The sequence below is a fragment of the Lytechinus pictus genome, chromosome 3 (assembly GCF_037042905.1).
Source record: "Lytechinus pictus isolate F3 Inbred chromosome 3, Lp3.0, whole genome shotgun sequence".
Taxonomy (NCBI): Eukaryota; Metazoa; Echinodermata; class Echinoidea; order Temnopleuroida; family Toxopneustidae; genus Lytechinus; species Lytechinus pictus.
The window spans coordinates 49461708-49583603 of NC_087247.1; the positions used below are offsets into that span (position 1 = coordinate 49461708).

General features: G+C 36.0%; 3 protein-coding genes and 1 non-coding gene across 5 annotated transcripts in view; all 4 read left to right on the plus strand.

Moving 5' to 3' along the window:
* LOC129255524 (long-chain specific acyl-CoA dehydrogenase, mitochondrial-like) overlaps window positions 1–2965 on the plus strand; it is a 16358-nt gene extending 13393 nt beyond the window's left edge. Inside the window, exons 4-5 of the mRNA XM_064097892.1 lie at window positions 224–290; window positions 733–2965. Of these exons, the coding sequence (XP_063953962.1) occupies window positions 224–290; window positions 733–924 (259 nt within the window). The 3' untranslated portion in view covers window positions 925–2965. The remainder of the gene's footprint in view (window positions 1–223; window positions 291–732) is intronic.
* A 20478-nt stretch (window positions 2966–23443) lies between these two features.
* On the plus strand, window positions 23444–24026 carry LOC135153439 (uncharacterized). The gene is made up of 2 exons (XM_064096003.1): window positions 23444–23676; window positions 23774–24026. The coding sequence occupies exons 1-2, from the start codon at window positions 23444–23446 to the stop codon at window positions 24024–24026; spliced, it is 486 nt and encodes a 161-aa protein (XP_063952073.1).
* Window positions 24027–61034: 37008 nt separating this feature from the next.
* On the plus strand, window positions 61035–61106 carry TRNAW-CCA (transfer RNA tryptophan (anticodon CCA)). The gene has a single exon. It is a non-coding gene; the product is annotated as a tRNA-Trp (tRNA).
* A 7351-nt stretch (window positions 61107–68457) lies between these two features.
* On the plus strand, window positions 68458–99553 carry LOC129257086 (KAT8 regulatory NSL complex subunit 1-like). Of its 2 annotated transcripts, XM_054895339.2 has the most exons (7): window positions 68458–71032; window positions 71454–72247; window positions 75405–75489; window positions 77759–78036; window positions 80047–80208; window positions 85178–85545; window positions 94603–99553. In XM_054895339.2, the coding sequence occupies exons 1-7, from the start codon at window positions 69369–69371 to the stop codon at window positions 95344–95346; spliced, it is 4095 nt and encodes a 1364-aa protein (XP_054751314.2). In that variant the 5' UTR covers window positions 68458–69368; the 3' UTR covers window positions 95347–99553. The 2 variants fall into 2 exon arrangements, with proteins under 2 accessions (XP_054751314.2, XP_063953333.1); XM_064097263.1 differs by lacking the exon at window positions 80047–80208 and having other exon boundaries at window positions 68468–71032.
* The last annotated feature ends 22343 nt before the right edge of the window (window positions 99554–121896 follow it).

A 121896-nucleotide genomic window follows, 5' to 3' on the forward strand; every position in this document is an offset into this window, starting at 1 on the left:
CCTCTTTATTTTTTTCTGAAGTTGTAACATTCTTATTTACCCATGCACATTTAAACCATGAGCTGAACAAAGGAGACCCAATCCAGTCAGAATATATAATGCTTAAGAGCTTACAGAGACAATGTATTGACATATATTTTGATACTTTTGTGATTTGGTGCCATGAGGCATTCAAGTTTTAAAAGTGTTAAAAGTGATCATCATATTTATTTTTACTGCACAGTGACTTACAGGGAATCAAAACCATTGCAAAGAAGGATGGAGATGACTATATCCTCAATGGAAGTAAGGTAAAACCCCTAGATTTATTCTTTTATTCATTATGTTTGTAGGTCCACCAACTATCTAACGATTCTAGGATGGTCTCAGTTAGGGGAACAGAGCAATTTTCACCCTTGCAGGCTTTGTGTCCTGGCCATGTTTTGTAAATTCTATGGGATATTCCTGGACATTCCTGCTATCAGTTTTTTCTTCTTCCTGACATGCAGACAATCGACAATGAGACAATCTACAACTAATAAGTCATCAATGAAACAGAATTTCAAGCCAAAATTAGTCTGTATAATCTTCTTTATTTAGTGTTCTAGTTCAGTATTTCATGAGTTTATTCCCATCACTTTATCCATGTATCATCTTCTGTTATTGTTATTGAAGAGCAGTGCATTCAAGCTTGAGTAGGGTTTTGTTTAAGAAAGCCCTTGCCTTTCATCCCTCTATTGCAAAATCCTTCAGGTTTTCATCACAAATGGTTTCCTGTCTGATGTGGTTGTAGTGGTAGCAATCACAGACCTGAGTGCTCAGAAGAAGGCCCATGGAATTGGCTTGTTCTTGGTCGAGGAGGGCATGCCAGGATTCACTAAGGGTAGGCCCTTGGAGAAAGTTGGACAAAAGGCTGTGGTAAGTCATCTAACTTGGAAGGTGTAGCAGATGTCTATTCTTTAGACACCTAGCACAGTGCCAGATTTTGGAGATTTCAAGTTCAGGGGGAATTGGGGTACATGTAGCTAGACACAACCATTGTCCGAGTGAAGAGTATAAGAAAGTGTGCTACTAGCGAGAACTAAGACCTGAAATTGTGTTATGTTTTTGGCTGGCATTTGTAATAGCTGCCCTCAGCTGGCTTGCACAAATATAAACATAGAGGGCAATCATCACTTTTTCTCAGAGTTATTAACAGACAGAGTGGCGACACGCGCACTGAAAACAGGATACGGGCGGTCAAAGGTCAGCCATGGGGGGCTGATTAGTTCCCTCTGCGCACATGCAATGATTTGGCAATCCTCGCTATTTTTATTCCCGTTTTATTATTTCTGATTAATTTATTTTCGGCAAACTAGCCTAGGTCCTGAAGAAATAATAATCGAGTCTAATTTGTACTGCATGCAATTGCTGAGAATACTATGTAATTTCTCCTCTTTGGTTTAGAGCTTGATGATGGATCCCCTTTAACATTTTGGTTTGTCTGGCATATTTATTAAAGATCAATTCCATTTTTTTTATTGAAAATTAATGTTGAAGAATTATAAAGGTTTGATTTACTCAATCTATGAATAAAGAATGGAAATATGGAAAAAAATAGGCAACTTAGAAATATGGGAACACGAAAAATCAACAAGGTGATGCTAAAGATATAATATGGAGTGGAAAACTCTGGGGAGGGGGCAGGGAAATTTTCTACTTCTGAAACACTGCATTGAATTTTTGTAGTCACAACGACGCGGTATTGTACAAGGATAATAAACAAGAAGCAAAGTATAGTGATCACAAAATATATAAGAAAAGCATATATTTTGACTTTATATATTTTATCAAAAGTTAGAGCATAATTTAATGTAGTCCCCTGAAAAAATATGGGTTATTATACCTGTGGTGATTTAGGGGGTAGGGCTCAGGTGGCACCTCCTACCTCAACAATTTTCACTGACTGTCAATCAATTGGAAATAGGAGCATTGTACTCAGATCGAATTTCACGTCTTAAAGTGATCTCGAATAATTTCAACGTACAGTCTGAATATTAAAATTTAACCAACCTGTTAAAGGATTTGTAATCAGATGGGCCGGCAAACTTGCCCTTTTTATGTCACATTAAAATTAACCATTTATCTTTGTTTTTATAACAAAAAGGGGAATTTTACTGATGAATTATTTCTTGTTTTTTTGTTGTTACCATTATTATGACGATCATCATAGTCACAATTGATTATTATCATTGAAATCATTATTTTTATTATGATCATCATTGACATCGTTATAATTACCATCATTATCAGGGCGGCAAACGTCATACTTTCTTTCTTCTTCTTTAAGTAAAAAAGTTGTGGCGGTTGTTGCCCCCACCCCCCCCCCCCTTGGCGATGCCCTTGATCAGCACTAGTATATTTTTAATAGGAGGCAAAGGATCCAAGCGTTATAACTTTTTACCAAACAAAAAATAAGGGGTATATTTTATAGAGTGACAATACCCATACAATCGGACACCGTACTAATTCCCTTCGATTTTCTCTTCTTTGTTTGAATGATTTCAATAAAAAAGTAGGGGGTTATCGCCTTTCAACCCGTGGCGCCCGATCATCATTATCATATCTTGTAAATATTTGAAGAAATGTAATTTATACTTGTTTCTATCCTAACTTTCATCAGCGTCCGCCATGTTTTTATTATAAGTGAAATGATGTAGGCTTATTCTTAAATTATTGTCTATTTAAAAATTTTAAATGCTGATTATTTTCCTTTTATTTTCGGCACTTTTCGATCTTCCTAGTAAAAGCAATTTCATTTGATTATAAATTCGCGAATTGACAATGACGTCAAATTAAAAAAAATGTCAATAATCTTTTAGTTTTGAATGTACATGTTTATTAGTACTACCCCTCCCTGTATCACTCTCTTTGCTTCTCTCATCTCTGGGTCTCTCTCTCTCTATTTCATTCTCCGATGTCTCTCTTCCTTTCTCTTGTTTAGTGTAATAAAAAAAGAAGAAAAACCATAGGGTTAGTCTCAACTGATTAGACGCCTGTGCATGTTTAAGATGGAAAGCTTATAGCTATAGCAGGATTAAGGACCGTGACGAATATTGAAAATGAGAGAGAAAATAACTAGACTACATAACCCATGCATAGGCGGATCTATTGGCGGAGCAAAAAAAAAGGGAAAAGGGGAAAGAAGAAAATAAAAGGAAAAGGGAAAGAGGAGGAAGGGGGGAGGAGGAAGACGAGTGAATAAAACAAGGTGAGGGGAAGAGTTGGAAAATACCAACAAAAGTATCTTTCATATCACAATATATTGCATGTTTGATGTCTGAGATACATATCTTGCTCAATAGGCTGATATGGAGCTTAAATATCAAGTTTTGAAATCAATATAATACAAATCATATTTCAGTTCGGACATCGAGCTTTCATTATTTTCTTTGATTTACAAATTGATTTCTGGGAAATATTATCTTTCATATTAGAAAAACAGTGTAAAAATTGTAGTCATCTCTTTAATACTTACTCCAAAAATGTATTTAAAACATCAAGAGCTTAAATCATACTGTATAGTTTAATTTATTTACATAAAATTGCATAATTCGTTGAAGAATGATTTAAAACAATTTTAAAACAATAAAAAATTATTAGAAAACGTTTTTTATTACAACCCTGATGAATTGTTAAGAATATATTATCTCATGCATCCTATTCATAATTACAAAAGTGCGTGGTGGAAAACTCAGTATCGCGAACCTCGTGCGAGCATGACTCTAAACCGGAAGTGGTGATGACGACCCGACGGAGTGAAAATTATCTCGTCTCGCGCATTATGAGATTTTTGTTCCTATTTGGGGTAGCGAGAATTGGGCTTATTCGATAATAAAACTTTCATGAATTTCTGATAATTTAATTGTCTTTTTTTCATAATGGAATATTGACAAATTTCATTTGGCGCTTACGAAGAGGAATAGGAAGATGTCCATTTTCATATGACAAAATGTCCTTAGAATGTCCCAGTCCTAGGTTAAAATAATTTAAGAAATATCAGCTCGCGCTTCATGCTCGCATCATCTATTACGTGCAATCCATATCCACTTCACAATTTTCATTTTCAGTGCTTGTAATAGAGCTTTAATGATCATTTTTCAGATCAGAATATCAACATTTTTAAAGTAGGAAGATACCTAATTACCCATCTTCATGGTTTACAAAACATGAATAGAGAGTCCCGTTTCTAGCTAGGTCTAAGTCTCTTTTTTTCCGCTCGCATTGTTAAATTATATACCTATTCTGTTCATGACTACAAAAATGCTTAGAAATAGAATGTCCTTTTTTAGGTCGGAATGTCAAAAAATTTCAGCTCGCGCTTCGCGCTTGCATTATTTGATTGATCTAATATGCATCGTCTTCATGGCTAACTGCAAACAGTCCTTAACAGGTTCCTTTTCGATCAGGCCAGAACGTATATTATAAATTTCGCGCTCGCAGTAATTATTTGGTAATATACGCATCTTGTTCAGGATCACAAACATTACCCAGAATGTTCAATTTTCAGGATAAACTATATGATTCTTTTTTAAATTTTAGATCACACTTTGCGCTCGCAATAGTTTAAATAGGGCCTTTATACAGTGCGTATCAAAAAAAAGTTTACACTTTGAAAAAATCCTGTAAAATTATACATTTGTAATATCCTGAACACTTGTCCAAATTTTAACATTGGTACAGGTCCATTAAATCAAATGACGATATAACTGTCAAAAAATATTTCCACTTGAGTGAGCACCACTTACTTTTGAAAAGTTAGTGAAAAATGATTTGCGCAGAACTTTGAAATAGTTATGTGAATAAAAGTAGACCTTAATCATGAAGAACATGTAGAATTTAGCTATTAAAATTGATTTGAAGATATCTTTTACCTTTTTTGACTTGTTTCCTTGCCCAAAAGACTTCGAAGAGAGCATTTCACCCCACCCCTCTCCCCCACACACCGAGGCCATCGTGACGATATTTGCTTTACATTGAGCTGTGATTTACATGGAATGGCTTAAGCTTGATTTTCATTTTGTTAATCATTGCCAAGCTTGGGAAAAGTGTGGAGAAACAAGTATTAAATGAAAAATGAAATGTAAACCCACTTTCAATGATAAAAACTGAGTGAAATAATGCTGGAGATGTCTGATTTAAACTTTTGTTCAGATTCAGTTATGTCCTCAGATCCAGCTGGCCCAAAAAGGGTTAAGGTTGTGCTTACTAAGTGCTGAAATTTTGATTTGGGTGGCAAAATTGTTACAAAATGCTTGAATGTATCCGTCTTATTTCAACTGACTAAAAGTGCAAGGGAAATGTATGAGAAATGTTTCGCAGGGTAAGTTTGATTTCGCCGTTTCCCGCCTTAACACAGCGTGAAAACGAGCATTTCTGCGCAAACAGATTTCTGCGAGCTTTACAAAAGTGGACAGTGCTCACTCAAGTGTAACATTCTGACAAAACTTTTACTTTCATTGGATGATGAGACTCAAACCCAAGATTATATGTGAAAAAATTACCCACATGTTGTATATTTTTTAATTCCCAGGGCTTTTTCAAAGTGTAAACTTTTTTTTGATACGCACTGTATATATGTTGTTTTGTAAGAATGAAGCTACTGTTAGGTCTACAAAGTCCTTCAAAGGTCCTTCAAAGAAACAAACAAAAATAAACTTTGAGCAGTCGATCGGGAAAATCTTGGTGAAAAAATTCTGCCCCCCCCCCCCTCTTGGCGAAAGCTGGATCCGCTCCTAATAACCTGATAGGATTCATTTGAAAGAGAAAACAATAATCAGATATCATAAGTGATTACCATGTAAGAAATACATTTCTCTATGCACAATAAGATGGATCCAAACAATACTTTGTTTTTAATCTTGCGTTATGCCACTCGATCCTTCACATCCACTAAAGCTCATAAATAGCTTTGATTTGCGCATGCACATCCTATATAATAAGTCTATTGAGAATGATGATAAGAATGAAATAAATCTCAATCAGAAAATCATATCTTGGTAAAAAGAATAAGGGTGAACAATTTTTTTTTTTTTTCCATTTACATTATCACATGCATTGGATTAGAACACCAGGCTGTTGAATCAATTTCAAATAAACTAGCTATTTTGATAACGAATTTCAAATTTGAATAACAGACACTAAATGGAAATGTATTTTAATATAAGATAAAAAAAGATGGGTATACATGGAAATATAAATTTACATCCTAACACATAAGGTGATAAGGGAATTTTATTGAAAATGTAATACAATAGTCCCTATGACATGATGCATTTGTAAACAAAAAAGAGGAAATACCCTAACAATACATTTATGAAAATAAAAAACCAATCATACATAAAAAATACATCAATTTAAGTTGTTCATTCTTTCCAAATTGCACAATTATAAGGGGGAATGAAAATATATTTTACTTTCAATCTTGCATTATTTCCTGATTGTGTTAACTTTCATTCCCTGATAAATTGTTTTAAAACATTATCAGCTGAGATGTTGATTAGATTATGACTTACCAGAAGCCACCTTTGAAATAAGTAAACTCTGTTCAGCTAGTTGTTTCCAAAGTTGATGCTTAAAACTTGTAGTCACTGAGGTCATTACTATAATTGCATGATCTTTGAAAACACATGCAATTATGATAACAAAATTAGTGAGCAAGTACAATTACCAGCAGATAATCCATAATGAAGATATGAGGTGCTACAATGTGGCTACACATTAGACCTGTGCCATTTCCATCATCAGTCCAAGCAAGCATTGTTGTCACTTGTCACAGTCATAAGGTCAAAGCACATGTTAACACATTTTGAATACTACACTGACGTACACTAGGAGTGAATAAAATTACAGTACTGTCAGGAGGCCCTGAACTTGTAGCTAGATGAACTCATGACAATCCCCATAAACCAAACACAGCTGGGTTACATGCAGCAATAAATATGCAGTCGCTGATAAATATATTTGTACATGTAGATATAGCACCATTACTGCCATTGAGGACATAGACCAAAGCACTTTGTGTCATCATTTCTTCAGTTTGTCTAGAATCTAGATTGATTCACCTGCTGTCTTGAGAGGTAGATCTAAGCTCTTTTCTCGGATTTTAGTCTCTAAATAAAGTTAGTTAGAATCGATCTAGGCCTAGACTAGGTCTACATCTACTGTAGATATTCACCAACATTAGACCCTAGACTAGTCCAGAGTAAATAGACACGAGCACTGCTGCGAGCACTGTCTGCAGTTCAGTTGTTAGACTACAAATTTTAATCTAACAACTGCACTGCACGCAGTGCTTAAGTCTTATTACTAACCTTACTACTTTAGGCCTAACGTTAGATCTATGTTAATGTTATTGTTAAATTCTGAAAATTTTAACACATTGGTATACAAAAACAGAGTCTATTCAATTCAGTTATTTTATTTTCCACTTTCAATTTCATATTTACAATTATGATACAATTGACATAGTAACATATAATCACATTTGAAGTACATACAAAAATTGATAACATTATAAAATTACAATAAACAATTATCAAATCGAAATATAAATAATTTAAAGGGAGGGAGGGCCAACTGAAAAGCAGAGCTTGTAATAATGTAGGCCCCCCTAATATTGTAATTACGTGTCTATATAGAGTCTAGACTCTATATAGCCTAGGGATACTTTCCTTTCTGATGGGATATTTCCATCTAGTAGATTTAAGATTAAGACTAGTAACTTAGAACTAGGCCTAGGCTAGACTAAAGTTAAAAAGTGCCTCCAACCATTAAGTGGCGTCATCCTTGCAATCAACTGCCCACGTCCTAAGCTATAGGGTGGGCTAAGGTTTCCGCCGCCGAAAGCTCCGGCGGCGCAGCTCCTTATCTTTGGCTAGGGTCTTATGTAGGGTAGTCCCATATGCTGAATTTTGTGCACTGTTTATAATATTAATTAAATGGATTTCCGTAAAAAAAACCATGAAACAGCTTGTTAACTCTTTGCCCGCCACGGACGACTTGCGGCACATACAGCGGACTGCCAACGACGACTCAAGTCACAGTTCGCACACAATGCATACGGAATGCATTTAATTGTAAATGTGTGCACATACATACAATAGCGACGCGTGTATTGCATTGTTTACGAATCTAGCTTTCGTGTTATAGCTTTCGCCGACGTTGTTTACATAGAGATTTTTCGCGTAAAATTCAGTTTTTTGAACTGCTTTAGGATATATTTCGATGAGCTTTCAATAGCTTGCACTGCTTTCCTTGTAATAAAAGAATGATACAAATTGCCACCTCCCTATAACAATAAGGGGATCAAAGATCAATAGACGGGAAGTCTCCCAGGACGGAAGTCTATTGAGAAGTAGCCAGGGTCAATTTCAATAGAAGAGTTTAGTTCATTGTCAGTTTACTCTTTTTGAATGCCCCATTTAAATCCTAAACTGCTTAGCTCATAATGACCATAAAGACATGGATTTGGTATGTAATGAACACATCTTTTCAATGGATTAACCTAGAAATTTAACCTTCATTAGGAAGTATTGAATATAAGAGGTATAAAATAACCTCCTAAACGAAAAATTGGAAACAGAATGTAAAGTTAAAATTCTCAAAATCTATGATTTTATACATAGCAAAAATGATACCATTGGCAAGAGTATTCATTTCTCTAAAATTTACACAATTTTTTCAATACGACAAACCAGTAAAAAGTTATTGCGAGTTGAATAAGACAGTGCACGCAAACCCCCTCTGAATGTGGCACCCCAAAATTAATGTGGCGCAGGGGGATAGTGTACGTGGCGGGCAAAGAGTTAAAGATAATTCAATCTTGACAGTCATAGTAAAACACTCTTTTCAACACGGTGAGGTAATTTGTGCAAAACATAATTACACAAAACTTTAAAAATTGCAATTTTCTCTCTTATTAAACACTTTTTTAAACATTATTTTGGAAGTCGATTTATGCAAAATACCACAAAATATATCTACAAAAGGACACCTTTAGATTTTAAAATACTCACATTAGCGTCTAGAAAATATATCTATGAGTTGAAAGTGTCGAGGTATTTAATCACAAAATGTGAGAAAACATGTAATTTATTGAAATTGCTGGAGGCATGCACCTAGCAGAAGATCACAAGCACAGAAAATATGCCAGGGGGAACTAATTGGGGCTCCATGAAATATCTGACCAATCAGAGCACACTTCTGGTTTTGTCACTCTGTCTATCAATAACTCTGCTTTTTCTGTTTTGTTAGAGTAAAATCAATCAATCAACTCAGAAAAACAAAATCAAAAAGCGGTGTTCAATTTTTGTCTCGCCCACTAGAGATGTGAAGGCGAGACCTAGGGATCCAAATGTCGTCCGTCGTCCATCCGTCACAAACCTTATGACACATAATTCCACAACCGTAAGTCACTTTTCAACCAAACTGGGATGGTAGATGAACTCGGGGACCTGCATGTTATGCTGCAGTCTGAGGTCACATGGTAAGGTCAAAGGTCATTTTCAGGTCAACGTTAAAGTTTAAATGCAAGAGTCTCTTATGACACCTAACACCGCAACCGTAAGTCACTTTTCAACCAAACTTGGGGGACTTGCATGTTATGCTGCAGTCTGAGGTCACATGTTAAGGTCAAAGGTCATTTTCAGGTCAACGTTAAAGTTTACATGCAAGACTCTCTTATGACACGTAACTCCGCAAATTTAAGTCACTTTTCAACCAAACTTGGATGGTAGATGGACCTGCATGTTATGCTGCAGTCGGAGGTCACATGGTAAGGTCAAAGGTCATTTTCAGGTCAACGTTAAAGTTTACATGCAAGACTCTCTTATGACACCTAACTCCGCAACCGTATGTCACTTTTCAACCAAACTTGGATGGTAGATGGACTTGGGGGACCTGCATGTTATGCTGAAGTCGGAGATCACATGGTAAGGTCAAAGGTCATTTTCAGGTCAACGTTAAAGTTTACATGCAAGACTCTCTTATGACACCTAACTCCGCAACCGTAGGTCACTTTTCAACCAAACTTGGATGGTAGATGGACTGGGGGGACCTGCATGTTATGCTGCAGTCAGAGGTCACATGGTAAGGTCAAAGGTCATTTTCAAGTCAACATTAAAGTTTCCGTGCAAGACTCTTATGACACATAACTCTGCAACCGTAAATCACTTTTCAACCAAACTTGGATGGTAGATGTACTTAGGGGACCTGTATGCTATTGTGTTGGGAGGTCACATGGTATGGTCAAAGACCATTTTGAGGGCAACATTAAAGTTTACGTGCAAGACTCTTATGACAAGTGTTATTCCATCCCAGTCATTTCACAATGACGTTTTTATACAATTCTGTTGCGTGCCCTCGCAAATCATGATATTTCTGGTTATTTTCATAAGTGGGCGAGACGCAAAATCGCTTTTGCCTTGTCTCTATTGTCAAAGCAAAAACTAAAAGATTAATTTCGAATATGTGTTTGATTTTCTAAATATCAACAACAAAAAAACAAACTGAAGTCCAAAAGGGTGTTTAACTTCCATAATGTAGAAAAAAATGACTGAGTAGAAACTGGTACATTCACTCATTTCTTCAGGATTCGATTTTGGTAATAGCCTCCTTACAACTTACCAGATTTTCAACTCGGGGATATTGCAAAGGTTGCAAAATGCAGCTGCGTGTATTGTAACTCTATCTAGCAAGCGCAGCCACATCACCCCTATATTGATAACTATTCACTGGTTGCCCCTGAAGGAATGCATAGTCTTTAAAATCCTTCTTTTGATTTTTCATATAGTCAATGGAACTTCCCCCATTGGTCTTTGATGCATAATTACCAACCCTCAAAAAATTTATGATCCTCATCATCTAATCTCTTACAAATTCCAGTTGCTAAGAAATCATGCGGGGAACAGGCCTTTGCTCATGCAGGACCTAACCTGTGGAATTCTCTTCCACAGAGTTTGAAAACCCAGACTTCAGTGACCACCTTCAAGGGCAACCTGAAAACATACCTGTTTAAGAATGCTTTTTGATAGACATTGACTTACTGTTCAGACATGTATTATATGTAAATAGTTCTTGTTGTTCTGCTCTGAAGCACCTTGAGCATCTAATCAAGATGGAAAGTGCGCTATGCAAATCTCATATTATTATAATAATTATTATAAAAAGTATGGGTTTCAAGGCTTCTGTTGCACAACCCAGTGCAAACCGAATGAAGGGGGGGGGGGTCAGTATATTTCTGAAAGTATCTTGTTCTGCAATAACTTGCATGTAAAAACTATTTGAGGGTTCAACTTCAAAGTTGGCTCATTTATGACTAAGGGAGAGCTGGTGATGTATCATATTTGGGGTCATGAGATCATATGTCTCATGGGTCTTCATATTCATTGAAATACTTTTTTTACAATAACTTAAGAGCTGTTTGAGGAATCATATTTGATAATGGTTCATGACTACATATTGGGAGTAAATATTATTTATAATTACTTTTAGAGACCTGTTTGGGGGAGTTATGAAAATAAAGTCTCTGATCACTTCACATGAGTTTGGGGTAAAAAATCAAGGAAAAAGTTATTTGAGGCCAACAATACCTGTGCCGAAATGGGTTATTCATTGATATAGCAAGTGATTTATAATGCTCAGCCCCCATGAATAATTGAAAAGATGTATATGCTGTAGGCAAAAATGATTGAAACATGTGAAAAGTAAAATTTTCAGAACAAGAAATAAACCTTCTTATCCATGAGATTTTTAATGATTTAGAATGGATAAAAATATCAGTCATCCTAACACCACCGTCACTATACGATTGACACATTTGTTTTCTACTTATTTTTATCAGGTTTGCCTTCCCATATAAAGTCGTAAAAGCATCTGTGAATATCATTCATAATTTCTAATTTTGGTTCTGGAAAAGATAAAAACAAGTAATTTAATTTCGGTATTAATAGAGATTTAACAATGGGAACCCTCCCTAAGGGAGTCAAAGATCTTTTTCGCCATACCGCCATCTGACGTTTTATTTCTTTAAACTTTTCTTGATAATTGTAATCAACCATTTTTGATAGTTCAACTGAAAAGTCTATACCTAGGTACCTAAAATATCCTTCCGAAATCCAGTTCAGTTTGTACTCGTGTAAAATCTCTTTTTTGAAAGTTCTATTCTTTCCAATCCATATCACCTGGGTTTTAGTTATGTTAATTTTGAGGTTGGATATTTTTTCAAGTTCATCAAGTGTATCAAGGGCACATTTTAAATCCTGTTCTGAACCATTGAGTGTCAAAAGGGTATCATCTGCATATTGTAACACTTTAAGTGTTTTCCCATTAATATGCATTCCCTCTAGTTTGTCTGAGTGTCGAATTAAAATACCAAGAATCTCACTGACTGACAAAAAAAGATAGGGAGATAAAGTATCTCCTTGACGACACCCTCTTCCTATATTAAACCTATTTGTACAATGTCCGTTAACTAACACACAAGAGGTTGCGTCTGCATAGAATAATTTTATCCACGTTTTAATGGATGGACCGAAGCAAAAGAAATCCAGGACATTGAAAAGAAAATTATGTGGTACAGAATCGAAAGCTTTTTCAAAATCAACAACGAGAAGCATGCCAGCTATATCATGTAATTCACTGTAAAGTAATGTGTCATACAATATACAAATGTTTTCACCTATGAAGCGACCATTCAAAAAACCAGTTTGGTTTTGATGTATTAAAAAAGACAGAACACCTTTGAGTCTTTTTGCTATACAACTGGATGTTTTATAGACAACATTTAATAGGGAGATAGGTCGCCAATTTCGTAACAAGTGTCTGGGTTTGTTTTCTTTCGGAATTAAAGTAATTATTCCCATTTTTTGTGAATAAGACATATATATGTCCTGAAAAATACGCATAATTTAATGATCTTCCCAAAAATAACGATAAAAAACCATCCTGACCAGGCGATTTACTATTTTTCATGAGCTTTAAAACGGAAAGGACCTCATCAACATTTAAAGGACCCTCCAATAAGGACGACATTTGAGAGGACAACTTAGGAATACCAGGAAAATTTAATAAGTGCAAGTTGCTAACGTTGGTTTTTTTTTCCGCATAAAGATTAGAGTAAAAGTTGAATATTTCATTGATTATGTCACTTTGCATGTGATGTTTATGTGCAGTTTATGTTACATCGGGTTACATCAGCTGACAAGTAATCAAATTCACAATTCACAATCTAATTCTAAACCTCAGGAGCTCATTTCTAAGACACTCTAATTTATATACAGGCCTTATTATATGTCATTTTGGTCAATGCATGGATATATGCAGTGTAGTATGTACAGTACATTGTATTGCCCCTATGGATAAATTACATTGTCTTTTATTTGATTAAAGATATTTCGTAAAAATCCGTAAACCCTAATTTAGAGGAATAAAAGCAATATAGCTATATGAAGCTGCTTGCTACTGTTCAAGTGGTATCGTCTAATATCCAAGAGCCACAAGACGATGAAACCTACTTTTGGGCTGAAAAAAGGCTATAAAAATTGGTTAATTGAAGTAAAATCACCTTTTAACTCTACAAATAATAGTTAAAAAGTACTAATTTTATGAAAATCAAATTGGCTGCCCCAAAAAGCATATGAATAGACACCAAAACCAGAAGAAAAATCACCAATTAAAGAAGTTGTGGCAAAAAATGTGATTTTGGGGGGTTTGGGCGGCCATTTTGGATTTTGGCCCAGCACACTTTTTTCTCGGACCCAAGACAAAAAATATTGTTATTTCATGTTGAGATAAGGTAAAAGGAATAAAAAAAACTGTTGCCACAGTAAAATAGAAAATCACCCATTCATAGCCCACTCCTATTATAATTTGTTTTCATAGTCAATGAATCTTGTATTATAAGGACTATTAATTATTTCTGAGTAGAATTGAAGGTTACCAGATCATGGCCAAAGGACATTTTTGTCTCGCCTGCATAGCAGAGCGAGACTATAGGCGCCGCTTTTCCGACGGCGGCGGCATCAACATCAAATCTTAACCTAAGGTTAAGTTTTTGAAATGACATCATAACTTAGAAAGTATATGGACCTAGTTCATGAAACTTGGACATAAGGTTAATCAAGTATTACTGAACATCCTGCCTGAGTTTCAGGACACATGACCAAGGTCAAAGGTCATTTAGGGTCAATGAACTTAGACCATGTTGGGAAAATTATTTTCAAAATCTTAACCGAAGGTTAAGTTTTTGAAATGACATCATAACTTAGAAAGTATATGGACCTAGTTCATGAAACTTGGGCATAAGGTTAATCAAGTATAAGTGAACATCCTGCTCGAGTTTCCAGGTCACGTGACCAAGGTCAAAGGTCATTTAGGGTCAATGAACTTTGGTCAAGTTGGGGGTATTTGTTGAATTACTATCATAACTTTGAAAATTTATGGATCTAGTCCATGAAACATGGACACAAGGTTAATCAAGTATTAGAGAACATCCTGCTTGAGTTTCAGGTCACATGACCAAGGTCAAAGGTCATTTAGGGTCAATGAACTTTGGCCAAGTTGGGGGTATTTGTTGAATTACCATCATAACTTTGAAAATTTATGGATTTAGTTCATGAAACTTGGACATTAGGTTAATCAAGTACCACTGAATATCCTGTGCGAGTTTCAGGTCACATGACCATGGTCAATGGTCATTTAAGGTCAATGAACTTTGGCCGTGTTGGGGGTATATGTTAAATTACCATCCTAACTCTGAAAGTTTATGGATCTAGTTCATAAAACTTGGACATAAGAGTAATCAAGTATCACTGAACATCCTTTACGAGTTTCAGGTCACATGACCATGGTCAAAGGTCATTAAAGGTCAATGAACTTTTGCCGTGTTGGGGGTATTTGTTGAATTACCATCCTAACTCTGAAGTTTATGGATCTAGTTCATAAAACTTGGGATATAAGAGTAATCAAGCATCACTGAACATCCCCTGTGAGTTTCAGGTCACAAAACCAAGTCAAAGGTCAGTTAAGGTCAATAAACTTAGGCCATGTTGGGGTAATTGTTGAAGTGCCATCATAACTTTGAAAGTTTATGGATAGTGTGAATGAAATGTGGACATGGGTGTAGTTGACAGTCTTAAGTCTCCGTTCAAATGTCATTTATGGTCAATGAACGTGGTATTATGTCATTATATGAATGATGTTTTTGTGAATGATTATTTTATAGTAGTTTTCAAAGTTAGCACTGCTGCTATATTAAATTGCGTAATGCAGGCGAGACTGCCAGAGGCGTTCCACTTGTTAGTCAATAAACTCTGAGAAAAATGTACAATTTTAACATAATTTCAAAAGCATATCATATTAATATTTTAAATTCCATGTAGCTTGAATAAGGAGTATATATGTGCCAGCAAAAAAAGAAATAAGCATTTTTCTTTGTGATGGCTATATGTACATATTTGTGCCATGTGAATATTAAAACAAAATTGACATTTCAATTTTGTAATAATTGATTACTGCTTGTTTTATTTGAATTGTGTAATGAAAACGAGTCTGCCTGGGTGTTCTTGTTATTTATTTAAATTAAATTCATCAAATCAGTCTTGTAATAAAATCAACTTGATTACACACAATATGATTTTCCTTTTGTTAGGACACCTGTGAGCTTTTCTTTGAGGATGTCCGACTGCCAAAGTCTGCTCTGTTGGGAAAGGAAAATCAAGGATTCTACTGCCTCATGAATCAGTTGCCCAGAGAACGGCTTATTGTAGCTGTAGGATGCCAGGCCCATGCCGAATTCATGTTTGAAGAGACCAGGAATTATGTCCGGCAGCGCAAGGCATTTGGCAAAACGCTTTCAAATCTCCAAGTATGTATGGAAAAAGGGGAACAAATAATCATTGTGAATTTTCAAGTTCTGTTCATGTTCTTGAGATAAAATAATCTAGTGGAAAGGTTCACTACACAGGATTACTCTTAAGATGCCCTGTCATTTTAAATATAATTTGGAGAAAAGTAATACATGTACTGAAAAATTATACATGGCATTCTATGTGCAGTACTTGTGACACACTGCAAAATATAGTCATTATTGGGGGGGGGGTGAACATTCTTACAGCATAAACTAATTCTTAGGTGCATTATACATGTAATTAACACTCCGGGGGGGGGGGGGGGCAGTCAAATGTATTGCTGTACACACGCGTGGCCAAATTATTTGCAAACACACCCTAAACAAGTTTTTCTCTGTGTGCAAAATAACCCCCTAAACAAGTTTTTCGCGGGCTTTATTTACACATTTTGACCCCTAAACAAGTTGTCGCCAGAATATGACCCCGGGGAAAAAGCTTGGGGAGAAAAAAACATACCCTAAACGCGTTTGGCTAGTCTGAAAAAAAAGCTTTGGAAAAAAAACATACCCTAAATACGTTTGACCCTGGGATTGACCAGTCTTTCAAAACTACCCCTTTAAAAAAAATCTGTGTTTTTGATACCCTTAACGAGTGCACGCGCAGCCCGCGTCCAAAACTGAAAAAACACCCCTTTAGTCTTCCAAAATGTTAAACTTTTGTTCAACTTGCTCTAATTTCTTTATTTCTTTATTCACACTTGGTACATATGATCCAAGGGTAATACCACATGTGTGTCCGTTAGGGTGATGTGGTCAAAGGTCATATAGGAGTCAAAAGGTTAAATGATGTTAAATTTTTGTTCAACTTGCTCTTATTTCTTTATTTCTGCATCAATTATGTTTGTTAACACTTGGTACATATGATTCTTGGGTAATACCACATGTGTGTCCATGAGGGTGATGGGGTCAAAGGTCATATAGGGGTCAGAAGGTCAAATGATAATTTTCAAGTTTTTGTTCAACTTGGCACTTGGTTCATATGATCTTTGGGTAATACCACATGTGTGTCCATGAGGGTGATGGGGTCAAAGGTTATCTAGGGGTCAAAAGGTCAAGTTTTTGTTCAAATTGCTCTCATTTCTTTATTTCTGCATCGATTATGTTGACACTTGGTACATATGATCTTTGTGTAATACCGTCCATGAGGGTGATGGGGTCAAAGGTCATCTAGGGGTCAAAAGGTCAAGTTTTTGTTTAAATTTCTCTCATTTCTTTTTTTTTTTGCATTTAATTGTGTTTACCTTTGGGACAAATAACCATTGGGAAATACCACATGTGTGTCCATGAGGATGATAATGTCAAAAGATCATATTGCATATTTTATTGATCGCGATATCAGGTGAGACTCATGGTTCGTCAACCACCTTGTCATAAATAGACTGCAGTCAAAACTTGTCTTTACTGAAAACCTGTATTATGGTGGCCACCACCTTTTTCCCTTTTCAAAGAAATATGTGTTTTTGAACCTGTTTATAAAGGCTGACTTTTTCCAGTGGCCACTCTTTTTGGATGGTGCTTATAGACTTTTTTTATCGTATTTCTTTACTTCAGCAGTGCACCGATGGCTTTCATTAGCACTAACCCAGGCTTAATCGACATTGTTTTCATGTCTTGTAGGTAATCCAACATAAGCTTGCAGAATTGAAGACTTTGATATGTGTGAGTAGGAGCTTTGTAGATGACTGTTTGGAGTTATGGAACAATGACAAGTTGGATACCTACACTGCTTCCATGGCTAAATACTGGTGAGGATACTCAAAATCATGAAAATATCCCATGATAATAAAGTTTTCATTTCACATTTATTCTAAAGAGATGGGCACTTTCATTAGTAAGGTGTTAAATTTGTTGTTTGGATTATTTTTCCATATATTTATAGTTACAACTGACAAAGGATGGAGAGCTTGAAACTAGTTGCACGTTCATTTTCATAGCAATTTTTTAATGGTTTCATATGCAGTTCCAAATATGTCAGGATGGTGGAGACTTTCAAAATAATAAGAAAGAACATTTAATGGATGATGTGATGAATCTGGTGCATGGTGGCATCCATGTATATATCATCTTTGTGAGTCACGGTACCCAACTAAATTGACCAATAGGGATAGGATAATTGTCATGAGTTGGATCCCTAATGCCTGGAATCAACCCTTAATTGAGAACCTCATGCTGTTAAGTCTTGTAAAGCAAGTCAAGTCATGATATTACCAGATCAACATCAAATAATTTGAAGCCTCTCTAACGCTTTGGTAAAGGGCCATTAATGTGAATTAGATTCAATTATATTTAACATTCCAATGACAATGTTATAATAAAGTGTAGCAGTCACTGAATGTGTTGTTGACCATTAGAATTTAAAATCGAAATTTTTTTCATCTGTTTGACACTTTACAGATCTAGTAATTTGATATTAGAAAGCTACTGAAAAAGATTTTGTCCTGATATTATCAGCCTATTTCATGCTTGGTCAAGGCTTTTATATACCCAGGAGAGAAACAACGGTATTTTATATTGATTGAGCACCTGAAATGAAATCTGTAAATTTATTCAATAAACACATTTGTAGTATTTATACTTCACACCATATCCGTTTGGGGCATGTGCATTAATATAATCTAGTAACGACATGAATTTGGGTTGAAGGGGGGGGGGGTGGTATTTACCAAAACTTAAGATGGGCTCTAACATGATTATAAGCACACACCATTTCTCAAGAGTTTTCTTTTTGGACATGTTACAAGGGATTTATTTCGCAAAAGCCACGGTTATTTGTAGATCCCTCTACTCAATCCAATTTGACAATTACTTCAAGTTTATTTGTTTGCCTGTATCTCGAATCATGTAAATATTGTATAGTATGGAATCTGAATGAATCTAACATCATTTGTTGTCCTATTTGTTACCATGGATGGATATGATTTGATTCAATCATACTTTAAAAGACAGCATTCTTAGGGTTGGAAGATAAAATGAGGATCTTTTTCATTGTTGAGAATTCAATATTTGGAAAAGTTGTTTTTTCGGGCCGGATGAGCTTATGCCGTGGCGTCCGTCCACAATTTCAAAATGCTTCTTTTTCATTTCAAGTCCGATTTCAATACTGTTTGCTTTATATGATAGCACTAGAAGGGGGATTCAAAACTTACACAGAATTTTGAAACTCATTAAATATGCTAATTTATTCGCATTTTCAAATTCACAAAAAATGCTTCTCCTTCATTATTTGCTGACCGATTTTTCTCTTTTTTTTCTTCCTTCTGGTAGAGCTTCATGAGGTTCACCAAACTTCTACCCAGAAGTTTGAAATTTTGACTAGAAATTTTTTAATGCTAATTTATGCGAAATTAATTTGTTTTGTTTTTTTAGCTCACATAAAATGCTTCTTCTTTATTTGTAACCAATATTTATTGTCTCACCTGCATAGCAGAGTGAGACTATAGGCGCCACTTTTCCGACGGCGGCGGCGGCGTCAACACCAAATCTTAACCTAAGGTTAAGTTTTTGTAATGACAGCATAACTTAGAAAGTATATGGACCTAGTTCATGAAACTTGGCCATAAGGTTAATCAAGTATTACTAAACATTCTGCTTGAGTTTCAGGTCACATGATTAAGGTCAAAGGTCATTTAGGGTCAATGAACTTAGACCATGTTGGGAGAATCAAAATCTTAACCTACATTTGTATAAGGTTAAGGTTTTGAAATGTCATCATAACTTAGAAAATATATGGACCTAGTTCATGAAACTTAGCCATTAGGTATTACTGAACATCCTGCCTGAGTTTCACATCACATGACCAAGGTCAAAGGTCATTTAAGGTCAATGAACTTTGGCCAAATTGGGGGTATCTGTTGAATTACCATCATAACTTTGAAAGTTTATGGATCTGATTCATGAGACTTGGACATAATAGTAATCAAGTATCACTGAAGATCCTGTGCGAATTTCAGGCACATGACCAACGTCAAAGGTCAATGAACTTAGGCCATAATGGGGTATCTGTTGAATTACTATCATAACTTTGAAAGTTTATGGATCTGATTCATGAAACTTGGCCATAAGAGTAATCAAGTATCTTTGAACATCCCGTATGAGTTTCAGGTCACATGACCAAGGTCAAAGGTCATTTAAGGTCAATGAACTTTGGCCAAATTGGGGGTATCTGTTGAATTACCATCATAACTTTGAAAGTTTATGGATCTGATTCATGAGACTTGGACATAATAGTAACCAAGTATCACTGAACATCTTGTGCGAGTTTCAGGTCACATGACCAAGGTCAAAGGTCAATGGACTTTGGCCATGTTGGGGGTATTTGTTGAATTACCATCATAACTATGTAAGTATATTGGTCTAGTTCATAAAACTTGGACATAGAGTCATCAAGTATCACTGAACATCTCATGCAAGTTTCAGGTCACATGACCAAATTTAAGGTCATTGAACTTTGGCCATTTTAGAGGTAATTATTAGATTGCTGTCATAACTTTCAAAGTTTATAGATATAGTGTGTAAAATGTGGATATAGGGGTAATCAAGTATCACTGACAAGTTTTAGGTCACATGATCAAGGTCAAATGTCAATAAACGTAGTATTGTATCATTATATGAATGGTGTTTTTTGTGAATAATTATTTTATAGTAGTTTTCAAAGTAAGCACTGCTGCTATATTGAATCGCGTGATGCAGGTGAGACCGCCAGAGGCATTCCACTTGTTTTATTTCCTTCCATCTAATAGAGCTTCATGGGGTTCACCAAAGTTCTACACAGAATTTTGAAATTTTGACTAGAAAAATGTTTATGCTAATTTATGCAAAATTTTGTATTTTTTTAAAAATTCACATAAAATGCTTCTTCTTTATTTGCAAACAATTTTGATTTTTTTTTCCTTCCATATGATGGAGCTTCATGGGGTTCACCAAATTTCTACACAGACTTATGAAATTTTGAGTAGAAAATTATTCATGCCAATTTATGCAAAATTTATTCATAAATCACAGAAGATGCCTCTTCTGTATTTGTTGACCAATTTTGATTTTTTTTTTCTTCCATCTGGTAGAGCTGCATGAGGTTCACCAAACTTGTACACAAAATTTAGAAACTTTGAATAAAAAATTTTGATGCTGATTTATGCCAAATTCATAATTACAATAAAATGCTTCTTGTTCTTTATTTGTTGACCAATTTTGATTTTTTTTTCATCCATCTGGTAGAGCTACATGAGGGTCACCAAACTTCCACACACAATTTTGAAATTTTGACTAGAAAATTATTTATGCTAATTCATGCAAAATTTATTCATAAATCACAAAAAATGCCTTTTCTCCTTCATTTGTTGATCAATTTCAATTTTGTTTGCTTTATAATATGATAGCTCTAGGTGGGGATTCAAAATTTCTACACAGAATTTTGTAACTCTTTAAATATGCTAATTTATGCATATATTTCAAAACTCACAAAAAATGCTTCTTATTTATTTGTTGACTCAGTGATTTTGATTTTTTTTGGTTCTATCTAAGAGCTGCATGAGGTTCACCAAGGTTCTACACAGAATTTAGAAATTTTGACTAGAAAATCATTTATGCTAATTAACATGAAAGTTATTCATAAATCACAAAAAAATGCTTCTTCTCTGTCATTTCTTCATCAATTTCAATTCTGTTTCCTCAGTTTATTAGTCTGGTAGGGAGATAGGGTTCCCATGCACCCCATTGATATATTTTTTAAACCTACATTTTTGTCATCCTTAAGATGTCTAGTGAATGAATTTTGATGTTCCCAAAACAAAATATTGTCCTATGGGCTTCAAATCCAAGATGGCGTCCAAAATGGTCGCCATATTCATGGAATTTGGATTTTTGTACATAGATTCTGACACAAACATTCATTTGCCTCAAAATTAGTGTCATATGAAAGATAAATAAAAAGGTAATTTGGCTGAGATTTTAATAAGGAAAGTGCATTTTGACATTTTTTACCAAAAAATTGAAAATTTGCGAAATACATGATTTACCATAAATCTGATGAAAATAAAGGAATTGCCTTGAAACTTTCTAGACGATTTTCTAATATACAATTATTAATTGGACGAAATTCCAAATTGATATCATTTTTCTTGACAAACTTATGTCTCAAACTTGAAAATTCAATTTTCAGAAATTTAGCCTTTTTACTGCATATTGCAGACTTGGATATACTAATGTATATTGGCCCTTTTTAACCCAGAAAATGGAAATAGGCCTTAAATAATGCGGAATTATCTATTATTTTGTCGGTAGAAATTTACTACAATCCCTTTATTCTTCAATTTAAAGTCTGGTGATATAGTTATTGAAAAAAAGTAAGACTTTTGGCAAAAATTTGTATGTTTTTGGTGAAAAAAATTGTACATGCACTGTTATTGATCAGATATATTATGAATAGCAGAAATAAAAGCACAATGTCAACAATTGATATGAAAGAGAATGAATCAAGGAGAATATTGGCAGGCTTCATGCCACCATAAGTATCTCCATTTGCTTAGATAGAAGGAAAATATGCTGAATGTATTAACCGATTTTGCGCTAAAGTGAGGTCAAAAGCCAACCTCAGTGTGGCAGTCACACCCATGAAACCGACTGCAAAGTGATTAATAGTATGTAATTCAAATGATACAATAGCTTTGATCAGCCTCTCACATCGATTTTGTTGGTATGACTAACACACCGTAATGTACAGTATGTAATGTGCATGGTATTGGTAATAGAAATGTATCTGATTCAGAAGAATGTAAAGACAAAAAAGGTGTTTCTGTTACATCATAAACAAATTTATTTAATGAAGTCTCTTGGAAACAGTTATAAGATACACTAGCACTGCAGGTAATAGAGATGAAGTTCTGTCACATCAATACACAACTCAAAGGAACATGTCGAAGCTACCCCCACCTTATCTGTATGGGCCACACACCGTTGTAAATTCAGAAGGTACAGTAGCATTTGCTAACATTGACATAATATTCCCACAGAGTCGGTCAACATAAGCTCTACCTAAAAGCTGACTCAGGTGCAAGTGCTAACACTATCACAGTACGTACTGCCAAGGCAATATAAAGTTCAAAGTGGGAATCATTAATGGAACAAACACCAGTAAAACTTGTAGCTTATGGTGAGATTCCAATTAAATGAAAAGGTACACTAGACATAAAATGTTAGAGTCCAAAATGGTCAACACAGACATTCTATGTAGCAGATGTCAAGGGTTCAGCTATCATGGGTTGTTAGGTCGCACTGACCTTTGAATTATCACAATTCACTCAATGCACAATTATGACACACCTACACCTTACCCTAAACCTAAGCAAACACCTATCACAAGTGATAAGGATCTCAAACAAGCATTTCCAGAGAAATTTGATGCTATTGGTAGTTTCAAAGAAAAAGCGATGCTTCATGTCAAGGACATCGCTAAAAATACCATAGACGCAAAACACAAGAGCAGCACACTTGAAGGACAAGATCAAGGCTGAACTGGACAAGATGGAGCAGCAAGGAGTCACCAGGAAAATCGAGTACCACACCGATTGGTGCAGCTCCATGACCACTGTTGTGAAGAAAGGCGGTTCTATCAGAATTTGTCTTGACCCAAGGAGGTTAAACAACGCCTTGAAGAGATGCCCAAACAAGGTATCAACCTTAGAAGAGGTCCAACCTTTCTTTGCAAGACCCAAGTACCGGTACTTCTCCAAGTTAGACGCAAAGGCTGGTTACTGGTCAGTTCACCTGGCTGAGGAACGCCAAGACCACCACATTCCGAACACCATCTGGAAGGTCCTGCTTCCAAAGATTACCATTTGGTCTATGCACTAGCCAAGACATCTTCCAGCAGCACATGGATAGGATTGTCCAGAATGTGCCAGGCTGCATATGCATTGCAGATGACATAGCTATTGTAGAGAGAACGGAGGGGGAACACGACAAGAATCTGTACTTATTCATGGAGTCAGTAAAGCGAGAAGGCGTAGTGTTCAACAGCTCCAAGAGCACAATCAAGAAAGAAGCTATCAACTTCTTTGGCTCAAGGGGGAAAGATCAGATATCTACCCAGATCCTAGCAAGGTAGAAGCCAACACATTGCCTTTAGAAGTACTATTACCCAAGGACAAAGAGGATGTTCAGAAATGCCTAGGATTGTTCAAATACCTAGCAGCATACATTCCTAATTTCTCGGAGAAGTCAGCACCACTTCGATAACTTCTTCACAAGGAAGTACCGTTCATTTGGGACGATGATCAAGAACATTCCTTGAACAGCCTGAAACGTGCAGTATCATCAGGTGCATGTCTACAATTCTATGACCCAGAGAAAGAGACAACTCTCGAGGTAGATGCATTAATGATAGATCTAGGAGCATGCCTGCTTCAGAAAGGTAAACCGGTTGCGTTTGCATCCAAACGTCTTTCCACTGCACAGTCCAACTACTCAAACATAGAGAGGGAAACCTTCGCCCTAGTGTTTGGTATCAAATGCTTCCATACATATCTGTTCAGGAAGAAATTCACAGTCATAACCGATCACAGACCACTGGAAATTACATGGAAAACCCTCTTAGAAGTGCACCACCACATCTACAGCAATCGCTTATCAAAGTCCAAGGAAACAGGTGTCAAGTCAATTACCGACCAGGAAAAGACATGATTCTTTCCGATACTTTGAGTCCACTTCCTAATCCCAAGGAAGAACGCGATGTACCGCTAGATGTCAGAGTTAAATCCATCTGCTCTGAGGTTAAAGATTCGCATGCGATCCACTTATTACCCTTCAGACAACACAAGAGGACAGAACTTCAGAGAGAAAAGGCTAATGATCCAATTATCAGATCATTATGGCAGATAGTTACTCAGGGTTGGCCTGAAACAATCCAAGAGTTACCGAAATCCCTTAGGCAGTATTGGTCGTACAGAGATGACATCGGAGTATCACATGGAGTACTCTTCAAGGGAAGTCAAGTCATCATACCGAAGACACTGAGGAATGATATCCTTAGACAGCTTCACCTAGGACACATGGGAATCGAAAGTACCAGACGACTTGCTTGTGAGACAGTGTTCTTGCCAAATATCAACAAGGACATCGACCAGTTGATAAAGCGGTGTGAAACATGCCAGAAACATCAAGCAAGGCAGCAGAAGAAAAGAAGTGGAATATCAAGCACATTACTTCTTCTCCACACTATCCACGATCAAACGGATTAGCTCAGAGGATGATTCGTACAGTCAAGAATCTGTTGACAAAATGTTCTCAGACTGGCCAAGACAGTCAACTAGCAATGATGAACCTGAGACCAACACCAGTCGAAAGTAACTTGAGATCACCAGCAGAAATGTTATTTGGTAGACCCATCAGAACCACATTGCCAAGTCACTATTTCTCGAGAGATTCTACTACCACTGATTCTCTCTTGAATAGGCAAGACAAGATGAAGGAAGTATTGACATGCAAGTTCTGATCTACCACCACTGCATGTAGGACAGCCAGTGAGAGTTCTACATCCAAGAGACCAACCACACTTGGATACCAGTCAAAGTATCCAAAGTCTATGATGGACCCAGGTCTTATGAAGTATCAACGCCAAACGGAGGAATCTTTAGAAGGAACAGATCACACGTGAGGGAAATTCCATCCACCATCCCCACTCTGAAGCAGGGCTCGAAATTAGCAGTTGCCCGGGTGACATTGGCAACCAAAACTGCCATCATGGTTGCCTGGATGGCAACCAAGAAAATTCCTGATTTTTTCTCGAAGAGAATAAATTTCTCCTGAATTTCGCGTCAAGCAAAAATGCTTTCCAGTCCAAAGTTTACAACTTCTGGAACAGGAATATATCTTTCAAGATCACATTGGCACAAAGTTTAAGCTCCAAAAGATCGCCCAAATCTAGCACATGAGCCTGCCAATGAGTTCTAAGATTGGCTGCCTGTCTGTCAAAGTTTGGCTAAGTCCTCCCTAAGAACCATAAAGCTTAAATTTTGACATGATAAAAGTGGGTTGTTGCAAGTTGTAAAATGTAATTTACAGGAGGCCTTTTCCGTGGCACTGATTCGTCACCAAATTTTCTACTTTTGCTTTTTGGCATGGTTAACTCCAGGATTAAAAAGTTGTAGGTTATAAAAACTTATCAATAGGGTGAAAAGGGTGGAAAGATAATGACAATATACATTTGTACATTTAAATCTGTAAAATGCAGGAAAAAAGCTAAATTTCTAAAAATTGAGTTTTCAAGTTTGAGACATTATAATTTTGTAGAGAAAAATGATATCAATTTGGAATTTCGTCCGCTTAATAATTGTATATTAGGAAAGTTTTCTATTAAGTTTCAAAGCAATTCCTTTCTTTTCATCAGATTTATGGTAAATCATGTATTTCGCAAATTTTCAATTTAAAAAAATGTCAAAAATGCACGTTTCTTATTAAAATCTCAGCCGAATTACCTTTTCATCACCTATGAATAGTATCAACTTGTAGGAAATTTATTTATCTTCATATGACACTAATTTCATGCTCGAAGATAAACCTGATTTTGGAATACAGGCCATAGATTCAAAATACAGATAAGGTGGGGGTAGCTTCGACATGTTCCTTTGAGTTGTGTATTGATGTGACAGAACTTAATCTCTATTACCTGCAGTGCTAGTGTATCTTATAACTGTTTCCAAGAGACTTCATTCAATAAATTTGTTTATGATGTAACAGAAACACCTTTTTTGTCTTTACATTCTTCTGAATCAGATACATTTCTATTACCAATACCATGCACATTACATACTGTACATTACGGTGTGTTAGTCATACCAACAAAATCGATGTGAGAGGCTGATCAAAGCTATTGTATCATTTGAATTACATACTATTAATCACTTTGCAATCGGTTTCATGGGTGTGACTGCCACACTGAGGTTGGTTTTTGGCCTCACTTTAGCGTAAAATCGGATAATACACTCAGCATATTTTCCTTTTTTCTAAGCAAATGGAGATACTTATGGTGGCATGAAGCCTGCCAATATTCTTGTTGATACATCCTCTGTCATATCGAATGTTGACATTGTGCATTTATTACAGCTATTCATAATAAATCTATTCAATAACAGTGCATGTGCAATTATTTTACCAAAGACAAACAAATTTTGGCCAAAAGTCTTACTTTTTTCAAAAACTATATCACCCGACTTTAAATTGAAGAATAAAGGGATTGAAGTAATTTTTTACCAACAAAATAATACATAATTTCGCATTACCGGTATTTAAGGCCTATTTCCATTTTCTGGGTTAAAAATGTGACAATATACATTAGTATATCCATGTTTGCGATATTCAGTTTAAAAAAGCTAAATTTCTGATAATTGAATTTTCAAGTTTGAGACATTATAAGTTTGTAAAGAAAAATGATATCAACTTGCAATTTCTTCCAATTAATAATTGTATATTAGGAAAATTTTCTAGAAAGTTTCAAGGCAATTCCTTTATTTTCCTTAGACTTATGGTAAACCATGTATTTCGCAAATTTTCAATTTTTGTCTCGCCCACCAGAGGTGAAGGCGAGACTTAGGGATCCAAATGTCGTCCATCCGTCACAAACCTTATGACACAACTCCACAACCGTAAGTCACTTTTCAACCAAACTTGGATGGTAGATGGACTTGGGGTACCTGCATTTTATGCTGCAGTCGGAGGTCACATGGTAAGGTCAAAGGTCATTTTCAGGTCAACGTTAAAGTTTACATGCAAGACTCTCTTATGACACCTAACTCTGCAACCGTAAGTCACTTTTCAATCAAACTTGGATGGTAGATGAACTTGGGGGACCTGCATGTTATGCTGTAGTCGGAGGTCACATGGTAAGGTCAAAGGTCATTTCCAGGTCAACGTTAATATTTACATGCAAGACTCTCTTATGACACCTAACTCCACAACCGTAAGTCACTTTTCAACCAAACTTGGATGGTAGATAGACTTGGGGGACCTACATTTTATGCTGCAGTCAAAGGTCACATGGTAAGGTCAAAGGTCATTTTCAGGTCAACGTTAAAGTTTACATGCAAGACTCTCTTATGACACCTAACTCCGCAACTGTAAGTCACTTTTCAACCAAACTTGGATTTTAGATGTACTTAGGGGTCCTGCATGATATTGTGTTGGGAGGTCACATGGTATGGTCAAAGTTCATTTTGAGGTCAACATTAAAGTTTATGTGCAAGACTCTTATGACAAGTGTTATTCCATCCCAGTCATTTCACAATGAAGTTTAGATACAATTCTGTTGCGTGCCCTCGCAAATCACGATATTTCTGGTTATTTTCATAAGTGGGCGAGACACAAAATCGCTTTTGCCTTGTTTTGTAAAAAAATGTCAAAAATGCACTATTCTTAAAATATCAGCCGAATTACCTTTTCATTACCTATGAATAGTATCAACGTGTAGAAAATTTATTTATCTTTCATATGACACTAATTTGGGGGCAAATGAATGTTTGTGTCGGAATCTATGTATGAAAGTGAACCCCATGGGACAATATTTCGTTTTGGGAACATCAAAATTTATTGACTAGACATCTTAAGGCACTAGCGTACCTAAGGGGGGCAGACTCCCCCCCCCCCCCCCCCTGACGAGTCACAAGCAAAAAAAAAGGAAGGGAAAGAAAAAGAGGAAAAAGGAAAGAGAGAAAAAAGGGGGAAGGGGAAAAAGATGAATTTTAAGATAAAGGGGAAAACAAAAACTTGACTGCAGACTGTCGGAAAAAAATATAAACTGTCGGGCACATGGGGCTATTCCAACTGATTCGTTTTTTTAGTTCCACCATCTTTGTCGGTAAATGTCAATTAAACTACGCTTTTATCGGTAAATTGTGATTTTTACGTAATGCAACTTTGAGAGCTCTCTGTACTGTGTACAGATAGTGAGTATGGACTGGGCTAACCAGGGTCAGGAAAATGGTACAGATCAGCGTTTAGGTAATGTAATTAAAATAATTAAAATTTCGCTCGCGCTAAGCGCTCGCATCAATTTTTTAGTTTGATACCTCAAATAAATGTCTAGTTTTCAGGTTAAAATGTCAAAAATTTTCAGCTTGCACTTCGCGCTTGCGTCAATTGATTAGTTAGAAACCAATTTATTCACGGTGACAAAAGTGCTTATAATATCCAGTTCTTAGGCTGGAATATAAAAATTCCAGCTCGCACTTCGTGCTCACATATAACTGTTTAGGTATATCCATCCTGTTCATAGTTAAATGAAGTGTTTAGAATGTCCGGTTTTCAGGTCGTAATATACAAAATCAAAAATATATCATTAGAAACCAATTTGTTCACGGTTATAAATATTGCTTAGAATATCAAGTTTTTAGCTCGGAATATCAAAAATTTCAGCTCGAGCTTCGCACACGCATAAAATTCCATCCTGTTAATAATTAAATGAAGTGCTCAGAATGTAAAGTTTTCAGGTCGAAACATCAAAAATTTTCAGCTCGCACTTAACGCTCACACCAATTAATTGTTTTTAACTACCATCTTGTTCATAGTTTTAAAAAAAAGGGTGCTTAGAATGGTCACTTTTCAGGGGGGGAATATCTCAAATTTTCAGCTCGCTCAATTAATTATTCAGTTAGAAACCAATTTGTTCATGGTTACTAAAAGTGCTTAGAATATCAAGTTCTTAAGTTGGAATATCAAAAGTTTTAGCTCGCGCTTCGCGCCCCCACGACTGTTTAGATACCCATCCTGTAAAACTGCTTAGAATGTCTAGTGTCCAGTAAGGAATATCAAATTTTTCGCGCTCGCATAATTCATTAAGGAAGATACCCATCGTATTAATAATTAAGTGCACAAAATTTATTGTTTTAGGTCTAAATTTTTAGAAAAAAATCAGCTCGCGCTTTGCGCTCGCAATTATTAGTTTTATATTATTATTTTAAACTGATTTCAATGTCAAATACCTTTTTTATAACGTCTCCAAATCAGCAGAATTGGGAACATAATTTAAACACCTTCAAAGAGGAATAAAAGAAGTATGTTAATATAAACATTGCAATTACCACTTGAGTAGAAATATATCGATCACGATCCAATACATTTCATTTCTGGAATGATCGATATACAAAAAAAAAGAATTAATTTCGACAATAAAGTGCATTCGCCCGATAGCAAATATCAGTAGTAGCAAGATCCCAACTGTTTTATTAGGCACCCCCTGGGTAACCTTTCCCACCTTCAGTGCCACTGCCAGACCTACACATCCAAACGTGTATGGGGGTGGGCTGCAAAATGCAGGGCAACGAGGACTGCGAGGTGCCCAAATATCCTCGTGTATTGGTAATTTTATGACCGAATGTATAATTTCTGCACGTTTCACAACACGTAAAAAGGCTAGATAATAATTGAAAAAATGTTCGCTCGCTCGAAAATTAAAAAACTGTGAAGTTGATATTTGGGCAATTATTATCAGCCCCCCCCCCTTGAAAAAAAATTGTGCCTATATACGTCCATGCCTACTACCCCCCCCCCCCCACCTTGCTCATTCTTGTCGCTTGCCCCCCCCTGACGAAATATGCCAGGTACGCCGCTGTCTTAAGGATTACAAAAATTTCGGTTAAAAAAATATATCAATAGGGTGCATGGGAACCCTATCTCTCTCCCCTACTATATGTTACCAATATGATTCACTCCAGTGTCAACTGGGCTGAAATAAAAATTTGTGTTAAATTTTGTTGCTTGATGCCGGATGAGCTCCACATCATTGATGTGCGAGTTTATTTTACTGTAATTGTCTTTGTCCCAGTGGTGGCACTACCTATTTGAAGGTGTAACGCATGATCACTCCCAAGTCAAAATATGCCCCCCCTTTTCGCATGGTTTCAAGTACATTTTTGAGCAATTTTGACCCCTTTTTTTACATGAAAACGGGTACAAATCAACAGGAAATTAAACTTTAAAATAATCCTTTTTTGCATTTCAAGTACACTTTTACAAAACCCCCTTCTTTGCATTTCAAGTACTCTTTTACAAAATTACCCCTTTTTTTACTTTTCAAGAATACACACAAAACACATAATTTTAAAGAAGGACTTTAATTATACACTATATTTGTAATCAAGGCAGCCAACATAGCTGTCCTGGGAACATTTGTCAGATAACAGCAAAATAACATGACTGGAATAAATATGAGATAAATTGGTAAGAATTCTAGGATTTCGCATTTTCATGTTGATAGAAAAAATATACGCTTTTTTAAAGAAATCAAGTACATCGTTGACAAAAAGGGACCTTTTTTTTAAAATTGCGTACATGTATGTTCGCTAATTTACTTACAAGGGGGCTCAAAAAGCACCCCTTTTTTGTGAAAAACTGAACGATCATGCGTACACATCGACAACTGGAAGTACCACCACCGCGGTCTTTATATCAATATAAATGTTCAGTGACTTTGAAAATATGGTACTTTTAAGGCTTTTAAAATGACTTTCCTCATTTATATGATTGGATTATTCAAAAATGCAGTGGGGGTAGATGTTGGGTATCTGGAAAACGAAGACCGGGGACTCATATCACACTCGTGTGAAAGCGTTCGTCATTCACGCCCCAAGTGTGTACAAAGTGTGTACAATACACATGCGCGAGGGACTTTGCCTCCTACATGACTTTGTGTTCTCCCATTATTAAACAGTACGCGGGTCCCCGATCTTCGTTTTCACACGTTTTCCAAACCTGTTGTTGGATGTCTGGAAAATGAAGACAGGGGATCACATTTGTCTAGCTAAGATACCACTTATTCATTATTAAGGCCTATATTCAGGCCTATATTCAAGAATATTCTGAGCTATGATTGGCTGATAATTAATTTATGGGCAATTGTGTGGATAGGAAATACCAGTTAGACCAGTTGAGGCGGGATACCAGTTTACAACACCAGTAAGACCACTGAGACCAGTAACAAACTCCAGTAATCAAGACCAGTTTCAAAATTCCAGTTAAGAGTTAATTAGAGATTAGTAATTCAAGACCAATTTAACTTTAACTGGTCCAGTACAATTCTAACTGGAACAGTATGACCAGTTAGATCAGTAAACCGATTTTCCAATTTCCAGAGTTACCAATTGAAATTCTACTGGTCCAGTTATACTGGTTCTTTCCGGGCTGGCATTTGCAATTTTTCTACCATATTGTCATTATGCAGGTCCCCGGTCTTCGATCTCCGTTTTCCAAGCCTGTTGTTGGGTGTCTGGAAAACAAAGACCAAAGACCGGGGATTGCATCAGTCTAGCTAAGATAAACCATTATTATATTCAGCTCAAATTCAAGAATATTTTGAACTTGGATACCTAATCAGCTATGATTGGCTAATAAATTATGGTTAATTGTGTGAATATCGCGATCAGGGCAGAAATGTGAATGATAATACACCCTGATTGTGCAATCACGTACGAACGGGCTCAGCTTAGCTGGCATCTGCAATTTTCTTACACAGGTAAAGGGGAAAGGGAAAAAAGAAAAAGAAGGGAAAAGAGAGGAGAAACGAAAAGGGAGAGGAAAACAAGAGAAGGAAGACGAGTAAATAAAATAAGATGAGGGGAAGACTTGAAAAAAAAAAACTTTCATGTCACTATATAAATTTTTCGCTCACGCTTGCATTACATGTTCAATGAGGGCCTACATATCTTGCTTAATAGGTTGATATGGAGCTTAACATTTTTGAAGTCATTATACAAAACATTTTTCAGCTTGGATATCGAACTTCCATTATTTTGTTTGATTTAAAAAATGTATTTTCGAAAAGTGCTCTGTAAAAGAGTATCTACATTTTGAGCTTGCGCTGTGCGCTTGCATTATTTATTTTTTCAAGTACGTATTCTCTTCGTGTATTCCATAAAGTTATCAAAATATCCCTTTTTGATTGTCAAAACCTATCAGCTAGAGCTGCGCGCTCATATTTTTAATTGGTGAGTAATGTATAAGACCTACCTCTATAGTAATTCTATAACAAACTACTAAAAACCCCATTTTGGCTGGCAATTTGCACTTGAATTAATTTCTAATAATGTATTAACCTATGCATCCTATTCATAATTACAAGAGTGCTTAAAATTTCCAGTTTTCAGGTCTTAATATCAACAAATTTTGCGCTCCCATTAGGCTTATTAGATTAGTTAATAAGATAACATTTTCATGAATTCCTATTAATTAAGGACGTTCCACAGTTAAAGTGAAATCCATGTCATTTTCACCAAACTTTGCACATAAATACTTTAGAACCTTAATATTCGAAATATGCAAAAATTAACATAGGTCCATGTGCTTGATTTTTTGCTATAGAGCTTCAAAGTTGACCCAAAATTGATGTTCTTAAGAATTGCGCATTTAAAAGAATTTGGCATTTTTAGACCGCCCAAGATTACTACAATGAGTTTAAAACCCTATTACTCAGTCAAAATACATGACAAAGTCATCTAATTTGGCAAGAGAGTTGATAATTGTATCGTTAGAATGGAGAATCTATTTATAGTGCTATTTGTTAGCAATTTTAAGTTTAACAGCACTGTCAGTTCTTAAAAATGGCGTAAAAGATAAAAAAAATCCAATCTAAAAAATGTAAAATTTCAGTATCAAACTACAAACGTACAATAAATGCTGCACTTTATTCAAAATCCATGTCATTTTCACCAAAATTTGCAGAGTTGTAGAGGAAGGTATACCTAAGAGGTACAAACATTAAAAAATAGGGGTTCATGTGCTTGTTTTTAAACTATCAGCATTTCTATTAGAGCAAATGTGCTTTTTAAAACACCAAAAATGCGCCGAATGCTTAGTATCTATGTGAAGAAAAAATCAAAACCACTCTACCATTTATTCAAACTCGGGGTAATATTCGTGATTCTTGGCAGCACTGCAGAGTAAAGTATTTTGAAATTGTAGAGAATATTTTTTTGAATGGTCCATGGAATAATTCAATTTTTTAGCTTCATAAAATAACGCATCGGATCTGCAGTTAAAGTGCAGAAGATGAGAAAAATCATCTCATACCCGCAGCTAATCAATCACCTGTTCATCCACTGTGACGTCAGCGCGCAGAGTGTAAACTATGCGCAGATCATAATGCGTACAAACATAACTGTGGAACGTCCTTAAATTGTCCCTTTTTCAAAGAGGAATATCGACAAGTTTTATACGGCGCTTAGGAAGAGAAATAGAAAGATAGACATCATTTTATTGATGACAACATGTCCTTAGATTGTCCCGGTCCAAGGTCAAAATAATATTAATAGAAATAGCCTATCAGCTCGAGCCTTGCGCGATATTCGTCAGTAATCTGGGTCTCCACACCCCCCCCCCCCCCCCCTACTGGAAAAGGCCTTGCGATGCCCCTGAATGAGATAAGTGGTATATCTAAGCTATAGACGAATGCGATCCCCGGTCTTGTTGTTGGGTGTTTGGAAAACGAAGATCGAAGGCCTGTGTAATGTCAATGGTGGTAAAATTGCAAATGTCAACCCAGAAGGAAGAATTAGTTCAACCAGACCAGAAGAATTTCAACTACTCAGGACATTGGAACATCGATTTACTAGTCTAACTGGTCATATTGGTCCAGTTCAAATTATACTGGACCAGTTGAAAATATTCTTAACTGGAATTTTGAAACTGGTCTTGATTATTGGAGTTTGTTACTGGTCTCAGTGGTCTTACTGGTGTTGTAAACTGGTAACCCGCCTCAACTGGTCTAACTGGTATTTCCTATCTACACAGTTGCCCATATCAGCCAATCATAGCTGATATTAACGTATCCAATATCAGAATATTCTTAAACTTGAGCTGAATACATAGGCCTTAATAATGAAATAAGTGGTTTCTTAGCTAGACGAATGCGATCCCCGGTCTTCGTTTTCCAGACACCCAACAACAGGTTTGGAAAAGAAGACCGGGGACCTGCATATTTTCAATGGAAGAACATGTGTACGAGGCAAAGTCCAAACTCTATGCTCCCTTGCGCACGTGTATTGTACACACTTTGGGGTGTGAACGACGAACGCTTTCACGCGAGCGTGATATGAGTCCCCGGTCTTTGGTCTTTGTTTTCCAGACACCCAGTGGATGTTCATAAACTTTATGTATGATATATTTATGGAGCTGATTTATTCAAACAAATTGATGGTCTATGATACATGCTATAAATCTATGATTTCTAGCAATCGATAGCCTGTTTAATTTTCTACAAGAGAGAGCATCAATGCTATATTAAACTCAGTTCAAAATACGATATAAATGAACATCAGGATATTATGCATGTACTGCATTATTTCTATTATTATCTGTAAACTTGTACTTGATTTAGGTCTTCTGATGTTGCCAACAAAGTAGCGACAGAATGCCTTCAGCTTCATGGGGGCTGGGGATACATGTGGGAGTACCCCATTGCTAGGGCTTTTTGTGACACCAGAGTTAACTCAATCTATGCTGGCAGCAACGAGATCATGAAGGAACTCATCTACCGGCCTATTGTAGCTTCTCAGTAAGCAAATTAACCCATGACCTAATGGAACTGCCTTGTAGAACTGGGTGATCTCTATGGTAATGGCAGATTTCAACCATCAAGGAATCAATTTATAACATTAAGTTATTTTTATGCATTGATTGTTCAAAGCCCTCCAAAAAGATGAAAGTGCCAAATTATGCTCTTGTAATTTTTATTTCACATTTTTTATACCTCCTTTACTACTCTTTGTTGAAAGATATCATAAACCTTCCAGAGTCAAACTTATATATGTTAGTAATGAAATTTCAGATAAACTGCCACCTTATTTCAAAAGAAATAGATTTTCTTAAAATTTTGATGACTTTTATCTTTACTGCTCTATCTAATTATTGAAATAGAGAACTGAAGTGTGACATCATAAAATATTCAAAACCTATGATTACCTACCTAATCTTTTGTTATGAAATGGTTTTATGAAAAAAAAGACTTCTTTAGAACATGTAAGTTTTCTTATGTCTACAATTTGCTTGCAAATTTTACACAATTATATTAGATTTAAAATATCATCTTTCATGCAACATATATGACTCAAGATGTAATCATTATTTGTATTGGTTGGCTCAGAATAGAATGCCAGAAATATTTCATGATCTAGGGCAAATATTCCAGGAATAGCAGAAGAGCGTAATTTTGGCTTAAACGATTGAAATCTGTCTGTATTCCATGAATTAATACCATTCATAATAACTGTTATTTATTCCCTCACTTGTAAAGTGATTAAGCAAACCATGTCACTTATCGCAATCAGTTATGGTTCTACTTTATATAGTGATTTTCATCATAGTATTGCGACTGGCAGGTAGCTCTTTGTGACTTCATAATTATTGCCCCCTCACTGTAAAAACTGTGGTGTTAAAACTGACACCAGTTGGTGTTAATAGAGGACCACACCCTGAGGTGTTAAAATTACACCCTAGAGATTGAACATGGCACCAAAGAGTGTAAATGTAACAACCAAAGGTGTTGTAATAACACCTATAGGTGTCAAACTAACACTGTAAATTTAACACCGGTGTAAAATAACTGGTGTGGTCCTCTATGTACACCGGTTAACACCACAGTTTTTGCTGTGCTGCATTTCTGTGATTCTTGCACATGTTTAATTTGCACATCATGCAGACCAAAATTCACTGTTTAAATTCATCATAAAAACACCCTACATAGATAATCATTCTTTTTATCTTGCAATGAAAAGTTATCTTTTTTAGATATGCCAAAACTGTAAACACCTCTGAATGAGCCAAAATCAGGAAAGTACTCATGGGTTGGAAATAAAATAAGATGATATCGTCAGGGGCTTTTTTTTTATTGAATTCGAAAAATATGTCATCATTAGAGACTTTCGAATTCAAAATGAAGTCTTTATCTTTTGTAACATCAGATCTTGGTACCATCGAAGACACTCCTCCAAACTCTCTTATTGTTTCTATTTTTCTTGTACTCTTCAAATAGGATATTTCTAGATCAGCAATGTTATCTACTATTATTACATTTAACAAATTAAATGATACATTGTCAAGAAAGCAATATGTAAAATGCAATATTGAAGTAATCTTATATGTATTTCTGCATATCATAAAAATGAAATTACAGAACGGGCATACCATGAAATGATAGCTCAGCTCACTGCCCTATTCTTTACACAGCTATATTGAAATACCGAAAAGCATGGGCTTGTGTCATCACATTGGGTTGTTGCGCAAATGCGAATACCTGACCATTCAAGAAAAGAGCCACCTAAATTTCCAAAACAGTGGGTCCAGTTTTCCCGACCGTTCAAGAAAAGAGCATCCCGTATTCCTGAAACGTCGGGTCCAGTTTACCCAATACAATGTTTTGTGAAAATTATAGCAAAATTCTTGAATGGTTGGGTAATCTGGACCTGATGTCTCGGGAATTTAGGGGCCTTGACCCGATGTGATGGCACAAGCCAAAGAATGCAAGTACATAAAGAGTTATTAATATTAAAGTAAACCATCTAATGGATATGAATGTAATGGATATTGTATGATGAATTTTAGCTTGATTTGAATTTTATTTTTGTGGGGAGTGTAAAATATGTTTTAAATTGCATCTTTTTGCTTTTCCAGTAAATTTACATGTATCTTCATGAGAAGTCCAGTAATGAAGACTTATCTTTATGTTATTTCTACCACAAGATTTTTATTGTTATTTGGGGGCTGAATATATATTTATATAATTTTAAAGAATTTTGTTATCTTTAAAGAATCTGGTGCAGTTGATATCTTGAATATGAAATTGATGTACTCTAAAAAAAGAAAACCTGGACATTAAACCATTTATTATTATTATTTTTTTAATGCCAGTCATTGGGGATGTGGAGGGTGAATTTTTTTGGGGGGTCATGAACAGGAAAATGCACAATACATTTTTATAATGTGCTACCTTTTAGGTTTTTTGCAGCTGCCAATATACTGACTAATGATACTTGTTTTATGTACATGTATTATAATAAGCCTGGTAGACTACATCACACGAAAGATAGATCTTGTTTTTTTTTTAAAGTACACACTTTTTATGCTTGTGCATTTCCAATGATGAGATCCTGTGATCAAAATCATTAAATTTATCTGTTTTACAAGGCATCCATTCAAATTATATTGACTCCCTTTCACTCAATACTTGAACTGAAATAATTTTCTCATGAGAAATTTGTGTAAATAAATCAGATTTATAATTATATTTTTCATGAATGAAATTAAAGATTTAAAACTGTAGTTTTTCTATTCTTGTTATTTCGTTTTATTTGTGTCTGGTCTATAATGTTTACTGTTGAGCCAAATTACCCTTCATCTCAATTTACAAGCATATTTGATATTTGATATTGTTTTGTACTTCATTATGGAAATCTTAAAATAAATTTAATTCATTTTCAATCAGTCCTTGAAATGAAATGACTTTATAAAAATATGTGTAGTGCTATATCAGTGATTTAGTTGGATAGGCCAACATTATCAATATGCGTCAGTTAAGCTTGTAAAACCTTGCAAATTATACAAATTTTCAATTGTGAAGTCTTTTGGCATAACTGAGGAAAGTTGAATCTTATAATGGTAGAATATTTGACCCTCTATTGTTCTTTGTTACTGACTGAGAAAGTTACCTTATTGATAAATTTCACTACCATATTCTAAGGTAAGTAATTGAAACCTAGGCTGTATGCCTATTTTGAGAAATGAGAGAGAAGACGAGTGGTAAAAAATGTGACTTATTTCTCAAAATTTGATATTTTTGAAAATTAACTTCTCTTTATTTATATATACAAATATAAAAAGATGTTGTTGCTAATAGCAAACTTATGTCCAGGCACATTTGAAAAACAAATAAAAATGTCATATTTATAAAGATCATTAAATTAGTTATAATCGGGCTGAAATCAATGCAATTGCAGCTTATCCTTATTTCAAAATTCATTCATTATCTAGGATTATACATCACTGGATACTGGAAATCTAAATGTAGTTTGCTTCCACTGCACATGGAGTACTAGTGGGCAAATACTTGGTGTGTTTAAAATCTGAACAATGCCACCATTCTAAATGCTTATCATTATTAGTTTATGATATGTGTGTAGTGCTTTGATATCTATATGATTTAAATGCAAGCATTATAACTTGTTTGAATTAAAATTTATCCTTTTTTTTTATACCTTTTTGTAAGCCGAAGGTTCTCATAACTTCCTTTGGCCAAAAACAGATAGTGATATGTTCAGGAACTTTTTCTTCTTTGTGAACAAAATATTTCGACAACATTTATGTTCAGTGATGCATAGTCCTAACAACCTAATCAAGTTATCATTCAAATGTTAGTAAATTGTACTGTCAAGTGATTTTATTTTGATTCTCGCTGATTGAATATTAAACGCTAAGGTTATGTTCTGATTTATTTTTATAAGGCCAGAGGAAGATCTCTGCGGCCTGATGGCAAAAAATTTGCCATATTTTTATTAAGTGTTAGTGTCAATGGCATAATTGTTTTTAGCTCATCCGGCCCGAAGGGCAAGATGAGCTTATGCCGTGTCGTCTGTCGTCCGTCCACAATTTCAAAATGCTTCTTCTTCGCCATTTCGAGTCTGATTTCAATTCTGTTTGCTTTATATGATAGCACTAGGTGGGGGATTCAAAACTTCTACACAGAATTTTGAAACTCATTAAATATGCTAATTTATGCGCATTTTTCAAAATTCACAAAAAATGCTTCTTTATTTGTTGACCGATTTTGAATTTTTTGCTTCCATCTGGTAGAGCTGCATGAGGTTCACCAAATTTCTACACAGAATTTTAAAATTTTGAGTAGAACAAATTTTACGCTAATTTATGCAAAATTGATTTATGCATATTTTTAAAAATTCACATAAAATGCTTCTGAATTTGTAGACCGATTTTGATTTTTTTCTTCCATCTGGTAGAGCTTCATGAGGTTCACCAAACTTCTACACAGAATTTTGAAATTTGGAGTAGAAAATTATTTATGCTAATTTATGTGAAATTCATAATTCACAGGAAATGCCTCTTTATTTGTTGACTGAATTTCAAAATGCTTCTTCTTCGTCATTTCAAGTCTGATTTCAATTCTGTTTGCTTTATATGATGGCATTAGGTGGGGGATTCAAAACTTCTACACAGAATTTTGAAACTCATTAAATATGCTAATTTATGCGCATTTTTCAAAATTCACAAAAATTCTTCTTTATTTGTTGACCGATTTTGAATTTTTTGCTTCCATCTGGTAGAGCTTCATGAGGTTCACCAAAATTCTACACAGAATTTCTAAATTTGAGTAGAACAATTTTTATGCGAAATTAATTTATGCATATTTTTAAAAATTCACATAAAATGCTTCTGAATTTGTTGACCGATTTTGAATTTTTTCTTCCATCTGGTAGAGCGTCATGAGGTTCTCCAAACTTCTACACAGAATTTTGAAATTTGGAGTAGAAAATTATTTATGCTAATTTATGCGAAATTCATAAATCACAGAAGATGTTCTTTATTTGTTGACTAAATTTCAAAATACTTCTTCGTCATTTCAAGTCTGATTTCAATTCTGTTTGCTTTCTCTGATAGCATTAGGTGGGGGATTCAAAACTTCTACACAGAATTTTGAAACTCATTAAGTATGCTAGTTTATGTGCATTTTTCAAAATATACAAAAAATGCTTCTCCTTCGTTATTATTTTGTTGACCAATTTTGATCTTTTGGCATCCTTCGGGTAGCACTTCATGAGGTTCACCAAATTTCTACACAGAATTGTGAATTTTTTACTAGAAAATTTGTTATGCTAATTTATGCATATTTTTAAAAATTCATATAAAATGCTTCTTCTTTATTTGTTGACCAATTTTGATTTTTATGGGGAACACCAAACTAGTACACAAAATTTTGAAATTTTGTCTAGAAAATTATTAATGCTAATTTATGCAAAATTTATTCATATATCACAAAAAATGATTTTCTCCTTCATATGTTGATCGGTTTCAATTTTATTTGCTTTATATGATAGCTCTAGGTGGTGATACAAAATTTCAACACAGAATTTTGAAACTCATTAATATGCTAATTTATTCATATATTTTCAAAACTCACAAAAATACTTATTTGTTGATTGATTTTGATTATTTTTGTTCCATCTGAGAGCTACATGAGGTTCACCAAGGTTCTACACAAGAGTTTAGAAATTTTGACTAGAAAATTATTTATGCTAATTTATATCAAATTTATTCATAGATCACAAGCACTTACAGTGCTTGTATAGTGACTGCTTTACGAGTGCTGATTTTCTAGTTTAAATTTGAACTAGAAAATCAGCACTCGTAGTGCAGTCACTATAAAGGGACTGTAAGTGCTAAATTAGCACTTATTTTTTTACAGTGTATGGTCTTAGTGAATTCCTACAAACAAGCCTTAGAATACTCCTCTTCAGGTCTGAATTTCCAAAATTTTCAGCTCGTGCTTCGCGCTCGCAATATTTGATTAGTGAAATGCATATATGTTAATCATGATTACAATGACCACAAGTGCTTCACGTGTTTAGATGTAATTCTAACAAAATCAGCAAGCGCTTGGCACTCGCATTAGATGATTATGGTGAGATGTGTATACTCTTAATGGATTCCTAACATTAATATAGTCCTTAAAATGTCCCTGTTTGTGGTCAATATATAAAAAAAATTCAGCTCGCGCTTCGCGCTCATATTGTTTGTTTAGCAAGACGGGTACGTATCATGATTACAAAAATTTGCTTATAATGTCCCCTTTTAGGTCTAAATATCCAAAAAAAAAAATGATCAGTGACATATCCGTTAATGGCACTGTCCTTAAAATGTCTTTATTAGGTCAGTATACCTGGCAACTGAGCGCACTTCGCGCGCTCACTAAGTAAAATGTTTTGCTGGTGCCCCCCCCCCCAATGCCGTGACCCACGTACGGTACGCCACTGATTGTACGGTGTCCTCCCTATATATGATTTGGTACATAATCAACATCACATCTCTTTGAATGGTAGCAGAGCACTGGGTGACACCTTGTGATGTATACCTATAAAGGCGACCGCACACCTTACGATTGTTCTGCGACTCAATTTTGGAATAAAACGTAGTAGAATTTGATGCTGATATTGAGACTTGGAATATCTTACTGTGTAATGTTCGAAATCATAGTACGAATACCCACGTTCAAATCTGTGACTATGCTATCACTCTTCTTAGAAAAAAAAAAACAAATTTAATATCTAGTCGTAATGGCGTCATAGCAGTCGTACGATTGGCTACGATATGAAACTAATTTGGCCTTTACTCCAAAATAAAGGCTTGCAATCTTTAAAAATGGTTAAATTAGTATCCTTTCAATTAATTTCAACCCCAAATAAAATGATATGTTCCATTCACATTATCAGAAAATGAGCAAAATGCGATTTGTTCCAAAATCGGATTACAAACAGTCGTAATTAAGGTATGCGGTGGCCTTAACACCCCGTGTTCCAACTACTTTGTTCTCTTGCATCTGAAATACATTCAAAATAAAATGCCTTTGAATTTTGATATAGTAAAATATCCCTTTTACTTGCATATTGAATTATGAATCTACAGCTCCTTTTCAACAGTTTTTTTTTCTTTTGTCTGTTTTTGTCGTTTGTTTGTATTATTTTATTGTATGAAATTGTTCTTTTTTTATTTCTTGATTCATTATGCTATATACTTTTACGCATAAGGGGATCACTGTTTTGCAAGCCATAGTCTTTTGTTGTAATTTCCCAGCCATATTTTATCAAATATAGCTGCTTTGTATTTTATGAAAATACAACTAATAAAACTAGTTGAATTTAATTCAAAATTAGGAATCCTAAATTTCAATCTAGAGCACGGGGGACGTGCGCCATAAACCTATTTGGACTGCACTCACACTGTAAGTTATTTGGCATTTTAAATTACTGTATTTCAAATACATATAGAAAGCCCACGGAGAGAATACAATATAAAAATGAACAGAGGATGCTGCCCATACAAATCCAGGCTTCCTTGGAAAAGAAAAGAAGTTTCACCCGCCCCAATATTCTTTAGCAATATGAGACTATATTTAAGTAATGCCTTTGTGTTATTTCCGGACCCCCCTTCCTATCCCCCACTCCCCTTCTCCCCCCTTTCTCTCTCTCCCCCTCTCTCACTCTCTCTCTCTCTCTCTCTGGTTTAGTGCTATAGACGTGAATGCATCATCACTCGGTCATCATCACATATCCCTCGTCACATCCCCCGACATTCAAATCAGTAGGTGATAGGTCATAGGTGATAGGTTTTTTTGTGTGGGGGGGGGGGCTTGCCGCTTGTCAAATTTTGTTGGGGTTGAAATGACCTTACATTTAGGGTGATAATAACCTTTTTTTTGCTTGTCAAATTTTCCAGGCCCTGGTCCCCCCTACCTTTGGGGACAGATTTCCGCCCATCTCAACCCACCTATTAATATTCATGACGACATGCATATCACTATTTTTTATAAAATATTGCTAAACTTTAGAATTAAATAACTTAACTATTTGTTATCAGATTTTCATAAAATTTATTTATTTTGATAAAATGTATTTGATATAAATTATATTTCAGCCCGGAGTACCCCCTAAACAAACTGCGTATCTGAATAAACATGCGTGTGCGTGTTTAGATTTAGACCTAGTATCTGGGCATTCTAAATACATTTTTTTATTATAAAAATCAATAATGTGAGCGCGAAGCGCGAGCAGAAAATATTTGATATTCCGATCTGAAAAAGGGTGAATTTAAACACTATTTTGAGTACTGCGTCGGAAAATTCTGAAGGGGGGGGGGGGGTCTACAAAACGGCGTTCATTTTCATTACATTTCTCATATCATACCTACCACTAGCTTTCAAGGAGGTGCTGCCTATGGAAAATAACACATGCAGCACTCCCAAATTTTGGGGGTGCTTCACCTCCAGCACCACCCGCTTCTCAGGGCCATGGGGCAGGGCAAAAAAGACTGTGAAATTTTATTTCTATTGAAAATACAGGGGGAACCTGATTTCGTGGGGGTGCTGCCTATGGAAAATAATACACGCAGCACCCCCAGCACCCCCGCTTCCCAGGTCCATGTGTCAACTGGCGAGATATTTCATCTTGCCAAGTCGACTTATAACAAGTTATAAGTCAACATGGCGAGAATTTGGATTCTCGCCGAGACTTCTTCACTTCATATCTCGGCAAGTCGACATATAGATGAATTATATCGCCATGTCGACGTAATAAGCTTATTAAGTTGACATGGCAAGATAAAGTATCTCGCCATGTAGTCAAGTCGATGGCATATGTTAAAGGCTCCGTACACTGTAAAAAAAAAAAAAATCTGAATCGGTAATTAACACTTAATGTAGAATTTACAATTTGTAATTATTTTTCGTTTTTTTAAGTAGTTTTAACTTGTCTTTTAATTTACTTGATTTACTTGATTTATTTGGGTTCAATATACATTAAAGAAAATTCACATATTGATAGCTTGCTTTGATTGAGTAAATCTAACTCAATTAGGCAAAGATGAGTATTACTTATAAAATCAAGTTGAATGTACTTATATTTTTCAATTAACGCCATATTTAAATAATGCATGAATATTTATTAGAGCAAGTAAATGTTTTTTTTATTAATAATTGTCATATCTATTTGTGTTTGAAATTGTTTTGGATAAGGGTGTGCTAACTATTTTTTTCTTATGTTGAATCAAAGAAAGAGCAACATTAAAAGTCATTTAGCAGAAAATTTCAGATTTCTTTTTAGGTTTTCGATGCTTATAAATTATTATTCTCACTGTTTTATTTGTAAGAATGAAACGATCACATATAAATATCAATGTCAGTACCTGTACATGTACAGGTAAGTGACAATGCACAAAGTCTAATGTTTGGATATATCATGTCTAAGATGAAAATGATGCCACCAATTGGGACGATGGGGGAGCGGAATTCCGAAAGTCCACTCCCCCATTTGTGATTTTTTTCAAATATTTTAGTGATTGTTTTACTTAATTGAATTAAGTTATCGTAACTTAATTATTGTAACTTAATTTTGAGTAAAATGGATGCAAAGAAAATAAGTAAATTTTACTTAAAACTGCCATAACTCATAAATACTCGAACAAATTAAGGCAGTTTCTTAACATAATTGAATTAAGTAAATAGGGCGGTATTTTTTTTACAGTGTACTAGGGGTAATATTATCCGGGGTAATTGTCTGGAGGGTAAATTTCCAGGGGGGAGGGGCATGGATCCGCGCGTGATAGAACCCCATGGTCTCGTATCACTTTACCTTTTGACCTCTCGATGACATTGGATCTCACTATATCCTGATCATAATTTTACACACACTGCGGACTATCGGACCCGCGGACTAACGGACCCGCGGACTATCGGACCCGCAGACTAACGGGCCCGCGGTCTATCGGACCCGCGGACTATCGGGATGTCCCTGAGTAGGTTATGTGTCTCCATTATCATGATTATGATGAAATAAGTAGCGGCAATCAATAACTAATGCACTTAATCAGTTGTCAATCCTATTGTTTTAGTTCTTGGTAGAAACACTTTGAATAAACTTCATTTTATATAATAAAATACAAAAAAAAACAAGACAAGTGGTGATATGAAATCATCAGCACACCTAATGAATATTCATGAGTGACATGCCTAGAACTGTTTCACCGGAATAATGCAAATCTTTAAAATTCAATAACTTCGAATTACGTTAATTGTTTTGGCCGATTTGATCAAATTTTCAGCATTTTGCTCTGTAAAATTTACTCTATTTATATATATAAATATCATGGACTACCCCCCTTAAGTGTGTTCTCCAGCCATACCCCTTTAAAGACGTTATTGGGCATCATTCTGTCTTCCAAGAAAGTATGCTGATATAATAATTATAGCATAATAAGTAAGAATACAGGAAAATAACTTACTGTAATTGTCAATCAAAACATAACGATGAGTATTTCTTCATGCTGTTGTTTATAAGCAGTTCCACGGGGCGCTTCGCCCCCTTACCGTTTGGCGGCGCAAAAACAAAAAGAGAGAAAGAAAGAAAGAAAAGGAAGGAGAGGGAGAAGAAAAAGAAAGATAAAGAGAAGGAAAGTGAATGTAACTGTGATAAAGGGATGAGTGATTGAAAATTGGGCTACCTTTCAGGTCTATAAAAATCCCAATTCCTGTTGTCCTCACTGAGCGCGAGCTAAATTTCTTTTAGATTAAGACCTAAAAACGCAACATAATAGGCCTACTATACTATTCAGTTTTTGTTATCACGAAAAAAAAAGATGGGTATCAATCCTAAATAAAATGATGCGAGCTGATTCTGTTTTTTTCATTCCATTCTGAAAATTTGATATCTAAACCGTGTCTTTAGTGTTGGTATAAATTCCCCCAAAAATGCATGTCACTATAATATTTCAATACTATAATGCATGCATGTGTGTAGGTTTATCGATATTACATAGAATTTTATATTCGATCGGGTGCCTGATCAAAATAGAATATCTGCGTATTTTTGTTTTGTTTATTAAAACATCTTCTCAAGTATTTAAAGGTAATCATTAGCCTTCTATTAATAGGGAAAGCAAAGTGTGCAAACGGCTTCTTTTTTTTGGGGGGGGATAACATTACCGAAAGAGGGCGTCAGATTTAAATTTTAATCATAACCTCCGGGAAAATGCCAAAAGATTCTAACTGGTAGAATTTCAATGCCTACTACTCTTCTGTTCGATGATATTTGGGTATAGTTCACCTTACCGCTTCTTTACCAAAGCCAAAGACGTTTTTAAATAAGGAACAGGCTGCGTAAATGAAGCGCGAGCTAATATTTTGATATACTGACCAGCAAGGGAACAAGGGGTACTCCGGGCTGAAAATATTTATATCTAAATAAATAGAGTAAATTCACGCAGTAAAATGCTGAAAAATTCATCAGTTACAAATAGTGAAATTATTGAACTTTAAAGTTCAGCAAGTATTGTGAAAACAGTTAAACGCTTGTCGTTATGGATATTAATTAGCTTATGATGATGATCTCACATCCACACTTCCCTTTTTCTTATGTTATTACAGGAAATCATAATTGTTTCATTTTTTCTGCATGTGTGTGAATGATATTATAATCTCCCTTATAATGAAATAAGTTGCAGCAATTAATATCTAATGCACTAAATCAGTTGATAGTCCAATTTTTGTTGTTGAATTTTTGAATAAACCTTTTTAATATTCCCGTCGTTTTCCTCAGCTTCTTTTCTTATTTTTTCCACCTTTTCTCTCCCCTTCATTTTTCTAATTTTTTTCTCTTTTTTTTTTTTTTTGGGGGGGGGGGCGTCGTCAATAGAAGGCGGTCTCTTTTGCCCCGGATCCGTCTGTGTTGTTATGATGGCAATCATGGATTAAGATGATAATACGGATAATAATGTAGGTGCCACTATACTCTTGGCCGCTGCTGCAGTTGACTGGGAGTTTAGGCCCGCAAACATTCGTAATTCCGGTGCTTCGTTATTCCGAAGCCGGGTTCAAATATTCCGAAGGTTCGTTCCCCGAAGGTTCATAATTCCGAAGGTTCGTAATTTCGGAGGTTCGTTAGTCCGAAAACGAAATAAAGTTCGTAATTCCGAAGGTTCGTTAGTCCAAAAACGAAATGAGCTTCGTAATTCCGAAGGTTCGTTAGTCCGAAATAAAATGAGGCTCGTAATTCCGAAAGTTCGTCAGTCCGAAAACGAAATAAGGTTCGTTAATCCGACAATGAAATAAGGTTAGTTTGAAGTACTAATTCTATTCATGACTTGTATTCCATTAAGTTCTCAAAATATTAATTTTCATGTCTGATCGTCAAAACTTATCAGCTGGCGCTGCGTACTCGCATTTTCTCTAGTATTTATAAGCCTACTTCTATATGAATTCTAACAAACTACTTAAAAATATCTCTTTATGACAGTTTATCAAAAATTTCAGTTTATCAAAAAAATGAAGCTCGCACTTCAAGCTCGAAGTAATTAGTTATAGTTCCATACGCGTCTTGTTCATAATCACAAACATTGCTCAGAATGTTCAGTTTTCAGAGCAAATCCCTGAAATCTCTATAAAATTTAGTGCGCTTCTCGCGTTCGCATTGTTCAATCCGGGATTATGAGATACAAGTATCTTGTTTATAAGAATAAAGCTCAGAAGTCACTGTTCGGTCTACCCCTTCAAAGAAAAAAAAAATAAATCAGCTTTGAGCAGCCGATCGGGGAAAATGTGAATGAAATCCCCCCCCCCCCCCCCCCATTGGCGAAAGCTCGATCCACATCTGTTAATGCATAAACATATAAATTTAATGTGAAATAAGTGTCCCCCCTCAATCCGAAAAGCTGGCTACGATGGCTGCGGATGGCTTTTTTGCCCCACCCCAGCCAAAAGGGGGTCTTTATCACCCCCTCCCCCGCAGATCGATTTTTTAAAGGTTTACAAGTGGTAAAGAATGGATCTTTTAGTAGACATTTTGAACTTTGACAAAACAATTTCAAAAAGCATCAACACGCCCCTATCGACATAACTTATATGATAATAAGTCTGCTCTATACTGGTTTTTGTTAAAAGGTTAATAGTATAGGCTTCTCCTGAACATTTCTTGAATGCATTTATATTTTTTGTTTGACGTTCAGTAGGCTATTTCTTTTTAAGTTGTACTTATTGTAAACATGTTAAGTTTAGTCCTTGCACCCTTGTGTCATGTACATTTATTTATGTTTAAACCGGATAAATAAAGTGAATAATAAAATAAAATAATATTTGCAGGTCTAGCAATGAGAGAAAAAACATGAACTAGCCTCAGGCCTATGACCATCCCTGGTAACGATAGATCAGCCCCTTCCCACAGGGGTGGTGAAAGTGGGGGGGGGGGGCAGGGGGCACTTGCATCCCCACAAAAAATCCCCGTATGAACGAAATACTATTTTTCCAAAATGGGAAATTCCCTTGTTTTTTCCAATATGAAATGTGCCGTTTTTCAAATGAAATACCCTTTTTAAAGTATACATTTTAGATTAGAAAATCCTATTTTTTGTTATTGTTATTGGTTACTATTTAGTAAGGTAGTCATCGTTTCTGGTTATAAAAAAGGCTTAGAATGTTCCTTTTCTGGTCAGGATATTTCAGCTCGCACTTCGCGCTCCGTGCTAATTCTTCAGTTAGATGCACATGTTTTTAATGATTGCAAAAACTGCTCAGAATGTTTTATTTTTATTTCTTATTAAAATGTCAAAGAGTTTGAGCTTGCCATTCACGCTCGCAACACCTCCCAAGGATGCCCTTTTAACAGTATATTATTGACCCAAAAAAACTAGTTTTACAACATCAGCTCAAACAAATTTTCCAAACCGCTCATTCATTACACTCTCTCGCGAAAAATAAAGCCTAAATGTATATTTTACCATAATCAGAAATCACTTCAAAAAGGCTTTGATCTTCTTTTATTCTACTTTGCTCCGCAGCCCTTCTGCCTCCCCATCCTCATTGAACAGCAACGTTGTTAATTTCTCTCCCCCTCCACGCTTACCCTTCCGGTTTTCCCGGCTTCGCCACCGATTATTTCATTTTTCTGATTAACAAACCTTTGAAATAAAGAACCTTATTTCATTTTCGGATTATTTCCTTCGGAACAACGAACCTTATTTCGTTTTCGGATCAACGAACCTTCGGAACAACGAACCTTACTTCGTTTACGGAATAACGCCACAATGTTCGGATTAACGAACCCTTTCTCGTTTTCGGATTAACGAACATCGAGGTATAGACAATTTTCGTGTTTCGGAATTACAAACCTTCGGAATAACGAATCTTCGGAATTACGAAGTGTAACCGTTAAGGCCTACCGTGGTCATTGTTTTCACTCACATAGCCTATATTGAAACAATGCCTTTAGTTGAAAATGCCTCAATTTTGTTTTATTCTTTTTCATTTTGGGGGCCTTTTCATCAAAGCCAAGGTCAAGGTAGGCTCAATACCAAGACATGAAAGTCCAAAGCCATGCTCGTTATTGTAAAGGCATGCTGGACAGTGAGCTGGCCACGGAATGAGCCCGAGACGTTTACCATGCGAAAAAAATGAATAAAATCATTTCATTTCATTTTATTTCCGTTTCCAACCATTATAAATCTTTCGCTCGCGCTCGCATTGCCTTTTAGGTGATTTACGTATCTTGCTAAATATGGAGCTTAAAATATCAAATTTTGAAGTCAACATACCAAACATATTTCAGCTCGGAAATCGAAATTTCATTATTTTGTTTGATTTACAAATTGATTTTTTGTTGAAATTTCTGTTTAATGGTCTGAACATTAAAATTTTCTGCGAGCGCGCAGGATTTGTCAGTCAGGTACCTATCATTTTTCTGTATTCCATAAAGTTCTCAAAATATCCCTATTCAGGTCAGATTATCAAAATTTATCAGCTAGGGCTGCACGGTCGCATTTTGATTGGTGAGTTTGTATATCTCAATATTAATTCTATATAACAAACTACTTAAAAAAACAGTTTATCACAAGTTTCGGCTCACTATTTGCGCTCGCATTGATTGTTGAAAATATATTAACTCATGCATCTTATCAAGTGCTTTAATGTTCAGTTTTCAGGCCATATTATTAACAGATTTCGCGCTCTCATTAGGCTTATTAGATTAATAAATAAGACATTAATTTAATAATCAAATTGTCCCCTTTTTTAGGATGGAATATCGACAAGTTTCATCTCGAGCTTAGAAAGAGAAATGGGAAGATAGTCATTATTTTCATATGATGCCATAATGTTCTTACAATGTCCCGGTCCTATAATGTCAAAACTGAAAGTAATAATAATGAAACATATCAGCTCTTTTTTTATCTGTGATCCGTATCCACCTCACAATAATATTTTCCTACAGAGTGCTTGAAAAACAGAGCTTAAATTGACCCTTTTTCAGATCGGATTATCAAGCATTTTTATTGATTTTCATGATAAAAAAAGGTATTTAGAATGCCCAGATTCTAGGTCGAAATCTGAAACACGCGCACGCATGTTTATTCAGATGCGCAGCTTGTTTTCTATTAAAACAATTATCCAGTTTCAGATTTTTCCTCGCGCTTTGTGCTCGCATTATTTTTATAGGAAGATTTCCAATTCCTCATCCTTTTCAGTCATGATTTACAAAACAAGAATAGAGTGTCCCATTTTTAGGTGTAAATCTCGAATTTTCCCGCTCGCGCTTCGCGCTCGCATTGATCGTATTTATCCTTTTCACGATTACAAAATGTGCTATAGAATTTCCATTCTTCGGGTAGAAATGTCAAAATTTTCAGCTCGCGCTTCTAGCTCGTATTATTTGATTGTTGAAATATGTGACGTCTTCGTGGCTTACTGCAAGCAGCCGTGAACAGATCCTTTTTGATCAGATCAAAACATATATAAAAAAATTCTGCTCGCGCTTCGCGCTCGCAGTAATTATCACGAACTTGCCCAGAATGTTTAAATTTTAAGTAAAAAAATATATATATAAATAGCTAACGCTTCGCGCTCGCACTATTTAAATAAGGTTTATGAAATTATTATAGATTTATGTTAAGAATAAAGCTTAGAAGTGACTATTTGGACTACCCCTTCAAAGAAACAAACAAAAATCAACTTCGAGCGGTCGATCAGGGAAAATGTGGCTGAAAAAAATTTCATTACAAGTTACACAGATACTTTTTAGGGAAGTCTTAAACTTATCTAAATCATGTATATTTCTCATATAATTAGGAAGTGCACTCCATAAGACGGAAGAGGCATGTGCAAATGAGCGCTCACCATAATGCAGAGGCGTCGATCATGGGGGGTGGGGGCAGGGGGGCAGGGGGGCAGGCGCGTAGCCAGGGGGGCGGTGGGGGCGGTCGCCCCCCAAAAAAAAACGTCCCCAAAAAGAAAAAAAAGAAAGTAAAAAAGAGAGGAAAAAAGGGAAAAGGGAAGGGAGGAAAGGGAAGAAAGGTAGCTTTGTCGGGTTTTTTTCTTTGTATTCTTTTTTTTTTCTCAAAAGAGAAACTCCTTCACTCTTGCTTTAAATTTATATATGATTTGCTTCTGCGCGCGGTTAAATTTTTTTTTTTTTTTTTTTTGCAGGAGTTTCTGCATTTTATTCATAAATCAATAATAAATTAACATGTTCACATAATTGAATGAATACAATTTAAATGTGACAATTAAAGAGATACATTGTAAATAATACAGAAAAGACTGATAATTAAATCATACCTAAGCATGTGATATAGTTCGGTAAAATACAGGGGCCAGCTATTATAAGCACAAAGGTGCTTGAAGCAATAGCAGCCAATGACAATATTGAAGTTCTCCATTGTTTCCCCCACCCTTTCTCTAACCCTGCTTTTCCAACTCAGCTATATGTGTTTCTTGCCAGTTAAAGTTCAAATGTATAGATTAGGGCATGGAATTAGAGTAAGGTTAGGCCGAAGTATATGAAGTTATCTTTTTTTTTATTGATCGCGCAACTTCTGGTCGGGTCGGCTCCGGGCGGGTAAAATCTTTTTATCAATTCTGCCGTCACCTACATAAAGTCAACTTCTCCCGCTTTTCAGGTCATTACTAAACAACCATAATTTGGGGCAAACAGGTTCCTAATTTAAAAAGAGGAATGTATAAAATTCGTGTCGTATTAAATAAAAAAGTACAATATTTTTTTTCAAATTCTATTAATCTTCATGTTATTTCCCTGCACATTCATCTCCTGTCCTGTTTTGCGCCCTCAGTTTGAAATTTTGAATGACACTTAGGTTTCTTTATAATTCAAAATGAAGCGCTTCAGGATAAGTCAAAGAAATTAGGCATCCTTTTTTATATAATTTTAATAAATCACAGAAGTTTCAACTTTTTGCGCACTATTTTCCTTGTAATGAAGTTCAATAATCTTAGAAAATCAATTGAATTAGAGCCGATGGGGTATTAGATATATCTGCATTTGATGAAACGTCCGCCCTTTGAAATTTCTGAGTTTTATTGCTCTGCGTGGGGAGGAATATCTTCCTCCCGGCATATACACTTCTTCTCTGTTTTGCGAGTTAAAGATATGCACTGTCGCTAAATTGTTTGTAATCAAATCTGATATTTCCAAGGGAAGTATTCAATATATCTTTGAGAATACCCTTTTCTCGGGACCCTTTTCATGGCAAAAAAAATGATAAAACGCTTTAGCTTCCGCGCTTCGCGCGGGGTTATAATGATTTTAATTTCCTCCATTGTATTCCTTTTTGTGCGTTCACAATCACTTCTGAAAACAAGGTTCAAAATCACAATAAAGTCAACTGAATTGGAGCTGATATAAGTACTAGAGACAAGAGAGACGGCTCCTTTTCATTTTAATTTATGAAACACCAAAAGTTTCGCGCTTCGCGCGCGAGGGGGAAACTCCCCCTCCCTGCACCCACCCCCTAGGGAGTGCGCTTCGCGCGCTCTGTAAGTGTTGGCACGCTTCGCGTGCATTTACCGCCCCCTCCAAAATTAAATCCTGGCTACGCGGTTGCAGGGGGGGGGGGCGATCGCCCCACCAATGAAAATATTGGGGGGCAAACATATCGTTTTGCCCCCCCTTATGATTCTGCATACATGTGCAAAAATAAAATAAGATTGTAATGTTACACAGAAATCAGCTAGCGAGATCGAGATACAAAACTCGTTCTTTATTCAAAATCGTGCTCAAAATTTCCGCTTTTCAGATTGGAATATAAAAAATTTCAGCTAGCGCTTCGCGCTTGCATCATTTTTGTAATAAAAACCCATACTTTTCATGATTAAATAGGTGAATAGAATGTCCCGTTTTCAGTTCTAAACCTCAAAAGAACTCCCGCTTCGATTTGCAATAATCTTATGTTGGATATATATCTTGTTCTTTATTAAAAACGATTCAATTTTTTCAGATCGAAATATCAAAATTTTCAGCTCGCGCTTCGCGCTCGCATCTATTGTTGTTTTAGATATACCCATCTTAATCTTTGGTACCAAAAATACTTAGAATATCAAGCTTTCAGGTCAGAATATAACGAAATTTCAGCTCGCTCTAGCGACTCGCATTAATATCTGTTTATGTATCCTCATGAGTTATTACAAACAGTCCTAAACAGGTACCTTTTCAGGTTTTCAGGTCAATATACTAAAAAAAAATCAGCTCGCGCTTTGCGCACGCATTAATTTGATGATTATTTTGTTGGTGAGATATGTGTCTCTTTCATATATATGTGAGACATATATGTTTACGTATATATATATATATATATATATATATATATATATATATATATAGGCATAAGTGTGTGTGTGTTTGTTTTGTGTGATCGAGCGCCTTTTGGACGTTGATTCATGATTTTGCCCCCCCCCCCCAATCTGAAAAATATTGATCGACGCCCCTGCCATAATGTTTTGGTAATATGGAAGGAATAGCAAACAGCTGTTTTGTGCTTGATTTTAGAGTACGAGTAGTCTGATGTAAAGTTAATAGTTCGGTTAAATATGATGGAGTTCTCTGATGGAAGCATTCATATATGCAAAAACTAATTATTTGAAAGAAATACGAGAATGAACAGGAAGCCAATGTAAGTTTCGTAATACATGGGTGATTGATTCATATTTTCGAGTTTGAGTAACTAATCTTGCAGCAGAGTTTTGGATAATCTGTAGTTTCTTTATTTGTCGCTGTGGTAAACCAAAAATTAGGCTGTTACAGAAATCAATATGACAGTATATAGGCCCTACTGACTTGAAAAGGGACCTGTTAACATGCATGTTAAGGACTGTTTGAAGTGACTCGTGAAGATGATACCTCACTATAATAATAGCCTGAGATGATAACTGGACGTTCTAAGCACTTTGTGTATATTATAAGAAGATGGGTATCTAACTAAACAATAATGATTTTCAACATTGTTTTGTTTGTTTGTTTTTATTACATGGGTTCAAAATAATATAATACATAATATCAAATGTGTTTGCATAATTATGCAATATACAAAAATAATCCATAATAAAATAATATAGTCATAATACATAATGAATACAACGATGAGCATACTTTTTCATGAAAAAAAACACACGAGTTAATAATGAACGCAAGAGACCGCCATCGTCAGTGGTTAAGCTCGAAATTGATGACGGTGACAATAATGCGATATGAACATAGGATGCGTATCACGCTAAAACTCAAATTGCGATAAGAATAATGTGCATAATGGGTTGAACACTGGATGTTTAAGCCCCATGTTATCCTTTTGAACAGATCATTCATTATCAACAGTCACTGCGAGCGCGAAGCGCGAGCGAAGTTTTGAATTTTATGCAATGGCCTGAAAGATTTATGTTAGTGACCAATAATGATGTTGGGAGCTAACCATGGCCCTATGTAGCGGAAGTGCTGGGGTGCTGAAGCACTCCAAGGTTTTCCTTGGGGGTGCTGCGTGTAGTATTTTCCATGGCAGCACCCCTAGAATTCTGGTATAGGTGTTAAAAATTGAAAAATGTGACCAAAATGACTAATTTGTTGTGAAACCCCCTTCATTGCTTGTCAAATTTACATCAGCACCCCTACTAAAAAACCGTTCCCAAGGCCACTGAGCTAGCACTGAATGGACTGAGAAAATTTTCAAAACTTGAAGGGTGGAAAATGCTGTTATGGAGCACCTCACAACTTGAGTAGGATGTTTATGTTAGCATTACTATACATATATTTCATGTCAATTTAAGATCGCGCTTCGCGCTAGCATTATTGATCTAGTCCTTTCAAAGTACCTAGTATTGTAATAAAGCTAACATGTACTTAAAACTTCCGTCGGCCATGGACCCCATCCCCCTAAAAAATGAATAAATAAAGAAAAAAAATCGCGACTAAGAAAAGGGGACAAAATATGATTTACATTTTAGTAATAATTATTATGTAAAATTCTATCACAAATTACATTTTGTGTATCACTGGCTCAATTTTTAACGCCCATCTCCCCTTAACTAAGAAAAAAGTGAAAAAGAATGAAAAAGAGAACAATGTGTCATGACTCGCCTGCCCCCCCCCCCCCCCAGTCAAATATATTGCTGTACACATGTGTGAAAAAAAACGCGTTTAAAGGGTGGGTTTTTTTCAGTTTTAGACGCGGGCAGCGCGTGGACTCGTTAAGGGTATGAAAAACACCGATTTTCAAAAAAAGGGGTGGTTTTGAAACACTGGTTAATCGCGGGGTCAAACGTATGTAGGGTTTTTTTTTTCCAAAGCTTTTTCTTTTTTTAAGACTGGCCAAACGTGTTTAGGGTATATATGTTTTTTCCCAAGCTTTTTCCCCGGGGTCGTATTCTGGCGACTACTTTAGGGGCCATAATGTGTAAATAAAGGCAGCGAAAAACTTGTTTATAGGGGGTTATTTTGACTGAGAAAAAAAACTCATTTAGGGGGTGTTTGGAAATAATCTGGTCGTGCATACGTACAACAAAATATTTGACCGCCCCCCCCCCCCCCCCAAGGGTCCCCCCTCCGAATATACCAATCGGCCGTCGATCACAGAAAGCCCAGCGAACCTATTTTGAGCCTATTTGAACCTATTTGAGCCTTGAAATTTCAAGGCATTTTCAAGGCATTTTGTATTTTGTACTTTCATTTGTTTTTATATAAGTAATTATACGTGTTTGAATTGTTCTTTATATTCAATGACACTTATGGTCAATACTACCAGTCAGCAGTAGCAGTAGCAGCAGCAGTAGTTTGTGTACTAGCAGTGCCATCAATTATCACCATTATCACGAATTATCATCACATACTTATGTAAGAAAGAAAACAGCAGTGATGAAAAATAACATTATTTATTGGTAATGTGTTGTAATCATGACTATTGATGATATTGACAATATTAATAATAATAATAATAATGACGGTAATAATGATTATGATAAAGATTACAGTGATTTGATGACAGGAATAATTCTGACAGATCTGACTGCAATTTTGACAATTTTCATACTTCAAAAATAGCTAACACTAAAGTATAATAACAAGGTTGATTTCTATTCCTTTAGGATTTTCCTTGTATTATTTTCTTTGGCCAACAAGAACGCTTTTAGTCTTTATTCTGAAAAGATTTGGTAAACTTGAACACAATCTTCAATTTTGTCAAATCCAAATGGGCTATGTCAATGGCATGATGAGCCCAAAATTTTGAGGGCCAAGCATGGCATATAGGGCAACATTTCTGCCAAATAAAGTTGAAAGCGAGTGAAGCGAGCGAGCGAGCAAATTTTTTCACCCTCTTAACTATACAAGAAAAGCTAATTTTGTGATTGATTGTGACAATATATTTAGAAAATAATGTTTCCTTTTCCTTTCCTTTTTTTTTTCCTTTTCTAAGTTTATTCTTGGTAGTGGAACTTCTCTCTCTCTCTCTCTCTCTTTATTTATTATTATTATTTTTAGTGGGGGTTCTGAAATTTTGTAAACAGGCGAGAAAGGGGAATGGGAAGTGAGAGAGAGGAGAAGGGGGAGAAACATGTGAGGGCGTAAGAAAGATGGGGGTGACACATTCGGCTGGTTAGGCAGAATATAATGCAAAATCAGTAAATGCATGGGTTACACTTCGTAATTCCGAAGGTTCTTTATTCCGAAGGTTCGTAATTCCGAAACACGTAAATTGCCTATACCTCGATGTTCGTTAATCCGAAAACGAAAAAGGGTTCGTTGATCCGAACATTTGTGGCGTTATTCCGACGGTTCGTTATTCCGAAGGTTCGATAATCCGAAAACGAAATAAGGTTCGTTGTTCAGAAGGTTCGTTAATCAGAAAACGAAATAAGGTTCGTTGTTCCGAAGGTTCGTTAATCCGAAAACGAAATATTTGATTTTGATTTGATTTATTGTTTTCTTCTGCATCCATAACATTCGTATAATACATTTTTCATAACATAATAAACATAATATGCTAGCATTTTTGGCATGAATCATAAATAAAGAGTATTAAAAAGATAATTTCAGACAAAAATGATTATCTATATGATATTCACAATTTGCAGGAGAAGGATTGTCATCATAAGCAGATTGCTTGAAAAAAATGACAATCCCAAACTTATACTAATTGAATTAATTAATACATTTATAAAGCAGAATGGGCATACATTTTCAAATACGAAACATGAATTCATGCAATATTATAGTATGAAGATGATAAAGCTGAGGGTGACGGTGATATGATGATGATGATGATGATGAAGGCCATGGAGATGATGGTGGTCATGATGAAGATATTGGTAATGACTAAATCGAAGGAGGAATAAATTCACGATAACAAGGATATGACACAGAAATTTTACTTCAAATATTCTGATAATAACATAGATTTAACGTTTGCCTTAAATGAGTGAAGAGACGAAGATTGTTTTACAGGCTCTGGTAGAGAGTTCCACAAATCTGGACCATGGTGTCTTATGGATCTCTGCGCAATAAGCAATTTAGGGTTGATTAAATGGAAATTTGAATAAGGTTCGTTTTTCCGAAGGTTCGTTAATCCGAAAACGAAATAAGGTTCGTTAATCCGAAAACAAAATAAGGTTCGTTTTTCCGAAGGTTCGTTAATCCGAAAACGAAATAAGGTTCGTTGTTCCGAAGGTTCGTTAATCCGAAAACGAAATAAGGTTCGTTAATCCGAAAACAAAATAAGGTTCGTTAATCCGAAAAATGAAAACCGGGAAAGCAGAGGCAGAGGCAAGGGGGGGGGGGCACTGTTGCCGTTCAATTGTTATGAGGATGGGAAGGCAAGGGCGGCCGAACGAATTTTTGTTCGGGGGGCAAGATGTATATTTAGGCTTTATTTTTCGGGAGAGAGTATAATGAGCGAGCGGCTTGGTAAAAAAAAATTAAAGGTGAAGTTGTAAAACTCGTTTAGGGGTCAATTATTCTTAAAATGGCATTATTGTGAGCGTAAATCACAAGCTAAAACTTAAGGGTATTTCAATTAAAAATGAAAATAAGTTTTTAAAAATCCGAGCAGATTTCTGCTGTCATTAAAAAGATGTGCATCTAACTAAAGAATTAACACGAGCGCAAAACGCGAGCTTAAACATACTGACCAGAAAAGGAACCTGTTAAAGAAAGCATTTAGTGATCTCTTTAGGATACATATTTCTCATTTTTTCAGCCATATTTTCCTCGATCGGCAGCTTAAAGTTGATTTTTGTTTGTTTCTTTGAAAGGGTAGTCTTAACAGTCAATAATTAGCTTTATACTTATAAAATAAAGTAAATATGTAACATGATAAACCCTTTTTAAATAATGCGAGCGCGAGCAATTTTTTTTTTAATATGATGGGCAATATGTTTGTGATCTTCAAAACGAGATGCCTATGTAACTAGATAATAACTGCTAGCAAGAAGCGCGAACAGAAATTTTAAATATAAGCTCTGACCTGATCTAAAGGGGACATTTTAAGAACTTTTTGCAGTTAGCCATGAAGACGATGCGTGTTTTTAAACTAGTGGCGGCGGAACGTTTTTTTTTTTTGGGGGGGGGGGGCATAGCCCAAAAAGGGGCCAATAGGGGCATTTTGGTGCAAACGGATATTTTCGCCATAAGATTATCATCTGTGTAAAGAGGTTGTGTGTTTTGTAGTAATTAAGTTGAGCAAAATTTTTTAAGTGATCTCTGATTGATAAGTTATTATATTTACGTTTTATTTCTGCGAGCGTAGCGAGCAAGCGGTTTGGGGGAAAAAATCAAATCTGAAGATGTAAAATTCACCTTTTTGGTCAATTACTGTTACAAGGGCATCCTTGTGAGATGTTGCGAGCGGATCACGTGCTCAAACTTTTGGAAATTTCATGTAGGCCTAAAATGATAATAATGATAATAATGATATGGATATCCAGGGAAGCCACTTCAGTTCTGAAAACTGTTCTCCCAGCAATTATTATTATCCCGGCTTTAGCTGGGCTGCCTAGGCGCCCAAAGGAAGGCATTAACGAATTTCTACCGGGTACCCATTCACCACACCTGGGTTGAGTGCAGCACAGTGTGAATAAATTTCTTGCTGAAGGAAATAATGCCATGACTTGGATTCGAACCTACGACCCTCTGCCTTAAAGTCAGAAGACTTATCCACTGGGCCAAAACGCCCCACATAAAAAGTAAACGTTCCGATTTTATTTCGTAATCATGAAAAAAGGATGTGAATTTAACTAAAGAATCAAACGCGAGCGCGAAGCGCGAGCTGAAATTTTTCATATACTGACCAGGAGAAGAACCTTTTGCATTTGGTGACTCATGAATGGGATATGTGCTAGGCCTACATATCTCACCAATCGATTAATGCAAGCGCGAAGCTCGAGCTGAAAATTCTATCCATGAAACTGGACATTCTAGGAATTTTATTTCACCAGGATCAGAATGACTACCTCAATGAGCAATAATTAGTGCGAGCGCAAAACGCGAACCAAAAATGTGTGATATTCCAACCTTAAAAGTGAACATTCTATGCATGTTTTGTTACCAAGAACTGGACGAATACCTTATACCAAATAAAAAACTGATGAGGAGCGAGCTTCTTTTTTTTTTTTTTTTTTTGGAAATTTCATGATGGCAATTTTCTAGTCAATTTAAACAGATTATTGTGCTCACGATTCGATTTTTGTAGCTTTCAGTGAGATACGCGATTACGCATTCTTTTCATGATTATGGAAAAAATGTTTAGCTTGCGCTACGAGCTCCCATCATTTGATTAGAGAGATTTATATCCCATTCCTGAACTCCAAGTAATAATCTTTGAAATATCCACTTTTCTTGTCAGTCGGCCACTCTGCCTATCTGCCTATATATATATATATATATATATATATATATATATATATATATATATATATACTGTATATTCATATTTGTCATTGTTCAAAACCCACCTTCACCCGACAAAGGAAATTATAATTGGTATGGTGTCGAAAATCTGTCTATCTGACGGTCAATCGTATCGGGGTCGCCCTAGCCACTAACCCGTCTCTGTGGTCTAGTGGTTAAGGCACCGGCGTCCAAAGCTGGGGGCCCGGGTTCGATTCCCGGCAGAGACATTTTTTCGGCATCACCAATTTTTCCAAAGGGTAGATAGCTCTGGGGAACCTTGATTTAAGCTACGCCTACCATTGTTCTCTTCATCCATTTCTTTCACACAATATTTAAATAAAAGAGTTGCCAAAGCTGTAGTACATGTATAACTTCACACATATTATATATATTCAAATATTTAAAACGCTTTGCATTCGCATTAATTGTTTAGATGCTCACCCTATTCATGATTACAAAAGGAGTTTAAAATGCTTCACTCAGGGGTGGCGGATCCGGGGACAGGGGGGGGGGGGGTGGATACTTGCCCAAAAAAAATCTCGTCGGAAAAAAGTGACCTTTTTCAAAATGGAATACCCTTTTGGGCTCGCGCTTATTAGCACTTGCATCAATTTTTTTTTTACAAGAATGCTGAGAATGTCCAGTTTTCAGGTTGGAAAATCGGGAAAATTTGGCTCACGTTTCTCGCTCGCATCAAGAATTGTTTATTAAGGAACTCATTCTATTCCTGGTTACAAAAAAAATGTATAAAATGTCCAGTTTTCAGGTTGGAATATCACAAATTTTAAGCTTGCGGTTCGCGCTCTCATTATTTAGTTCGTGAGATATACTATCCATGAGTCACTAAAAGCAGTCCTTAAAAGGTTACTTTCTAAAGCCTGTTGCATAAAACTTTTTACCTGAGAAAACTCTGGTAAAAACTGAAAACTAAGGTTAGTCTGATTTCCGCCATTGACTTTAATACAGGGCAAAAACTCCGGTAAAAACAATCTGAGTTTTCTCAGGTAAAAAGTTTTATGCAACGGGCCCCAGGTCAGTATATAAACAATTTACAGCTCGCGCTTCGCGCTCGCGTTAATTCTTTAGTAAGATACACATCTTTCTCACGATTACAAAAAATGCTCAGAATGTTTAAGTTCAAGTTTTGTTACATGAAATGTCTACTAATTTGAGCTTGCGATTCGCGCTTTCAAATCTCACAAGGATCATTATTAGTATTATTTTTATTACCAGCAGAAGCTGTTATTAAAAATGACATCCCCTCCAATACAAACCCTATTATCTGGAGGTTACTCGCACGCGACCAACAAAGATAATCCCCTGCATCCTTAAACCATTTGCTAAAGGCAGCAATTGCTCAGATAAAATCGAAATTAGCATATGCTTGATCCGGGCGCCTATTCTTAATGAAATACTTTTTTTTGGCCACAACACACACATGTATCATCGATCGTTATTACTATAATTGCATAATATCGTGTTATCTTGTAATGACAACACCGTGTTTGTTACCAAAATAAATAATTTTTATTTTCGGAAATACGAACCTTATTTAATTTTCGGATTAACGAACCTTATTTCGTTTTCGGATTAACGAACCTTCGGAATTACGAACCTTATTTCGTTTTCGGATTAACGAACCTTCGGAATTACGAACCTTATTTCGTTTTCGATTAACGAACCTTCGGAATTACGAACCTTATTTCGTTTTCGGATTGACGAACCTTCGGAATTACGAACCTTATTTCGTTTTCGGATTGACGAACCTTCGGAATTACGAACCTTATTTCGTTTTCGGATTAACGAACCTTCGGAATTACGAACCTTATTTCGTTTTCGGAATTACGAACCTTATTTCGTTTTCGGATTGACGAACCTTCGGAATTACGAACCTTATTTCGTTTTCGGATTGACGAACCTTCGGAATTACGAACCTTATTTCGTTTTCGGATTGACGAACCTTCGGAATTACGAACCTTATTTCGTTTTCGGATTGACGAACCTTCGGAATTACGAACCTTATTTCGTTTTCGGATTAACGAACCTTCGGAATTACGAACCTTCGGAATTACGAACCTTCGGAAATACGAACCTTCGGAATAACCGAACCTTCGGAATTACGAAGCTTCAGAATTACGAATGTATGCGAAATGCATGTATGTTGATAGGCAGTACATCTTTCTAAATTTGTTTTGGGTCTAGTGTCACAGCATGACAAAACAAAGTAAGAAAAAAATGTTTACTTCTTTTTAATCAAATGGTTCGACAGTGAATTCATTTCACTGTATACATGCAGTTTTAAGGAAACAACGTATTTGTTTTTAAAAAGTCAAAAAGGGGCCTAAGCTTTCGATCCTAGCAGAATCTTCGTCGGAGGCAAAATGACAAACATATAAAGTGGAACAACCATAATATAGACCACAAACAAGCTACAGCAACACTAGAAACTAGGAGACAAAAGGGGCATTAGTGAGTAGAGAAGACCAATCAGGTTAGTGAAGGGGATGAAAGAAAAGGAGTAGGCAGACACAAAGGGAAGTTAGTGTAATAAAGTAAGGCCAGTAAAAGACCTCAAGCCAAGAGGGATTAAAATAATGAGGCAGGCAACATCAAACAGGATCTGGAACAAAACAGTGATAATGGGATGAAAAACAAGAGAATTAGTGAGAGGTGGGTCAAACAGGTTACAAAGAAAGGCTTAATAAACTGGTGCATAAGAGTGGGGGGAAAAAAGAAAAAGAATGGGGAACAACTGATAATGTGCAAAAGACATATAAGTATATATGATAAAGCATTAAACAAACTAAGAGAAGAAGGTAAGTGTAAATATGTATCTATAAGTGATATGTATATAATTATATCCAAAAAAGAAATGTGTATGAAAAAATATATAAATACACATATGGTGTAACTGATATTGTAATCCGCTAGGTGTGACGGGAAAAAAACTTAAGACTATATAGTAGGAAAAAAAAACAAAAAAAACCTGTATATGTGAAAAAGAGGAAGCAAATTGCCTAAAAAGGTAAAAGCAAATATAGAAGAGAGGGGGTGTATTATGAAGAAACCATAGTATACATTTAAATAAGCAAATGTGGTAAATCTAAAAGAGGCGAGTGGAGAAAAAAACAAATATATATATATATATATATAATAATTATTATATCGCCTGAATAAGGAAGGAAAAATTGGAGCTGAGCTTGTATGAGATATGGGAGGAAAGTAGAGTAAGAAACTATAATGTAACTATTCAAAAGAGCTGAGGGGAAAAATTATATGTATATATAAATTGATAGTGGATAGGAAAGAAAAATCAGTCGTTCCCCTCTTGGATGTTCAGGCCATGAGGTTGGGTGGTGCGAAGTCGTCTCATCCAGAGCTTCTCCCTGCTAGTACGGACTGAGTCAGGACGGGTACCTAAAGATTCGATGCCCTGTAGCATCATGTCAGTGATGGAGTGGTTGGGGAGGTTAAAATGGCGGCCAACTGGAGTGTCCAGCTTTGCTGTGTTGACGGTGGATCTGTGCCCGTAGAATCGTTTCTTGATTGTGGTCTTGGTTTCCCCTATGTATTGTACCCTACAAACTCGATCTGCAAGTGATGAGATATACAACATTAGTGGTAGTGCATGTGATGTTGCCCTTGATTTTGTGAGACAGGCTGGTAGAGTTGCTGGTGAAAGTATCGCCCTCGTGAAGGTGTATTTCACATATGATGCACCTGTTGCTGGTGCATTTGAAGGTGCCATGCTGTATGGTAGAAGAATGGTTAGTGAGGCAGGGCACTTCAGCACGAACAATGAGGTCCCTGAGATTCGGTGGGCGTCTGTATGCTAGAAGGGGAGTATCGGGAACGGCCTGTTGGAGACGATCAGAAGTGTGTAAAATGTGGTGGTTATTTGTTTTTAAGTCAATATGGTTTACTAGTAATATGGAACTCTATTTTTTTTAAAGAAATAATTAAGATTTACGCTCCCCCAACTAAGGGTATGGGGTGCGCTCCGTTTATTTCATATCCTTTTGAATATAACTTCATTTTGTTTGTATTCTTTATTCCGGTTTTTGAGGTAAAATAAGTGTAGAAGATACAAGAAATGAGAATTGAAAGTTAAAAGTGGTTGTAAGCATAAAAACCGTGAAAACTGACAAGAGTCCTAAAAATGACTCATTTTCAGGTCAGCATTTGAAAATTTCAACTTGCGCTTTGTGCTATCTTGCCCCCCCCCCCGGAAAATTCTCTGTAGGAAAAAAATGCCCCTTTTCAAAAATCGAAAATGCCTTATTTTCCAAATGAAATGTGCCATTTTTCAAAAAGAAATACCTTTTCTACATGAAAACATAATACATTTTAGGTTTGAAAATCACCAAATTTTGCATTGTGTTTGCATCAATAATAAGTACGGTACTTATCCTGTTCATGGTTACAAAAAATGTTTAGAATGTCTAGTTTTCAGATTGGAATATCACAAATTTTTGGCTCGCGTTCTGCACTCGCATCAGTTATTGTAAAGTAAGGTACTCAGTCTGTTCCCGTTTACAAAAAAAATGTTTAGAATGTCCAGTTTTCAGGTTGGAGTATCACAAATAATGCACTCGCATTATTTGATTGTAGAGTTATTATCCTATTTAGGAGTCACTAAAATGAATACATGTCCTTAACCATGTTAACAGCTTCCTTTTCTGCTCAGTATATTAAAAATTTCAGCTCGCGCTTCGCGCTTGCGTTAATTCTTTAGTTAGATACACATCTTTTTCATGATTACAAAAACAGCTCAGAATATTTAATTTTCATGTCTTATTACACGAAAATAATGTCCAAAAGTTTGAGCTCGTGGTTCGCACTGGCAACATCTCGCAAGGGTGCCCTTTTAACACGGAATAGTGCCATTATTGACCAAAACAATCGAGTTGCACAACTTCAGAATTGATTTTTTTTTCAAAACCGCTTGCTCGCTGCTCTTTCTCGTGGAAAAGTAAAAGCCTAAATCAAAATATCTATCTTATCAATTAGAAATCACTTTAAAAAGGCTTTACTCGACTTAATTTCTACAAATCACACAACTACTTCATGCAGTTGATAATCTCATTTTGAAAATATCTGTTTGCACCAAAAGGCCCATTTTGACAATTAAGTACCCCTTTTGGCTTTGACCCCCCAACAAAAATACGTTCTGCAGCCCCTGTCCCAGGGAGTGGAGAAAGACATACGTTGAGAATGGGCATGTCAGGATGCCATGGTAATAATAATTATTTTGATGTAAATCGCCTATAGAAATATAATGTATTAAATATACAAAGGTATATAACTATATTATCATTTATTATTAGGGCCTATGTCTAAATCTATCATGAAATTATTTTTGTTTTACATGTACATTTACAAGGGTCAAAGTTTTGCTCGCTCAGTTCACTCGTTCACACCTTTTATACATTTTCCCTGTGTGACATGTCTGCCGCCTAAGCATTAATTGTTAGCTCATTGTTCCATATTATCGAAAGTTTGAAATGCCTTGGCCTTGGGTTTCCATGCCTTGGCCTTGGGTATTGAAGCCTTGGCCTTGGGTATTAAAGTCTTGGCCTTGGCCCGGTTTGAGCCTTGACTACAACACTGGTCACGGATTTACGCCAATGCAATCGACACCCATTGCAATTAATGAACATGACTTAGTAGGCTGTATACTATCTCGACAAACTTCAATTTAGAAAAATGCTGAAAATCTATCAAAATCTGATAGAAAATAACGAAGATATCCGTTCGGTTATTTATATGCACATCGATCGTCATGAATATTCATAAGGTGGGCAAATGAACTGATGGGACTGATATTAATACATGAAATCATCATTATTTCATATTTTCATACCAGTGTGTATGACCATGTCTCCTAGTAGTAAAATAAGTAACAGCAACAGTGCACTAAATCAGTTGTCAATTCTTTTTTTAAGTTCCCCCGATTTTGGATGACAAAATTTTAATAAACATAACCGGAATATGACGTCATCAGTTGGCATGAAGACATGCATAGTGCACATGATCTTTAAAACAATAACTTTGTCATATACCTTGTCCGATTGCGATGAAATTTGCACGGTCATTTTGTTTAATTCTTATTCATCTGTTCAAATCATGTTTTGTCGGGATTACCCATTCATTGTGTAACTTATCTCTTTTTCCCAAGTAAAGAGATAAAACTAAACTTAGGCCTAAACTACACTGTACAGAATATAAGAGAATAACTTGAAAAAATGTAGGTTTTACTGTTCTAAATCAAATCAAATCAAGATTTACACTTAGGCCTATACCACTTTTGTATTTGGTATCAGTGCAAACAGCACCTAGGGGAAGGGAAGATGTACGATCTGCATAATTGGACTAAACTTCCCGAAGACAAAACAAGAAAGCGAAAAAACAGTTGGAAAAAAAAAACATTAGGCCTACTAGTACATATATAGACCTCTACTAAAAAAGAAACTTTCTGAGTAGGACCCTATGGCTTAATTGCGTGTTCACGGTGAAAGACGAACCTGCATGGGAAAGATTGTTCAGAATTAAAGTTTGTCTATAGCAACAACATAAAAAAGGGGGGAAATCACTTCATTGTCAATGAGGGTATACAAAACATATATGCTAGGGCTACAAAAAATATAATGCATGATACCGACCACATTTCAGAAAAATGTGTGGAGTCAGATCCACGGTTCGGCACCTCAGGGCTCAGCTGCAGAGCAATGTCGTGACTCGTGAGACAGAGTTTGCATTCCCCATGCGCGCAGTTTTCCGCTAATTTCCCGTTGTTGTAATGATGTCAACTGTACGGAAAAAAAAGACACCCACTAACAAAAAGACCAAAAAAAAAAAAATACAGGGTGGTATCATAGAGCTATTATGGTACTACGCATTGGCATAACATAAATTTATTCCTTAGATAATAAAATCATAAAAATGCTATATTCGAAAATTCCCTTGTTCCCAATTATACTGCCAGAAATAAGAGTACAAGATCGAGTGGGGAAACATCGAATTCTGATATAAAAATTCAAAGTTTCGGGACTATATTAAATTATGATCCCGGATAATGCGATCGAAACATGAAATGATTCCTCCCTTTTTAGCACTTAAGTCTTTCCACCGTATCTTCTATTAGTTAGGACTAAATCCCTATACTTCGTTCGAATCAATTTTAAGCATAGATTTTCTATCCTTGAATTGATATAATGCTTTATATCACATAATAATGCTTACTTTTCGTAATAAAACTGATTTTGTTCCGTGCTATTTTGCGAAAGTTTGACTTCATATCGATAGAGCGCGAACTTGATGGCTCTTTAATCTCGCATTTTCCCTCCCCGTATTTACGTCTTTATGCGAAATATTTTTTAAGATAAAATTTCATTAATTTGCACCTTTTCATGCATGAAGATGTATTGTTACATAAAAAAACGAATTGATGGAGTCAATTTAGGGGTGAAATACTATGCAAGAGCGAGGAAAAATAATTAATAATTATTTACTATAAGATTTTTACAGGGTATTTTTCCGACCAACCGAATAGCTCTAAACAGCCAATCACGCAATTCCGCCTATAGGGGGTAGACCAATTGACGTAGAGGCAGATGTTAATGAAGTCGCCTGCATTTTTTTGTTGTGAGAATGGAGATCAATGCCTGAGCACGTCGCCATATTATGCGATACTTTTTTCGACGTCGTAGGTTGGCCATGGAAGTCAATGATGAATAATGTGATGTGTGTGATTGTTGGATTCATTGATTACCCATGAGGAGTATACGTTAGGATGTTAAATTTTGACAAGAGCAAGGAAATATGTTGATCAATTCGGAAAATAATGGGTGTAACCCGCATGCATAGTCCGATCGCTTGTTTCACGAACGTGCGTGGAACCTGTCCAGGGGTCACGTGGTGTTGCTTCTCATTACCGTCCATGTTATGATTCTCAGTTTGCGAAACGTTCCGTTCAAACATTCGTCAGTGCAACGTTGTTTTCAATTTGACGTCTAAAACTGATCCTCTTGTCGGTCACTGAAGACGGAAAACGATACTCGTAAATATTGATGGAGACCACCTTCCCGGCCTAAGCGCGGGAAATAGCTATACGTACGTTGATCTGGTGTCTGTCACGTGTGGTAATCGTTCGGCCTGTGCCTGGCCTCTGTTATTGTTTCCATTATCGCCTGCCTCACCTGCGGCTTTTTTTGGATGGACCGATGTTTATGAAGAGAGCGGGTTGAACAAACACATATCTCTATACTATAGCATTATTTGTGTTTTGGTATTGCAACATTTGTGCTATTGTAAACATATGTTAATTGTTATCCTAGTATTTAAAATACAAAACAATTTTTTATCTCGTTGGACGGGTCGTCTTCGAAAGCTTTAATTAGTCATGTTCTCCAATCAATGGCAAGTGTGACGCCGTACAGTGGTGCCGTTCCCACGGTACCCTGTCCGCATAGCGCTTCGCTTCCCGTCGCATGTGGTCACAGTTCCCGCTGAGGCTATGTATGGCTGCAATGGCTCCGGCACTGACTGATGCCGCGGCTCATACAGGCTCCTTCAAGTTGCCAGCTTCGCCTGCTAACCCGGGAAGCAGTGGTGGCCTGCAAGCAAATCCAAATCAGCCAACAAGCCCAGACTTGCCCTCATTGGCAAATGGTCATTCTCCGGCAGTACCCGGTGGTGTAGGCAAGCATTATTCTCCAGGTTCGAGTCCCACCACTCTGTTGAGAAACCACGAGCCCACTGTATCGCCAACTTGTTTCACCATTCACACCCACTTTCTTGAGAATAATAATCACAAGGGTGGAGAAACACTGACAATTTCAGAGGGAAAAAATTATCAGGAATTGCAATCAAACCACTGTAACGGCCCGATAAAAAACAAGTTAAATTCATTAATTTCCACCATCGGCTCAGGCCTGGATCTAAACCTAGATCTACTCGCGAATGGTGAAAAACATTCAAAGAAAAGCATATTGAAAACGATGAACGACTCTGCCGCACCCTTGGCACAGAAAGAGGTAGACCTAGACCTGTTGAACGATAATCACCCTTCTACTCCACCAACATCCAAAATGCCGCCTCTAACAATATCAACTACTGGAAGTCCCAGTCCAACGGGTCCAAAACACTCTGTCGCTACTCACATTGAAAATATCAATATACGAGATAATGGTGATATCGATGAGCATGTGGAGCTCGATACTAGCGATACGTCAAGCAGTTCTCTATCGAATGACATGGATAGTTCATTAAGTCTGTCACACTCTAATGCACTGACAACAGATACAAGTCTTGAACAAGCCGTTGATGACTGTCTTGATCCGAAGTCAGACAATGAGAGCGACTCAGATGAAAGTAGTGTGGATCTTTCTGCCACTACTGCAGAAAAATGTAGTGGAGCAAGCAACATTGTTGAAAAGGAGAAATTCAAGTCCGTTAATGTTGTTGATAAGCTAGAAGTAGGAGGTGACAGGAAACCTAGATTTATGAAAGCAGAAGTGAAGCAGGTTGAAAAATCTGTATTCAAGGTTGTGAATGATAATGACCAGATGTCTGAGGGAAAGAAAGAAGCTATCATTTTGATTCATAAACAGTCGAAACAAGAACATCGTGCAAAGTATTTGATGGAAAAGTTACGGAGATTACAGACATGTCACGTTGGATCTCGGATATATCAACAAATAGGTTCCTTTGTAGAATCAAAACAATCCTGCAAAGAAGCTGCAAATTCTGCTGGAAGTAGCAACGTTACTTGTGAAGAGTGCCGGAGGAATCGTCTTCAGACGGGTAGTAGACCTGGCGTTCTTCCTAGAAGTAGTTCAAGTCATAGCCATACTTGTCCTCTACATACAAACTCTTCTTCAGACCGGCAAAGACATTCGATAAGACCATCATGGTTACCAGCAGGAAAAAGAACTAAGCCAAGTACACATATTTCTCAGCACTTGCGAGAAGGGAAACAAGCATATCGTGAAGTAAAATCTGTCACTGGAAGGCTTCGAGCAGGCCTTGGTCATGTTGAAAGCACCATAGATTCAGACGTCACCGATAGCAGCTCAGGTGGAGAAAGTTGTGATGAAGGAGATGACAGCTTACCACAAACCCAGGCATCCCGTTCATTTCACAAGATGCCTCTGTGAGTACATATTTCAAAGAGCTAAGGAGATTGTAAAATTTTGGCTCTTGGAATTATAGGGCATGCGATATTGTAGGCGTACACGTATTGTGAGTATGGTCACATGAATGAAAAGATGAGAACTCCCATTGAATTTGGAAACAATTTTATGGACATCTACAGGTACACTTTAAGTAAAATATTCGCAGCATTGGTAAACCAGATTATTATCAACTGTTATTCAAATTCCCCCTAGTTGGAACAAATTTTTATGGTCCCAAAACTCCCAATAGATTCAAATAGGCATAGCTGCCTCATTTGCCTGTGTTTTTATCTTGTCCAAAAGAACAAATGTTGGAAAGATTTTAGTTTTATAGCGTTGAATAATTTCAAATTCATTGATGTTGCTTTCTCCCCCCCCCCTTTCCTTTCTTATTCACAGTCACAGAAGAGCATCATGGAAATGGGCTATAGATAGGTCAGCTATTGCAACCAGATGGACTTGGCTTCAAGCCCAGGTTTCAGATCTGGAGTATCGCATCAGGCAACAAAGTGACATTTTCCGTCAGATTCGGGCTTCAAAGGGAGCTGTAACATTGGGAGAACCTCCATCACCAGAAGACTATCTCCGAGCTCAGGCTTTGGCTCACAGGACAGGTAGAAAGTTGTCACCTCTTGAAACAAAGATAGTAATGTTGGAAGGATCACACTCTATGTCCCCTTCGAATCTGTCAAGTTTACTCAGTAATGTAGACAAACAAAGTGCAAAACTAAAGCAAAGTCTTCAGAACTGCATTTCACCGACATCAACACCATCATGTTCAGAGAAAACATCACCAGCTAGACCTATGAATGGCCTAACGGACAGTGCAACAACAGTTGCAACACCTTCTCGATGTGGTATGAACGGTTCTCCCAGCTACCCTGGGATTGTAGGACTAGACCAAGTTGTAGGTTCTCCAATTCCTGTAGAAGAACAGTACTGTGCAAGGACCAGACCTGTGAGATCATTCCGAAAACGAAAACTCATCCGATCTACAGGTCTATATCAAGTATGTAGCAAGTCTCAGAAGCTGTCCTCCGTTCATTGTGGTTGCTTTCCTCCTCGTACCCCTTGTGTGATGTGTGGCGGTCAGTTTAACAATCTTGAACAGCATGATGCAGACCAAATTCCATCAGATGAGAGGGTGGCCAGCCTCGAGTATGCATTCCATTCTGTGTTGTCTTTCCCTGAAGGTGAGAATCTGTGAAAAAAAATTGTTTTCCTGTATCTGGTAAGGGGAAGTCTCTTGAGAAATTCATACGATAGATTGTATGTATTTGTTGTGTTGATGAGAAAAAAAATCTGGGGTCTTTTTGGCTTTTAGAGATATTTTGGGGGATGTTTATTCATTTTGAGGGCTACTTGATAGGGGCAACAAGCAATTATGCAGGAAAATCAAATGTCATTAATGTTAGAATAATGATTCTCTAACAATCTTGAAGCCCTCACAAAAATAGCAGCTTACACAGTATATTATTAAAGCATAGATCTTCAGCTTAATGTAAAAATTGTTTGGGCTCTTAATTAAAATAAAGCGTTAGATATAAAGTTAACAACTTTTCTCAACTTAAAAAAAGCTTTAGCTTGGGATGAAAAATTCCGCGTAAATTACAAAAGATTTTAATAAATTCAGATATAAAAAAATGATTATCTGCAAAGATAGCAAAATCAAGTACCGCTGATCATTTTGCATGAGTTTGAGGTCGCATGATCAAGGTCAAAGTTATGTAGGGTCAATGAACTTGGACCATGTTGGGGGAATCAACATCAAAATCTTAACCGAAGGTAAGTTTTGAAATGTCACCGTAACTTAAAGTACATGGACCAAGTTCATAAAACTTGGACATAAGGGTAATTAAGTATGACTGAACCTTCTTTGTGAGTTTCAGGTCACATGACCAAGGTCATATGCCATTTAGGGTCAATGAACTTAGATTATGTTGGGGGAAATTAAAACGAAATCTTAACCAAGGTTAAGTTTTTTAAATGTCAACTCTGAAAGTATATGAATCTAGCTCATGAAACTTGGACATAGGAGTAATTAAGCATCAGTGAACATCCTGCATGGGTTTCAGGTCAATGAACTTTGTCGTGTTGGGGATATTTGTTAATTGACATCATGATTTTAAGTTTCATGAAATGTGGACATTTAATTTTACTGATGCACAAGTCTTCGGTGTCATTTAGGGTCACTGAACAGTATTTTATCATTTTGTGAAAGATTCTATAGTCGTTTTAAAAGTTGACACTGCTGCTATATTGATTTGCATAATGCAGGTGAGACTGCCAGAGGCGCTCCACTTGTTTTTTATTACATACACTGCACTTTTTCCCATTAGACCGAAAGTTCTTGCAATGAATTGAATTAAATTTTGTGCAGTCATGTGATCTTATAAGTTCTACTTAAAAAAAAAAGATGAGGTTTTAATCGTTTTCTGAATATAGTTGGTGATGGAGAGCCCTAGTAGAGATCCCTTTTTTTGTATGATTGTAATTTCCATATCATTTTAATACAGTACAGTATACAGTTAATTCTCTATCTGGCCAATTTACGATATACATGTTCTGAGACAGAGACGGTCATTCTTGATTTTTGTGCTCTGGTGGGTGTATACAGATTCAAACAAACTTCATAATGAATTTCTTCTGGAAGTGGGTATGGAATGATATGTACATGTAGAATGCACATACAGTGTACAGGTAAAAAAATCATTTTCAGTGCTCTGAGAAAATGGCATTTCATGGCATAGGCCTACTGTACAAATTCATTAAAGGGGAGCTACCTGTATGTGACAAATTATACAAACTAAAACTAATGTATGCTCAATTGCTATTCTCTGACAAGTTTTTTTTTTACTAAACCTTCATTAGTATGTTTCTTAGGCCCGTTTCGGGTACACGTGTACACGCACGGTCAAGTCAGTGCACGTGTACTAAATTCCATCACCGTGTACACGGTAGCATCTGCATAAAGCTTGCATGGGAGTGTAAAGTCAGTGAACAAGCTCACAGCCTCACATTAATTCTTAGTTCTCAGACACTGCACATGTTTTTATCACTAATATGTCAATATATTTCAATTAACCTAGAGTGAGTTTACTTCCAAAATCGCCGATTTAATCCACATTCATTCTGGAGACTCGGGTGGAGACTCAAGTTTTTGTACCACGAAATGGGTCTGCTTCGGTCTCGAAAGCGTTGTTCAATCACACTCAGAGCCAATTTGAGAATCACCAATTGCGACAGCGATCATTGCTATTCGCTACAGTTACGTGTTATGCACATGTGCTACAAGCCTACAAACAAACGCTCCTCAAATTGGCAATAAAATAATGAAAATAAATCGATAACTTCAGTTACACTTAATTCTGCAGCGATCTGTGCATGCATGTACGGTACAGTATGCAAAATGCGCATCCAACGAGCGTCGGCGCTAGCTAGGGCCCTGCACTGATTTTCTTTTGCATTCTTTATTAATTTAATGCGCTGCTAAGCTGAGTAAACTTTTTAATTGCACCAATTTTTGTGGATTGATACTTCTATATAGACCCCTTTTTATATTACATTGACATGTTGATGTGGGTCCGTGTCGAAATGTTGGAAACACTGAAAACTTAACTCGCTCTCAGTGGTTACAACGTGTACACGACCGAAAAACACGCCGTGTACACGTGCATCAAAAATGGACTTTCAAAACGGGCCTAATGTTTCTTATGTTTTCTCTGCTTTTATTACTATAAGCTTTATGTCAGGGTGATCTCCATCTTCAAATAAGTGGCTTTGCCCTAAAATATCAAAATTCAAGGCGGGCTGTATGAAATTTCAGGATTAAAATAATAACCGGTCCTATAAATCACTACTGCAGTTTTATATTTATGCGGAAGATTTGATCTTTTTTTTTTTTTTTTGTTGTATGTAGTGTTGTCACTAAGTTGCTTGCAATATGCCTTTGATGATCAGACAATGCTTTGGTGTCAGATATTTACATGTATGTCAGATAATGTAGGATAGCATCCAATGATATTGCAACAAATGCACTGAGAACTATTGCGTAATGTGGTAACATGTTGCATCAGCACTTTCAAGTAGATCTTGAAAGATAAGGACCCCAAAAGGAAACAAAATAGTAAACATAAGAAATATACGATATAAACAGAATTTTTGGCTCCCCATAATTTTAGCAGAGAGTTAGTCAGTGGTCTAAGTTAAAACCGACTTCAGAATACGAGCCATTGAGTCTATAACCTATTGAAATAGTATTGATTTTTCTCTTCTTTTTTTGTGAAAAATATTTGCTCTACATGCATTCCTGTATAGTAATTATGTTTTTTTTTCTCATTTTATTTTTAGAAATTCCATTGTCACTGCAGTTAGAATCCCTACTGAAGAGTGGAGCATGGCAAAGGAAACATTCATCCAGATACCTAGGAAAGAAGTAAGATTGCTGGGTTAACTTTTCTTTCATCCTGGTTTAAATTTGAGCCAAACTATCTTTTTCTTAATTTCATTGGTATTGAATCTTTAAAGGACAAGTCCACCCCAACAAAAACTTGATTTGAATAAAAAGAGAAAAATTCAACGAGCATAACACTGAAAATTTCATCAAAATCGGATGTAAAATAAGAAAGTTATGACATTTTAAAGTTTCGCTTCATTTCACAAAACAATTATATGCGCATCCTGGTCGGTATGCAAATGAGGGAACCGATGACATCACTCACTCACTATTTCTTTTGTATTTTATTATATGAAATATGAAATATTTTGATTTTCTCGTCATTGTCATGTGAAATGAAGTTTCATTCCTCCCTGAACACGTAGAATTCCATTATTTTAACATTTTGTGGTTCAGGCAATGAGGTCCTAATAGTCAAATTCGTAAAAATTGAAATATTGTATAATTCAAACAATAAAAAACAAAAGAAATAGTGAGTGAGTGACATCATCGACTCTCTAATTTGGATGTAACTGGCTCGTTCATATAACTATTTTGTTGAAAATAAGCGAAACTTTGAAATGTCATAACTTTCTTATTTTTCATCCGATTTTGATGAAATTTCCAGCATTGTGCTAGTCTGATTTTTCTCTATTGATTCAAATCAACATTTTTCTTAGGTGGACTTGACCTTTAAGGAAGAATCAGCTCTTTACGAAATTCATCATTCACTTTTCACAAGGTATATCGCTTTAAATGAAAACCGCTATGCGTTACGGGATTGTAAAGGGGGCCGTTAGCTAGCTGTGCGCTTGTGCAGAGCTAGCTTACGACCCCCTTTTCAATCCCATGATTCATTGCGGTTCTGATTAGCGATAAACCTTATTTATTTAAATTGAGAAAAAAAATTAAACAGAACACCATAGATAGAAATGGGATGGAATTCATTCATGAGTCAATATGAATTATGATTCATATTTTTTTAAAATAATGCCTCCTCCACTGCTAATAAAGATGTATGAGAGGAAGTAAAACATATTTTCCTGGTATCTGTTTACTCTTTAAAAATAAGCAAAAAAGAGAGAAGAAAAAAAATCAAAGTTTTGTACATGGCATATAATTTTAGTTCATATATTTTAAGCTAATTTGTTGTATTTGCATTTGATTTTTTACAGAAATATTGGGAAATGCGAATGTTTGTGTTCAGTATTTAGTAAGTCATGAAATTTGCAAGGTATTCAGTGTACAGAGTAATATAGGAAGAGCCTGAACTCTTTCATAATTAAGATTGAAAGTTTAAATATCTGAAATGATGTGTTTCGCTATAGAGGATCTGATGTATCAGACCACTGGTAAATAAATTTACATGTAATTGCTTCTTGGATTGTCATCTTAGTGAACTTTCAATTTTATGATATTATGAGAGTAATTATTACATGTATGTATACCATTTTAAAGTAGGGGCTCCCATGACGAACACAATTTCTTGGCAAGCTTTTCACATGTAATTAGTGCCGAGTCCTGACAGCATGGCACTGAGAATTGACTGCATGAAGTTGAGCGTTAATGGTTTCGTTGACAAACTGATTCTGACAAAATCAAATCGGGGCCAGACAAAATCAAACTGGTCCTTGACAGAGTGACTATTATATTGCAGTCACATAACCCCTACGGCGGCCGCACGGTGAGTCGAAAACAGCTGTTTTCTTTTTTTGTACCAGCTACATATATAGGTGGTTTGAATAGAAAAAAATAAAATGGCTGGTTTCGACTCGCCATAAGGTCGCTGTAGGGGAAATGTGACTGCGCCATTAGTATCTTATTTGCTATTAAAGCAAAATGCTTACACATCACTTAAAAGTATTTTGCTTTCTTACTCTAAATTTAAGCAAAATTACCTTTGTGACATCATTAGGTCGAAGCCAAATAATTTGCAATGTATCAACTATCCACACCTACATTTACAGTATGCATAACTGTGCATATATCCCCTAATATGCTCACAAGTGAGTCAGTCAGGGGGCCGACTTAGATTTAAGCAAAAAGCAATGTTCAATTGAATAAAAAAGATGGTTAGGTATATTTCTTGAACAGATAACAGAGTTGAATACTTCATTCTGACCGTAGTATCGAGTTGAACACCAGCGCTTATGTGTCTGACTTGGCATTACGTATGATGTAATGATCAGATTCATTTAAAAGTAGAAAAGTAGATACCTTAAACCTTAAATATATTATTACCCAATGTTTTGTTCCTTAAAATGTACAGGAAACATAACAGGTTGCCAAACAGATCCCGAGTCAAGTTGCATACCAAAGATGGCAGACTCAAGAAGTTCCGTAAGAAAGAGAAACATCAAAAGCAGTCGGCTGTCAGATCAAGTGGAGACTCTTCAAGAAAAAGAGAGCCAGTAGTCAAGAAAGAGACGAGGAACAAAAGTGCTTTTGTTGAGAATAAAGTTGAAAAAGAATTAGGATCAGCAAATGAGGACGATGAGGATGATGCTGCCAAGTCGAGGAAACTTTTGCAACGATTGGCAAGACAGAGTAAGTAATGATTTTGCAGTGTTAGTCCAGAGATAATCTTACCGAAGCCCATCATATTTTCCTGATACAGATTAAAATGTGTTGATAAGATTTTGTGTTCATTGAAAACAAAATGTTGGTTTAAGAAAGTGTAAGACTGTTGGGAAAGATTAAGTATTTGAAAAAGTTCTTTGATGTGTCATTGATGAAAAGTTATGGTATTTCAAATTTTGAAAGAACATCTTGTGTACATTGCATCTGAAAATGAACAAAATTTCACGTCCAAAACCTCACCTGAAATTCACCTTTTTGTCTCGCCTACCAGATGTGAAGGCGAGACTTGGGGATCCAAATGTCGTCCGTCCGCCACAAACATGACACATAACTCCGCAACCGTAATTCAATTTTCAACCAAACTTAGATGGTAGATGTTATTCGGGGACCTGCATGTTATGCTACAGTCGGAAGTCACATGGTGAGGTCAAAGGTCATTTTCAGGTCAATGTTAAAGTTTACATGCAAGACTCTCTTATGACACATAACTCTGCAACCATAAGTCACTTTTCAACCAAACTTAGATGGTAGATGTACTTCGGAGACCTGCATGTTATGCTGCAGTCGGAGGTCACATGGTAAGGTCAAAGGTCATTTTTAGGTCAACATTGAAGTTTACATGCAAGACTCTTATGACACATAACTCGGCATCTGTAAGTCACTTTTCAAATCAAACTTGTGTTGTAGCTGTACTTAGGATACCTGCATGTTATTGTATTCGGAGGTCACATGGTAAGGTCAAAGGTAATTTTGAAGTAAACATTAAAGTTTACATTCAAGACTCTTACGACAAATGTTATTCCATCCAAGTTATTTCACAATAGACTTTTTATACAATTCTTCTGCGTGTCCTTGTAAATCGCGATATTTATGGTCATTTTCACAAGTGGGCGAGACACCACATCGCTAATGCCTTGTGTCAACAAACGATGCACTCCGATGTCATGTTCAGTTGAAAATGATTGTTGAGTATACAGTCTATTGATTCCTATCAACGTTAAATCCTCAGAGCGGTCCCACATGCTCGATTTTTAGTGTGTTCATCCAATGTTGAGATATCAACCAGGGGAGTGTTTCATCAACATTTTCATCTGACAAGTTGTCAGATCTGACATCTTTCTCTGATGTTGATTGGCTGAGAGGTACTGTTACTATGGTAACTGTCGGATAAAATGGGACTTGTCGGATAAAACGTCCGACAAGTCCTTTCATGAAACACTCCCCAGAGCTTTGCATGATGTCATATGACACCATTTGTGGGTCTTTGCCGAGTCCATATTGCGTTGTAAAAGCCTGGGCAAGACCATGATTTTCTCTGAAAATATAAGAACGGCTCAGCGAACAGATTATGAACGAAGGCCTCATGCAGAGATGCTAGTTAGAAGGATTTTTAAGGAGAAAGTGACACTAAATAGGATTTTTTTCCCTAGACATAAGAATTTTTAAACTTGTAAGATGTTTGATTTTTAGTATACATGTTTTTCAAAATTTTAGAGAAAAATATGAGTGTTTGTATGAGGAAAAAAAAGATAAAATGAATTCAAGTATAGAATTTTTTCACAATTATGGTTGGCAGCTCTGCTCATGAATATGAATATACTGTACTTTTCAGGCTTGTGGGATTTGATTTTGAGATATGGTTGTAACAGAGGGGTGAATCTGGTTTGAAAACAAGAATTCTTAAGTTTTACCCTCATTTAATTTTTATTCACATATGAAGATCATGAATATAATAGTTATTCTAGAAAGTTTTAACACATGAAAAGGTGCCAAAGCGATGCAATATAAAAGATTCAGATTTTGACTTTGATTGGCCATGTGTATGATATATTCATTGGGAATTTAAAAAAGCACAGGTGGTTGAAATACACATTTTTCATGGTGTATGATTTTATACATGTTTTATGGGTTTTTTTTGCATGGTAGTGCATGAAATGTTATTTTTGTTCTTGCATGTTACTCCCTCACCTTCCACAGAGTTGAAAGCCCTTCGTCATGCCAGAAGTGATAAAATACTATCACGTTCCCGATCCCAGCCAAGTTCTATTCCTGGTACACCCAAGAATATCATGAAAAGCTCAGACTTAAGACAATGTCGAACTGATACCAAGAATCGGCGCACCTCTGATTTAGCAAATGGTGAGATTTTTTTTGCCTCTATTAAATTACATCCATGCCTCTGCTAAAAGTTTGGCTCTAGAAAACCCTTATACATAAATTTTATGCTAAAATACAACCAAGTCTGTATAGATTTAACCTTCAAAAGTCAAATTTTCAGACAATGTTTCAAACTCTTAGTATAATTTTATCGAAGTCCGATATGGTCCCAAGTAATATGACTTTGGTACACATGCCTGTATTTAAACTTCATAGTATTTGATTTATAAAAAAACTTTTTAAAACTGTCAACTTTGATGTCAGTTACCATGTATCTGCAATACTTTTATGAATGCTTAGTTTATTTCAGAAGACATGAAACTGAAAGCAAGGACTTGGTATTAGGCCTGAGTCATTACATTTACTTTGTAACACTATTAATAATCTGGTGGTTAGGGTTAACTGGTGGGGGAAGAAAATAAACCTTTCCAAAGCATTTCTGAAATTTTACACTTTACAATACATATTATACATTCGTAAAATGCCCTTCTATTTGCCATATTTCCTTGATTTTGTTTTGATGTAGTTGGGAATAACCAAGAAAATGAAGAATATTCCTTTTTTCAGTACTCTGAAAGATCATTTTCTGATTATGTCATACAATGTTTACTTACATGGAAGTCAACATGTGGGGCTACAACAATGCCATTATCACATGCAGACTCTAATTAATATTAGTAGGCCAAGGCCATTTTTGTCTCGCCCACCAGAGGTGAAGGCGAGACTTAGGGATCCAAATGTCGTCCGTCCGTCACAAATCTAATGACACATAACTCCACAACCGTTAGTAGCTTTTCAACCAAACTTGGATGGTAGATGGACTTGGGGGACCTGCATGTTATGCTGCAGGCGGAGGTCACATGGTAAGGTCAAAGGTCATTTTGAGGTCAACGTTATAGTTTACATGCAGGTCAACGTTAAAGTTTACATGCAAGACTCTTATGACACCTAACTCCGCAACTGTAAGTCACTTTTCAACCAAACTTGGATAGAAGATGGACTTGGGGACCTGCATGTTATGCTGCAGTCGGAGGTCACATGGTAAGGTCAAAGGTCATTTTCAGGTCAACGTTAAAGTTTACGTGCAAGACTCTCTTATGACACCTAACTCCGCAACCGTAAGTCGCTTTTCAACCAAACTTGGATGGTAGATGGACTTGGAGGACCTGCATGTTATGCTGCAGTCGGAGGTCACATGATAAGGTCAAAGGTCATTTTCAGGTCAACGTTAAAAGTTAACATGCAAGACTCTTATAACACCTAACTCCGCAACCGTAAGTCACTTTTCAACCAAACTTGGATGGTAGATGGACTTAAAGGACCTGCATGTTATGCTGCAGTCGGAGGTCACATGGTAAGGTCAAAGGTAATTTTCAGGTCAATGTTAAAGTTTACGTGCAAGGCTCTTATGACAAGTGTTATTCCAACCCAGTCATTTCACAATGAAGTTTCGATACAATTCTGTTGCGTGCCCTCGCAAATCACGATATTTCTGGTTATTTTCATAAGTGGGCGAGACACAAAATCGCTTTTGCCTTGTTGTATGAGTGGTGATTTTTAAAATAATTATGTCAGTCATTTTCAAAGTCAGCACTGCTGCTAAATTGAGTCTCGTAATGCAGGCGAAACTGCCAGAGGCGCTCCACTTGTTTGTTTTTTTTGTTTTTTTTTGTATCTGCTTTTTAGGTGTCAAATGTATTTCATTAGTGTGCATGTTTAATATTCCCTTTGAGCAACAGCCTTTAGACTTGTCCTTGTCCTGTTTAGTCAAACATGTCTGCTACTTGGCTGGTCTAGCAACTATATGTCTATAAGGGTATACTAGGGACTTTTCACATTTACTACTGGGAAACTACAATGTATCGATTCCTTCGAAAATGCAATAAACAATTGAGAGCTGAGAGGCTTTTGTCGACAGTTCATGGACTGGGACAGCGGACAGGGTTGGTGATATTTTTCTTTTTTTTATTAAAAAAAATCAGATTTATTTGATTTAAATCAGATTTTTTTATTCAAATCAGATATTAAAAAAAATAAGAAAATTTCTGAAACAAAGTGGAAACGAGAAAAAATATAACCCTTACACTCACTGAAATCATTGTCAAAATCATACATGACAACTAGAATTATTAACTTCTATCCTATTTCATAATTAAATCTAGTCAAAATAGAATTTATATAGAATACATGTATGTAAGTCCTGATGAAGATGCTGTTTTTTGCATCCTCTCATGTAGTGTATTTAGCTCCTACTGACTGGGGTGGTCCAAGTTGAGGAACTGCCTTGGTACAGCTAATACTGCAAAGTTAGTGTTCCTATTCAAACATGAAACAAGGATCAGTGGGGAAGAATTCCATGACTCAGAGACTCACATTTTCTAAAGAGAAACATTCTTGATTTTCAAGGCAAGGACCGAAAATCATGTGTTAAAGAAAAAGATTGTCAATCATTTGTACATGTTTCAATGAAAGTGATTTAAATCAATAATTTTTTTTTATCATAGTGAAAGTGGAGTAGGGGGCTAACTTAAGTGTTAACAGCTTACAGCCTACATTGCAAGATCAACCTGATTTTATTGACAAGATTTCAATTGTTTTGAGTAGCTTTTAAGGATTTATTCATGTTTTGATGATATTAAGTCAATAAAATCTTTCTATTTTTAGTATTTAAAAAATTTGATTGCCCAAATAAAAAATTTGTCAATCATTTGTACACGTTTCAATGGAAGTGATTTAAATCAATGATTAAAAAAAATTATAGTGATTTAAATCGCGATTTAAATCATGATTTGAATCAACGTGATTTAGGCTGCGTTTATGCGACCTCAAGCCAGAATCATGATTTGAATCATGATTTGAATCATGATTCAAAACACAAACATGAATCACGATGTCACAGAATCAGCGTTTAGACGACCTTCATTACAATGCTGTTTCTCCTCAGATTCGGGCCAATCCAGTGCGCATCACTAGTGCGCAGTTTGACAGAGGAAGTTTTTCGCACGTGTTTCGGCTCTCGAAAAATCTTTTGCTTCCAGAATTCAGTCTATACCTAATTTTGTTTACATCTTGTTAGTTTATCCAAAATGGTGTTCGGAAGTGAATTTCAGCGTAGATCCAATTTAATATTAACACTCTATACTCAACAACAACTGAGATCATTGTCTGTCCAGTTAATTCATTCACTAGAACTTGAAGTTGAAGACATGACCAAAAAATGAAAAGTAGTGGACGATGCGATGACCAACACAGAACTTGAACATGACAAGAAATGCATGCAGAGTAACCATGTACATACAATGAGCATATAGCTTGGCAAGAGTCAAACCGAAAGTAGCCCGACACAGTGAGGTCATATAATCATGATTCAAATCACGATATCGTTTTTTCGAACATTTTCATACGTGATTCTGTAGAAACGTCTTTCCAAACGCCCCTTTTTTCGTAGTTCATGTTTGTGATTCTAATCATGATTATATTCAATTTCGACTAAACGCAATCGTGATTCTGCAGAATCGTGATTTGAATCATGATTCAGATCATGATTCTAGGGTGAAAAAGTGGCGGATAAACGCACCCTATAATCGGCCAACCCTGTCAGCAGATCATCCCAAGATTTTGTACCGGACGAACAATTTCAAATATGTCGTTGTCCAGAGTCAGGAGAATCCGATGCTGTCCCAGTCCACCAACTTTCGACAAAAGCCTCTCTGTAGTCCATTGTGATTTCACTTGCATTTTCAAAGAAATTGGTGCGTTGTAAAGAGTTTCCCCATAATAAATGCGAAAAGTCAGGAATGTCAACCTGCAGCAAGTAACTCCCTGTAGCCAATATGTGAATTAAGATTAGGCCCAATTTGCCGATTCTGGAACACCAGAACCCATCCGAATTCAATGTGGCAGTAGTAACAATTCATTGCTAATACATGTATATTCTGCCCTGTAGTAAAATGTTGATGTTTGTCTCGCCTACATAGCAGAGTGAGACTAAAGGAGCCGCTTTTCCAATGAGAGCAGCAATGGCAGTGCGTTGTAAACATTAAAGCTTTAACCAAGGTTTAAGTCGGCACTGATCCTATTTTGAAGCCTGTAATATTGACATTCAAGTGCAAACCTTATATCGATTAAATTGAAATAAGGAAGTGTGATTGGCATGCATATCTTGATTTTCTTGTCTGGATTCATTGCCTTGGTGTCTTCTTCAGTGAATGAAGGTCACACATATCTGATGCACACCTTTGTCACATTGGGCGCAAGTTATCTTAATACAGTTGATCATCTGATCTGTATGAGAGATCTGTCTCCATACAGAATTAGTCAATCATTAGACAAATTGGAGATTGCAAAACACCGTCTGTGGTGACAAGTAGTGCATGATGTGGCGACCTCCTTTGTGAGAGACAATTTGGATCTGAAAGTGGGAAGGTGTGACATAATAATGCATCTCCTGGTTTCTGTGAGAGCAAGGCCAATAACATATTGATTTCAGTGGGGCTAATTATGTATTCATGAGGTCATATCTTGGGGCCCTAATAGACTGATTCTCATTAAGTTGTGGAGGTATTTCATCATTCTCTACCAAAACCTATCGATAATGCTGAAATGCAAAATTGGAAAATTGATGACGTCATGCTAATCTATTGAAAGGGTGAATGGATATGATAACATTTTTTAATCTAAAGGTCTAGGGCCTAGGTCAGTTATTCCCTGAAACTATCTTGTTCTTGCGATAACTAAAGAGCTTATGGAGCATTTGTTTTTAAGCTTGGGTCATTTGGTAGTGATTTAATCAGTTGAGGGGTCATTGGGTCCAAGCTCACTTTAACATATGTACATGTTACATAGTGACACTACCTCTGATTATGAAACTATTTTTTTTTAACACTAATGAAATTTTGCCAAGTTTTTGCATGATTCTTCTTACAATATTTTTCGTTTCATTTTTCTGAAGCTGCGTTGGAGAAGAGTAGAGAGAGGAGCTTTTCGCTGCCCAACATTGAAGTTGGAGACCACAACTCTGCACCAACTACCCCTGCATCAAATGAAGCAAGGTCACCTACCCATCTTTCTCATTCACTTCCTTCTGCATCTCTTCATGGTATTTTGCGAAACAAAAAGGGGATGGTGGAATCTTACGACATTGACAACATCGTGATCCCATACTCTATGCTTGCATCAACAAGGGTGGTTAAGCTTAACTACAAGGAGATAGATACACCTAAGTGGAGAGAACTGGATATGGAAGAATTCATGTCTAACAACTGCCATGCACATTTAGAGAATGAAGGCAAAAGTGAGGATGAAGAGGAATTTTTTGAGGTAAGGGTAAATGGTATTTTGTGCCTACGTGACTCGGCCCACTGAACTGGGTAAAAATGCTGTATATATTTTTGTCTGGCCTGCATGGCAGAGCGAGTCTATAGGCGTCGCTTTTCCGACAGCAATGGCGGCGGCGTCAACATTGAAGTCGTAACCAAGGTTAAGTTTTTGAAATGTCATCAGAACTTAGAATAGGAAGTATATGGACCCAGTTGATGAAACTTGGACATGAGGGTGATCAAGTATTACTGAAATCCTGCTGGAGTTTCAGGTCACATGACTAAGGTCATTTAAGGTCAACAAACTTATGACCATGTTGGGGGAATCAAAATCTTAATCGAGGTTTTTTAAATGTCTTCATAACTTTGAAAGTTTATGGATCTAGTTCATGAAGCTAGGACATACAAAGGGTAATGGTATAACACTGAACATCCTGTCTCAGTTTCAAGTCGCATGTCTAAGGTAAAAGGTCATCTTGGGTCAACAAACTTTGGCCATATGGGGGTATTTGTTGAATTGCCATCATAACTAAAAGTTTATGGATCTAGTTCATGAAACCTGGACATACATGTAAGAGCAATCAAGTATCACTGAACATCCAGTGCGAGTTTCAGGCCACCTGACTAAAGTCAAAGGTCATATAGGGTCAATGAACTTTGCCCATGTTAGGAGAATTTGTGGAATGGCCATCATAACTTTTAAAGTTTATGGATCTAGTTAATGAAACTTGATAAGAGCAATCAAGTATCAGTGAACATCCTGTGCAATTATCAGGTCACATGACCAAGGTCAAAGGGAATGTAGGGTCAATGAGCTTTGGCCATGTTGGGGGTATTTGCTGAATTGCCATCATAACTTTGAAAGTTTTTAGATCTAGTTCATGAAACTTAGACATAAGAGTAATCAAGTGTCATTGAACATCCTGCATGAGATTCAGGTCACATGACCAAGGTCAATGGTCATTTAGCTTTAATGGACATTAAAATTTAAAATGTTTTCTTTTGTGAATAATTATTCAATAGCTGTTTTCAAAGTCAGCGCTGCTGCTATATTGAATTGTGTAATAATGCAGGCAAGACTGTGAGAGGCGTTCCATTTGTTAATATTTAATCTTCAATAAATTAAACATGGTTGTTTAAACTGTTCAAGAACATCAGTTAAGTTTTTCCTGTGTAGGTGGTTGCTTGGTGCATTTTACGTTTGGGTGGCTCATCTGTCCACCTGTCCCATTTTGTCATTCTTATTGCCATATACATGTAAATCATTTGTTATGCTAACTGGGAAAATTAATTGAATTTGCATGGATGGGATGAGATTGTTATTTCAGATAATGGCACAAGATGCAAGTTGAATTTTCCATTGAGTAGGAAATTGTAAACTATGAAAACATTCTTGCAGAAATGTTTATTTGGAGGAGGGAAGGTACGTCATGTGGTTTTACTTCTAATCTGCTTCAGCTTTTGGAGCATTCACTGGGTAAATCACAGTGCAAGGATATGACCCTCTATCATCAATATTACTACAGTCTAAGTGAGTCAGAGCTTTTTATTGATTACTCATTGAGCTGGGAATTTTTTCATGCAGTGCACAGTGATGTAATGTGCATAGTTGTTCTATAATGAAGAAAACTTTTACTCTTCCCTGCTTTGGATGGGTAAAAATAATTTTCATCCCACCTGCATACATGTATGTGGACATGTAGGAGAAGCAAGATATGTGCCGCTTTTCTGATGGCGATGGCTGTATCATTATTTTCCAGGGAAAAAATTAATTATTTTTTTTCGGGGGCTCCATTTTCAATTTTTTGTAAAATTTCGGGGGCTCCTTTTCTTCCTTTCGGGGGCTACTTTTTGCATTTTGGGGGCTCTTTTCAAATGTTACTTTTTTGTAGTTTGAGGAATACCTGTTCACTTATTAATGAATTATTACTTATTGTTTAATATTGTATGATTTTTTAAGTTATTTTTTTCATGCTTAGAATCTTGGATGTGGGTGTGTGTGTGTTTGTGTGGGTGTAACTGTAAGTTGAACTTGGATATGAATGAATTCAATATCTAATTTCTACTCCATCTATTCCAGTACAATAACCTGTACTTGGCCATGTTTTAAAAGGCCCACATACCCTAACTTTTCCCAAAGTTCTTTGAAAACACAGATCTCCACGAAAATTACATTTCTCTATGGGGGATTCTAAATTTGGTGAGAATGAACTCATTAATAACTTAAATAACTTAAATACATGACAATGAAGAAATCATCAAACTTTTTTGGCAGTTTTCAATAATATACCCGAAATGTAAACTCTGTCTGAATTAGAAAATTACCATCATTGAGGCCTTTACTGAGCGAATTGTCCCACAGAGCTCAGACTGGCTAGCTTTTACAAGCGCCAATGCGGGCGTGCGTGAGCCTCCCGCCGGCCTTGTAAAATAGATGGAGCTTTGTTTGATGATTTATTGTCTGATATTTACCTCATCCCCTAGAAAAATAAAACAAATGATATTTAAGTAATAATCAACAAATAAGGTAAGTTATTTTGGATGTTAATAAGCCGTTTTGAAAAGCAAAGCCGAATGACAACTCACCAATGCGAGGTCACTAGACTCTGGGATTTATTTCCTGTGTAATTCGAATTATTTTATCACAGAATTGTGATATCTGTAGGGGAAAATGTGCATTAGAAATTGCACATGGTGGTAGTCATAATGGACCCCTATACATACAACCATTTCCCGACCGTTGCGTTGATTTTTTTTCATACCATGTGTATGGAAAAACGTGGTACAGACAAAAAGACGCAACTTCGGAATTTGAAACTGTGCTCCTCGCTATTTTCAAGGCTTGTTCATGATTTTGAGTGCGGATTTTGGGTAAGCGGAGCTCGAGCATATGGCGCTCGTGGGCCGCTGAGTTGTTATCGCTCAGCAATAATTTCGAGGGCGACATTAAGATTTTATGTCGCCCCCGAAAGCATGATTTTTGGGTGATTTCGAGGGCGACTTTAGGCATTTCCGGGGCGAATTCGCCCGCCGCCCCCATGTATTTTTTTTCGCTGTTATTTTCAAATCTTAACCAAGGTTAAGTTTTTGAAATGTGATAAATTTGAAAGGATCTATTTCATGAAACTGATAAGAGGGTAGTCACTAGTCAAGTCACTTGGCATGACTTATAGGTCACGTGATCAAAGGTTAATAGAGATTTTTTTTTTTTTTGACCATGTTGTGGCAAAAACATTAAAAAACCTATCAAAGCTTAAGATTTAGAATTTTTAAGATCATATTTATTGTTGTATATCATGTACTGTATACTTACAGAACATATTTTTTGAGGCATTGAACTTGCTCTCATCCATACTAGGAAAAAAGGGGGGCTGAGGGCAATTTAATCCTGAAATGCTCAAAAGAGCCCTGGAAATCCCCATTCATCTGATTCTCGATGTTAAAGCTTATCCAATTTTGCAGATTTAGACAGTAAGTTGTAAAAAGTAGCCCCCAAAAATAAAAAATAATGAATTTTTCTGCCTGATCCATACTTGTTATACGCCCGTCCTAGACAGGATGTACATGTAATACGGTATCACGCTCGGTGTCCGTCTGTCTGTTTGTCCATTCACTTTTCCTCGTAACGCGATAACTTCAGTTTGACTTAACCTAGGCTCATATAATGTGTGTATGATACTAGCATGGATCCCAGGAAGCCTATTGATTTTGAGGTCAAAAGGTCAAGGTCACAGTGGCATATTTTCATCTTACCCTTCTGCAGTCCTTATAAACGCGATAACTTCAGTTCAACTTCAACCAGGCTCATATAATTTGGTGTGTATCATACTAGCATGAAACCCAGGAAGCCTATTGATTTTGAGGTCAAAAGGTCAAGGTCACAGTGGCATATTTTCATCTTACCCTTCTGCAGTCCTTATAAACGCGATAACTTCAGTTTAACTTAACGTAGGCTGATATAATTTTGGTTTGTATGATACTAGCATAAATCCCAGGAAGCCTATTGATTTTGAGGTCAAAAGGTAAAAGGTCAAGGTCACACTGACATGTTTTCATCTTACCCTTCTGAAGTCCTTGTAAACGCGATAACTTCAGTTTAACTAATAACCTAGGTTCACATAATTTGGTGTGTATGATATTAGCATGGATCCCATGAAGCCTATCCATTTTGAGGTCAAAGGTTAAGATCACAGTGACATGTTTTCATCCTACCCTTCTGAAGTCCTTGTTAACGCGATAACTTTAGTTGAACTTAACCAAGGCTCATAAAATTTGGTGTGTATGATGATACTAGCATAGATCTCAGCAATTCTACTGTGTTTTAGGTCAGAAGGTCAAAGATGAAGTCGCCACCTTCCACTTTTCTTGCTTGACCAATGAAACCATTTTCTGCGTTACAGGCGGGTGTATTATGTGCTCACATTAGCGACACTCTTGTTTGTTTTTAGCTCATACGGCCCGAAGGGCCAGATGAGCTTATGCTGTGGCGTGTCGTCTGTTGTCCGTCGTCCGTCCACAATTTCAAAATGCTTCTTCTTCCCCATTTCAAGTCCGATTTCAATTCTGTTTGCTTTATATGATAGCACTAGGTGGGGGATTCAAAACTTCTACACAGAATTTTGAAACTCATTAAATATGCTAATTTATGCGCATTTTTCAAAATTCACAAAAAATGCTTCTTTATTTGTTGACCGATTTTGAATTTTTTGCTTCCATCTGGTAGAGCTCCATAAGGTTCACCAAATTTCTACACAGAATTTTGAAAGTTTTTCTAGAACAATTTTTATGCTAATTTATGCGAAATTTATTCATAAATCACAGAAAATGCCTCTTTATTTATTTGTTGACCGATTTTGATTTTTTTTCTTCCATCTGGTAGAGCTGCATAAGGTTCACCAAACTTGTACACCAAATGTTGAAATTTTGTCTTGAAAATTATGCTAATTTATGCAAAATTTATTCATAAATCACAAAAAATGTTTTTTCTTCATTTGTTGATCAATTTCAATTTTGTTCGCTTTATATGAAAGCTCGAGGTATGTTATACAAAATTTCAACACAGAATTTTGAAACTCATTACAGGGCGTGACAAACCCGCTTGCCCGGGGCAAGTGAAAATGACGTGCTGGCAAGCATTTCTCAAAGTCAATTGCCCGATCAGGCAAGTGGTTGTTTTGGAAATAAAATAAAATATCAGTAGACCCTCTAAATTTCAATATCTTTTGGATAATCACAACTATCTCTCATATTATATCAAACCAGTAAAAAAAACAGTGGAAACTGATGTAAAATCGGCGCCAATTACCAATAATTTATCGCCAGGTACCTCGTTCGAAAAACCGTGCCATCGCATCTTACGTTCTATGTGTGCAATGACTGCGCATGCGCTACTATATGCCGATGGAAACCAAAAAAAAAACAATCAAAAGTGGCTAAAATTTCACATTTTGCAAAAATCCATGAAATGGCCATCTATTTTCCATATTACCTTGAAATTGTTTTGATTTAGTTGGAAACTACCGAAAAAATGAAGAATATTCAGCTCTTTCTTGACTCTCTTTCTTGACTCTGATTTATGATATTACGCTCGGTAAATGTTTTTTATTGTGGTCCCACATGTAGACTTTTATGGTGTTGACCAAACCCCCATGAAAGTCTACATGCGGGACTACAATAAAAAAATATATTGACCGAGTGTAACATCATGAAATGATGAAGAAAAGACAAGAGAGAGGTGAATATTCTTAATTTTCTTAATAGTTTCCAACTAATCCAAAAAAAAAAATTTAAGGAAATATGGAAAATAATTTTTTTTTAAATCATAAAATGATCTTTTTCAGAGGCAATAAAGAGCTGAATATTTTTCACTGGCTTTCTTTATAGTTTCCAACTAAATCAAAACAATTATAAGGAAATATGGCAAACAGATAACCATTTCGTGGATTTAAAGATGCAAAATAAGAAATTTTAGCAACTTTTGGTGAAGGTTTTTTTTTACCTTAAATGCCCATTTATAAATAGCGAAATTTTTTTTCAAAATATACGCAATGACTCAGGCCTACGTTGCTGAAAATAAACTTTTTTAAATATGTGTTCTTTTATACTGTACATGATTCTCAATTGTTATTTTGTATGACCTTTAAAAATAAGAGTAGTGCCATCATAATAATAAAAAATTATAAAACAAATTGGGCAAGCAGTTTTTTCTATCGGGCAAGTAAATTTTTTCATCACTTGCCCGACAGGGCAAGTGACAAAATTTTTTTTGTAGAGGCCTGCATTGAATATGCTAATTTATTCATATATTTTCAAAACTCACCAAAAAATATCTATTTGTTGATTGATTTTGATTATTTTTGTTCCATCTGAGAGCTGCATGAGGTTCACAAAGGTTCTACACAGAGTTAAGAAATTTTGACCAGAAAATTATTTATGCTTAATTAATACATGTATATGAAATTTATTCATAGATCACAAAAATTGCTTCTATGTCATTTCTTCATCAATTTCAATTCTATTTCCTTAATTTATGTCACCGATATAATTCACTACAGTGTCAACTGGGCTGAAATTAAAATAGTGTTAAATTTTGCTGCGAGATGCCGGATGAGCTCCACATCGTTGATGTGCTATTTTTTATAATGTTCCTTGCAGATGTTTCATAAGGTTGTTCGTAATGAATGACTTAATGCACGACTGAAACATGTTCTTAGGTGCTAAGTCAATTTATAAGGATGTTATGTAGTCCAAGAAAGGGTCATTGGTCGTGCGTGTAGTAATTTTTATGGACAGTTGATGTATGAAACCCACCAGTTCTTAAGATATCCTATAAGAAATCAATCTTTTCATTCAATTCTAAGTAAGAAACTGTTAGATTTCAAATCATTTCAGTTATACCCATGGACAAGGCATTGTACTCAAATTGCCAAGTCTTTTGGAGAAGACTTTAAGCCCTCTGTCCTGTGTAAGGGAGAGTCACACTATTTACATATTGAGAACCAATTTCTCATGTTTGAAAAGGGTAGGGATTTTTTTCCTGGTGAAGTACATGTAGTTAGAATTTTCTGTTTACATTGTAATCAATCCGTAAATCATCAATAACATTTAGAAGACGAATTCTACCATTTAACATTACCGTACAGATTAATATTCAGACTCTTATACGACACATTGTGTTAGTAGTGTCATTAAACCTCAATAAATCAATTAATCCATAAAACATAATGTTTATCAAGTATCAGCAAATAGATGAATGCAATTTCAGGTCATTGAGCCAGAAAAAAAATGTTTTGTTGTCCTCCAATGAGCATTTTCGAAAAATGAGGTCAGTTGGTCGATTTTTTTTTTTTACCAAAGAAGTATACATGTAGGAAGTTCTTTTTTCAGCAAAAACCCCCCAAAATATAGATCTATACAAACGTCTGCATTTAGAGTACTTAACAATTTCAACCTTCTTAATTGCTTATGTCTTCACTGATCTACATGTTAATTTTATTAATATTACAACCATACACACACAACCTAAAACATAAATAGGGCCTACAAATATTGTGACACCACTTTTGCCCCTGCGACAATTGCTCCGGGCTTTATTTCATCTAAGATATAGGGTTAGTGTTTTGGTTGCAATAGGGTTTTATGGTAGGTGGGGTTTAGGATAGGGGTGTTTTGTCCAGGGTTGAATTTTGTCATTTATCCATGGTAAGTTATGCTGATTCATATTATTGGATTTTGATTTGAAAAATAAGGGGGAAAATGGGTCAGTTGGTCGAGGACAACCAATTTTTTTTTTTTTGGGGGGGGGCTTATGCAAGTGTCATTTGGGGGTCAAACTGTTATCAATCAAAGTACACACTCAAAGACTCAAAAGTATTTTAAAATGATTATTTTCTTTCATCACTGTAAAGGGGAAGTATTACTAATCACATAAATACCTTTCCTTTTCCAAATAGTGCAGGAGGCTTGCAGAAATCAGCCCTAAAAAATGATATATTTTCAGTCCATATTTCCGCCTTCTACAGTTCTTCTGTCCTTTGTCGAGCTACCATATGAGTGACGTCACACAATATACAGCTGACAGCAGCTAATACTTTTCATGTGTCATTCACTTTGCACATATTTGCGTCTTATTTCAAGCAGTGTCTGTATGATGGCGTGTCCAGACCTTGGACATTTAAAAAGTGTTCATCAGGCTAACATTCACTTAGAAAATAGATATATAATACTTACCAAATTGACATAAAGACATTAAACTAAACAAATTTGAAACAAATTTGACTAGTAGGCAATGTGAAAAAGGGTTTCGTCACTATGGTAATCTCGATTCTATTCCGAACGACGAGCAGAACAGTACATGTGATGGAAACACGTCCTAAAAAGTATGATTTAACCTCACAGAAAGTTTTGAAACAAAAAGTCAAGCTCAGAAGACTGCAAAATGATAAACAATTTGTCAGTAAATCCATGGTAAATTTCAGTTGGTGCAAGAGATGGTAGATGACACTGGCATGGCATGGTATGACCACCACTCCATCAAGTCACAATAACAAACACAGAATACATAAATTGTGCCATGCACTGGAGTTGAATAACATATATATGAGCCCTGATATTGTGGTCTGGAGAGAGGGGGGACAGAAAAAGAGTAAAAGAGACAGGTATTAGAGAGAGAGAATGAGAGGGAAGGGACCCCTATTTGAACTCTGGGGTGTCTAGCTGCAGAAACCACGTGTTGTGCAGTGCCATGCCGTACGGTATACATATAGCACAGGTACTTTAATAGTCAATACTATCAATCCAAACTCGGTATTTACAGTTTATAATTCAATAAAAATGAGTAAAATAACAAAGTACTGTTCACTAAGTGTCCAAAAATGCATTATACATATATCCTCTTTTTGTTACATCTATTTATTGGGATCCTTTTCACTCATCATTGCAGGGATTGCTAATATAGGCAATTGAACTTATAGCCTAGACAGTTTGTGTGTGTGCTTGTGGCTGTTATTTCTTATTTTGTTGTTTGTAATTCTGCTCATTTGCCTTTCTCATTCTAAAGGAAAACCTTTCAGATTCTGAGTTTCTTGAACGCCATGAGTCTTGTGAATGCCTGGAGAAGCAGAAGTTTATGGTGAGCTTTGTAGATCAGGGCATACCTGGCCGAAGATCTAGACGTTCGAGGCACAGTAGCATAGGCAGTGCTCCAGACCCCCTCTCTCCAGATCTTCATGCAGACCAGTTATCAACAGGTAGGCAGTCCTCAACATCATCTCCAACACCAAGTCCTTCTCCAATTACAACTCCTGATCAACTATCAAGCAGTACCACCAGCAGTAATGTCTTCAACCTCAGTGGAAGTCGGTCACTGCGTTTCAGTGCCTTAGACCGTCGCAGATCATCAAGTATGAGTGAAGTGCAAACACCGAAGCATGTTGAAACCCCTACCCCACCATCAACTCCTACCCCTATGAACGCTGACTTGACTTGGGTAAAGAGAGAATTTCCCTTGAATAACATTGAAATGGAAGAGATAGCCTCTTATCCATATCCAGAATCAGAACCCTCCACTCGTCCAAGCTCTCGTGCAAGCAATGCCACTCACCCAGAGAGTGTGTTATCAAGGACAGATTCACAGGAGATGAATTTTTACATGTCAGATGGAGATAATTCAGAAACTGAACCAATGGAAGTGGATGATCCAAATGATCCAGAATGGACAGTTGTTGAAGATCGGCATCGGCCAAAAAAGCCAGAAGGCACAACTGTGAGTGAGAGCTTAGTTCTTAAGCTTGCCAAAAGGTGAAAGAGGGTAGACTGATAATAAATGGATCAATGGGTTTTGTTATTAGTTTGAGAATCATGGAGGCGATGATATCATATTTTGAGCTTTAGATATCGAAATGTGAACGAAAAAAATATCTCTTTCCATAAGATCTTTTGACCAGGGTTTCAGCAGGTTTATGTAGTAAATTTTGAATTCAGTCAAAGGAATCAGGTAAATTGAAACATGCATTGTGCAACTGAAAGGATGACCAGGAAGTAACTTGTATTTATTTTGAGATCCCACTTCAAGGAGAAAGGGCCAATCTAATTAATTTCCATGTTCAAGTAGATACTAAATGAATAACGGGTAAGCTAAATCTAGGTTTGATAATGGGCATGATTTCCCCTGTTCTTAACAAATTCACACCATTTATTGGTGATCACTTCTAAAGCTTTCAAAGTCAACATTTTGAATTTATGAAATATGGATAACATGCACAATTGTATGTGGTTTACATGTATTTGCTAACATAACAGTTCTTAGGCAGCTCTAGATTTGCTACACTGCTGCTATGACAAATATTTTCCCGAGTTGAAATGCTTGTTTCTGCTTTCTGCACTTTGTGATGTTCAGTTGCCTCAAGCTTTGTAATTTGGAAAGATGTAAAATCACAGTGCGTATAAAAAAAAAGTTTACACGTTGAAAAAATCCTGTAAAATTATACATTTGTAATATCCTGAACACTTTTCCACATTTTAACATTGGTACAGGTCCATTTAATCAATGACGATATAACAGTCGAAAAATATTTCCGCTTGAGTGAGCACCACCTACTTTTGAAAAGTTAGTGAAAAATGATTTGCGCAGAACTTTGAAATAGTTATGCGAATAAAAATAGACCTTAATCATGAAGAACACGTATAATTTAGCTATTAAAATTGATTTGAAGATATCTTTTACCTTTTTTGACTTGTTTCCTTGCCCAAAACACTTCGAAGAGAGCATTTCACCCCACCCCTCTCCCCCACACTCCGAGGCCATCGTGACGATATTTGCTTTACACTGAGCTGTGATTTACATGGAATGGCTTAAGCTTGATTTTCATTTTGTTAATCATTGCCAAGCTTGGGAAAAGTGTGGAGAAACAAGTATTAAATGAAAAATGAAATGTAAACCCACTTTCAATGATAAAAACTGAGTGAAATAATGCTGGAGATGTCTGATTTAAACTTTTGTTCAGATTCAGTTATGTCCTCAGATCAAGCTGGCACAAAAAGGGTAAAGGTTGTGCTTACTATGTGCTGAAATTTCGATTTGGGTGGCAAAATTGTTACAAAATGCTTGAATGTATCCGTCTTATTTCAACTGACTAAAAGTGCAAGAGAAATGTATGAGAAATGTTTCGCAGGGTAAGTTTGATTTCGCCGTTTCCCCTTAACACAGCGTGAAAACGAGCATTTCTGCGCAAACAGATTTCTGCGAGCTTTACAAAAATGGACAGTGCTCACTCAAATGTAACATTCTGACAAAACTTTTACTTTCATTGGATAGATGAGACCCAAACCCAAGATTATATGTGAAAAAATTACCCACATGTTGTATATTTTTTAATTCCCAGGCTTTTTCAAAGTGTAAACTTTTTTTTGATACGCACTGTATAATAAGGCAACAACCCATTTGGAAGGAAGGGGAGGGGTTGTATAATCTCCCAATTCATTCCCTAAAATGGGATGCATGCTTTTGCTTCCATATTTGAAATTGGAGAGTGATTAGTAAGTGCTTGACATGTACCAATGATTGGTTCTGTTTATTGCTCATGGTTTTGAGATAGGGATAATTTACCAATCACTAGATCTTATAAATCATGTCATACTCATCATTTGCTCGGGTATTGAAACAGTCCAAACTGTTCCAAATGTATCTTGTATGTGTGCTGTGGTTCTTACCAGTACCCTAATGATGCCTGCTAAGCATGTCAAAGTATTAGCATGGCAAATCTAAAGCTTCCTACATGTGTTATTACAGCGATAAGAAGTTGATGGAGAGAAATTCAAAATGCTGTTTTTATTACAAAGATTTTTTAATTCAATTTAAGAGATTAAGTTATCCCCCCCCCCCCTCCCCCCAATGAATTTGTAACTACGCTGCTGCACACACAAAAATTGACCGTGTCACTGAGTTATTGAGACCAAATTTCCGAAATTATGCAACACTTTGTAAGTGCAAATCAGACCCAATATTGCTCAAAAGCATGATGTCTTTTACGAAGTCAATGCAAAATATGTTTTCAAACAGAAATCAGAAATGTATTCCTCAAGCAGTAAAATGCATTGGAAATTTAATATATTTTGACAATCTTTTTGTAGATATAAGTTTAAAATTGCGGATGTACTAGCTATTTAAAGCGAATTAAAAGCAAAAATATTATTTAATACACTTTGTCATTATCAAGAAGTTTTAACAATATTTGAAATGTTTACTATAGTCTTGTAGTTTACATCCAGTTTTTTGCATGTGCAACTTTTGACGACAATCGCGCAATCAGCAGCCTGGTCTGAAATAGCCCAGTTGAAATTGTGGGGGGGGGGGGGGCATAATGGACCCTGCTTGATAGTTATGCATAATATCTGTAACATCATATGTTTGCACTGCATCTTTTCAGGACATATAAGACCAAATTTCTGTCGCCCAGGTACAGGGATCCGAAATGTCTTCTACAGATTAATATGGATGAATGCTCAATAATTTATGAAGAATTAGATGTTGCCTCTTATTGTGTGTTTTTAAAGGAAATTCAAAATCTTCATATTTGTTATTCACCTCATTACATTTCTGCACATTGTACGTTGAATTACTAGGTGACAGAGTAGCAGAGTCCCCATATTTCCTACATAATTTTTATTGTACTCTTATTCAATGAAATCTAATGTGACTCATTTAAAAAGATAACATTCTATAACCAATATATATGATTGAAAATTTGGTTTAGCTGGCATTAACAAACTTCTTCTGAACAAAAAATACAAGTAAGTGGGAAAAAAAATAAAATCAGATGCTTTTTTGAACCACATTTTAAATAAAATATTTCCCTGTTTGTGATATTGATGCAATAAGTAATCAACTGCACTTGAGTTACATTTGTTTACAAGTATGTATTAATTGATCCATATGACCTTCTAAATATGTGTATTATTTCCAGGATGTTTTATGATGTGTGGAGCTTTTAAGATGGATGACATCCTTTGCTGTTTCAAGAGGTTACCTAAATGTACTAAAATTCAAGGTCCAGGAGTTCAGCTGTACACTGTAATATTGCACATGAAAACCATTTTAATGAATTGGAATGTATAAAAATGTGTGCATATACATGTAATATCACTCGTACCTGTAGCTGTTGACTTGGCTTTGAATGTATTAGCTCTGGAGCTCTTTGTTATTCAACCATGATATTCATGCTGTAAATATGATAGACAAAAGACAAAATTAAAAAGAAAAATGAGTGTTGTGTGCCTACCTATTGTATATATATAAATATATAAATGTATCCCAGCATGCCCTTGCAAGATGATGCCTCGGAGGGTAGATTTTTTTTTCTCTCGGTTTCTTGAAAGTTGTCTAATTGAAAAAAAAATACAGGTAGGTTGATTAGAGGGCTCCAAGAGGAATTGTTTTGACTAAAAATGTGTACAGCCAGTTCAACAATGTTGTATTGTAAATATGGACAGTTTTGTATATATTCATTCTTTTGGAAAGGGGTACTTCTGTGTGTGTCATCATAGTCCCATTGAAGCTCTGAGAAGGAAAATTATACAAAACCAAGATGATCCTCTTTTTTTTTATAGATGGAATACATGGGAAAAATGGTGGATTGGTTGTTTTGAGACACTAGTTGGGAAGAATTTCATGCTGTTGTACATGTATAAAGTTGTAATCTTATTTTAACGTTTTAAGAGTTCTTATCGTTCATGTACTGTGGCGCACATTACAGGCACGTGATGTGTTTACTTGTCTTTTTAAATGGTTACCAGCAGTGCTGTCATACCATGTGTTACACTGAGAATATATTTTCACCTATCCAAAGTCTACCACTAAATATTTGGTGATTTGCTAGTCAGGAACATGTACACTGTCTTTAACTGTAAGATAAAGCATGATCACATGCATTCACACTTGTACATCTAGCAGATTGTTTTCTTATGAAATAGAAAATAAATGATGGATGGAAAATGTGTATTTGACTAGTAAAGGCTGTATGTAAGTGTTTTCCTTTTTTGAAAGTCGGTATAGTACCTTTTTTTTTAACCCTTAAAGGTCAAGTCCACCTCAAAAAATTATTTGAATCAACACAGAAAAATCAGACAAGCATAACGCTGAATGCTGATTTCATCAAAATTGGATGTAAAATAAGAAAGTTATGACATTTTAAAGTTTCGCTTATTTTTCACAAAACAGTGATATGCACATCTCAGTGGCATGCAAATGAGATGGTCGATGATGTCCCTCACTATTTCCTTTTTTTTCTATTGTTTGAAATATACAATATTTCATTTTTTACCGATTTGACAATAAGGACCAACTTGACTGAACCATATAGTATTAAACAATGCTAATTCCACATGTTCATGGAGGAATTAATCGGTGTTTCACTTGACAAAGAGGAGAAAATTAGAATATTTCATATAATAAAATACAAAAGAAATGGTGAGTGGATGATGTAATCAGTCTCCTCATTTGCATACAGACCAGGATGTGCATATAACTGTTTTGTGAAATTAAGCGAAACTTTAAAATGTCATAACTTTCTTATTTTACATCCGATTTTGATGAAATTTTCAGTGTTATTCTTGTTGGATATTTCTCTTTTTATTCAAATGAACTTTTTGTTGGGGTGGACTTGTCCTTTAATAATGCGAGCGCAAAGCGCGAGCTGAATTTTATTGATATTCTGATCTGAAACTGAATAATTTAAGCATCTTTTGAATAATAAAAAAAAAGCTGCGTATCTCAATAAACATGCGTGTGCGGTTTTTTTTTTAAATAGATTTAGACCTAGAATCTGGGCATTCTGGATACATTTTTTATCATTTCATTTATTGATTTCCGTTTCACAATGTTGTACACAATATAACAAAGTAAAGAATCGTAAAATAGACTTAAAAACGGACTTACTAAAGCTTTTCAACTTGCACTCATAGGATGACCAGACGCTAGAGCGAAATAATATGTAATAGAACCGAAAGAGACAATAACATCATATATAACATGATGAGGCCTAGTTTGATAAACACAATTTATGAAAATTAAGCTGTCTCTTTTTTTTTTTGGTATTTGGTAGAGTAAAACTTGGTTTATTACCCAATTTACGCACACATACACAAAAATTAGTTCGTAATAATAATAATAGTAATAATTATATAGTACACTTTGTAAAGCAATCATTAACAGAAAAAGCATAAAGTATTTGAAGTTCCCATCTGAAAAAAAGTCAATTCAAGCACTATTGTAAGCATTGTGTATGAAAATTGTGAAGTGGATGTAGATCGCACTTAATAAATGATGCGAGCACGAAGCGCGAGCTGATGTTTTTTTTCATAAATTATATTTTGACCTAGGACCGGGACATTCTAAGGGCATTTTGTCATATTCCTCTTCCTAAGTGCGAGATATAAGAGCTTTTGTAATTTTAAATATATAGGATAAATGGGTTAATATATTTTTTAACAATTAATGCGTATTAATGTGTAGGTGTCCTTCACAGTGGTCCCTTAATTCTTTAAAGTGCGGTTAGTATTTTCATTCTGCAAATGCATAAGTCACCTAGGCTATAGTTGTGCTGTTAGAATTCAGCTAAAGAAAATGTGAGAATTAGCATATCATTGCAAAGCGAGAGAAATGAGAGTGACCATGCATAGTTCAAACATATTGGATGGACAGTATTAATCCTGAATTTATGATAATTTCGTATTTTCACACAATAATGTGTGTTTGATAATTATGTCTCCCCTGTAACAAAGTAAGTAGTAGCACATTAAATCAGTTGTCAATCCATTTATTATTATTATTTCTTGGTGAAAAAAAAATGAAGAAATATATTAATTCCATATAACAAAAAATACAAAAGAAAAAGAAGCTCATTGCTACGAATGCATTATTGTTTCATCGAAATTATTTTAAAACTTTTATATTCCTTGACCCATTTTTATGAAATTTGCAGTAGGTCCCTATTTTGTTTGTCTGATTTTACTTTATTTGTTCAAATCGTATTATTTTCAGACTGGATCCTTATAAACTCGATTTTTGTGCAGCCGATCGAGAAAATATGGGGGTTATTTTTTCCGCCCAATCGAATAAATGAAGTCTCTTCAGACATGTCAGAAAGATCTTCTTTTTCTCGAGTACACATTTTGGGGACAATATAGAGTTCTCTCTTTAAACTCGATCGGGCAAATTTTCGCATTTAGAGCGTGTGAAATTCGGAGTCTGATTTGGTGATTTAATTCAGATATTGGACCTGTCTGCTTCAATGACTTCTTGATACTTCGTCGTAATGATGATCATGATTAAAATATATGTTGTTTCTTCATAAGCCCCCGTCACTCTTACTCTGAATCCAGCACCAGCAAGACGAGTTTTCCCTCCGCTATTCAGCTCTACTATCAGCGCCTTTAATTACAATGCATTTTGAATGCAGTAAACTCCGTTCGACATGTTTTCCCACTTCGAATGCACCTCGAAAATTCGGGACGGCCACAATCTGATTTCGAATGCACGGAGAATTCATTCAGATTTAAAAAAATATATAATGTGCCTAGAATTAGAACGTAACAAACGTACGTAGCACGAATTTTCAATTCGACTCCATTTGTTGCGGATCATTTTGCTTCAGTGACGTCTTGTGTGTGATGAGTCGCCTATTTACGTATCTGAACTCCAGTTGTGTGAATTTAAAATCCCCGACTTTTCCAGTTGATTCTGCTCGATTTTTACTGATTCCGAACAAGTGTAATGGAGGATATACCGGGGATATACAAGCATGTAGTAAGACTAATAGAGATGAAAAAGTTAAATATAACTAAGATATACAATACTGGTGCTTTGTACAATGAACATATTTGTTAAAAATAAATACACTTATTTTAAATTAATAAAGAGTCTGCTTATCAAAACCAGTCCTTATCAAAACGCTGATGGGGGGGGGGGGGGTTGACAAAGCATGCTGGTGAGGCGCGCCTGAGGTGCACTTTTTTTTTCCATCGACACAATATTTTTCTTTGAAGTATTGCTGATATGTATGTCCATGAACTCAAGAGGGATCGACATTCAATCTAGAGGATGTCATGGTTTATCGCAAGATCAAGTCTTTATACGTGGACGAGCCGAGTCCGAAATCAACCCCCTTCAGAAATAAGTGAATGAACAAGATTGACCTTAATTTTTCATCTTTGTTCTGTTACTCCACCCTTCTACAACTCCACTCTATGAGTATAGCCAGTGACGGAGTCAGAGTTTAGAAGATGGGAGGGGGCACCAGGGGAGGATCGATCCAGCCTTCGCCAAAAGGGGGGCGGAATTTTTTTTCAGCAACATTTTCCACGATCGGCCGCTCGAAGCTGATTTTTGTTTCTTTGAAGGGGTAGTCCCAGGGGCGGATCCAGCCTTCGCCAATGGGGGGGGGGGGCGGAATTTTTTTCAGCCATATTTTCCCCGATCGGCCGCTCGAAGATGATTTTTGTTTGTTTATTTGAAGGGGTAGTCCTCATAGTAATTTGCTAGCTTTATTCTTAAATAAATCAACATGAATATAATAATAATATCATAATCCTTATTCATAAGGAGCGCGAGCTAATTTTTTGTTGTTGAAATTTTAATGTATTTTTCCTAAAATTTGAACATTCTGGGCAATGTTTGTTTTCCTGAAAAAAGATGTATATTCAACTAAATAATTACTACGAACGCGAAGTGCGAGCAGAAAAGAACTGATGGAAAAGGTATCTGTAACAGACTTCAATTGCAGTTATCCATGAAGACGTTCCGTTTTCAACAATAAATAATGCGAGCTGACATTTTGTTTTTACATTTTGACCTAAAGAATGGAAATTTTAAGCACTTTTTGAAACTTAAAAAGAATAGGTATATGATAAACAATTGATGCGAGCGCGTAGCGCGAGCGGAAAATTTCGAGATTTAGACCTACAAACGAGACACTCTATTCATGTTTTGTAAATCATGAAAAGGATGAGTAATTGGGGTCTTCCTTACATTGATAATGCGAGCGCAAAACGCAGGCAGAAAATTTTTATAAACCTTTTGAACTGATTGAAAAGGTACCTGTTAAGGACTGCTTGCACTTAGCCATGAAGACCTTACATATTTCAACAATGAAATAATGCGAGCGCGATGCGCGAGCTGAAATTTTTTGACATTTCTACACAAAGAATTGAAAATTTTAATCAATTTTTGTAATTATGAACAGGATAGCTATATAACTAAACAATTATTGATGCGAGCGCGAGCGAAAAAATCGAGATTTAGACCTAAAAACGAGACACTGCTCATGTTTTGTAAATCATGAAAAGTATGAGTAATAGGGGACCTTCCTACATTAATGATGCGAGCGCAAAGCGCGAGCATAAAATTTTGATATTGTGCTCTGAAACTGGATAATGATTTACATAGAGAACAAGTTGAGTATCTGAATAAACATGCGCGCGCGTTTCAGATTTAGCCCTATAGGCATTCTATACATCTTTTATCATGAAAATCAAAGCGAGCGCGAAGCGCGAGCTTAAACTATTTCATATTCCGATCTTAAAAAGTCAATTTCAGCTCTATATTTCAAGCAGTTTGTAGGAAAATTGTGAGCTGGATATGGATCGCACTCAATAAAGAGCTGATATTTTTCATTATCATTACTTTGAGTTTTGACATAGGACCGGCACATCCGTAGGACATGTCATCATATGAAAATGATGACTATCTTCCTATTCTTCTTGCTCAGCGCAAGGGACAATGTAATTATTAAATCGTATTTATTAATGCCTAATGAGGGTGTGAAATCTGATGATATTATGTTCTGAGAACTGGAAATTTCAAGCACTTTTGTGATTAGGAATGGGATGCATCAGTTAATCTATTTTTAACCATTAATGCGAGCGCAAAGCGCGAGCCAAAATTTTTGATAAACTGCCATGAAAAGGGAATTTTAAGTAGTTTGTTGTATAATCAATATTGAGACATACATAACTCGCCAATCAAAATGCATGTAGCGTTATCTGATACGTTTTGACAATCAGACCTGAAAAGGGATATTTTGAAAACTAAATGGAATACACGAAAATGATAGGTACCTGATAAATCAAAATTTGCGAGCGCGCAGCGCGAGCAGAAAATTTTAATATTCAGACCATAAAACTTTCATTTTTACAGAGCACTTTTAAAAATTGATTTGGAAACCACACAAAATAATGAAAGTTCGATTTCCGAGGTGAAATGTATAATGTATATTGACTTCCAAACTTGATATTTAAGCTCCATATTGAACGAGATATGTAAATCACCTAAAAGGAAATGCGAGCGCGAAGCGCGAGCGAAAATTTTAGTGACATGAGATATTCTTTTTATTCTTTTTTAGTCTTCCCCTCATCTTATTTTATTCACTCGTCTTCCTCCTCTTCTTTTTTCCTCTCTTTTCCCTCCTTTTTTTTTCTTTCTTTCCTTTTTTTTCTTCTTTTTTCGCTCCGCCAATAGGGGGGGGGGGGGGCAACGGGCCCCTCGGGCCCCCCCTGGATCCGCCTATGTAGTCCAAATAGTCACTTCTAAGATTTATCCTTATAAATCAACATAAATATATAATAATCTCATCAGCCTTACTTAAATAGTGCGAGCGTGAAACGCAAGTTTTTTTTTTTATTTCATGTATTTTTTTCCTAAAAAGTAGAATTTAAACATTCTGCGCGAAACGCGAGCAGAAAATCTTGATATAAGTTTTGATCTGATCAAAAAAGGATCTGTTAACGGCTGCTTGCAGTTAGCCATGAAGACGTTTCATATTTCAACAATCAAATCAGGGGCCGCGGAACCGTTTTCAAGGTGGGATCTAAGCCAAAAGTGAGGGGGCTGACCATGCAAAAAATCACAATCATAGTCATTTTTACATTTTTGTATACGGTTTTGGAAAAAAGTGGGGGGGTGAATCCCGAAATTTTTGATAAACTATCATGAAATGGAGATTTAAATAGTTTGTTATATAATTAATATTGAGATGTACATAACTCACCAATCAAAATGCGAGCCTGCAGCGCTATATAGCTATAATACGTTTTGACAATCTGACCTGAATAGGGATATTTTGAGAACTTTATGGAATACAGGAAAAGCGCGAGCAGAAATATTCATACCATAAAACATTAATTTTTACAGAGCACTTTTAAAAAATCAATTTTTAAATCAATCAAAATAATAAAAGAGCTGTAATATGTTTTGTATATCGACTTCAAAATTTGATATTAAGCTCCATATCGAGTAATACATGCATGTAAATCACCTAAAAGACATTGTGAGCGCGAAGCACGAGCGAACATTTTATATAGTGACATGAAATATTTTTTTTATTATTTTCCAAGTCTCCCCCCCCCCTCATCTTATTTTATTCACTCGTCGTCCTCCTCTTATGTTTCCCCTTCTTTTTTCTCCTCTCTTTTCACTTCTTCTTTTTCTTTTCCCCCTTTTTTTTCTTTTTTTTTGCTCCGCCAATAGGGGGGGGGCGAGGGGCCCGCACCTATATGGGCACCTTTCTGAAGAAAATCAATGAGAAGACATGATTTAAGGGGTGCTTTTTCCATTAAAAAGGGTCATTTGGTTCTGACCGGATGTCATAATAATATCAATAATACTTTCAAAAGACTATGTTTCGAGGTTGAATTATTTTTTTTAATACTTATACACCCCCCCCCCCCCGGCTACCTTGTCAAAGTTGATATTCTAGTAGGAAGACGATAAGGGTTAACAACTTGCATTTACTTTCATGAGGACATATAACAATTCACTATAAGGCCTATACCCATATTATATTTTGATTACTATACCCCTGGTGAAAGCACAAATCCCATAATTTTTAAATAGGCCTACATGATATGGGGAAAGTTGTCCTTACCACCGTCATAATACACAGTTGCCAAATTAAAATCTTTTTTTTTTTTAAAACAGCCATAATTTTCTCTTTGCTTGTCCAATAAGTTATTTCAAACTTTCACAATTCTATTTTACTAGTTGTTTTCCTCACCCATACAAAACATTCCAACTAAGGTTAGAGCCTGGCAGAAGTAGAACTGCAGCTTAAATTTATCATCGTGAAAAATTCACAAAACTAATTTGTAACTAACATTACATTACATTTTTTCTATAAATACAGTGAAAATCAAGTAATCATTATATTGTAATAAAACAAGTTTTTTAATTAAAAAAACAACAACGAAAATAAATTATTGCTTTAAAACGTTAACGTATGGAAACTTTTTTCTTTTATGAATGATGCAATTTACCCTAATTCGATTAAGCTATACACAGTTTTGATTACTTAATTTTCACTGAATTTATAACAGAAAAACATATTTCAAATGAATTACTACTAAAAAAAGCCTCGATCCTTCCGAGTGTATGTGGAGCAGATAGCACGCAATCCACTCGTATTTTTACAGGAAACTTATCACCTAAATGAGAGCAATCCTTGTTGGAGTATTTGATCCGAGTGCTCATTACTCGAGGGTCAGGAGTGAAAACTTTGGTCAATAATTCTCAAGATGATATTTTGTCTACTTTTGTTTTGATGGCTATAAATTGTATAATAGCTCTGTCATAATTCTGTATTATCATATATATTATAACACACTCATTCCTCAATCTGATGAAATGGCAGTTAAATCTATTAATGCCCTTAAAGGACAAGTCCACCCCAACAAAAACTTGATTTGAATAAAAAGAGAAAAATTCAACAAGCATAACACTGAAAATTTCATCAAAATCGGATGTAAAATAAGAAAGTTATGACATATTAAAGTTTCGCTTCATTTCACAAAACAGTTATATGCACATCTCGGTCGGTATGCAAATGAGGGAACTGATGACATCACTCACTCACTATTTCTTTTGTATTTTATTATATGAAATATGAAATATTTTGATTTTCTCGTCATTGTCATGTGAAATGAAGTTTCATTCCTCCCTGAAACGTGGAATTCCATTATTTTAACATTTTGTGCTTCAGGCAAGGAGGTCCTAATCATCAAATTCGTAAAAATTGAAATATTGTATAATTCAAACAATAAAAAACAAAAGAAATAGTGAGTGAATGACATCATCGACTCTCTCATTTGGATGTAACTGGCTCGTTCATATCACTATTTTAATAAAAATAAGCGAAACTTTGAAATGTCATAACTTTCTTATTTTACATCCGATTTTGATGAAATTTTCAGCATCGTGCTTGTCTGATTTTTCTCTATTGATTCAAATCAACATTTTAAAGAGGTGGACTTGACCTTTAATTGTCATATCTCAACCTGTTGCGATTATTGTTAGGGGAAGGGGGCAAATTTTTCAGAGGAAAATTTTGACAAGCAAAAAAAAAAAAGGTCTTCATTTTCAAAAGAGGGGGCACACCTCTGTTTTAATGGCATTTTTACAAAAGTGCAAATTTTAATTTTGCTTCTCAAAAGGCGGGGCACGTACGTGCCCGCTGTGCCCCGGCCCCCTGGATCCGCCAGTGATTATTGTGATCGTGGGTGATATTGTAATTGCACTAGGCTTTTCAAAGTCTAGATTAGATCGATATGTACCATATATCGTGGCTTGTTTCTTCTATTCATACGTGTGAAATTGTACCTTGTTCCTTATCTGACCACTCCGCTGTTACTCTAACTTTGAAATTCCCAGTACGAGGTTAAGGAAAAAGTGCCTATTGGATTTTCAATAACACTCTTTTAGATGAAAGTTACATTGATATTATTCGCTTTTTTTGTCAGACTGGCAGAAAGAAAAAAAATTACTTCCCGTATTTTGCATCCTGGTAGGATTTCGGCAAGGTTCATATAAAATCAATTACTCAAATGTATAGTAAAAAGATAAGTACAAAGGAAACGGCAAGCTCTCATACAAATTAACAAAGAAATTGATAAACTTCAGAGCGTAACAGAATTTGGCCCACATAATATAAAATATTTAAACATACTCTCGACGAGCATATTATTATATATAGGAACGCATTAAACTCGTTATTGAAAAATGAAGCATGTGTAGCTCTTGTGAGGCCTCGCTTTAAATACATAAATGAAACAGACTATCGCTCCAATTATTTCTTCTAAGAAAAAACGAATTCTTTATCAAAAAGTATATCCCGCATTCGGCTCGCTTCGGGATGTTTTTCGGAGAACCCTTCAGAGATTAAAAAAGCATGTTCGGGATTTTAATGAATCTCTTTATTAATTTTTTTTTATAATATTTTATTCTCTTCCTCTTTCAAATCAATAAGTTTACAATCACAATTCATATAAATCAAGATTTTGTACATGTATACGAAACAAATAAAAATATCAATGTCAATGAGATCCGGGAATGAGATCACAAATTTTCAGAATTATTACAAATAAAGTTAACTGCCCAATTTCTCTTCCATAACAATGTGAAAGCAGAGAAAAGAAAAACATATCAATCGACAAATATACTCTTTATACTCGAAAGTCAACCGGCGAGAGCGCCATCAATAGTTTACTTGTAAATATCAAGACGCTGTACTGAGGGTCAAATGACAAAAAGTTGAAAATTTTGGTCTCAAAAGAAAGAGTAGGTTCTCCTGAAGAGATTGATACCTTGCATTCAATACCTAATCTGACTAAACGTGTTAAAAGAAAAGAAAACGTCTCATTAGACGCCCCTGATTTTAATGTAAAAATGCAGTGTTCCATTCATATATTTTGTGCGCTTCCTATATAGGCTATGGTATTGCAGCTACAAGTTCTACTTGTTTGATGTCAATCAATGGGCTTAAATATTGTGTGGAGTTACAACTTCTTGTTAGCATGTTTAATTTTGTTCGAAGTGATTTATTACCTTTTTTATTCGCATACAAATAAACAAAGTAAATAAAAGAAAATTGATAACAAACAAAGAGTGTAAGCAATTCTTGTGCTCATATCGCCTCTCTTCCTCATTATAACTCACAAGTTATTGGGGGGGGGGTGCTATAGATATATACCATCAACCTCGCCCTGCTTACAAGCCAGGAGGATGGGGTATGTACCCCGACTCAGCTCGCCCCCCCCCCCGCGCGTAGCTTTCAACGAAGTGAATAGTATTCAAGTGCGCAATCTATGATGTATAACATCTGACTGAAACAAGTTTATGTATTTTAATGTTTTGTTCATCTTTCTTTCTCGGCGTGCTCTAAATATTGAAAATAGGAATCCTTGATGATAATTAGAAGTTATGTATCTACTTATTTCATTTCACACTCTCAAACCAACCAGATCTGATCTCCTATTGGCTGGCAGTAGAAACTCGCATTTCTGCATGATAAATGATAATAGGCATTGAATATACATTTGAAAGCGTCATTTCAGCATCGTAAGCGATAAATGCACCAAATGCCGAGTTATATACTTATCAACTGCTGTTAAACATAACCTATCACTTTGTATAAAACTGTTTGAAGCATCCTCACCACTGATTTCTAGCAGACGACGCCCAGCCATAGCAACGACAGTGTAGAAGTGTAGTCGCGCTATAGGGCACACATGAGTATTACAGACCCCCATTCACTCACGTGTTATATCATAGCTCATCAAAAAATCATTAAAAATCAATCCCTCGATAGATTTTGCTTTAATTCACTGACATTAGTCACAATTAATAGTACATTAAGACTTGATATGTTAATCAGGTACTTGCCCAGCTCAATCAAAAGTTAAATGGCCTGAAATAAGACTAACCATAATTTCGGCCAGTTCATTGCCAGAAAAAACAGAACTGCATTGTGGGTAATAATAATTGAAATGAAATACAAAAATGCAGTCTAGCCTCCCCAAACGCCTTAATTACGAAAGAGTATGAGGCATAGCATTATCTCTATCGTTCTTCTTTTGATATACAAACATTTGATTTATTTTTAATGAATTATTTTAATCAATAAAGTCATGTGCCCTTTATCCGTCCTTATGCGAGAGTTGTCTTAAACGTCATGCATGCCAAATAACGCAAAGTTCTAAATTCTTGCCATTTGGCCAGTACGTTTAAAGAATGGTAAAGCATATGGTGTTGATCGAATTCTTAATGAATTTTTGAAAAACTCAAGTGGCCGTTTGTTATCTTGTATTGTTCTTTTATTTAACATTGTTTTTGACACCGGTGTAGTTCCCACTGATTGAACAATGGACTAATTAGACCTCTGTATATAAAAAGAAAGGAGATCCAAAAGACCCGAATAATTTTCGAGGCATTACTTTGCTTAGTTGTCTAGGTAATTATTCACAAGTATTCTGAATAAAATGTTAACAACTTAAAATCTTGAAGGCAATGATATACTTGGTGAATAACAGGCTGGTTTCAGAAATGGTCATTCGACTCTTGATCATAATTATTTTTGTACTGCATTCAATAATTGATTTGTACTTATCTGAGAGCGAAAGGGTATATTGTGCATTCATCGATTACAAAAAAGCATTTGATCTAGTAGATAGATCGGCTCTTTGGTTGAAATTAATGAATAGCAATGTTAATGGAAAGTTTTTCAAAATTATATATATATTATGTATGGCCAGGCAAAATCGTGTGTAATAACGAAATATCTTCCCTATTTGAATGTAATATTGGAGTTAGACAAGGAGAAAACCTATCACCTATGCTCTTTGCTCTCTTTCTAAATGACTTCATTTGTTTTCTCCAGGATAAATGTCATGGCTTGAATGTTTTACCCAAAAAAAATAATACACATGCTCGACAAAATGAGATACAAGTGTACATTAAGTTGTTCACATTGCTTTATGCCGATGATACTTTGATCTCAGCTGAATCTCCTGATGATTTACAAACTGCCTTAAATGCGTTTTATGAATATTGTAATATTTGGTCTTTACATGTCAATTCAGATAAGACAAAGGTTGTTGTTTTCTCGAGGGGTAAAGTGCGGAAATTACCGTCCTTTCATTTCAACAATCGTGAACTATCAGTAGTTGATGAGTATGTATATTTAAGAATAACCTTCAATTATAATAACAGATTTAAAAAAGCGCAGACGAAACAATTGTACCAAGCCAGAAGAGATATGTATAGTTTGTTAACAAAGTCTTATTCATTGGACTTGCCTATATTGATATAATGTTGGAATTATTAGACCACCTTGTTATTCCAGTTCTTCTGTATGGCAGTGAAATCTGGGGATTCGAAGTTATACGAGATCTTGATATATTTCACATGAAGTTTTATAAGCAAATTTTAAAGTTGAAAAAATCAACAGCTAATTGTATGGTGTTAGGCACTAGCGTACCTACGGGGGGGCAGGGGGGGCACTCTGCCCCCCCTGAACTAGCGTACCTACGGGGGGGGCAGGGGGGGCACTCTGCCCCCCCTGACGAGATTTTGAAGACCTTTTTTTTTTTTTTTTTTTTTTTTTTTTTTTTTTTTTTTTTTGCTTGTCAAATTTTTTCTGGTACGAAAATCTTTATTTTGTATTGATGACCCCTTTTTTTTTTTTTTTTTTTTTTTTTTTGCTTGTCAAATTTTTGGGCGGCCAATTTTGCCCCCCCTGTGAAAAATCCTAGGTACGCCACTGGTGTTAGGCAAACTATATAGATATGCCATGGTCTTGAAAAATATATCTCTAATAGAATGATTAATTTCTGGTGTAGTTTAGAACATGCTGAGGAAAACAAATCATCGGGAATGATATATAGAATTTTGAAGGTTTTGTATAATGAGAACGTATATAAATCTTCATGGCTTAACAAAATTAAAACTACTATCGATATGCTACGAGTGTCTGAATTATGGTATACATGCATGTGAAACCACAAACAGTAGGCCTACTTGGATCAAACGTACAATATTGATCAACGTTTAAAATATTGCCTCTTTCAAAATTGGTACTCGGAAATGTATGATAATCATCAATGTATTAATTATCGGATCTATAAAAAGTCTCTTGAATTAGAAAAATACATGATTGTTTTTCCTAAAAAATATCGTATATGCTTTTCAAAATTCCGCTGTGAAAACCATCGTCTACCTTACAGGGAGGTATGAAAACGTTGAAAGAAATAATAGAATTTACAATCTGTGTCAATCACAACTTATAGGCGATGGATACCATTATTTGTTTGTTTGTCCGGCTTTTTCAGCAGAGAGAAAATTATATTTAGACAATTATCTCACAAATAGGCATAACACTTACAAAATGGAAAAATTATTCAACACAGCTAAGTTAAACCCACTTCTAAATCTGGCTACATTTTGTAAAATAATTATGCTTCGCTTCTGATAGAGTATAATAAAAGAATAGAAGTATTCATTTATTTCGTTTTATTTGTCTTTTAATAATTTATCTTGATTACTAAATAGATTAGATATCACATAATTATGTATTATTTGATAAACTGTTTAATTTTTGTATTTAGTTTGATGGTGCATTTGTACGCATCGTGTTTTACTTTTTTTTTGTTAATTCTAAAATTTAGTTATTAAAGAAATAATTTATTTATATCTTATTATAATATGTTATAATAATATTTTCAGTGAAATATGTGGGTTTCTTGTTTGTATTTTTTGTTCATATATATTTTTTGTAAATATGTTTAAAATTCAAATGTAAATATGTTTCAAATGTTGTTGTGTTCTCCAATACCCGCTGAGGTGATCTGAGAATAAATATTACTGTCATTACTGTCATATTACTGTCAGTGAGCTGAGATAATAATATATATTTTTTTAAACAAACAAGTGCACACCTATATTTACCAATAATGCATATAGCATTTCCATTTTTTTGAAAGCAGGATAAAAGAGCATTGTAGATTAAATGCCTTGCTCACGGGCGTAGGTGCCGCGGCCGGGGATCGAACCCCGGACTTTCCATGTATAGCCAGGCGCGTTAGACCACTCGGCCACGTCACGGCACCTCCACAAATATGTAGAGCTAGAGATCGAGAGAGAAAGCTGGTCGCGCATGCGCAATGCATGATCGAGTACCGGCATCCTGTGTACTGTATCGGTATCGGCTTCAACGAGGCGCAGCGGTGCTTATCCTTAGCCAAATTTCAGGTAGGACTAGGATCAAGGAGCTCCTTGCATGCTAGGATCGACTGTACCATCACTATTTTATTGAGTCAGCATTCACGATACGGTATGACCTTTTTTTTAATTATTTCTCACCACGTCGATTATGACATTTTGGATTGCCTTGGGCCTTGGCTTGGGTCAGCTCAGGCCTCAGCCTCGGGGAGCTCAGCGCACCTTTGCCCCAGGGACCTCGACACGACGTCTTTAGACAGTGTTCGGGCTGCTGCAGTAAAGCGCACCTCAGCTCACTTGTTCAGATCAGGGACGTGAGAGGGACTCAGGGAGATCATGCCAAGGCAACCACCAGTGGCACCACCCTCCCTGGCCTAACCCAGCCACAGGGAGCTCCGGCCCGCGAAGCACTCCGGAGTCCAGGCAGGAGTCGACCGTGCAAAACGAGGGAGACACGGGACTTGGGTTGATTGGGGTCTCAATAGGAATCTTAATAAAATATGCAGTAGGATGGGGGGTCGCGGTCGGGGGGTTCAGACACTTCAAAAAAGCCTTCTTCTTTGTCTTTGGATTACACTAAAATATGAATTCAATCATTTCAATTGATGTATCTAATCATCTTCTATTTTGTTCTCTGTTATATTCCTAACATTTTGTACTAAAAATTGATGAAACTTTGCTTGTAAATTTTTCCAAATGACTTTCTAAAATTGAACGTCCAAACACACAATAACTGGGTATACAGAGCTCACCGAGAGCACACACTTATAAGTTTGGCCAAAAGTTAATTGAAGTATCACTTTTGGGACCAACAATACTCATTTCCATACAGTTGACAAAGTTTAAATTTATTTTTCATAATAGTATTAGTAGTACTAGTAGACCCAAGGCTAATCTGGGGAATTTTTTTTTGTATTTACCAGAGCGCTCAAAATCTTGAATTTTGTTTGGGCATAGATTCTAGCTCTAGACTAGGCAAGATATCTATATTTTTGTGTACGCCCCCTAACGTTGACATTAGAATATCTTGGTGGAAAGTAAAACTGCAAGAAAAAAAGTAAATTTTTCAATCTCTATTTTTTATTTAGAAAAAATGAAAGAATTAAATTTACTAAAGAGCCAAGTTGAATCTAAGGGTCTGTATGATGAATAGCTGTAATGGAAACTGACAGTGTCAAAAAATCAAGCATTTGTCCCCGAGAATAATAAGCCAAGTATTGCCAACCTTATTTCACCAGTAAGAGAACAAGGACTTGTTAATTCTTCTTCTTCCAAGTAGTAGGCTATAGTCCACTTTTGGTGAAGTACTTTTGGCAGGTATGGTGTGGATGCAAATATTTACAGTGCAGCTAAAAATATTGACCCCATGAATGACCTCATTGAATGAGTGGGTCAGCTCCTGCTGCAGCGCTAGTGCTACTGCTCCTACAAGCCCCCCTGGCCCTAGGTTGTTATACCATAAATGATTATGGCAGTGTATCCTATTGCCGAACACTTTTATTTCAGTGCTTTAAAAATGAAAATTAGAGGAAATACATTAAAAAAAATTGCACTTGCTATATATCAAATATGATGAAGATGGTAAAATTATTTTATATTTACCAACCGTTTTCTTTGCATCGCATTTGCCGCATACCCCTCCACGAAAAACATTTATTTGCGTGAGCGACAAATTACATCATGATTCCGGATGCGCGCCGGACGGGTAGAGATATTCTTGATTAATAATGATGTAAGAAGGAATTGGTGTGATTTTTTCTTTAACATGATCATATGAGTAAATTCAAATTTTTTTTTTTATATCGAATCTGAGCATATGTTAGTAAAATTTGTGTTTGCTATTAACTAATTTTATTTTTTTCTTTTTAGCTGCATGTTCCATGGCTCTCTCCAATTTGCTCATTCGTATCGCTTGACGCTCATTAAGATTTATCTATGCACTGTTTATCGTCGACGGCACTATGCACTAATCACGGTAAACCTTGCGCACGGTATACCTTGAGTACTAGCCGCCGACAATCAACCACCATACACCGCGCGTCAACATTCGATCGAATAGTCCGGGTTATAATTGAGCAAGGTGCCACAAGAAAAAGGAGAAATTTTCATATAGTGCTTCTAGACCAGTTTTTTACGCTGAATATGAATATATGAGGTAACCAGGCTGTATCCTGAAAATTAACCCGTGAGGGCGCTTTTTTCAAAATGGCCGCCAAATTTTCAGAACATTTGAATTTTCGTACATAGATTTTGACATAAATATTCCATTGCCACAAAATTAGTGTCATATGAAAGACAAATAAATTTTCTACAATTTGGTACTATTTATAGGGGATAAGTAGGTCATTTGGCTGAGATTTTAAGTAGAAAACTGCATTTTTTGTCATTTTTTCCCAAAAATTGAAAATTGAGCAAATACATGATTTTACATAATTCTAAGAAAAATGAATGAATTACCTTGAAATGTTCCAGAAAACTTTATTGATATACTATTATCGTGTGGATGAAATTCCAACTCTGTATCATTCTTCTTAGCAAATTTATAAGGTATCAAACTTGAATACTTCAATTTCAGAAATGTCGCTTTTTGTATGCATTTCCATAGACTAATACGTATAACATGTACTGTACATGTATAATATGTATAATGTATAGTTTAATAAAATTTAAATGCAATTATCTCCGCTTTTTAACCACTTGGAGAGTTAAGAGTAGGCTTTTCTCTATCAGCTACATAAAACAAAATGTTGGCACATCAAGGCCTGACCCTCTCATGGGGTGGGGGTGTCGAAGTCACCCCCCCCCCCTTGCCCTTGGCTATATCATGTTGTTGTATATTGCCTATTTGTTGGAAAAATCTCTGTTTTTTGGAGCACCCATTGAAGCAAAAACAGGCATTTCTGCTATACAGAACAGTCACTTTGATTGCTTTGAAACCACTTGGAGAGGAAAGAGTATATAGGCTTTGTTCTACCAGCTACATACAAAGTGGCACATCGAAGCCTACCCCTCTCGGGGGGGGGGGGGGGTTGCTTAATATTGCCAATTTATTTGAAAATTCACAATTTTGGACCCAACATTGAGGCCAAAAATCGTTTGTGCTTTGTTATACACCCCATTTTATTGATTTGAAACCACTTAGAGAGGAAAGAGTAGAGTCTGTTCTACCAGCTACATATAAATAAGCACTGGTACATTGAACCCTAGCCCTCTCATGGGCTGTCTAAGTCACCCCCCCCCCTCTATATCATGTATATTGCTGATTTATTGGATATTTCACCATTTTGGATCACCCATTCAGGCAAAAGCGCGTTCCTACTATATAGTACAGCCAATTTTATTTTCTTGCAATGACTTGGAGAGGAAAGATTAGGCTTTGCTCTATCAGCTACATATCAAGAAGTGTTGGCAAATCAAAGCCTATCCCCTTCAGAATGTTCAGGGGGCTGTAGAATTTACCCCACCAATTTTCGGTAATTGACTATCTATTGGACAGTCACAATTTGCATCACCCATTGAGGCAAAGGGCGTTTCTACTATATAGTACAGCAAATTTCTTTTCTAGCAATGACTTGGAGAGGAAAGAGTAGGCTTTGCTCTATCAGCTACATATAAAGAAGTGTTGGCAAATCAAAGCCTATCTCCTTCAAGCGGCTGTAGAAGTTACCCCACTAATTTTCGGTTTTGGGCTATTTGTTGAAAAGTCACCATTTTGGAGCCCCCATTGAAGCAAAAATGCGTCTCTGATATATAGTTCTGCCACTTTTATTGCCTTGAAACCACTTAGAGAGGAAAGAATAGGCTTTGCTCTATCAGCTACATAATGTTGTGCTGGCAAATAAAAGCCTACCCCCTTCTGGGGGCTGTCGAAATCACCCCCTCACCCCTTTGCGTTATTACCTATTTATTGGAAATTCACCTATTTTGAGCCCCCATTGAGGTAAAAAGACATCTCTGATATAAAGTTCTGCCACTTTTATTGCCTTGAAACCAATTAAGGAGGAAAGAATATGCTTTGCTCTACAAAGAAGTGCTGGCACATTGAAGCTTACCTATCTTGGCGGCTGTCAAATCACCCCACCCCTCTTGTATTATTGCCTAATTATTTGAAAATTCACAATTTTTGAGCCCCCATTGAGGCGATATGCACTTCTGCTGTATAAAACACCCAATTTCATTTTCTTGAAACCACTTGGAGAGGAAAGAGTAGGTTCCCATCTTTCAGCTATATATAACGAATTGCTGCCATATCGAAGCCTGACCCACTTCAGGGGACTATATAGATGTTACCCCACCTTTTTTACGATTTTTTCCAATTCATTGGAAAACTCGCCATTTTGGAGCCCCATTGAGGCAAAAAAGTGTTTCTGGTATATAGTAGAGCCACTTCTTTATATGTAGCTGTTAGAGGAAAGCCTACTCTTTCCTCTCCAAGTAGTTTCAAGGCGGTAATAGTGGTAGAACTATATATCAGAACCGCCTTTTTGCCTCAATGGGGGCTCCAAAATGGTGAATTTTCCAATAAATAAGCAATAATGAAAAAGGGGTGGGGTGATTTCAACAGCCCTCTGATGGGGATAGGCTTTTATTTGCGAGCATGTCTTTATATGTAGCTGTTAAAGCAAAGCCTATTTTTTTCTCTCCAAGAGTTTTCAAGGGTGAAAAAAGGCAGAAACATAATCAGAAATGACTTTCTGCCCCAATGGGGTCTCCAAAGTGGTGATTTTTTCAATAAATAGGCAATAATGCAAAAGGGATGGGTGATTTCGACAGCCTCCTGCTGTTTGCCTGCACTTTTTTATATGTGGCTGATAAAGCAAAACCTATTCTTTCCTCCCTAAGTGGTTTCAAGGATTTAAAAGTGGCAGAACTATATATCATAAACGCCTTTTTTCCTCAATGGAGGCTCCAAAATGGTGAATTTCAAGGGGGGGGGGGGGGTAATTTCGACAGTCCCCTAAAGGGAGTAGGCTTTTATTTGCCAGCACATCTTTTTATGTAGCTGATAAAGCAAAACCTATTCTTTACTCCCTAAGTGGTTTCAAGGCAGTAATAGTGGAAGAACTATATCAGAAATGCCTTTTTGCCTAAATGGGGGCTCCAAAATGGTGAATTTTCCAATAAATAGGCAATAATGCAAAAGGGGTGGGGTGATTTCAACAGCCTCCCGGAGGGGGTAGGCTTTTATTTGCCAGCACTTCTTTATATGTGGCTGATAAAGCAAATCCTATTCTTTCCTCCCTAAGTGGTTTCAAGGCAGTAAAAGTGGCAGAACTATATCAGAAACGCCTTTTTGCCTAAATGGGGGCTCCAAAATGGTGAATTTTTCAATAAATATGCTATAATGCAAAAGGGATGGGGTGATTTCAACAGCATCCCGGAAGGGGTAGGCTTTTATTTGCCAGCACTTGTTTATATGCAGCTGATAGAGCAAAGCCTACTCTTGCCTCTCCAAGTCATTGCAAGAAAATGAAATTGGCTATATAGTAGAAAAGCACTTTTGCCTCAATGGGTGATTCAAAATGGTGTAATTTCCAATAAATAGGCAATATACATGATATAGAGGGGGAGGGGTTGACTTAGACAGCGCCTGAGAGGGATATTTTTCGATGTGCCAGCGCTTCTTAATAATTTGTAGCTGATAGAGCAAAGCCTACGCTTTTCTCTCAAAGTAATTGCAAGAAAATAAAATTGGCTGTATGATATAGAAACGCCCTTATGCCTCAATGGGTGATCCAAAATGGTGAAATTTCCAATAAATAGGCAACATACATGATATAGAGGATGGGGTGACTTAGACAGCCCCTGAGAGGGCTAGGGTTCGATGTGCTAGCGCTTATTTATGTAGCTGGTAGAACAAACTCTACTCTCTCAAATGGATAAAATACTATAAAGCACAAACGCTTTTTTGCCTCAATGTTGGGTCCAAAATGGTGAATTTCCAAATACATTGGCAATAAGCAAAAGGGGGAGGGGTGACTTCCCCAGCGCCCTCCCCCCCCCCCCCCGAGAGGGGTTGGCTTCGATGTACGTGCCACTTCTTTTGATATAGCTGGTAGAACAAACATGACAAAGCTTACTCTTTTCCTCTCCAAGTGGTTTCAAAGTAATTAAAGTGGCTGTACTGTATAGCAGAAATGCCTTTTGCCTCAATGGGTGCTTCAAAAAATAGTGATTTTCCAATAGGCACTATACAACAACATGATATAGCCAAAGGGGGTGGGGGGGGGGGCTTCGACACCCCCACCCCATGAGAGTGTTAGGCCTCGATGTGCCAACATTTTGTTTTATGTAGCTGATAGAGAAAAGCCTACTCTTAACTCTCCAAGTGGTTAAAAAGCGGAGATAATTGCCTTTAAATTGTATTAAACTATACATTATACATATTATACATGTACAATACATGTTATACGTATTAGTCTATGGAAATGCATACAAAAAGCGACATTTCTGAAATTGAAGTATTCAAGTTTGATACCTTATAAATTTGCTAAGAAGAATGATACAGAGTTGGAATTTCATCCACATGATAATAGTATGTCAATAAAGTTTTCTGGAACATTTCAAGGTAATTCATTCATTTTTATCAGAATTATGTAAAATCATATATTTGCTAAATTTTCAATTTTTGGGAAAAAATGACAAAAAATGCAGTTTTCTACTTAAAATCTCAGCCAAATGACCTACTTATCCCCTATAAATAGTACCAAATTGTAGAAAATTTATTTGTCTTTCATATGACACTAATTTTGTGGCAATGGAATATTTATGTCAAAATCTATGTTCGAAAATTCAAATGTTCTGAAAATTTGGCGGCCATTTTGAAAAAAGCGCCCTCACGGGTTAATTTTCAGGATACAGCCTGGTTACCTCATATATTCATATTCAGCGTAAAAAACTGGTCTAGAAGCACTATATGAAAATTTCTCCTTTTTCTTGTGGCACCTTGCTCAATTATAACCCGGACTAGAAGGAGCAGATGAGATTGAAAGTCAGCAAATCAGGCCCATATTCTATCAGAAAATATATTAATTGTAATGCAAAACTATGTTATATGATATTTCAAGCATTTTCTGTCATTTAAATATGAATAAGGTACATGTAAAAGTTAAATATGTTTGCCTTGTTTTTACAATCCTGTTCTATGTATTGCTTTGTGAAATTGAACTGCAGAAGTCTTACGGTACGAAATTGTTTTCGTACGCAGTAATAGTGTCCGGTAATACAATACGTGACTATACAATCTGTATAGCCCTGGGACTGTCACTGGGTAGTAAGGGATGGCGGGGCTGGGGCCCCTGAGATTATTGTCCATGTTGGCCTTTGCAATAGGCAACAGACTCTAGATCTAGCTAAATAACGTTTTTGTCGTTAGATCTAGATATAAAAATAAAAGTAGATCTAGATCTACCCTCCGGGGGGGGGGGGGGGGGGGGGTCACTCTTCACATGGACTGCTACCCACCCGTGTCCAATAACCTCAGAAATGCACCCTTAATGCCGTAACTACATTAACTAAATTTGCAACCCTAAATGGCGTAACCCAAGAGAAAAGCCACCCTAAGTGGCGTGAACAGGGAAATCCCCTAATTTGATACCCTAAGTGGCGTAAACATCAAAATTGATTAATTTGATACCATACTGATGACTGATGTTGAATTGATAAACACAACAGGTATTCCATTTTTTGAAGTTATTGAAAATGAAAAGGCCAACATGATTACTCTCGAGGACACCTCTCTTTAATAGCCACTTTGAATAGCCATCTTTTAGCCTAAATTAATGAATGCAAGTGAAAAATGTTGCTTGCCTTGACTGACTGATGCATCACTTAGATCTACCATTCGTTTTACCAATTAATTTTATCAAAACTTGGAAAAATGGAATCTATACCAGTTAATGTACGTGTTGAAAAATACATAGTTCTACATTACTTAAACCTGTATCTTCTTTTTTATTTTTTTTATTGATGATAAAAACAAATAGATATATGGATCAAACAAACAAGTGGAACGCCTCTGGCAGTCTCGCCTGCATTACGCGATTTAATATAGCAGCAGTGCTAACTTTGAAAACTACTATAAAATAATCATTCACAAAAACATCATTCCTATAATGACATAATACTAGGAGTGGGCTATACATGGGTCAAAAATACTTTTTTTGTCATTTTAATATGGCAACAGTTTTTTTCTATTCCTTTTATTGTATCTCAACATGAAATATCAATATTTTTTGTCTTGGGTCCGAGAAAAAAGTGTGCCGGGCCAAAATCCAAAATGGCCGCCAAAATCCCCCAAAATCACATTTTTTGCCA

Excerpts from the sequence above, each read along its gene's own strand:
- LOC135153439 (XM_064096003.1), top strand. The coding sequence starts at position 23,444 with ATGGAGCAGCAAGGAGTCACCAGGAAAATCGAGTACCACACCGATTGG. Across the intron at positions 23,677-23,773 it reads GACGCAAAGGCTGGTTACTG|CCAAGACATCTTCCAGCAGC; the intron begins GTCAGTTCACCT and ends TCTATGCACTAG.
- LOC129257086 (XM_054895339.2), top strand. The coding sequence starts at position 69,369 with ATGTGGTCACAGTTCCCGCTGAGGCTATGTATGGCTGCAATGGCTCCG. Across the intron at positions 71,033-71,453 it reads TCATTTCACAAGATGCCTCT|TCACAGAAGAGCATCATGGA; the intron begins GTGAGTACATAT and ends TCTTATTCACAG. Across the intron at positions 75,490-77,758 it reads TCCAGATACCTAGGAAAGAA|GAAACATAACAGGTTGCCAA; the intron begins GTAAGATTGCTG and ends TAAAATGTACAG.